The sequence below is a fragment of the Marmota flaviventris genome, chromosome 9 (genome assembly GCF_047511675.1).
Source record: "Marmota flaviventris isolate mMarFla1 chromosome 9, mMarFla1.hap1, whole genome shotgun sequence".
NCBI classification, from domain to species: domain Eukaryota; kingdom Metazoa; phylum Chordata; class Mammalia; order Rodentia; family Sciuridae; genus Marmota; species Marmota flaviventris.
In genome coordinates, this window is record NC_092506.1 from 3,877,414 (window position 1) to 4,016,354 (window position 138,941).

At 62.3% G+C, this 138,941-nt stretch overlaps 2 protein-coding genes across 3 annotated transcripts; both read right to left on the reverse strand.

Annotated features, from left to right (window-relative positions):
• Window positions 1-2,260: 2,260 nt before the first annotated feature.
• Window positions 2,261-7,057, reverse strand: Fadd (Fas associated via death domain). The gene is made up of 2 exons (XM_027944488.2): window positions 6,703-7,057; window positions 2,261-4,314 (listed from the first exon to the last, which is right to left on the reverse strand). The coding sequence occupies exons 1-2, from the start codon at window positions 6,986-6,988 to the stop codon at window positions 3,974-3,976; spliced, it is 627 nt and encodes a 208-aa protein (XP_027800289.2). The 5' UTR covers window positions 6,989-7,057; the 3' UTR covers window positions 2,261-3,973.
• Window positions 7,058-13,744: 6,687 nt separating this feature from the next.
• On the reverse strand, window positions 13,745-91,681 carry Ano1 (anoctamin 1). Of its 2 annotated transcripts, XM_071615972.1 has the most exons (26): window positions 91,499-91,681; window positions 83,780-84,109; window positions 74,061-74,159; window positions 73,177-73,328; window positions 71,884-71,938; window positions 69,137-69,188; window positions 66,465-66,520; window positions 63,124-63,165; window positions 56,654-56,718; window positions 55,790-55,924; window positions 51,921-52,081; window positions 42,142-42,224; window positions 40,458-40,469; window positions 39,863-39,934; window positions 36,141-36,218; window positions 35,330-35,404; window positions 32,598-32,799; window positions 32,330-32,441; window positions 31,527-31,584; window positions 29,924-30,024; window positions 29,273-29,418; window positions 26,805-26,957; window positions 22,350-22,402; window positions 20,446-20,630; window positions 16,968-17,073; window positions 13,745-15,432 (listed from the first exon to the last, which is right to left on the reverse strand). In XM_071615972.1, exons 1-26 carry the CDS (start codon window positions 91,604-91,606, stop codon window positions 15,175-15,177), a joined length of 2,949 nt encoding a protein of 982 aa, XP_071472073.1. In that variant the 5' UTR covers window positions 91,607-91,681; the 3' UTR covers window positions 13,745-15,174. The 2 variants fall into 2 exon arrangements, with proteins under 2 accessions (XP_071472073.1, XP_071472074.1); XM_071615973.1 differs by lacking the exon at window positions 36,141-36,218 and having other exon boundaries at window positions 91,499-91,659.
• Window positions 91,682-138,941: the final 47,260 nt, after the last annotated feature.

The window sequence follows — 138,941 nt, forward strand, 5'->3', positions numbered from 1 at the left end:
CGGGAACACCATGGCGGGAGGGCACAGTGGGGGACAGCTGCTCAGCTCTGGGCAGCTGGGAGGAGAGGAAGGGAGGGAGGCGGGAGGGAGGCGGGAGGGAGCAAGGGGCCAGGGACGGACACCGTCTCCGAGGCCAGGCACAGGGCGCATGCCCGTCGTACTGGTGACTTGGGAGCTGAGGCAGGAGGATTCCAAGTTTGAGGTCAGCCTTAGCAACCTAGTGAGGCCCTAAGCAACTTAGTGAGACCCTGTCTCAAAAAATAAAAAGGTCTGGGATGTAGCTCAGTGGTAGAGTGCCCCCGGTCCAATTCCTAGTGCAATAAAGAAATAAAAGAAAATACCAAAAAACTCAGTCCTCAGTACACCCTCCAGGGACCTACTTCTTCCACCCACCTACAGTTTCCATTCCTCCCCGTAATCTATCACACAGAGTATTCCACCCATGGGGTCAGAGCCTGCGGATCCCGTCACTTCCCAAGAGCCTACCTCTGAACACTGCTGCCCCGGGACCAAGCTCTCAACACCTAAGCATCTGGGAACAGCCCAGGTTCAGACTGTAACACTCTCCCTGCCCTGAAAAAACAGGGCATGCTCACCTCACAATGCAATATCAGTCTACTCCCATGAATCCTAGGTCTTTTTGCTTTATTTTTCCTTTTTAGGACCAGGGATTAATCCAGGGCACTTCAGCACTAGGCCACATCCCCAGCCCTTTTTGATTTTTTTTTTTTTTGTAAGACAGGGTCTCATTAAACTGCTTAAGGCCTCCCTAAATTGCTGAGGTTGGCCTCGAACTTGTGCTCCTCCTGCCTCAGCCTCTCAAGCTGCTGGGATGGTAGGTGTGCACCCCGACACCTGGCGAATCCCCACTCCTAATAGTTTCAGCATTGCTGAAGAGTCCAGGTCATCTCTGAGATTCAAGGCAGACTTTTGGCTGTGAGCCTGTAAAAAAAATCAAAGAGCGTGAAATGCTCCCAATACACAACGGCACAGAGCCGACAGGCCAGTCTAAAGAAAAGAGAGGATGCAGAGAGATCGGGACCAAGCGAGCCTGAAGCCCAGCTGTGCCAAGACGGAACCCTGCAGTCCACGCCTGGCACCCAGGCATGTGGCGGCAGGATGTGGGCTCCACAGGGCTGGTGCGGCACTGCTCCTGGCCTTATCAGGCACAGCCTGTGGGGACTCTGCTGGGCTGCCTCTACCCACTGCCTGCGGCTTTTCTCAGCAGACAGTCCCCACTCCTGGCCTACCTTGGGGTCCTCACTGCAGCACTGGCTTCACTTCCACAGCCTCCCTCTTGTCCTCTGCGCAGTGACAGGGCTCTGACCTGCAGCACCTTGCCTGGCCTCCCACGTGCAAGCTCAGCAGGAGCCTGCGGGACCCCCAACGCCAGCATCCTGCACTCCTGCAGAACCAGCACCACGTGCTGACACCAGGGTCTGCCACCACCTCGAGCAGCAGCCGAGCCTCCAGGGATCCTGGCTGCAGCAGCCTGAGTGCTGGGTGGCTGAGCATGCTGAAAAACTTCCCAGGGCCCCTGTACAAGCAGGGTGTCCCATCGGTCTCAAAACAAAGGAATTTTTATTTTTACACCCTTGAGCCTCAGATGGGTGATATCTTGCCAGTTCCTAAGATACCCTCGAACCATCTTTCCTAGTATTTCTAGGTAAAATATTTAGTGTTTAGCGGCTGTATTGTGTTCAACAACCACACCTTCCTTGACCTCGGTTTTACTCAGTTTTCTGGCCAAACTGCAAGTTTTTTAAATCTTTTTGCTTTCGGTTCCCGATTCTCACAATAAACTTGGCTAGAAGCTGCCAGCAATACCCACGCCTCTACACGAAAGCTATGCTGCCTAGAGATTCCTTCTGCCAGATTGAATTCAACCTCACCAAGTCTCAGGACATGGAACACATGCTGATGTTTTCTTAGCCAGGGCGTCCTATGAACGGTCTCTAGACCCATTTCCCAGAGTCCTCCTCCTGCTCTGAGGCCTCCTGAGCAGGCTCACTGTCTGCAGCCTCTTGGCATCTGGTTTGCTGAGCTCCCACCAGAATCACATATTGAGCCTGGCTTACAACAATCTAAAACTTTTCTAGCTTGCATCTCTAAACTTTTCAAATTGCTCCCACAAATTCCAAAAAGCTCCAAAGCTTCTGAACCACATGGTCAATTAATCACAGCAACAACCCATTTCTTGGTACCAACGTGTTTCAGTCAAGCTTTTTTGCCCTGCGACCAAAAGACCTGACGAGAACGATTTTAGAGGAAGAAAAGTTTATTTGGCACTCACGGTTAGGAGGTCTCAGTCCATAGACAGCGGACTCCACTGCTTTGGGCGAAGGTGAGGCAGGACATCATGGTGGAAGGGTGTGGTGGAGGAAGGCAGCCCAGGAGAGGACAGTCAGGAAGCAGAGACAAACTTCTCTCACCAAGGACCAAACAGAAGCCCACCTTGAGGGACCCACCTGTCCTGTCACACCCGACCTGCTCACAGTCACCACTCAGTCAACCCCTATCGGGGGATCAACACACTGATTAGGTTAAAACTCACGTAACCCAGCTATCTCACCTCTGAACTTCCTTGCATTGTCTCACGCAGGAGCTTGGGGGGCACACTTCACACCTAAACCATTAGACACGCTAAACGGATGAATCCACTGATGAGGTTAAAGCCACATGATCCATACCATTTTTCTTTTTTGGTACTGGGTCTCAAACTCGGGGTTCTTAACCACCAAGCGGCATCCCTACCCTTTTAGTTCAGGACAGGGTCTTCCTAGGTTGCTTCGAGCCTTGCTCAGTTGCTGAGGCTGGTCTCAAGCTTCCAACCCTGCCTCCGCCGCCCAAGTCCCTGGGATGACAGGCCTGCGCCACACGCCTGGCCGACCCATTCCTGGTAAAAGCACCACTCCTGGACACCGCTCAGTCTTCAACGCGTGAGCTCCTGGGGAACGTTCCAGAACCATAACAGTGCCTGGCAGGCGCAGGCAGGTCCCACAGGTGGCAGACCTGCCTTCTGCAGATCACCCTTTGCTTAGATCAATACTCCGGCTAGTGGTGAGCCAGCTATTAGATAACCCTGCCGCCATTTCCACAGGGAGAGCCCAGGACGAGCTGCTGACACCCGCTGGACCGAACCCCTCAGAATACGTGACGTGAGAAAGTCATCGGCAGGAGTGGGGATGCTCTGTGACGTGACCTCTTCAGGAAAAAGGCTCTGGACCCATCTGGTTTCCAGAGGCGCCTGGAGGGCTCCAGGTAAAGGCACTGGCTTCAGTGGAGGGCTTTGGAAGTCCAGGGTCCTGCCCCTTGCTAGGCCAATGACCGCCTGGATGGTAATTCTGACACAGAACAGCCACCTGCGACCCGGGAACCGGCTCCTCACGAGAACTGATTGCGGAGCTCGGCTGTGCACCAGTTCCTGGGAGCACTCCACAGGCGTCACTGCGGTCACCCTCACAGCCCTGCTGTCGCCTGCCGCTCTGTGAGTCAGCCAGGTGTCCTGACTCCTGGACCAGGACAGCACCTCGTGCTGGTGTCCAGGTCTACCCTGTCGCCTCAAAGAATGGGACAAAATGTGCCTTTGTCCACGGTGGAGTCACAGTGGGACACGCTGGTTAGAAGGCCGTTCTGCAGAACCGGATGCGCTGTCCCGCTTCTGACCTCCCTCCAGCCCCTTTCCTCACCTGAAGAATAACAGGTAGGACTGCAATCTGAACGAGTGCCTTGGTGCCCAAAGCTGCGAGTCTCTGGTTGGCATTCACTGAGTGAAGATGACAGAAGCCCCCTCCCTCACCCGCATTCCAGGCCCCGCCTGGCAGAGGAAGGGCTCGGAAACGCAGCTTTAACTGTGAAGCTGGAGCATGGCTCTGAGGGGGGGCCCTCTGCCTGGCTCCTGACGGGACTGCCCAATGCTGGGCACAGTACAGAGAATCAAGTCCCATGGTCCCCAAGGAGAACGGCAGCCCCATCAAGGAGCTTCTGAGGTGTGTGTGTCTGAGTCCCACTGCATTGGGGACACAGCGTCACTCCCGTTTTGGAGCCGCCGGGCCAGCTGCTCCTCCTCCACGAGGTCGGCCACCAGGTTCATCCGACAGGCCCTGAGCGCCTCGACCAAGCCGGCCACTGTGGCCTTCTCCCGCTCGCTGCTCTTCCACACTCTCAGCGACTCCCGCACCCGCTCTGCCAGGTTGCGGGGGTATCGCTCCTCAATTCCATCGATCTTGGCGTCAGAAACTCCAAGGTGACGAGCCAGTCTCCTCCAGTCTTTCCCCACATTATCACATATGATGCTGAAGGCTGCGTGCAGATCTGGGAGGAAAGAACAAGACTTACTGGAGGTTTGGGGAGCACCCCTGACCCCCACAGGATTCTCCGGGCTGACCCGAGTGCTGACCATGCAGATCACCTACACATAAGACCTGCACGGAGTTGTGAAAGCCACCGAGAAGCTCAGGGACTGTCACAGAGAGCCTGAGATTAACCTCAATTCCCCAGGTAGCCCCCGTGGGACTCCGTGAGATGCTGCTCAGGACAGGGGAACTGAGAGGCGTGGGGAACTGAGAAGAGAGTGGGGCTGTTCCCAGTCCTGATCTGCAGCGAGTCGAAGGGCAATCTCCTGAAGCTATGTCTACTCAAGTCCCCGGAACTGAAACTGTTATTTGGAAAAAAGATCCTTGCAGATGTAGGGGAACATCTTGAGAGGAGTTCACCTGGATTATCTGGGTGGGCCCTACATCCAGTGACCATGCAGGCAGAGCTGGAGGGACCCAGCCACAGATCAAAGATGCTGGGAGTCACCCAAAGCTGGAAGAGGCAAGGAGGGACTGGTCCGTAGAGCCACAGAGGGACGTGACCCCTGCCGACACCTGACCTTTGCAGATTTCTGGCCTCCAGATTAAATGATAATAGATTCCTACGGTTTAACCCTCCAAGTTTGTGAAATTTGTCATGGCAGTCCCGGGACAACAGTGCACACCCTAGTTCTTATTTTGGAAGCTGCACCAACTGACCACTAGACTTTGGTCCCTGGCTACTCCACTCCCTGCTGCAAAGCCACTACTGAGATCAGGAAGCAGAGTGCTATAAGCCCAATAAGCAGCTTCAGGAGTGTGTGGGTAGGGGAGCAGGCAGGACAAGGCAGTGCGGGAGGGTACCAGACAGCTGCTCTCGCTGTCAGCAGGTGAGCCCACTCCTCCAGCCCCCTGAAAGCACTTGTTGCTGTGATCATTTGAAAAGACGAGGAACTAAGGCACAGGGACGTTAAGTGAATATCTTGATGTCACACAGCTAGAAACTGACTGAGCTGCGGTTCAAAACCCTGTCACCCTGCGCCAGAGACCATGATGTTAAACTGCCTTTTGTAGGAAAAAGTGGCACCACACACAGCATCAACCCACCCTGAACTGCTGTCAACCTGGTAGGTTTCCTCCAACACAGTATTTACAAGACTACAGTTAATATCAAACACAGACATACACGTGTCATCTAAAAAGGTACTGAGTCTATTTTTGAGGCTGTCCTTTATCAACATTTTCCTCATTGATTGCTAAATATCCTTGAAAACATCATCTTTCTGATCATTTCTGTTTGTCCAACACTGTGTGTGTATGAAATTCTAACCGACAGCCCTCGACAGCGCAGCGCATCCACCGTGTCACCTGTTTACGCACTGTCCGGCAGAGTGACTGATCCGTTGATTCCAGGCCACAGCCTGTAGTCTGCAGGGTGTCCCTGAAGCACTAAACTCCCAGGCCCAGGGGCTGAGGGACCCTAGGTATACACTGGTCTCTTACTCCTGGCACCCCAGCAAGCCAAAGGGGAGAATGGAGAGGGGCTGCTCAGAGTGGACTCCTTCGAAAAGGCAGTGAAGGGCAAAAACCTTATCTGATTTCTGAGTACCTGCATAAGTGTCATGAGGTATCTTGGGGAAGACCCAAGTACACACATGAAATTCTTATTTTCATATCTATGCTTCGTATGTAAACCTGAAGGTAACTCTATACAACATTGTAAATAATTTTGTGCATGAAAATTTCCATTTGTGGCTTCTCAAAACATTTTGGATCTCACAGCACTTCCAGTTTCAGACTTCCGATGAGGGGGCTCAGCCTGCACCTCCCACCCCAGGCCAGATGGCCTTAGGTGGATCCCAGGTCTGCTGTTAGCTGTGCATTTGGGCAAGAACTTACACTTGTGAGCCACTGTCCTCTCCTCTGAAAGACGGCAAGAAAGATAGGAAATAAGAGTATCTAACTCACAAACGAACAAGTCAAGTGTGCCGTCGGTGGCACGTGGGAACACTGGGTCAGAGCTACCAAGGGGTGGTGTTGGTCTCTGACGGCCAGGAAGGGGGTCAGTAGGGCACGGTCCCGGAGGCGGACGACCGGATGCAGCAGGCTATCTGACCTCTGCCCTTTTCTCCACTCTACCCCACCCGGTCACTCACGGTCCTTTTTCTTCAGTGAGTTTTCTAATTCACCTGGAAAAAGTGGGGTGGGGAAAACACTGCAGGCCGAGGTGGGCATCTAGGCCCTGCAACCTCGGGTGGGCTGACTTCTCTGGGTTTGGGTTTGCCCATCTGCCACCCGTGCCCCAGAGTGGTTCCCAGAACACCCGGCAAAGAGCAGGAGCCAAGAGACTTGGAGTCCTCTCAGGGGCGAACCGGCCCTGCGCCCGCGGCGGGACCCCCGCACTCACCTGCCTCCTCCTGCGCGGCCCCCGCCGCCGCCCCCGCCTCGAAGTGGTCCAGGCGCTGCAGCAGGTCGTGGCGCCGCAGCGAGGCCAGCAGGTCGCGCAGCAGCCCGGTGTGCTCGGCCTCCAGGTCCTTCTGCTCCAGCAGCACCTCGAAGAGCTCGTGGCCGCGCTGCACGCGCTCCAGCTTCCTCTTGCCCACTAGCCCCTGGCACAGGAACTTGAGCTCGGTCAGCTCGCCGCTGGACAGGTCGGCCGACACCGAGTGCAGCAGCACCCGGAAGGGGTCCATGGCGGCGCCGGCGAGCAGCCTGCACTCCCCGCGCCCACCAAGCCGCCGGCACTCTGGTTTCCGATCCGAACCCGGAAGTCACCGTAGTCTTCCGGCTCAACTTCTCGCGAGAGCTCTAGGCTTTGCGCATGCGTGTGGCGCGCGCCGAAGCCGTTTCCACCGGGGCTGGCGGCGGCCTCTGCGCCTGCGCCTTGCGGGTCGCTGTGGGTCCCTGAGAGCCTGCGCGGGCAGGTCTGGGAGTTGGTGGATTTGCAAAGCGCGGCGCAGCCCTGCCGTGTGCTGGGACGGCAACCGCGAGCCCGCGGGTGTACGGTTGCTAGGCCACGTCACGTCAGTCACGTTACCATTCTACACCAACATTCACCAAGCATTGAAGTGCGTTCTGTAGGGATCCGGGGGACATCTTCTGTGTGGGGGAGGAAAAAACCCAAAGAACACGACGAGAGGTTTCTTTGGTTTGAAGGTGTGAATATCTGATTTTTAAAGTTAGGGCTACTCACGAGATCATCCCTTGAGGCCTTCTGTCGGGTTGGGGAAAGGTTTGTCCTATCACCAGGTCAGCTGAGGACCAGGGAGGCCATCGGGCGGTGTTTGCACATGGGGTGGCTGTGGTTAGAAATGACAAGAGAGGAGGTACAGTGTCCTCATCCCAGCGACAAGCCAACCACAGGTGTCGTCGGTGGTGGGGACACTCCTCGCCCTGCTCTGAGCACCCATTCCAGGTGCCAGCGTGCGCAGCAGACCCCGGAAACATGCCCATACTAGGTGTCCATTCCCAATATAACAGGAGAGAACGGCTGAGGCCACCGGGGCCGGTGGCCAGCGGGCAGAGGGGGTCTCCCTGTGGCACGCGGGCCAAGGGGGACAGGGCTGAGGTCCCAGGAGCAGCAAAAGGCAGGCCTTGTGGGGAGGGGTGGTGCGCGCCAGGAGGGTGCCAGTGAGGAGGGGCCTTGGCCCAGGACTCAGTTTCCCTGCAGAGTGTGGACAGAGGGGTGAGGCCAACTGAGTTACCCTGACGTTTTTTTAGTGGGGTTAAAATCCAGGTCATTGAGTTCACCCCTTGGGAGGGTCCGGCTCAAGGTGTTCCTTGTGGTCTAATCCTGGAGCATTTCCATCAGCAGCAGGAACCCCTCTGGCACTTTCTGTCAGGGGCCCTCCCCCCTCCAGCCCAGCACCGCTGACCTTTCTGTCTGTGGATTTGCCTGCTGGTGGCAGAGGACGGGCTGTTTCCGGGTTCACCTTGGAACCTCCTTCTACAGGCTGAACTCATGCTCAGTCACAATTTCTCTCAGGGGAAGATTTAATTTGTTTCTACTTTTTGGCTTTTTTTTTTTTTTTTTTTTTTGAAGGGGGTACTGGGGATTGAACTCAGGGGCCCTGACCACTGAGCCACACCCCCAGCCCTATTTTGTATTTTATTTAGAGACAGGGTCTCACTGAGTTGCTTAGCACCTCACTTTTGCTGAGGCTGACTTTGAACTCACCATCCTCCTGCCTCAGCCTCCTGAGCCGCAGGTGTGTGCCATGGTGCCTGGCCACTTTTTGGATTTTGAAGACTGAATTACATCTTTACAGAGTCCCTCTGATCAGCCAGTAGAAGTCAAGACCTCTAAAATCACCCCCACCAAAGATGGGGGTGCCTGGACCAGGGGGTGCAGGCACAGCAGGAGCTTGAGAATGCAGCAGCCAGTCTTCTGACTTGGGGCAGGGGTGTAACCAAGAGGAAGTAGGAGGCTTTGCTGGGTTTGAAGGCTGGTGCCTTCCTGGACTGAAGCAGGGAAGGGGTGGGGTGGGGCAGGCTTGGGAGGAAGAGCCAGGGCTGGTTTGGGGCACAAGGTGCCTATTAGACCTTTCGGTAGAGATGTTGGGCAGGGGCTGCCCAGGACAAGGGTGAGGATGGAGATCTGGGCCAGAGATTTAATTCTGGGAGTCCTCTGCAGATAAATGGTATTTTAAGCACCTACAGAATCAGGTCATCCATGAGAGAGGCAGAGAAACTGGCCTGTGGCTCAGTCCAGGGTGTCCACCATTAAGGGGCAGTGAGACGTGGAAGAGTGGGGGAAGGAGGCTGAGAGCGAGCCTCGGGAGGCAGCAGGTGAACAAGGAGCCTCTTGTGAGGGGAGAGGCTCCAAGAACCCAGCTGCCCTTTAAGCAGCGCTCAAAGACATTTTCAAACAAACTGCAGGCCGGGGTTGTGACGGGCCTCTGTTGGCACAGTCCTTCCTCGGTGGGGCCCACGGCCTCCGTCTCTGTGGCTCGGCTTTGTCTTCCCTGTGGCTTTCCACAGTGCAAGTTCCCTATTTTGATAAGGTCTGACTGATTGTTTTTTCCCATTATGGATTGTGGTAGCAAGTTTCGGATCTCTTTGTCTAACCTTAGACCCCCACATTTTTTTCTATTTTCTTCTGTAATTGCATAAATCCATGACCCCCTTTACGTTGATCTTTAAGGTAAGGTGCAGGTTGAGGTGAGGTTCTTTCTAGCCTGGGGGGACTGGTGGTTCCAGTGTGTTGACCCCCTGCAGGGGAGACTTTTATAAGGCTCAGGGCTCGTGAGTCACTGAAGGCCACTGACAATCTGCCCCACAGAGGTCTCCGCCGCGGCCTGCACATCACGATTTTGACGGGTTGTGTTTGTGTATTTTTCTCTCACTGGTGCCTTTCCAAGAAAGGCAGACAGGAGAGCGAGCACCTTGTGGGCGTCTCCCTTTCCGGGTTCCCCCGTCCCGCCTCAGCCCCTCCCAGGGTGACTTTCCCCCCTCTTTCTCTGTTTGCTTTGGTCTCTCTGCTTCCTGCAGAGGGACTGCCTCCAGAATCTGCGGATCCTCAATCCTCGGCTTCCTTCAAAAGTATTCCGGTTTTTGTTTTTTTAAAGGAGCGTCCCCCTGGAGGGGCAGGGGTGTGTGTGGACAGAAGAGCCCCAGCCTCATCCTCACCTAAGACCTGCGGGGACGCTAGTTTGACCACATAAGGGACTTGGGGACTTGAGGGCTTTGGGACAGGAGTTGTCTTGTCCTTTTGCAGTGGGTCTCATGGATCCCAAGTCTTCATAAGTAGAGAGACAGGGAGATGGCATCTGGAGAAGGGCTCACCTGTCACTGCCGACTGGAGGGGCCTCCCCGCAGCTGGGCAAGGTTAGGCACAGGCTGCACCCTGGACCTCCAGCCCTGCAGACATCTTGACTTTAGCCCAGCGAGGCCCACGCGGGACATCCCACCCACGGAACCGCAGGGTAATGCTTTTGGGTTGTCTTAAGCTGTGGGGTTTGTGGTCCTTTGCTGACTCCTTGTCCCTCCCCAAGAGCAGCTCCCGAGGTTGCCAGCAGAGGGCAGCAGCCACCAGCAGGAAGAAGCAGGCAAGGTCATTTCTTCCCTGGACATCAGCATGGGGGTGACTGGGAGGGATAGGGAGGGCAGACACCTCTGGAGCCCCGGCGGTCTGCTTCAGTCCCGGCTACAGACGCTGCGTTGTAGGGAAGTTAACTGCCACACTCTGATGACTGCTGTACTCACCGATAAAGTGTGAGGGGGAGATAGAGGGGAGGGGGGGAGGGGAGGGGGAGGAAAGCAGGGAACAAACAACAGAGAGTCAGTTCCTTGGTGGGACCGAGGGGGTCAGACCTGAGCACCTGCTGGACACAGCCTTTCCCTGTGGCCGCCTTCCCGGCAGGCTCCTGGCAGGGGCAGCACCTGGGGAGAACCCGAAGGAGCCTGCGCTGGCCCAGGCAGGGCTTCCAGGGCTGCCAGACACCCCCTTCTCCACAGGCTGTGACGAGCAGGGCTGTGTGAGCATGGAGCTAGCCCTCCACGTGCCCCCGTGCTCCTTCCATTGGCTCATGGGCTAGCTTGAGCCTGAGGTCCACTCAGCTGAAGGGTGGAAGGCCAAGTTGCCAGTCTGTCTGCCTTCCACCCATCCATCCACTCATCCACCCGTCCACCCATCCTCCAGCTCCCCACCCATTTACCCACCCATCCACCCATCCACCCAACTATCCATCTATCCATCCATCCATCCATCCATCCACCCACCCACCCATCCATCCACCTGTCCGTCCACCTACCCATCTATCCATCTACTCATCCATCTAGCAATCCACCCATCTACCCATCCACCCATCCACCCATCCATCCATCCACCCGTCCATCCACCCATCCATCCACCCATCCATCTATGCATCCCCATCCACCCATCCATCCATCCACCTGTCCATCCACCCATCTATCCATCCACCTGTCCATCCATCCATCCATCTACCCATCCATCCATCCACCTGTCCATCCACCCATCCATCCATCCACCTGTCCATCCATCCATCCATCTACCCATCCATCCACCCACCCACCCATCCATCCATCCATCCACCCATCCACCCACCCATCCTTCCATCCATCCACCCATCCGTCCATCCATCTGTAACCCATCCATCCACCAATCTGTCCACCCACCCACCCACCCTCCAGCTATCCCCCATCCATCTGTCATCCCTCCACCCCCACCCACTGCTGGTCTGCCCATCCACCCGCCCACCCACCCATCACCTGCTCCCTCCCTATTCACCCAGCACTTCCTGGCCCTGCCTGTGCCTGGTGCTGTACCAGGTGCCCCTTCCTGGCCTGTCAAGTGTTCACTCTCCTTTTTTCCTGTGGTGTCCACACAACATGGACAAGTACACGAGTACTGTCTGATGCATGGTGACCGACCCCCTGTGGTGGGGTAATTTTAGGGACTCATGAGTGGTTCCTGGAGACCTGTGGTTGAGTGTATGTGGGAGTTGGGGTGCGTGGGGCAGGCTCTGATCTCAGTCTTAGGTGGGGACTGCCCTGTCCCAGGCACAGACCTTGGCTAAGGTGTTCCAGGGATTCCCACAGCTGGTCCTGAACCAAGGACAGGGACCTTGGCCCAAGGCTTATGTAGCAAGGCCAGTGACTCCAGGAGGCCCAGCCCCAGCTGTCCCCCAGCCTGTGGACAGGCATGCCTGGCGGGGGGTGGTGGGGCAGCTGGAGGACAGTTGTCAGATACCAGAGTGACACCATGGCAGGGGGGCAGAATCAGGTGAGTGGCTTTTCAGTAGAACATGCGAATCTGGATTTTGGATGTATATTTCCCTGGATTTTAAAAAACACGTGGGAAATCAACTAAAAAAACTAACAAGTGCTGAGCCCACCATGGGAGGTGGCCTCCCACAGCAGCCTCCACCCTTGGGGCTCAATCCCTCTTCCAGGGCTGTGTGCAGCTGGGCCAGTCCAGGCCTTGGGACCTGCCTCCCACCCTCGAGGCCCCAGGACCCCCGTAGAGACTCCAGTGGTCCTTGGTGCCCGGGTCTGGACCCAAGGAAGGTCATGTAGCCATGTGGGCAGCAGAGCCCCGGCCATCTCTGTTCCCATCTAAAATGATGGCACTGGCTGGCCGAGGCTTTTTCATGGCCAGGTCCCAGGTCCACAGGTCTCTCTGCACTGGCCTTCCCGCAATCTCCAGCACCGAGTGCCTGTATTTCTCTGCCTCTTTCTCCTGTCGCCTCCCGCTGAAGGGCCACCTTACAGCTGCCAAGGCAGCCAACGCTCGGCCAGGCCCACGGTTCCTATTCCACCCGCTGCCATGCAGATCAGCACGCCCTGTCCTTCCCGAGTTGGCTCTGGCCACCGCCACCCGCACCCCCCACTCCTGAAACCTACTCTCTGCCTCGGGACCTCTGCACGACAGTTCCTCTGCCTGACCCGGATCTTTGGGGGAACCGAGAAGGTCAGACCTGAGGGCTTTGTTTCTGGTTCCTCTTTGCTCACGTCGCGAGGGCTTCGCTGACCAACTAGGCCACTCTCTTGACACTCAGAGCCCTTGCCACTTGTCCTGAGCATCCCTTCCTGGCTCTCCAATCTTCCGGTTCCAGGGTTAGTTTTCTGGTCCAGCACCCGACTCCCTCTGCAGGGTCATCCCAGAGGGAAGGGGCGCGCCTGCTGGCAGCTCCCCTCCCCGCGCTCTGCCGTGCCCCCGAGCGCTGCGTCCCGGCCTCACCTGGCAAGTGCCAACCCGGCGCGTCCTCCCCCGCGGCGCACTGGACGTGAGCTCCGCGCCGGCACTAGGGGGCGCACGAGGCCACGGCGGGGCCGGGGCTCCCGGGTCCTGGGGGTGAACGTCGCCAGGCTTCACTGGCATGATGGTGACCACGGGTGGCGCTTAAAGTGTCCTCGCTTGCCCACGTGAGTACCCTGGCAATCCAAGGGGGCTCCCCAAAAGGTTTGGGAAATTTAACTGAGTTAAGTACCAACGTGTTGGGTTGTGGATTCAGGAGCCCGCAAGAGCCTGGTGAGCTGGCGGGACACCTCCCGCGAGCGGACACCAGGACGCGCGTGCGCACTCAGCGCTGGCAGGTGCGTGGGTTCCACGATGCGAAGCCCGAGACCACGAAAGCAAACGCGCGCCGCTGCACGCAGGCCCAGAGTGCGGGCGAGCACGCGTGCGCACGCCCGGGACAAGCAGAGGCAAAGCGCACAAACACGCCAGCGGGTGCGCACTCGCACACATGTGCACAGACAGGCCTGGGCGCGCACATGAGCCCGTGCAGCCCCACACTCGCACACTGACACATACGCAGGAGCTGAAGTCCCAGGAACACCTAGGACAACTTGCACAGGAAACACACCTTCCTGGTCAGTCACACCCAAAAGTGCAGCCTCAAGCGAGGACATGTGGCGGACTCTGGGGAGCCTCTGGAGTGTGCTAGGGCACAGGTCATGAAGGCAGCACTCAAGTAAGGAGAGCATTGTGTTTTCAAATTTATTTAAATGAATATTCAGCCACAGTCCTCTGTGGATTTGTGTACATTCAGTTTTTTAAAAAATGGATTCCATAAAAGGAATTTTGGTAGTCACCTAATTCTTAACACAATATTTATATACAAAAACTCCATTTGAAACTCCTACTGTACAAGAGAAAATAGAAGCATCAGTTTGATTTTAGCAAATAAGGAAGACCTGCCCCCTCGAGGGGCTCCGACCACCGCCAGTCAACTGCAGGAATGTCAATTTCACCACCAGGAAACGCTCAAACACACCATGGAGATTTTCTCCTTGGCCTTGATGAAACATTTTGTTTCCTTGGTGCTTGAGAAATTTCAGATAATTGGTTAGTATAACCAGTGCAAATTTAGATCACTCATATCATTTATGAGAACTTTTTTTTTTTTTTATCTACAAGCTTTTAAAATGATAATTGTCCAAGAGACATTCCTGTGAGTAAATATAGAGAAGTGTTACCAAAATAGAAGCCTTTATTAATAAAAATCTTTGGTAGTAACAGTATTTGAAATTCCTCTCAATGATACTTGGTTAACTAATAAACTTCCACCTTGAGCTACAGAAAAAAAAAAATCCTCTACATCCCGCAGTTTAGTTTTAAACAACTAAACAAAACCAAGAAGTATTCTAAAGCTTTGAATGACTCTCAGAAGCCTTAGGACTTGGTGATGCCCTTGAACCTCCTTCAGGTCACCTTGGAGGTGATCTCCCCTGCCCACCTCCCTGTCACCCTGGTCTCATCTCACAAAAGGGCATCGACTGATGTCAGCCCAGCACCCCAGGGTGTGAGGCTGGCGCAGGGGTGCTGGTCAGCTATGGCTTAGTCAGGACACCTGGACCCCTGGGCTCCAAGGATGGACGGGAGCCCCCGTGCCCCTGTGTGGCCAGGGCCAGGCACCTCTCTGAGCAGAGTGCCTCAGCTTCCGAGTTCACCGAAGGAGTCAGGATCAGTCCTGGGCTTCTCTGACCTGCGGCCGGCCAGGTGACACGTTTGGGAGCTGCGTCCCCACAGTCCCTCTCAGCCTCTCCGTTCTTCCCCAAACCTGGCTCCAGCTCTGGCCGGAGGCAGTGGAGACCATCTTTCATCTGTCTTAAGGCATCTGTCAGAGGAACAGATGATTTCTAGGGCCTCTGCTCTCTCCCCACTGCGAAGCGCCCGCCCTGGCCCGCTGTTGCCCACCACCAGCCATCACGTTGGTTCACCTTGAATACGAACGATAAAAAAATCCCTGCATAATGGCTTTGTGCAAAAACAGGAGAAAAACAGAAAGAAGAGAGAAAAATGTCCCATCGGAAAGTGGCCCTCCACGTTTCCGGGGCCACAGGACCCTGGAGGGGCAAAGTGCGCCCACCCCAGGGCGCCCCCGTCGGGAAGCCGCCGCCCGCAGTGCCGTGGCTACAGCATGCCCCCGCGGTACGCGACGGCCGAGCCCGCGCCGGCGTCGGGGCGGGGCGTGGCACTGTGGTGGTTGCAGGGCTCCTCGCTGTCGCGGTCCTTCTCCATCCACGTATCCAGAAGCTGCTGCTTGCCCTGCTCCTCCCTCATGAACAGCTCCACCATGAGCACCTTCTCCTTGTGGATCTGCTGGCTGATGTCCTTGGGGATGTCCGGGATCACCCAGTCCACAAAGTCACTCATGAACATGACCAGGTTCTGCAAGGGGGACCGTCACCCACAGGGCGGGAAGGATGCCACTGGGAAGGGCGCCCTACCTGCCCCACCTGCCCGTGTGCCTGACCGCTCTCTGCTCTTCCTGTGCACCTGCCCCACCTCTCTACCTGCTCCTACCTGTCACTTGCCCCACCCCTCTCCCTGCTCCCACCTGTCACCTGCCCCACCCCTCTCCCTGCTCCCACCTGGCAGAGCCTCACCCTGTTGCTCCTGGCCTGGGCACAGCCCCCTTGGTTGCTCTGGGTGTCAGTTTCCCAGAAGGTCTAAGTGAGGTAATAATTACCAGCAGGCCCTCCAGGAATTCCTGTGGAACTTTTTTTCTTGGGGGGCAGTGTTACTGGGAATTGGATCCAGGGGTGCTCGACCACTGAGCCACATCCCCATCTATTCTTTTTGAGACAGGGCCTCACTAAATTGCTGAGGCTAGCCTCCAACCTGTGATCCTCCTGCCTCGGCCTCCTGAGTTGCTGGGATTGCAGGTGTGCGCCTCTGCGCTCCACTGTGCCCCGCTTGGGTGGCCTTTCTTGAGTGAATATGGATTGAAAACTTCCCTGAATAACTCTGGTGCCTCGGCTGGAAGGCTTCCCAAGTGAAGCAATGGCTCACGTGCCACCAAATGTAACCGTGAGTGTTGGGGCCTTAGGGAAGGGGCTCCGGAGCACCAGCCGGTCCGCTGCACCCCGGCCCTGCACTATCACCATGGCTGACATTGGCTGCCTCAGATGGGACGTTTTGGAGGCTAGGATGCGGGTTAAGTTGCTTTTTGCGAAAAACCAGAAACCCTGTTGTTGGTTGAATGTCCCTCTAGCTGAGGAAGTGGCCCCTGTTGGGACAAGGCCGGTGGCCCCCAGCTGCCCCTCTTCTAGCTGCTGCAGCCCCCACTGTGGCCAGAATGCCTCCTGCTCAGCCCCTTCCCTGAGGGGCCTCCCACAGGCAGGAACCCTGGCCCCGGGCTCTGGCGGGACGGGCTCTGAGCTCGGAGTGCAGGGACTGCCCACCCCTGGGGCGTGTGGAGGGCAGAGCTGGCAGAACCCAGGTCTGGAGCTTCCTGATTCTGGGCTCTGGGCCACCACCTTCCTGGCCAGGACGCAGGTGGCTAGAGTCTCGGCGGTGCCCACGTGTCCCAGGGCACACGTGCTGTCCCCCTCCCCAGAGACGGGCTGGAAGGGCCAGGTCCCTTTACTGCTGGCTGGGGGTAGGGTCATGAGAGCCCTTGGTCTCCTGGCCACTAGGCTGAAATGTGAAGACCAAGGCGGGACGGGGTGCGGCCTCCCCTTCCTGCAGGGTCTCAGGACCACCCACCCTCCCAGATGGGCCCAGAGCCCTGCAGGCGTACGTCCCTCCTGGTCCCCTCAGGGGGGCTGCGAGTGCCCAGGTTGGCCGGGCGCCCCTCTCGGGCGTCCCAGAGCAGCATCTCCGCGTGCCTGGAGGGGTCTCCAGAGCCCGGCACTGACCGTGGGCACCGGGCACTCTCCAAGTGCCTCCTCCTCAAACCTCCAGGGGACAGGGCCACACACCTGGAAGACGATGACGAAGGCCAGCCTGGCCGCCAGGACGGCCCAGAAGTCCTTGGAAACGTCGTACTTGTGTTCCGACCAGGGGGGCTCTCGGTAGTCCTTGTACCTGTCGGGGGAGGCAGGCCTTAGGCGCGGCGCGGGCTCTGGTGGCGCTGGGCAGCTCGGGAGGGAAGGTGGGGGGCCTTGCCCACGGCCTGGGCCGTCTGTGCCTGCTGGAGGATGTGGCCCTGAGGGCCCAGCTGTGGCCTCCAGAGACGAGCTCTGTGTCCCTCTGGTTCAGAAGTTTCCAGACTTGGGAACAGTAGACCCTTTTTAAAAAAAGTGATCTCTCCTGAAACCTCAGGGCCCCACGCGGGAATGGGGTGGCCTTCCCTCAAGTCCACCCTTGGCCTCCACCAAACTCCAGGAGGTGTCCACGGAACACGGTTTGGAAACCACTTCTCCTCTGAGGCCAAGGGAGTGAGGGTTCGTCCCAGCACCCCAACAGGGGACACAACCCTCTGCTGCCCCAGGTCATTCCTCTGCAGCTCTGAGTCACAGGTGTCCCCCTCCACTGGTCGGGTTTAGACAGTGCCCCTGGGTGTCCCACAGGGAGAGCAGGCCCCCGCACAGGTCCCCCGAGGCCTTACCATTGTCCCAACTCTTCTACAGAGACCGGGAGATGCCCCGAGCCTGTGGGGACCTGTGTCTGTAGGGCCCCCCAAAAAACACCTTAGCTAAGCTTCTGCAGAAATCCTCACCACGGCCGATTTTAGGACTGTCAGCAAAAGAGTCCACGTAGATAAACTCCCTATTTTCATGTTGCCCTATCTTATGTGGCCACTGGCCGGGAAGAAATCGGCTCTCCAGGTGCTGGACACCCCCTTACTAGTTTCTCACAAACATTTATCCATGTAGCAGTTTGTAGAAGTTGTCAGGTGGGTGGCGGTGACTTAGAACAAAGCAGCCCGCGAGGGAAAGAAACATCAGTCAGGAGCCCACAGAAATGCCTGTCAATCAGCGAGATCTCCTGACTAGCGCCTGTCAATCAGCAGGACCCCCGGCCAATCCTGGAGTTCAGCCAGCTCCCTGACCAACTCCAGCCGGACAAGGGACCCTAAAAATCCTCTTTCCTGTCCCAAGCCCCCCCCTTCCGGCCGTGAGCCCCATAAAATCCCTTTCCAGTCGAGCTCCCGCGCAGTTTCTCAGACCCTCTCCTGTCCACTCTGTGGTCTGATCGAGTGAGTCTAAAAAAGCCTCGCTCAGTGGCCTTTTAAATCGGCCTCCTTTGCTCGCTGCCGGCCTCGCCTGATCTTATGGAAATGGGTGAACCAGGCCTCTGGCCTTGAGCTGGGCTTCACGGACATGTCTGCATTTCCAAGAGAAGTTACCCACTGGGCTCCATGGAACCGCTGGCACGGGGAGGAAGAAAGGGGAGAAGAAGCTCTCCCCTTCTCAGCCGCTCCCCTCAAAACCTACCTGCAGCTGTGTCTGGACACCTCCTGCCCCTGTGCTGACCTCTGTCGACAGGATGCCCCCGCCAGCTCACAACCACCTGGGCCCCCCCAGGGAGACGGGCCATCCTCTCTGGGGCACAAGGCTCTCCACGCCACCACGTCACCTCTGCCACTCCCTGACCAGACTCTGCTGTCCCTCTGGCCAGTGGCTCCCTCAGGGAGGAGCTGGACGTGGCTGTGATGGTGGGGAGCCCTCAGTACCACGGCACAAGACTGCGCCGGGCAGAGGCAGAGGGGCAGCCACGCCCACGGTCTGTTTCAGTGGGTCCTAACAGCCAGGCCCTAGCCTGCTCCCCGCGTGGCTGGGCACCCTCATGTGAGGGCACAGGGAGCGGCTCCCCTGTCCAGGGCCTGGGACCCGGCCACCCAGGCCTTTCCAGCGCACTGAGTTTCTCCTCTCGCCCAACAATGTCCACATAAGTCCTCAGCGATGACAAAGAGACCGTGTCTCTGAGCATCTTGCTTCTTCGCCGTTATCCTCCATTCTACTTGAGTTGAGCGTCGGCTTGCACGGGATCTCAACGGGGACACAAGAGTTGCTGTGCCGTGTGACAGGGTGGCCCTGGCAGTCTCCAGGAGGCCAGCCTTTGCAGTCAGCTCCTGCACACAGGTGCCAGGGTCCCCAGAGCCCTCCTTGGCTGCCAGCTCCCCGGTGCAGTTCCGGAGGAGGCCAGCAGGTGGCGAGCTGGCGCCAGTCACCCTGGGACTTTCTTGTGACTAAGGTCCCATGGACGCCTACAGACAGGCCTGCCTAAAGATGGCTCCCCTTGAAATTTCTCAGCTATCTGATGGCGTGACATTTTGTGGAAGCTGAGCCCGGGATCTGATCTTTCCCCTGCCCAGTGGCATGGGCTCTGACCCTCGTGATGCTGGGCACCTGCTCCCAGCCCGCCCAGGATCCTGGGGAAAGGCTGTCCACAGGCACCGCGTGGCTGAAGGGCCGGTGGGGCATTACCCGCCCCTGTGCACCAGAAGCAGCTGCGCGGGCAGGTGTTTGAAACTGGAAATGGTCCCCTGGTTGGCAGACCCGGCTGGCGGGGTCCCGAGTGCGCGGGCCCTGCCTGGACAGGGGCACGTGGGATAAGCATGTCCATTTTACTGCTGATGCGCCAAGCTGCTTCTGTGACTGTCAGCACCACGGGCCCCAGTGGTCCTTCCCAGCCCCTTCCATGTGCTCAACGGCTGGAGGCAGGAGAGCCAGCTCCGGGGCGTGGGGTGGAGGCGGAGGCGGAGGCCCCAGAGGAGGTGCAGGAGAGGGGCCAAGCTACCCCTGGGACCCTCTGTCCCTGCCCCAGGCGGGCCCTCCTCTGCCCGCCCTGCCTCCCCCCTGGGTACTGAGGTCCCCAGCACTGGTGCAGGGCACCCTGGGCTCTGCCTCAGTCATCCCTGAGCCCTGGGAGCCCTGAGCACCTGGAGGCCAAGAGTGGCAACCTGGTGTCCAGACGCCCCTGCTTTGCCCCGCCCCTCCTCAGGGGCCTTGTTCAAGCCACAACGCCCCAAGTTTCCTTAAGATCCCCACTTCCTGACTGCGACCCCTCCCTGGGCCTGGCCAGCAAGAGTCCTGGAGCCCTGGCCGTGGCAAGGATAGGCATGTGGCCCAAGACAGGCTGCAAGACTCACATCAGGGCTTTCGCTATTGGAACAGAGAAGGTCTCCCCGTGGGGACTGCGGGCAGAAGCTGCTGGTGGATGGTGTCTGCCTGCCAGAAACTGATACTGACACAGAGGAAGCAAATTAAGGAGGCTGTGTCAGTGTGGGGCCTAACGACTGGAGCTCCTGGATCCAGCCACACCTGAAGCTATCACGGACCTCTTAATTATAGCTAACTAGTGTATTGCCCCTTTCCAACGTCCCCCCGGTATGTTTTTTTAAACAAGTTTGAGTGGTTCTGTGACTTGCTTCTGATAGAATCCTGGCTCAAACCTGGGTTTCCCAGAAACCCACTGAACTGGCCCTTCAAAGAGAGCCGCTGGGAGTGGTACCTGCATATCTGCACCTCGTAGCCCAGGTCCAGGGGGTCGTTGGGGGCTGTGCCGTTCTGGAAGTCGCTGACGTTGAAGAAGGAGAGCGTGTGGTTGACGAAGCCGTGCATGGTCCCGTTCTGGCTGTACATGTAGAGGTACACCAGGCGCGGGATGAAGTCGGACGTGAAGGAGATCACGAAGGCCTGCCCGGGAACAGCGGGTGAGCATGACCCCAGGAGGGTCGGCGTGCCCTGTCGGCTCCCTGCCAGCCTCCTGGGCGCAGCAGGAGGGCACAGGGAAGGGCGCGCTGCCTGCCTTCCACTGTGTGGCAAACCCCCCAACCTCTCTGTGCCTCTTTTGTGTTCTTATTTAACAGGACACCCCCTGAGCACAGCCCCCCGCCTCCTGGGTGCCACTCTGCCCAGCTCAGTCCATCACGGCCTGCTCTCGTGGTAATCCAAGAGCAGGACCCGAAGCCCAGCAGCCTCTGAAACAGGCTGTGTAGCTCTGGGGAAGTCTCTTGCCCTCTCTGTGCCCTGGCTGTATTTCCTAGAAGACGGGCCCTAACAGTCCCCACCTCCAGGGGCTGTGTGGGCACTGGTGGGTTGGCATGGGAAAGAGAGCAGAGGTCTGGAAAGTTCTAGTAGCCCACTGAGTGGTAAACGCTAACACTTGTCCAGTGTCCTCACCTGCTCACAGCACCGCCTCCAGCACACGGGCTGCACCTCAGGGTCCCAGCCCCATCAAGGTGAGCCCTAAGCTCGGGCCCTGCGCTCACTCACCAAGGTGGGACAGACAGCCACAGGTGTGCCCTGTGCTCACCTCCCCTCAACAAAGGCTTCGAAGCCACCATCTGGGGAGCAGCTGGCTGGCAGGAGGGAGGCCGGGCTCTGAGGCTAGAGCGCCTCCGCCCGGTGGGGATGGAGGCCTAGGCCCCGCTCCTGGAGCCCCCTGCCCCCACAAGGTGTCAGCTGCTGGGCAGACTGGCTGCAGGGTGCAGGACGAGGGCCCTGGGCTCCTCTGCTGTGGACACTCAGTGGCTGCCTGGGTTATGTGCCCGGGATTCAGTCTCGGGTTTTGAGACAGGTGCTGGCCAGCGGGACAGAGCTAGACCTGGGGCAGGGGAATCCGCAGGCAGGGTCCGGCCGACCTCCACAGGAGGCCAAGGGGAGGACTGCGGGGACCCAGGTGGTGCCACTCAGAACCCACAGGCCGGCTCTGCGGGAGAAGCCAGGAGGGCACACTGTGCGCTGGGAAGGGAGCGTCCACCATCGTCCACAGCTGGGGAGGCGCTGAGGGGCTTCTCCCCTCACCAGTCTCAGCCGCCCCAGCCTCTTTAAAGAGCAGGCGTGAGCGTGTGTGTGCGCGTGTCTATGTGATTGCACATGTGTGTGAGTGTGTGTGCATGCATGCATGCGTGTGCGTGCATATGTGTGTGCGTGTGCATGACTGTGCGTGTGCGCATGTGTGCATGTGCATGACTGTGCGTGTGCGCATGTGTGCATGTGTATGACTGTGTGCGTGCGTGCGCGTGTGTATGTGTGAGTGTGTGTGTGTAATTAGCCCCCCAAAGCAGCAGCGAGGTTGCTGGCTCTCCATCCTGGGTCTCTGTCACTGTCCCTCTGTCACTGACCCTCCCTGCTGCCTCTTGTTCCTTTGTTCTCAGGACCCCGGGGGGCGCGTGTGCAGGGCGCAGGGTGGGCGGGGGGCGGGAACCTCCCTGCAAGTCTGCAGTAAAGGCAGGGGATGGCCATTCCTCCCCAGAGTCCCCAGCCCCAGATCAAGGGACATCCCCAGAGAGGCTACCCTGTCCCAGGAGCCGAGGGCTGCAGCCGGAGGTGGGGGCCCAGCTCTGCCTCTGGGGGCACTGCCTGCCGCGGCTGGGCAGGACTTGGGTTTGCAAGGTCCCCAGCGTCACTTACGTTAATGATGACGGCCAGCTTCCCAACGCCTCTGAGGATGTTGTACCAGATGCCTGGGGAAGAGGAACCAGCTCTCAAGACCCCTCCCCGCAGGCAGCGCCCCGGCGGCCCCGCAGGCGCCGGCTCCCCAAGGCACCCAGAGGGACGAGTGTGGCAACGGGCACTGTCAGGGAGGCGGGGAGCCCAGTGAAGTCCTGGCCACGCTGTGCCTGTGCCGTCCACTGTCCCTGAGCAACTGAGGCCTCTGAGAGACGTGCTTGTCACAGGGCCCCTCGGGGCTCCGGCCATACCCAACCCAACAGGGCCGGATCTGTGGCTCGCGGGCAGTGCAGGTGTCAGGGACAGGCCAGAGGTGGCTTTGGTGTGAGGATCATAGCCAATGACCCTGCAGCATTGCAGCATGAGCTGTCCCCGTCTGGACACCATCTTGCTTCTGTCACCCCAAGTCACAGATGGACAAAAGGACTACAGGACACGGTGGGGGACACCCTGCTCTCTGCCTCCCATGGAGGTGAGGCCAGTGAGCCAGGAAGGGCCCCTGCTCAGGGCCCGGCGCTGGGCCTCTGCCCAGGGTGCCCTGCCGACTCTACCCCAGCAGTCCAGATCCGCGTCCCGGGCCAGCGCTGGACACCCCTGAGCAGCCCTTCTCAGACAGGCTGGGTGGGCCATGCTGGCTGTTACTGTCCAGTGACAAGAACGTGGCAGGCGGCTTTGACAGGCGTAGGCTGCAGGGGGCCGCGTGCAGCCGGCAGCCCCAGCTCCTGTTTTTGGGGTGCACACTGGCGGTCTGCAGAGACAGCTCAGTGCCACGGTTCTCAGTGTCCCACGGGCTCAGGTCACTGTGTGAGGGGCCGAGATGGCTCCCTCCCAGCCTGGCCAGTGGCTGGGCAATCCCGGTCCTCTCTGTGATGGGCAGGGGCGCTCCAGGCCCACATGTGGCCAGCAATCTGGGCAGAGTGTCCCACTCCCTGCCACCACCTCCAGTCCTCAGGCCGGGCCACAGCCCACTGGAGACGCGACGCCTGCCAAGGCTACGTCTGCTTCCCACGGCGGGCGGCCCTCGGTTTAGCTTCCTGATGGCACAGGTGGGGCAGCCATGGGCCCTGTGGGGTGGCACTAGGCTACCCACCCTGCAGGAGGCCACGGGGGAGTGAGCCGGACGGCACGGGGGGCTGGGCCCTCCTCGTGATGTTGCCACGCTTGGTCACGGGCGGGAACACAGCAGCACCCGCCCGCTAAGGGGCCCAGGTAGGCTGTGGACAGTGCCTCCTGTGTCTCCTGGACTTCAACCCGCGTCCAGTCCACAGGTCGGCGCCATCAGGTCGGCGTTTGCTGAATGGCCTGAGCGTACAGAGCCCTTTCCAACAAGAGAGCGCAGAGCAGGCCACCAAGCAGGGGCTGGTGGGACCGTCCAGCTGCATGCCCACTCCGTTAGCCTCGCCCATGACTTAAAGATGCAGACTTGCTGCTTCTGAAAGATCCTCAGCCCTGGTCCAGGTGGCGGGCACCACTGTCTCCATGACCACAGGTCTCCATGACAGCTGTCTCCGTGACAACAGCGCGTGGCCCAGGGTGGCGCCCCCTGCAGGCCAGGATGTTCTCTGCACCTGGGGAACCCCCCTGCATCCCTTCAGCCCTTTAAGAGCAGAGCATTCACTCCAAACCAGATCCCCTCAGGCTGGGGACAAAACACTCAGGGCTCCCAAGTTTCAAGAGACTCATAAATGGGCCTGTAGCTCTGGGTCCAGGAAGAACACGGGCCTCTGGGATCTGAGTCGGGGGCCATGTTGAGACCTCAGGTGGGTGCTGGGGTGATACCCCTGGGCTTGGCTCCCCGGGAGGTGGCACCTGAGCTCAGGGTGTCCTTGGGCAAGTGAGGGTCATCCCAGGTGATCACCCAACAGGCCCAGATAGATGACAACAGGAAACAGTGGGCAGGAGGGCCGGGGTGGGACGGGCAGGCCCTGCAGGTCCGCAGCCCTGGCCAGGGGTTGCCCTGTGTGGACCCCACACCGTGGGCTGCGGAGCCCTGGGAGAAAGAAAAGCAGGACCCCGCCCCAGCCTCTCCTGGGGGAGGAGCTGCACTTTGACCCCCTGTTATTCTGACACTGGCTGCAGGTGACTCCTGACTCGGAGGTCCCCGTGAAGGGGGCCTTCTTTTGGAGACCTCTCGGGCTCCTTTCATGGAGACCCTCGAGGGGAACTGCCTCGTGTTTACCCCTGTTTCAAGGACTTTTTTTTAACTATCCCAGGGGACTCTAGGCCCCACTTCCAAGAACCTGACACGGAAGTGCCTGGGAACCGCACCTGCCCTGTCCCCGTGCCAGGCGCTGAAGGCCAGCGGGTTCTCACCAGCGGCCCTGAGGACGTGGGGAGCCAGAGCTCAGCGCCGAGCTGCGGCCAGTTCCCACGCAGGTGGGCTTCCTGCAGGACCCACTGCGCCCTCGCCACGGCAGAGGCCAGTGACGAAGCCACTCTGGGACACAGCATCCCCCAGGCAGCCAGGGCGCATGGGGGACAGGTCACAGGGGCCACTGGGCCCTCTGTCCCCAGGGATGCTGGCCCTGCACGGATCACAGGAGGAAAACAAAAGCCTGTTGAGCAGCAGGTGGCAGCGACGGAGCCCAGCGGAGCCATGAAGGGCCAGAGCACACCTCTGAGCCCCGGGACCGTGAGAGCTGGGGGACCAGGAGCCGACTGCCCTGGGGCGCCAACGTCCCCACCCCGGGGGCTGCAGGCAGCCCGCGTCTCCATGTGCTCTTTCACCCTTCTGGGTTTCCACGTGTTCAAGTGCCACCGTCTGGGGACAGCCTGAGCCTCTGGAAGCCAGGGATGCCAAAGCAAATACGCCCACGGAGGGTCAGCCAGGGCCCCGGGCAGCGGGAGGGGGCCACTGGGAGGAGTGTGGCCGAGAAGGGCGTTCCTCCCTGGGGACAGAGCTGCAGAGTCCCCGGGATGGTCAGGGTGCACCCACTGCTCCTCTCTGGGCCTCTGGTGTGACGGTCGGTCACAAGGCCGGCTGTGGCTCCAGTTCTCTGGTGAAGCTCTGACATCCCATGGGTCTCGTGTCCCCAGGTGGGGACAGGCAGGATTTGCTCAGGCTTCCTCCCGAGGTTCCCGGGAGGACCCCACGGTTCACCTTGGTCACAGTGCTCTTGGTCTTCAGGGTGGGGTGCTGAGGAGCCCCGGGGACAAGCCTACCGCGCTCCTGATGGACGCCACCTGTGGCCAAGTCCAGCCTCTTTCCCATGGGCCCCGGGAAGGGACGTCGTGAAGAACAGTTGCTCCAAGACTTGAGGCGTCCATCGCCTTTTTGGACCAAAGTTTAGGACGTTCGCTTTCTGGCCTTTGACGGGGAACAGAATCAGGGGCGCTGGGGCTGGAGGTAGACACAGTCTCGGGCGGTCAGCAGGAGGGGCTGTCTGCCGAGTCCCCGCCGTCCGGACGAGGTGGCACGAGGAAGCCGCAGTGTCCGGGCTCCGTGGGGCGCCCCTGGCTGATCTCCCGCCCCACACGGGCCCAAGTCTCAGCACAGACCCCACAGCACTAACGGGGGCTGCAGGTGACCCGGGAGCAATGGCCGAGCTGATGGTGTTGGAACTGAACATGTTGCCGGTTCCTTCTGAGATGCAGTGACCACATCATCCTGGAGTTGGGAGGCGGGGGACCCACAGATGAGGTCACCACTGGTGGGGGTTGGCCACACCAGGGGGTGGCCACGTCACCAGAGGCCAAAGTGTGGACCAAGGGGCTGTCCACCCACTGCAGGACAGAACCCTGAGCAGAGCGCGACCTGAGGGTCCTCCACGGAGAACAAGCCTGACGTCCAGGGCTGGAGGGGCCCCTCTGCGGTTCTGCAAGGGCGTGTTGGGCGACAAGCGCCCACCCACAGGCTGTCACCGCTGTGCGACTTTATTTTAGCAACATTAGAAATAACATCCCCCGAGGAACTCAATCCTGCTTGTCTCAAGACTTAGCGACGCTCTTCTCCGTGAGTTTGTCAAAGGTGAGACGATTTGGGCACCTGTGTGCTCAGGGGAGGATCCGTCTCACTGTAGGGTCAGGTGCTGGTGAGTGGCGGTGTGGCTGGGGCCCGAGGTCTGCAGCCCGCGGACTGGCTCCCCTGGCCCGTCCCTGCCTCCTCTGACATCCCGTTTCTCCTCAAGTGCTCTGGGGACAGGCCCTCACCACCCCGGACCTGGCCCCCACGGCCATTCTTTGTGGGGACCTTACACGTGCCTCCCCAGCCTCGACCTTGACCTTGACCTGCGTGGAGGGTCACGCAGGGACAGCATGGCTCCTGGGTGGGTGACAGTAGGTTGGACACGCCCACGCTTCCCCAGTGCCCCGGAGGCCAAGCATCTTAGGTGAGGGTGGAGGATGGAGCCGTGAGGAGCCTCCAGCTCCCGGGCCACCGCCCTCCCCAGGACCCCCACCTGTCCCGCAGCCGCTCACCTATGTCCTTGGCTCTGACGGCCACTGGTCTCCGGAGCTCGGTGACGAACTTCTTGGCGTCCAGCCGGATCTCAATGATGTTGTTCAGCAGGGCAAACAGCGGGGCCAGCGGGAAGGATGCCACAAACAGGGTGACAAAGCCGAACTGGATGACTGGGAGAGGGCCAGGGCCATCAGCTCGTGGAGTGGGGGTGGCCGGACCCACTGTGCCAGTCCATTACTCCCAGGAACCTCCTGCCCCGGCCACTGCAGCTGCCTGGACGGGGTCTTGTGACAGAACCACATGACCCCAGGGACCTCCAGACCAGAGGGGACTGAGGTCCACGTGCTGCTCTGACCTCCATGCTGGACACTGGATGATGGCAGTGCGGCCCAGGGCTAGCTCAGGAGGTGGGCACTGGTCACTCACGGGACAAAGCCCCGCAGGTCCAGCCTGCACTCGCTGTGCCCGAGCTGGGGAGGACGCCAGCAGAGGCTCCCTGCGTCGGGAGGCTGCCCCCACTGCTGTCCTCAGAGCCCAAGTGACCCCTCCCCGGGCCTCAGGCGCAGGGCGGCCCCCTTCTCCCTGCCAGCCTCCGCCTCCGCCTCCGCCTCCGCCTCCCGGCCTCGGTGCTGGTCTCCCCGGTTGGGCGCTGGCTCTGGGGCTCCGGAGCCGACGGGGCTGAGCTCCCAGGGAAGGCCGGGGAGGGCTGCTGCAGGGGACCCAGTAGGGAGAGGCTCAGGCACTGCCCGGCAGGACCTGGCCTAAGGCTCTCTGTGCCAGGCGGTAAACAAGGAAGCGCGCAGGTGTCACCGTGTGCCCGGCCAGCCGAGTGCGGGCACTGTTAGCACTGGGTGGGCCGGGCAGGGGATACCTGGGAGCCCCGGTGCCTGGGCAGTCCTGGTGACCTCAGCTCACACTGAGGGGTGGGCTGTGTGGGACGCCCTGCCCAGGAGGTGATGGGCACCAGATAAGCTGCGAAACCTGGGCCTTGCACGTGGGCCGGGGGCTGTGGTCACTCCTGACAACACGGCCTCCTCGGCGTTAAAGGGAAGAGGAAGGGTGAAGGGGCGGTGAGGCCCGGGGCCCAGCCTAGTCTCCCCTCGAGGACCGGTGGTGGATGATGGGATGCGGAGAAGGAAGGGGCACAGCAGTGGCCTGAGGTGGTCTGGTTGGGTGTGGACGGCCACCCTGGTGCCCAGGCCCCCAGCTGCCAGGGAAAGGCAACCCGGGCAACGGGCCCCCGGATCTCGGCCTGTCCCAGGCTGCGCGTCTCGTCCTCTGGTGTGACCCTGCAGGCAGGGTGGCCTTGCACCCAGACCTGCTGGCCAAGGCCCACAGAGGCCCACGCGGGCCCAGCCGCTGGGGAAGGAGCAGCCCGGCGGCTTATCTCCCTCCAGCAGAAGGGAGAGGGCCTCGCAGCAGCCCCCAGACCCACCTCCGGAGTCGGGGCAAGGCGCCTTCTGTGCGGCCGCGGGGCAGCTGGCGGCCTCGGGGGCCTCGTGGCCAGCAAGAGGAGCACAGAGGAAGCACTTGGGTGGAGGAACAGCCCAGGTTCCCTGCAGCCTCCCAGCTGAGGCCGTGGGACAGTCCCCGTGCACCCGGGGCTCGCCCCCACCCTGCCATGCTCCCTGGGCACCGTGCACATGGCGGGGTCCCGGGCAGCCCCACGGCCTGCACCCACAGCCTGGGAACCGGCCACCTACGGCCTCAGACACTGCCCTCCGGGACTCCCTATGTGAGTCTTCCTGACTGCCTGTACTCATCGGTTCATTCAGAAACCATACATTGAGCCCCTGCTGTATACTGGAGCCTGTTCCAGGGCCGGGCTAGGAGTGATGAGCAGTAAAGAGAAGGTCCTGCCCTCAGGGGGCTTTCGTCCCACGGGAGGCAGACAGAGCAGGAGGGAGGAGGGATTCAGTCATCTGCTGGGGATCTGCAACAGCGGGGGGGAGGGCCTGCCTGTGCTGGTGGGTGGGTGCTGCCCCCTTTAACCATGGTCAGGGAAGATCCCTTTGGGGGACATTCTGGGCACAGTCCCCGAGGAAGGGCCAGGACATCAGGCTGAGGTACTCCAGCCAGAGTACAGCTGGTGCAAAGGCCCGGTGGCAGGCTTGGGCTAGGTGTTTGGGGAACAAGGAGGCCAGTGTGGCCAGAGTGAAGGGAGGCAGAGGGAGAGGGAGGAAGTGGGACCAGGAGGCTCCAGGGGCCACGCAGGCCACATCTGGCCTCTTCCCATCTCTCCTTTGAGCCCTCAGAGAGTGAATTGCCACCTCTCTCATTCTGCCAGGGACATGACTGGGGCTGACTGGGTGTCTGCATGGCGGGGAGAAGGAAGAGCCGCCCGGCCTCTGCGTGAGGCTGTGCCCACGGGACCTCGCCTGGGCACTGCAGCCGCCTGGCCCGGGCCTTCAGAAGGCGGGGCCCCTTCCAGAGGACTAGGTGCAGGGGAGGGGACAGCGGGGCCACACCCCCAGCCCCCACTCACTCATCTCCATGTACTCGGGGGTGAGGCCTGCGAAGGGCTCCAGGTTGTAGTCCACCTCGTAGCGCTGCCGCCTCTTCACGAGTTCCTCAGGGGCTGCCGTGCTCTGCCGCCTCAGCTTCAGGTAGCGGATGAACTTCTTCATCTTCCTGGGGAGACGGGGCCGGTGGGCGGCGGGTGGCGGCGGCGGGCTCTGGCCCCCGGGCTCTGGCTAGCTCTCTGCTCTAAGCCTGGACCTCACTTATGGGAGATGGTGGTGGTGGCACTGCCGGCCGCTGCTCTGCACCCACCCCTGGGGCACATGGCTTGGTGGCCTCATGAGGAGCTGAGGGGCAGGAGAGCCAAGGGCCACCGAAGGCCAGGGGAGGGCCCAGCAGGTGGCAGGGACATGAGCATGGCAGAGTTTGGCGGTGCCCATGTGGACACTGGCGGGGGAGAGAAGCCCAAGGTCCCCACTCCAGAGATCTGGCTGCCTCCGGGGACACTCTGCAGGGTCACCTGTCCTCCCCCCTCTCCTTGGCCACTAGGGAGTGACTTGTGCCCCATCTTCTGCCTGCCCTGGCCACCTCCCTGCTCTGGTGCCCCCATCCCGGCCCCAGTGCTGTCATCTAGGCACCACGAGAGCCCGCGGCCGCCCTGCCCCCGGGGACTCACGGGATGCCGATCTCGAAGAGGTTGTTCTGGATGAGCTGCTTCCCCAGCATGATGATGCTGAGCTGGATACACAGCTCCATGAGGCAGCCTCCGGGGGCACACTGCAGGACAGGCCAGGTCAGCCCTGACGCAGCAGGCCGCCCCGCGGGGAGGGAGGCGCTCCGCGCCATGGTGGACCCAAGCCCTCCACAGGGGCACGTGCGCCTGCCGGTGCCGCGAGACTGAGCAGGTCCCCCAGTGGAAAAGGGTCAGAGGAAGACAAGGCTGTCCTGGAGCAGGCTGGGCCCGATCCCGCGATCGGTGTCCCCAGGAGAACCAGGGGAGGGAGGTGCACCCTGGGGCCGTGCGTAGAGACCACCCAGGCTTCCTGCAGCCCAGACGCTGGAGGGAGCCCGGCAGGTCCTCCCCGCGCTTCAGAGGGAGCGCGGCCTGCCCACGCCTTGCTCGGGGACTTCAGCCTCCAGAACAGCGGGCAGCACAGTTCCGTGTCTCAGGCCGCCCCGTCTGGGGCACTCTGCTGGGCCTGCCCTCTAGGCAGGCTGTGGGGCCGAGAGAAGGCTGGGACTGGGGCTCACGTTGCCAAGGCCTGGGGGGCTGGGACCCAGGGTCCTCCGTCTCCCAGGGCCCGTGCCCAGTCCCCAACACCAGCTCTCCACCCACAGGCCATGCAGCAGTACAGGCTGGGCCCGTGTGGCTGGAAAGCCACCCGGTAAGGCGGCCAGTCACCTGCTGAGGCCCAGTGCCACTCCCCTCAGTGGCCAGGCCTCTGCAGGCTCCAGGGGTAAAACTTTTTATCTGATTAGCAAAAAACGTGTCCTGGATGACCATGAGTTCTGTGAAGCACATCCTGTACTTGATTCTCCTGTAGGAACACGTCTCCCCACTTCTCTCACGTGGCCGTTGATAAAGTACCACGGACACAGAGAAAATGCCTTGCCCAAGGTGCACGGCTCGTACAGACTGTTTACAAATCCCCATGACTGCTAGGCTGCCCCCGGGTGCCCAGGCCTGCACCTGGGCCGCAGGACCTCCAGGCTGCACCCAGCCAGATCAGCCTGCGCCTGATGTCCACCCACTCACACCCTGCTTCCCAGCGTCTCTATCGGGAAGCCCCGCTCCCTTGTTTTCTCGCCGAGCTGCCCTCTTCTGTAGCTGGGAACGTGGGCCAGTTCCCCGAGACCTGACCCCTGACAGCCCGGCTTGGCCCGACAGAGCCGCTGGCTGGGGACACAGTGGAGCAGGTCCATAGGCCATGACTCAGCGGTGGCTGGCGCCAGAGCCGGTGGCCGGCATCGCGTCTGGGGTAGAGAGGTGGGAACACGGGCCAAGGCCTGTTTCTCCTCATTTTAGCCGGAGACAGAAATGTCCAGAGTTTCACCAAAGAGCCAAAGAGCAGACGGCCAACGGGCACCCCGACGGGGTTCGCGCTCTCTAGCGCTGAGTTTCTCCTTTTAGGGTCACTCGGTGCCGACACGCTACCCAAGATCAAAGCCACCAGCCAGGTAGAAAGGGACTGTCCCCACCGCTGGACAGACCCGTGTCACCTGGTCCCCCAGCCCACACAGAGGTGGCATCACGAGGGCGCTGGAATAGTCCCACTCACCTCTTCCATTCGGAAGGAGCGGAAGATGTACACGTAGTCGCCCGGGCGTCCCACGAACCTGGGACATCAGGGAGCTCTCAGAGGGCGGGGCCTCCTGCTGGGGAGGGCCCCAGGGGTGACCGTGCTGCGCTGCGCTCCCAGCCAGGCCAGAGCCTGCTCCTGGGTCCCCGCTGCCTGGGTCCCCGCTGCTGGAGGACCTCACTGCCTGGGTCCCCGCTGCCTGGGTCCCTGCTGCTGGAGGACCTCACTGCCTGGGTCCCCGCTGCCTGGGTCCCTGCTGCTGGAGGACCTCACTGCCTGGGTCCCCGCTGCCTGGGTCCCCTCTGCCTGGGTCCCTGCTGCTGGAGGACCTCACTGCCTGGGTCCCCTCTGCCTGGGTCCCTGCTGCTGGAGGACCTCACTGCCTGGGTCCCCGCTGCCTGGGTCCCCTCTGCCTGGGGTCCTCACTGCCTGGGTCCCCGCTGCCTGGGTCCCCTCTGCCTGGGTCCCCACTGCTGGAGGACCTCACTGCCTGGGTCCCCGCTGCTTGGGACCCCGCTGCCTGGGGTCCCTGCTGCCTGGGTCCCCTCTGCCTGGGTCCCCACTGCTGGATGACCTCACTGCCTGGGTCCCCGCTGCCTGGGGTCCTCACTGCCTGGGTCCCCTCTGCCTGGGTCCCCACTGCTGGAGGACCTCACTGCCTGGGTCCCCGCTGCTCTGCTGCCCAGCTAGAGGTGGCCCTTTCCTAAATGTGTGGCCATGGGGGCCACACTGCCCGCTGTGCTGGCCCCAGTGGCCTCCCACCCGCAGGCGGAAGTCCCTACCGGCCCTTGAAGAAGGCCACGTAGAAGATGGGCGTGTAGGAGTTGACGAACTTGAGCAGGAAAGCCTTGAAGGTCAGCCTCTCCTCGAAGCTCTTCTCCGTCTTGGGGACCTCTGGGAGAGACGGACAGTGCCGCGCTGACCTGGCCGCAGGCACCACCGGGCCAGCGCTCAGCCCTGCTCCAGACAGGTGGCCGGGCACGGGCCTGAGGAGGGGCCCAGGGGTTAGCCCCGGCCACGCTGCAGGCACAACCCGGGTGTGGGCCTCACCGATGGTGGTCAGCCACCTGGCTATGCAGCCATAGACCTCGTCCAGCAGGATGATGACCACCAGGTTGATGATGACCGCAGTGGCCGTGACGGTGACCCGGATGTTGGAGCGCACGGAGGGGGAGGAGTTCATGGCCAGGGCCGCGGCTGTGGAGATTCTGTAGATGATGACGCCCAGGACGATGGCGAACGTCACCGCGACCTGCAGAGGGGACGGGGACGCACTGGGCTGGGGCCATGGGGGCTCCCGTGGCCCTGACCACCGGCTACTCTGCCACAACCCGAGAGTCCAGCACGATGCCTTCGTCTCCCCACTGTCCCCAGTGCAGCCCAGTGCTGGGTGGCCACAGCCCAGTGGCTATCTGGTGGGCTCCCTGCTCGGGGCTTCTCCCTGGGACCCGGCCACTGACGGTCCTGACGTGCGGGGCCAGGGTGCCACCACGGGGCCACTGCACCCAGGAGGCGGTGGTGGGCATGGCTGGACCCCCAACCTTCCCAGCAGCCATGACCACCTCTGGGTCCTCCGTGGGAGTGAGCCGACTGTGGCCAGAACATTCCAGAAGATGCAGGCTGCAGGCTGCTGGGAGACGGGCGGAGCGGCTGCCCTGGCCGTCTGTCCCACCCACCACCGGCTGTCTGGGTTCCTTTTCTTCAGGCCCCACTCCCCTGGGGCCCACACTGGCCCCGCCCCGCGTGGCGCTGTGGATGCCCCACACCGAGAGCCCCAGGACTGCACCGCAGGGCCAGGCCTGCTGGCCACGTGTGGTCCAGCTGCCGGATGAGGCCCCTGCACCACGTCCCGGATGCGGAAGACCCTGTGCCAGTGTGGTCACGCGTGGCTCCCAGGATGCGCTGGGGAGGCCCGACTGGCCAGTCTCCCAGGGACGCTCAGGGTCGGGGACACCTGCTCGTGGGGGAGGCTGTGGCTTCCGGAAGTTTCTAGGGAAGCTCTCATTTTAAACTTTGGCCTTCACTTGCTTCTGCAGACGTCTGCTGGTGACTAAATGGTGGCCACACCCGCCCCGCAGCCTGTGCCGACAGGGGACAGCCCTGCCGGGAGCCTGGGTTCCGATCCCGGGCATCAGGAACCAGTCTCCCCTGGTAAACCCCTCGGGGGGCCCTCCCTGGCCTGGCCGACAGCCTGGTGCCTGTGGGCCTGCACGACTCAGCAGGGAGCCCCAGGATGGCCACGCCTCTAGGATTCAGGGTCCTCGCCACCATCTTCAGGACCCACATTGGTCCCCAAATGGACAGAGCCAGGGACAAAGCTGTGTCCTCCAAGACGCCGGAGGGTGACTCACTCGTGGCAGGGCTAGCCAGGACGCTGGGGGCCGGGCGGGGGAGCTGGCTAGTTCCCTGCCCCACATTCCTCGGCCCTGGCTCTGGCTTCCTGCCCTTCCTGAGACCGCCATGTGCTCCTTGCTCAGCCTCTCTGCGGACTGGCCACAAGAAAGGGCTCTGACTGAGAGGACAGGCAGAGACCACGGCGGGCCCTCTGGGGAAGCCCTTTAAAGAGGGACAGTCTCTGCTGCCACCTTCTGTCCTGCCCCCAGCCCTCCCCTTGCTTCCTGCCAGGAGAGTGGTGGTGATGCTGGAGGAGCAGCAGCCATGTTGTTAGCAAAAGGGAACAGGTGCAGGACAGGTGAGCAGTCGGAGACGTCAGCACCCTGCTGGCCCCGAGGAACAATGGCAAAGCCCAGGGTCTCCTTTGGCCCTCTGCTAACCATGCTCCTCCTCCACCAGGAGCAGCTGAGCCTCCTCTTTCCAGAGCCCTGGCCCCCCTGGGGTGACGGCTGGCCAGGCTCCAAGTCAGGGGCCACGTCATTCTCTGCTGACCCCAGTTCCAGCAGTCACCCTCGAGGCCAGGCTGAGCCCCTCCACCCGAACCTCCTGGGACACCACAGCCGTCCTGCTGAGTGGCTCCCTCCTCCAGGACAGAGTGGGTGGCCCATGCTGGGGCCGGGGTCTGGATCTCTCCAGGGTCAGCCTCGAGTGGGAGCCTCAGGGGAAACCGAGGCCCGGATGCCTTCCGTTGCTTGGCGGGCGGCTCCTCCCTCAGTCTAGGAGCCCCCTGCCTGTCTTTTCTACTCTGAACCTCACAGGGCCCCAGGCAGGCTGCCCACTGGCTCCCAGTGCTGGCCGTCCTCAGGGCAGAGGCCCCACCTCTGGCCTCCACGTCCTCAGCAGAAGGGTCGTGTGGGCTGGGGATGAGCCGGGGGACGAGCCGGGAGACACTCCCCGGAGGCCCTGGCGTGGAGGCCAGGGGTCCTGGTCCAGGCCTCGGGGCAGGCGGCTGTACCAGGCTCTGGCTGGAGCTCCCAGGCTGGACAGGCCAGAGCCACAGGGGACATCCACCACAGGCCACGTGCAGCCAGGCACCAACTCGGACTGGGCTCCCCGAGGCCGGCTGGAGGCCCCTGAGCAGTGTCCTGCGGCTTTGTCTAGCGGCTTCTTTGGTGGTTTTCCGGAAGACCCCTCGTTCTGTCCCGCAGGACAGCTGTGAAGGCCAGGTCTGCGCAGTGGGCCTTGAACAAGGGGCACCCTCACGTGAGAGCTGAGCATCACCACCTGAGATGGCTCACGCACCTCCCGCCATGGGAGCCCCTGGCCTCTGTGGCGCCCTGGCGCCTTTCCGTCTTGGTGAGGGTGGGCTCCCCACTCGCCTGCTGCCCCCACGGACGGGCCACTTTGTCCTAGATGACGCTCACCCACCCTGGCCTTGCGGAACTTACCATGAAGACGATGGAGACCAGGTTGGTGAAGTAGGCCGGGAACCGGTCTCTCCAGGTGAGCTTCACCTTGTCTGTCTGCAACAGGAAATGACCTGGTCATCCGCCGGGGGCCACCGAGCTGGACAGACATGTGCACGTGGACGACTGGATGACAGGGACACTCAGCAGAATGTCAGTAGAGGTGGCCGGCGAGTGCCGGTCCAGGGTGCCGGGACGCCGTGGGGCCTGTGCCCACGAAGCGGTGCACGTCCACCCTCGGCTTCCAAACGCTCCCAAAAGACCCTGGGGACAGCCGCACTTGGGGACCCTCCTTCCCAGCGAGGCTCCCCTCAAGGGCTACAGGATCTGAGGAGCTCTGGGTCACAATGGTCAACTGTCCCCTGGGCAGCTAGTCAAGGCAGGCTGCTGGCAGCCCTGGTGGCAATGCCCGCAGCACAGCCCGAGAGGCCACAGGGCCAGGTCAGCATGGGCTGGACGGACCCCAGGGAGGAGCCGGTCACTGGCACAGGCTGTGTCAGAGGGGGGTTTTGAACAGGAAGACACACAGGCCACTGGACACTGGCATAGACACAGCGGCAGGGCCACTCCTTTCAGGAGCGGCCACATGCGAGTGAGGGAGAGGATCCGGGGCACTCGGCAGCCCTGGCCAGTGCACACCCGAGTGACCGCACACGGAGACCCCCACAGCCATGCAGTGACGCAGTGGGGAGAGGGGGAGGCAGCAGACGTGGACACAGCCGTGGCAGGGGACAGAGACACGGAGGGTTGCCCGGCAGACGTCAAGACTCGGGTGGCCCCAACAGGAAGGTACCAGTTTCACCCCGGCCAGGGCCGTCCTGACCCTCCGCTTCCATTTGTTTGTGGATTCCTCCGGAACATGCCGGCGCTTCTGAGGGTGGGTGGGGAAAAGAGAGGCTGTGCCACAGGGCAGGACGCGGGGCCCCGGCCGGGCGGGGACCCAGGGCCCCGGGCAGCAGCTGGCCCTCTGAGAGGCCGTTGGGCTCTGGGAGTTTCAAGCAAGGACAGACGGCACAGGCCGCTCGAGGGCAAGGCCGCCAGGAGGCCAGGGCGGAGCCAAGGCCTCACGGGGACCCGGCAGTCCTCAGGGCCCGGGCGCTGCCATCCCCCGGACCCCAGTGTGCGGCCGGGTGGTGCCCAGCGATCCTGTGGGGCCGTGAAGGAGGCCACGCCCGGAAGCCCAGGGCGATGTGCCAATGACGTGGGCGAGCGATGTTCCCCAATCAGATCATTTAGTGCCACTCGGCGGGGAGCCAGCACCACAGGGCGGCGTGGGGAGCCACGGAGCAGAGGGAGTGAGGGGACTCCGTGGACAGGTCTGGGGGCCTCAGAGCCTGGAGGGTGAGCCCTCACCTCTGTGGCGCCCCAAGATCTAGAGCCTGGGCCAGAACCTTGCCCTGGGCCACGAGGTGCCTTCCGCACGGGCTGCCGGACCCATGGCTGAGGCTGGCTGGAGCCCTGGACCCCAGCGGGCAGGGCCACTGCCTCTTCGCTTAGGAGGGAACCAAGTACCCATCTGCGCTCCCTCTACAGGGCGCCACCAGACAGCCGCGGGCGGTGCCCAGGCTCTGTGCCGACTCCCTGACCAGGCTTGCGGCCAGGGTCCCCCTGAAGGCCCCACGGAGGCTTGCGGGGCCTGAGACCCCGGCGCCCGGGCTGCGCACACAGGAACACGCAGCCCGACTGGCCCACCTGGGGACGGACCCTCACTTCAGGGGACGCTCTTGCCGTGTGCTCATCTGTGCCCTCGAGCCCTGCCCAGGCCCCAGGGCTGCTCGGGGCCTGGCTCCTTCCTGTCTGCACCCCCGTGCGCTGCACTGAGTGGCCCCTGGAGTACCCACCTCGGTGCCCAGGGGTGCCGGCGACAGTGAGCCCAGCCACTCTGTGCCAGCAAATTCTGTGCCCATGAAGTGACAAGAACAGGGAAACGCAGCTATTTGTCCCGAGGGGACCCAGAGGCAGAAAACGCCGTGTGACAGGAATCTCAGGAGCTAGATCACCGCCTGCCTCTGGCCCTTCACAGCCGACGTGGACCTCTCCACCCGCGACAGGCAGGCGGGCGAGGAGGGGCTCCTGGTGCCCTGGCCCTGGGCAAACCCGTCATCGACTCAGCTGAGCCGCTGGACGCTGGTGGGCCCTGGGCTGCCCCTCGGGGTGGCCGATGAGACGAGGTGCAGGGACCAAGAAAGGCACTTAAAAAGACAGTGGCCTCAGCACACGCAGACCCACGCGTGCCCACGGCCTGTGGGAACGGAGACCGCCACGTGCGTGGAGCCCGGGCTGAAGTGCTGCCTCCTCCCTGGCCACACGGCACGGGGCGGCAGGTTGGCGGCGCTGACTCAGGGTGGTAGCCTCACAGCCACCTGCACCTCCTCCGGAGCTTCTGCTGACGTCGAGGTGACCCTCAGGACACATCAGGAGGTCAGGCCCACAGCAGGGTAGGACAGACTCCAGCCCGCGCCACGCCTGGCCCCGACTGTTCTGAGTAACGTTTTACTGGAGCACGGCCAGCCTGGGTGTCACCTCATCAGTGGCTGCTGCCACCCGGGTGCACACAACTCAGGAGCACCCCACAGGCTCAGAGCCTGAAACGTTCACCCCCTGGGCCGACCCTGGTCTACTGCTGATGTCACTGGGCACCTGCTGACCCAGGTCTATACTAGATGGACACATGGCATTTGCTGACCCCAGGTCTCCACTAGGTGACGCGCAGCGTCTGCGACCCAGGTCTACATTAGGTGGCGCGCGGTGTCTGCTGGCCCAGGTCTCCACTAGGTGATGCGCAGCGTCTGCTGACCCAGGTCTACACTAGGTGGGCATGCGGTGTCTGCTGGCCCAGGTCTACACTAGGTGACGTGTGGCGTCTGCTGACCCAGGTCTACACTAGGTGACACGCAGTGTCTGCTGACCCAGGTCTACACTAGGTGACGCGCAGCGTCTGCTGACCCAGGTCTACACTAGGTGACGTGTGGCGTCTGCTGACCCAGGTCTGCACTAGGTGACATGTGACGTCTGCTGACCCAGGTCTACACTAGGTGGCGCGCGGTGTCTGCTGGCCCAGGTCTACACTAGGTGGGCATGCGGTGTCTGCTGACCCAGGTCTACACTAGGTGGGCATGCGGTGTCTGCTGACCCAGGTCTACACTAGGTGGGCATGCGGTGTCTGCTGGCCCAGGTCTACACTAGGTGACGTGTGGCGTCTGCTGACCCAGGTCTACACTAGGTGACACGCAGTGTCTGCTGACCCAGGTCTACACTAGGTGACGCGCAGCGTCTGCTGACCCAGGTCTACACTAGGTGACGTGTGGCGTCTGCTGACCCAGGTCTGCACTAGGTGACATGTGACGTCTGCTGGCCCAGGTCTACACTAGGTGGGCATGCGGTGTCTGCTGACCCAGGTCTACACTAGGTGGGCATGCGGTGTCTGCTGGCCCAGGTCTACACTAGGTGACGTGTGGCGTCTGCTGGCCCAGGTCTACATTAGGTGACGTGTGGCGTCTGCTGGCCCAGGTCTCCACTAGGTGACGCGCAGCGTCTGCTGACCCAGGTCTACACTAGGTGACGTGTGGCGTCTGCTGAAACAGGTCTACACTAGGTGGGCATGAGGTGTCTGCTGGCCCAGGTCTACACTAGGTGGGCATGCGGTGTCGCGTCTGCTGACCCAGGTCTACACTAGGTGACGTGTGGCGTCTGCTGACCCAGGTCTGCACTAGGTGGGCATGCGGTGTCTGCTGGCCCAGGTCTACACTAGGTGGGCATGCGGTGTCTGCTGGCCTAGGTCTACACTAGGTGACGTGTGGCGTCTGCTGAAACAGGTCTACACTAGGTGGGCATGAGGTGTCTGCTGGCCCAGGTCTACACTAGGTGGGCATGTGGTGTCTGCAGACCCAGGTCTACACTAGGTGGGCATGCGGTGTCTGCTGGCCCAGGTCTACACTAGGTGGGCATGCGGTGTCTGCTGGCCTAGGTCTACACTAGGTGATGTGTGGCGTCTGCTGAAACAGGTCTACACTAGGTGGGCATGCGGTGTCTGCTGGCCCAGGTCTACACTAGGTGGGCATGTGGTGTCTGCTGGCCCAGGTCTACACTAGGTGGCGCGTGGTGTCTGCTGGCCCAGGTCTACACTAGGTGGGCATGTGGTGTCTGCTATCCCAGGTCTACACTAGGTGGGCGCGTGGTGTCTGCTGGCCCAGGTCTACACTAGGTGGCGTGCGGTGTCTGCTATCCCAGGTCTACACTAGGTGGGCGCGCGGTGTCTGCTGACCCAGGTCTACACTAGGTGGCGCGCTGTGTCTGCTGGCCCAGGTCTACACTAGGTGGCTCGCGGTGTCTGCTGTCCCAGGTCTACACTAGGTGGCTCGCGGTGTCTGCTGTCCCAGGTCTACACTAGGTGGCGCGCGGTGTCTGCTGGCCCAGGTCTACACTAGGTGGCGCGCGGTGTCTGCTGGCCCAGGTCTACACTAGGTGGTGCGCGGTGTCTGCTGGCCCCGGTCTCCTAGGTGGCGCGTGACGTACCTCCTTGTTCTTGGACTCTTTCCTCAGCGACTTCTGCAGGACCCTGGCCTCATACTCGGCTCTGGGATGGTCCTGTGGAGGGAACGGCTGGAGCTGCAGTCCGCGCAGGCCCAATGCGGTGACCGGGGCGGCTGTGGGCAGTGCGCTCTGGCGCCCTGGGGCCAGTTCACGGTGGGCTGCTGGCAACATGTCCGATTTAGAAGCCCCCGTGTCTGGGCCTGGGTGCAGGCCCAGGCGGCTCCCCGGTGGGGACCCCGTCCTGCGGGGAGGCCACTGGACCTGGAGGGTGGTGGGCTGTGGGCAGGCTGCAGTGAGCACCCAGCCACGAACTGGCCCCAGGACACTGTGCGGAGCAGCTGCGGGGCCAGAAGAGACCAGTAAGTACCAGCAAGCGCGGGCAGCAGGCGGGCCCGGGGGCCCAGGCAGGTCAGCGAGGCACTGGAATGGAGAACAGGTGAGGCGAGGGGGAAGCAGAGAGCCCGGCCCAGGTGCAAGAGTGAGAGCCGCACGGCAGACAGGCGGGCAGGCGTGCCGGAAGGTCCCTCTCCCGGGAGACAGGCTAGAGGGGGACAGAGGATGACAAGAAATTCCAAACCTTGACGGCCTCCTTCAGGGAACCAGAAAGTGGAGACAAAAGAAGAAAGATTCATTACTCGGCTGTTTCCAGAACGGGACGCGTCCTCTAGAGACAATGCTATATACACACAGGGGCGCCAGGGATCGAACCGTGGACACTTGACCACCGAGCCACACCCCAGCCCTTTTTTACATTTTATTTGGAGACAGGGTCTCACTGAGTTGCTCAGGACCTCACTGAGTTGCTGAGGCTGGCCTTGAACTCACGATCCTCCTGCCCCAGCCTCCCGAGCACTGGGGTCACAGGTGTGCGCCACCTTGCCCAGCTGGAGACAATTCTCTGAAGAATCACCGTGAAGGTGAACGGACACACTGGACACAGAGTGTTGGGGACAGGGGTTGACAGGGACCTGGGATCTGTTAAAGTCCTTGTGACTTGAGGATGACCGTGTGTGCTGTTCACTTCGTAGCTCTAAGTTTTTGCAGATTCCCAAGTTAGTGCCAGACTCAGTCCTTCGGCACAGCTGGGAGGCACAGAGGCCGTTCGCTGGACACAGCCTGCTGCTTGGTGTGCCGACACTGGGCTTTGGACTTCGGGAGGCCCTCCACCTGAGGCTGCTGCCTCCCCCGAGGCCCAGGGCAGCTGTGACACGGGGTCGCTCACTTCAGGGAGCCCTTTAGGTGCCCCTAGGTGGGCACGCCGTGTCTGCTGACCCAGGTCTACACTAGGTAGACCTCAAGGACTGCCCCGAGGACAGGCTCAGGTTCTGACCTGGCTCGGCCTGGACAGCCACTTGCTGCCGGCCAGGCAGCTGGGTGAGCACTTATGAGGCTCCTGCTGTGTGCTGGGCCCGCTCTGAGCAGGCCGGTCTATGGACCCTCTGAGCCCTCCCACGCCCTATCAGGCGAGGGCCACTCCTCATGCCTCTTAGGCAAGGACACTGGGGCACAGAGATATAAAGCAATGTCCCCAGGCCACACAGCGGGGTGTGCGTCAAATCGGGATGGAAGTCGAGCAGCCCAGACCCAGGGTCCATCTGTGGCCAGCCCACACACCTGGTCTGATACCAACGGCCAGTGGAGCCCGCTGCTGGCTTCCCTAACCAAGGTCAGCCTATGAGGGACGGCCATGTGAGGAGAGGCCAGCTGGTGTGCAGAGGCCGGGGGAGCACTGGGCAGGCTCTATAAGACAGCCCCACCCTCCACCTGCAGGGGTCGCCTGCTCTGTGCCAGCTGCAGGAATGCCCCTGGCAGGGCACTCGGGCATCCTGGTTGGGGCTTGCTGGGCACGCCATGGCCGCTTGCCGCTGGCCCCTGTACGTCCGCCCTTCAGAGCAGGACGAAGCTCGGCCCTGCCTCCCCTCTGCGGTCTCAGGACGGGACCCGTTGCTCAGCTGCGCCTGGCTGTGGGCAGGGAGCTGGCTCCGAGGGCCTAGGGGCCTCTGGGGACCACGGGCGAGGTGTGCCCTCCCCACACCCTGCAGCCCCCAGATGGGAAGAGGTCAGCGGGGCGAGCCTGGGTGTGCGCCCTAGACCGCTGGTGGGTGGTGCGTCCACGTGGTCAGACACCTTGGCACACGCAAAACGGTTACCCGGGCACTGAGGGTGTCTGGAGCCCCGTAGGGGGGGCAGGGATCGGGGAGTTGGCCTTGCCGTGGCCGGGGCACCTGGGGGCAGGGGCTGCACAGCGCCCAGCCACTGACCTCCTCCTCCTCGAAGCCCGTGAGGTCCCAGCGGTAATTGAGCCGCATCTGCTTCCGCTTCCAGTGCTCCATGAAGGTGGCGGCTGCGGAGGGAGGGAAGTGGAGTCAGGGCCACTCGTCCCCGTGACGGGCAGCGTCCTAGTCTTCAGCAGCCCTGGGAGTGTCAGGCCAACGTCACGCACATCAGCCTGCTCCGACCCTGTGCATCAAGCCACCGGTCACCCCCACAGACGAGGACACCGCGGCGCAGTCAAGCCCCGCCACCCGGTCAAGGCTGCGGCTGGCCCCAGAGCCCTGCCCTCACCTCCTGCTCCCCTGCTCCCCAGGACCCCGCTCACAGTGGGGCCCCCAGCTGGGGGTCGGGCCAGGGCAGGGAGTCCGTGGTCACCACGCCCTGCTGCGCACTCCTAATAGGCCACACAGTTCCAATGCCACCACCTCCAGGGAGTCACCAAAAACCCGCCTTGGGGTCAACCGCTCCTCCCAAGACCTGCTAGGTTGGGACATGGCTGCGTGTCCCTGGGCTTCACTGGTTGAACTCCATCCCCACCGTGAAGTATCAAGAGGGCAGGAGCTTAATCCACAGGCGTCTGGAGGTGAGGCCTCTGGGAGGTGGTCAGGGTCAGACAGGTCATCTTGGAGCCCCGTGAGAGCTCTCTGAGAGGGAGGGGCCAGACAGACGCAGCGTGCCCCCTGCCTCTCACAGGAGGCCGAGCATCACCTTGGGGCTGCCAGCAACAGGACATTACCAGGCACAGCCCTTGACCTCGGGCCTCCAGAATCTCAGCCAGAACAAACCTCTTTGCTTTCTAAAGTCACCAGCCTCAAGCATTTCACTGTAGTATGGAAAACAGACAGATATGGAGCCCTCCCCACACTGCACCTGTCCTGCTCCTGTGTTGCCACCTTCTGTTCCAATCCCTGTCTCATGCCGGAAGCTCCCTGTGGAGCTTCCGGCATGTGTGTCCTGAGCACCTATCCAGGCCTGGCACACACGGACGGTCAGCAGAGCTCACTGATGAATGGGTGACTTTCAAGAGCACACAGCTTGCAAATGGAGACACAAGAGCCTGAATCATTTGGCAGGAGTACTCCCCACAAAGGAAGTGCTCCCCACAAGGAAGACCAGCAGAGGCCCAGGGACAAGCGAGCACAGGGCTGGACACAGAGTAGTGCTCAGGATCCTCCCGCCGCTGCGAGCCAGGCACGGCTTCCCCCCAGTGCCTCGCCATCACAGCTAGTGGGCGCTACTTCCCCATTTGAAGGAGGCTCAGAGGGGTCGGACGGCTCATCTTGAGAAGTGGCGGGACCAGGACAGAGCTAACATGACACGTGGGACCCTGAGTCTCCAGTGCGAATTCACAGGCTCCCAGCAGGAGGCCACGTGCTCTGGAGATGGCGTGGGGTGGAGAGGTCAGTCTGCAGGGAGCCGTCCCTCTTCCAGGGACAAGAACGCATCCTGGGGTTTAAACGTGTTCGTCCCCAAGGGTCAGTGGCTCCTCAGCCAGGCCCAGCCAGCAGCCAGGGAACTTTCCAGGCCTTGCAAATGGGCAGGACTTCATCCCGCGAGCTGGACACAGGGATGAGAAGCCAAGCTGGATATGGCGAGGCCACGGGGGGTGCCAGCATAGGGGTGCCAGCTTGCGGTGCCAACCAACAGCGTTGTTGGAGCCAGAAACAGGCTGCCCACAAGAACCTAGGATGATGGCGGGCGGGTTCCCGGGGGGTTTGGAGCCAGGAGGACACGGCCACCCCAGGATGCCCCAGGAAGCAGAGCGGAGGGAGGGGCACCTGGCCCGCCTGCTCTGGTCCCCAGCGGGGGTCCCCGGGGCAAAGCCTCCAGGAAGTGGAGGTCAGGGAGCGCGGGGAATGCGCAGGTGCAGAGCAGGGCAGGGGGGGACGGCCGGTGTGGGGAGGGGCTTTGGACAAGAACGTAAAGGCACAGGTGACAAGAGAAACGGACAAGTGGGACCTCATCCAAGTACAAGCTTCTGCACAGCGCAGGGGGGAGCCAAGCCAGGGGAGGGACAAGCGGCAGGGGACCAGCGCCTGCCTGAGCAGTACTGTCCAGGGCGGCAAGTGACGCACCGAGGCGAGGTGGAGCACGAGCAAGTGACCCGAGGCCGTTTCCAGGGACGTGAGCGGGTCAAGAGGAGGATGAAGAAAACACTCGGCGCCACTAACACGGGAAATGGGACCACACCACGGGGACACACCACCGGCCCCAAAAGGGACGATGCCCCAAAGGGAGAATGTGGGGAACAGGTGGGAACCTGAGTGGGACGGCCCCCACGCAGGACGGCACCGAGGTCCCCAGGCCAAAGCTGGCCGACCTGGTGCTGCAGCCGCCCCCGCCCCCGCACACAGCGAGGGAACGGAAGCCGGGGACGGCGGCTCCTGCTGGCCCTGCAGCCGAGCACCGTCCACGCAGCACGGGGTCCGCGGACCTTCAGTGGGTGATGGCGACGTGGCGCACACACATTCTTCAGCCGCGGGGGAATCGATCCTGTGGTCTCCAGCAACAGGGTCGGGCTGGAGAGGGACGTAGGGGGCGCGGCCGGGCACCGAAGCGCCAGGTCTCTCACGGTCCCTCCGCGGGAGCTAGAGGGGCGGAGCTCGGGGGAGGCAGCCGGCCACGGGGCAGAGGGCCCGGGAGGAGCGAGCTCTGGGTCCCGTGCCAGCTGGTGACGGCAGTGGCACCCTGGGTGTCAGTCCAAGAGCTGGAGAGGGGCTCTCGGTTCTCCCCGCGGGAGGTGATCCCGCTGGGTGACAGCCACCTCCATGCCCGGGACGAGGACGGCAGAGCGCCCAGAGCACCCAGAGCCCTGTGCTGGGAAGACGCAGGGCAAGACCTGCCAGCCCCAGGGCCACGCGTGCCCAGGAAGGAGACCCAGCTGTGTCTGTCACCACGCCCTCTGGCGTGGGGACACCCAGAGGCCCTGCTCCTATGCCCCCCTCTGGCCACGTGCCCGGCCAGGCCTCGGCCGTCTCAGGACAGAGACGACTGTTGGACTGAGCTGGCCCAGGAGGGCTGATGCGGGGAGCTGGCTGTCCCCGTCTCCTGGGTGCAGCCTCCGCGTTTCCGTGCCCGCCTGTGGCCTCAGCACTGGTGTCTGATGTGGCCTGGTCACGTGTCAGGCTTCAGGCCAGCACGTGGAGGACACTGGCTACCCTCACGCCCAGGCTCTGGGTGCAGGCCCCACTCCCGGGCAAATCAGCGCTGAGTGCAGAGGGCACACGCTACGCCCAAGGCCAGGCAGAGTGGGATCTGAACCTCATTCTGTGACACTCCAGGGTCAGCCCGTGAGCACCGTGCTGGATGGGCAGGGAGTAGTGACCACAAGCCCAACTGTAAGTCCAATTATTATGGGTATGCCTGACAGGGACACTCCTGCCACCGGCCCTCCTGGCACCAAGCGTGGGCAGCAGTGGGTCGGTGGGTCCTGGTCCTGGGGGTGCCAGTTACACCACGTGGGACACAGCACCCGCCTGGCAGCAGCACTGGGTGTGGTGCCCTCCCACCCGGTCCCCCACTGCGGCCCCTCAAGCCCGGATAACGTGCTCCGTTTCAGAGACCCACACACTGAGGTCCCGCCCGGGTCCCCCCGACTTTGAATGTCAAGACCAGCCTGGGCCACGCTGCAAGGTGACCAGAGACCAGGCTCCCCCTGAGACCCGGGCCCGGAGGCCAGCACAGCGTGGAACAGGTGGCCAGAGGGAATCCAGGCCAGGGCAGGAGCCGCTGGGCAGGGGCCACGTCCCTCTTTCCTTCAACGTTTGTCTGAACGACACGACGCCAGCAGCACTCAGGGGCCGCGGGCAGCGGGTGGGCTGGCCCTGGGTCGGCACTGGACCCGAGCGGGACGTGGGGGCAGGACTTGACTGCTGCCTTGTCTCTGCAGGAGCGTCCCTGAGCTGGTCCCAGCAGTCCCTAGGGTGGGCCTCCGAGTCACCCCGACGGCTCTCACGACCCGGCCCCCTGGCAGGGACCCCACTGTGTCCGCCAGGAGGCTGCTCGGGAGCAAGGCTGCGGTGTCCGCATGGTTACGTGAGGCTCCACGGCGGTCCTCAAGGCAGGGTGGGGGCTGGACAAGAAGAGACACCGGGGAGCGGGCGCTGTCTCTGTCCAGCCACCCCGTGAGGGCCCCGAGGGCGGGCGGCAGTTGGAAAGCCAGGACATGACCACAGCCAGACCCCCGCACCTCGCTCCTGCGTCCTCACCCCCAGGCCCGTGAGCCACCAACGTCTGCCGTGGAAGCCGCCAGGTCTGTTTTAAAGCAGCAGCTGAGCTGGCCGCCCGGACGCTGGGCACTGCACCCACTCTCCCCACACTGTGTCCCCTGAGTCCCCACCTCGAGGTCCTCGGCCTCCTGTGGTGCTGCCGGGAGGCAGGGCTCTGGGAGGATGAGGTCCCGAGGGTGGCCCTCATGCTCTGGTGAGCACCCTGACAGAGAGCCGCCTGTCCCCTCGCCCCGTGAGGACATCTCTGCACCAGGAGACGGGCCTCACCGGCACTGCTGGGCCCTGCGTGATCTCGGACTTCCGGGCTCAGACTGCAGGGCCGAGGTGGCGCCTGTGCATCTGTGTCCCAGCCAGGGACCTGTGCTCAGCGCAGACTCCGCCTTCAGGAGCCGGAGGGCAGAGCCCTCGTCCGGCACCAGCAGTGGACGCGGGTGCGGCCTCTGGCCTTGGCTTTGCACGGGGTCCCTGCACCCACCTCTTCATCCCCAGAGCCCCATCTGCTGGCCTTTTAATCCCAGCAGATGACCCCCCCCCCAGCTCCAGGGAACAGCCCCCTCCCCCAACTGTCAAAGCCACCAGGACCTCAGGCGCACCCGGAGGCTCCGGCCCCTCTGTCACCTCGCTCACACTGTCACACTGAGCATCGAGCTCGGTCCCAGCAGCTGGGCTGGGAGCAAATCACCCCCTTTGTTCTGCACGAAGTGGACACGCGGCTGAAACCCACCATTACGCTATAATTTCAGAAAATTGATCCCAGCAGAGAGCTAATTGGGGCTCGGAGCTGCTTAACGTGACTATCCATCTGAGGCTCTGAAATGTCACCCGCACCAGCAGGAGCCACCACGGAGCCTCCAGGACCAGCGGGCGGCTGGCAAAGCCCAGCTCCCCAGGAGCACAGGGCTGTTCTGGGGGGGCTGCTGCACAGGGAGCCCACTCCCCATGGCGGCCACGGCCAGGGCCCCTGCGTCCAGGCGGGACAGGTCTGGGGCTCTCCCCGTCTGGGCGGGCAGTCATGAGGCCAGCCGGAGGGCACGAGGAGGGCACCGAGCCAGGAGAGGAAAACCGATCCGCCGAGGCCAGGAGTGGGTGGTTGAATGAGGATCAACGCCCCCGCGCCCTGCTAATCGCACTTGGCAGCCGGGCAGCGGGCCAGGGCCAGCTTTGTCTTCTCACCTGCGGGCGGGTGAGTGGGCAGGGCGCAGCTCCCCGTCTCCCGGGCTCACCAAGCTCTGCTCTGCCCTGCGGCTTGCGTCCGGAAGGAGTGAGCTCCCCACCCCAGAGCGCTGGTGGCCTGAACTCGCACTGGATCCCCCACTCCAGACGGGCTCACCTGGTCTCCCTGCCGTGGGGGTGCAGCTGGGGAGGCCAGGGTCGGCCAGGCTCCGGAGGACAGGCCCCCTGACCACGTTCCTCCCTGGAGCAGGGATGGCCATTGTCTTTGAGGGAGAAAAGTAGTAGGTCCCCAGCGCAGAGCAGCTGGGTGGACAGGGCAGCCCTGTCCATGGCGCTGCGGGTTTAATGAACGCCATCTCATCCCTGTGGGTCCCGGCTGACCAGGCAGCCTTACTGCCTGGACCACCCAGGCCAAGATCCGACATCTGCTCCCCCAAGAGGACACCTAATGGGGGCTTGGAGAACATCTGGATGGAGAGGTGTGACCAGGGCACTCACTTGGACCTTGGATATTAATGGGCCAAGCTGTGGATCTGTGATTAATCGGTTAGCTGTGTGACCTTGGGCAAGTCACTTGACCTTTCTGCGCCTCAGCATCCTCATCAGAGATAACAGACCTCCCTACGGCTGCTGCGGGGTCCCCGAGACAGCCCGTGCAGAGAGCACAGACAGGACCTGGTGTGGCCGGTCCCCACCGCAGGCTCCATCGGGAAGAAGCGGCAGTTTGGGGAGATGGACGAGAAGCTATTTCAGACAAAACTCTGAGGTCGGTCAGGAGAAAGGGAGAGTCGTGTGACACACCCTGTTGGCCAAGTTGGCTGGTGACGTGGGAGGGGCAAGGGCTAGCGGTCAGGCCCCGGGGCTCAGGAGCCGGGAGGCTGGGGTTCGGGTCTTCCTCTGCTGCTCGGGCTGGTGCAGGCTCCGAAGGCTCATGGGCTAAGAGGGGCCACGGAGGCACCTGCCTTGCCGGTCACCGGGGAGGGGTCTCCGCACACCACAGGCTCGGTGGGCACCTGCCACTGGGAGGGCTCGCCCCCCCCCCCCCCCCAGAGCCCTTCTCTGAGGAGATGAAGACAAGGGAGAGGGGAGAGCGGAGCGTAGTCTCGGGGGACAGGGCAATGGCCAGGTTCTCAAAGCCCGATCTTCTCGGTAACAGCGGGCACCCTACGGGGCTGCTCAGCAGGCAGGTCCCGGGGCCCCCCGGTGCAGACTGGGCAGAGCAGGACGGTGGCTGGGATCTGCATCCTGTTGTCGGGTTGAACTCGGGGCCTCAGGAAGGCTCTGCCTGAGCCCCACCCCAGCCCCTGCTGGCCGGCTTCTCTGGGGCCTCCAAGATGCAGCAGGCGGACACAGCACATCGGGGAGTCTGTTCCCACTGACACAAGGCTGGCAGGGGACAGAGCCAGTCTCGGGCCCCCTGCCTGCCTGACCCTACCAGCCACGCTCCAGTCACGCGGGTGAGTCAGAGCTCGAGGCTGCCCAAAGCACTGGGCGGTGGCCACACGGGCCGGGCCCACCGTGGCCCACTTCCAGCTTGGGCAGGGGAATCGGGAGGCTGGTGTCCAGCCAGGAGGTGTCCTGGCCTGGGTGGGGCCTGGAGGAGGGAGGAAAGGCAGGGCTGACCACCGCTGAGGTCCCCAGGAGGGGCAGGGGTCTGCGGTGAGGGGCTGCGGGTGAGGGGACGTCAGAGATGATTCCCCAGGGCCCAGGAGGCAGGAAGGGGGGCAGGGGTGGGCTCCTGTCCCTGCCTGCAGCCTCACTGTCCTCATTTGTGAGAAGAGGTGAGGTGTCACCTGGGGGATGCGGAGGATGGGGTGCCGAGGGCCACCCGAGATGCCCACCTTGGCTGGAACGCTTCCCAGCACGGGCAGCTCAGCACCCGGGCCAGCCCGCCGGGTCCCCCGCACAAGGCCCGTGAGGTGGCCTCTCAGGCTGAGCTTACTCCGAATCCTTTTTTGCCCACTGAGGGGGATGACAGCTGACCCCAAGGCTGGGCTCACCTCTGCCCCCGTCTGTCTCCTGCTTGTAACCCGGGACCCCGTGTGGCGGGCCACAGCCCAGGGCTGACGTCGCCTGGTCTGAAGGCCACAGGACCCGTGAGGCCCACTGGAACCTCCTCTCGTCCCCGGGGGGCCTTGCCCACCAAGAGGGCTGCCAGCTGCAGCTGAAGTTTCAAACTCAGAGGAGGGTCCCCATCGTCCCCAAACAGAAAGTCAAGGGGATCAAGGGACTGGTGTCAGTCTAGGTCAGGGCTGGACAGGGGAGTCGAGGGCCCACACTTGGAGAGTCATGGCCCTGGTCCCCAGGGTCGGCAGGTGGGAGAAGACCCCTGCAGGTGGCCCTGATTCAGGGCTGTGCCCGGGCCCTTGCCCCTGACCTCTTCTGGCCTGAGGCTCTTGTCTAGTTGGGGACCCAGCAGAGGCCTGTAGGACCCAGTTTGAGAACCAAGGGGTGACGACTGGTTTTTAGACATTTAGGCCAGACTCTCTGATCCTGGTCCTCTGTCACCCGGGGACACCCAGGCCGGGGGCTCAGAGTGCTGCTGAGCCCGGCATAGGGGGACCTCACTCTCCCAGGTCCCTCTCCAAACACAGCTTAACCCATCTGCCCTCTTCAGGGGCAGGCGCTGCCTGCGTCCACTCGGGGGCTGACCAGGCAGGAAGGGACCCTGAGGAGAAGGCCGTGGTCAGCGCACACACAGAGGTGTGGCAGCCCCCGTGCGGCCTGCAGTTCTTCCTGCGGGTGGCGGGGAAGGTACAGGGGTGACATGCTAGGACTTAAAAGAGGTGACCTCTCAGTGACCAGGAAGCACCAGTGCTCTGGGACCCTGGAGCCCACCCCGCCCCCAGGCGGTCACAGTCCCTCTTCAGGCACAAGGAGCTGGGAACACAGTCAGAGCCCAAGGTTCCTCCTTCACCCTCGCTCCCTTCTCCCCTGGCCACCAGGGTGGCCAGCGCTGGCCAGGAGAAGGAGAGGAACACCCGGGCACCTGGGGCTCTCTGCAGGCACGGGAGGCCCAGACCCACATGCCTGGCAGCCACCTGACAGTGACCGTAGAGTCCGTGAAAGTGGACGAGTCTGCAGGCTCACTGGGACAGGGCCGTCACCAGGGGCCACCGACAGCCACTTCTTCCCCAGTCCCAGGGCAGGGTCAGGGAGGGCACAGAGTCTGGCTTCTCCAGGGCCCTAGTGGGGCACAGTCGGGGCCTCTGGGGCCAGGGAGAGAGGGTGGACTGAGGGGGGCACCTGGCCACCTGGCTGGCCAGGAAAGGAGGCCCTGAGTGACCTAGCGGCCTGGGTAGCCATCACCAGGAGGGTCACCCTGTGTGCCACTAGAGGGTGCTAGCCCAGCAGCCACACAGCCTCAGGAGCCCCAAGAGACAGCAGAGCTGGCTGGTGACCCAGCTGGAGGGGGCACTGATGGCACTGGGGCCATCACAGCTGAGCCGCTGACACCGTAGCCCAGCTGGAGGGGGCACTGATGGCACTGGGGCCATCACACCTGAGCCGCTGACACCGTAGCCCAATGATGGCTCATTGGTCTTTTGGTCACTGGCGAACACACCTCTGTCCTCCATGTGGCCCCTCTGCCACAAACACTGCCTGGCCACATCCTCGGAACTCAGGTCCGTGGCCTCCAGCTCTCCTGGGACGTTCTCCTGAGTCCCCCTCCCTGGGGGGGACTGCCCTCTTCTCTGTGCCCGGCCCCAGCTCCTACAGACGTGAGCCCCTGGAGATGACGGGCCCTGGTGTCCAGTGTGGGGGTCACAGCCTGCCACTGCACACATCCCAGATACCCAGCTGGCAAGGCTGCGGTCAGCCCAGTTTGCAGAGAAGGGAACGGACGGCACCCCTGCTGACCAAGGACACGGGCAGGGCCAACCCCCTGTGCCCAGGAAGCAGCTGGGCGGGGATCGGGACTCCTGGAGGAGGAACCCGCCTGGCTCTGGTGGCAGTGCAGGCCAGTGGGCAGGGCGCAGGTGCAGGACGGCCGCTCGGGAGCGGGGACCCCGGGCCCCTCCCACTGTCTCTCGGGGCCTCAGCTTCCCTTCCTTAAAATGGGCACGGGACACCTGCAGGGAGGCCACGAGGCTCCAATGGGAGCCAACGCCCCGGCTGGCCCAGGTCCGCCTCCCCCACGAGGGGCAGCTGTGGTCCTCAGCAGGGCCACTGCCAGCCTGGCCAGCCTGGTGCCCTCCTGGGCCTGCCAGGGCCCCAACGGGTCAGAACCGCCCCTCTGCACCCCGGCAGCGCCGACCTGGTGCCCTCCTGGCAAACCCCGCCTGCCGAGGCTCCGAGACGGAGAACCCAGGAGGCCCGGAACCCCGGGTGGCGTGGGTGGCCGCCCTGCAGGCTCCACTTACCCCAGAGGGCCATGAAGACGGAGAAGAAGACGGTGGCCGGGTTGTCAAAGAGGTGGCTGGCGCGGGCCGTGGCGCAGGCCGAGCTCATCTTCCAGTAGCTGCAGGTCTTGTCACAGAGGGGGCACATGGTGATGTTGTGTCTCTGGTCACACATCTCCATGCTGCAAGAGAGGGGCCGCTTTCAAGTCCCCCGGCCACTTGGACGAGACACCTCCTGGGGGCCAGGCGGAGTAGCAAAGCCCCTGCTCCTGCACCACAGGGGACACTGTGAGGAGCATCAGCTGGTGACAGCCGTGCCCCTGTCCCTCCCTGCCACCCAGGGCCAGCTTCACAGGTGTGGGACCCACGCCGCCAGCCCAACCCGAGTCAGCAGGGCCCCTGCCATTCCCGTCTTAGAATCCCTAGGAATTCTGAACAAGGGTGTCACATTTCCTTTTGCAGGGGGTTCTGCCACTCCAGCTGGCCCTGGTGAGGCCCCACTCAGAGTGGCTTGGGGCAGGATGGTCCCCTCTGGTGACCCTCAGGCAGCACCCTGCACGCCAGCCACCCAGAAGTCTGGAGTCTTGGCGAGCCTCTCCCCTGTGGCCGGGCAGTGCCAGGGCAAGTCTGTTGGGAACGGAGCCCAGGCTAGGCCCCAGAACTGAAAGGACAAGGGTAGCTGGGCACAGTGGCCACCCCTGGAATTCCAGCCACTCGGGAGGCTGAGGCTGGAGGATCCCACGTTCGAGGCCAGCCTGGGCAATTTAGCGAGACCCTGTCTCAAAAGCAAAAAGGGCTGGGGAGTAGCTAGGGGAGCACCCCACTCAGTTCCTGGGAAGCAGGCCGCCAAGTGCTTGTGGGGCCCTCTCCCCGACACCAAGGAGGGCGGAGGAGGCACCCCGGAATGTTCTCCAGGAGGCTGGGTCACAGGAACACGTCCCCAAGCTACCTGGTACCAAGGGGGCCCACCTGGGATGGTGGCCCTGGTTGGTGAGGCCTCTGATCTGCTGTGCAGACAGGCTTGAGGGGCAGCGCCCGCAGCTACATGCAGAGGAGGAGGCCAGCAGCCAGGCTCTCCCCTCCACTGACTCGAGAGGCCACCAGCTGGTAGCAAGAGCCTCAGCACCGGCCTGCGTGGAGTGTCCACCTGGCTGGGATCAGCACTGGGGATTACAGAATCAATCCCACCTTCACAGATGGGAAAGGAGCCCAGAGAGGGGAATAAGTTCCTCAGAGCCACACAGCCCAGTGGACTTGGACCTTGGTCTTTGAGTCTTCAAAGTCTTCTCGGGGCCATGGGGGTGGGGCTCCCTGCCGAGGTGGGGCGCCTAGGCTGGGTCCTTGTTCTCCCGTCCTGCATTCTGGGACCCTGGCCAAGCCCTCTAGCTTCAGATCTGGTTCTCTTTCTGAACACCAGGAGGGGGCAGAATAAGGCCCTTCCGGCTGTGGCCTCCCCGTGAACCTGGCCCAGACCCTCATCTACGAACAGACGCCCGGCTGGAGCCCCCGTCCCCAGAGGTCGGACGGAACCTGGGGCGGAGCTGAGGTCTTTGCTTGTTCCCTTTTGGCTAGGTTCCTGGAGACAGTGAACCTGGGCACAGACGCACACCTGGCCCACCGCAGCCACCAGCTCCAGGGACCTTCCCGTGCCAGTCAGGGGACATCGGGCAGGAGGTGGGAGGGGCGGGAGAGGCGCATGGCAGCTGCCCGGGGATCTGGGGAAGAGTGGGTGCCCGTGGGGCCGTGGGGTCTGGGCGCGGGGCCGACTCGCAGGCAGGGGGACGAACTGTGCTCCGGAGCCGGCCACTCTGGGATGGATCTCTGCGACCCGCCTGGCCCCGGGCAGGTCACTCTACCTCCTGTGTCCCAGGGTCACCCGTATGTGACGTGGGTGCTGATAATGTGTCACTGGGTTGTCGGGGGGACAAGACAACCGAGGTGCACGGACCTCTGCATCGGGGCTGGCGTGTGACCGCTGTAGTCACCGCTATCATCCGAGAGTGGCCACCCCTGGGAGCTGGGGAGATCTCGACAGAAGCCCAGGGACGGCCTCGTGGGGGCACCTCTAGCCCTTACTAAGCTTCCCCTCTTCTGGGGCCTCTCCAGGGAGGCAGCGGGGACGCAGGGGGCAGCACATGCCCAGCTGTGCCTGACCTGAGCCCCTCCGGCAGGGAGATGGGTGGAAGGCCACCCCACCGGCTTCCCTGACCCAGGGCCATAGTGGCCGCCAGGCTGGAGGGCCTGGAGGCCTGCGGTGGGCTCGGGTCAGGGAGGGCTGACTCTGCCTAGGCTGGTCTCCTCCCTGCCAGCCTCAGCTCCTGGCAAATGCCACCAGCCATTCACAGAGCCTGCTCCTGCTGCTTCTGAACCCAGCCAAGATAAGGACAAGGAGCTCAGAGATCAGAGGTGGAGGTGGAGGTTGGAGGTTGGAGGTGGAGGTCGGAGGTCGGAGGTGGAGGTGGAGGTTGGAGGTTGGAGGTTGGAGGTGGAGGTTGGAGGTTGGAGGTGGAGGTGGAGGTGGAGGTCGGAGGTGGAGGTGTTCCCAGGGAGGCCGGAAGCTGGGCTTCCCTGCAGGCAGCCTGGGGAGCCTGCAGGGCCCACGCGCCTCCCCTTCCAGGCACAGCACCAGGTGAGGCTGGGTGGGGACGCCTGGCCCTGCCTGCCAACCCCCCTGAGTCACTGCGTTTCTGACCACGTGATGGCGGCCGAGCTGGCACAGTCGAGGGGATCTTGGACCCTTTCCTGGGCAGTCCACGCCCGAGCTGGCAGTCTCCACCCGAGGAAGGAAGGAGACTCACCTGGCCTGCTCCAGGGCGTCCGGGGACACTCCCTCCCTGCCCTGCCCTTGCCGCCCGAGGCCAGCCTCAGCATCCCCCGCGGCTGGGCTTCAGAGATGGTCACCATGGCCAAACGGGTGCAGGGGTCTCACACCATCCTCAAAAAGAAAGGACAAGCGCCCCCTGCCCAGGGTCAGGACAGCACTGAGGGGCCCAAGTCCCCGCGAGCTCTGCTGGGGCGGGTGGGATACTTCAGGTGTCGTTCGTGGATCCAAACCTCCTTAAACACAACCGGCCGGCTGTGGCCTCTCTGGGCTTCTGAGAGCCAGCCTGTTCATGGGCTGGACGGCTCGGTGGCTCTTCACTGACCGGAACTACGGGTGGCTCTCCAGCCCACGGCTGTGTCCGAGGAACTGGCAGAGTCACCAGGAAGCCACCAGCTGGCATCAGGACTTGCTGAGACACAGGGTCCTGCGAGGCCAGGGCAGTCAGGCCCCGTGAGGGCCTCGGTCCCTGCAGAGGGCTGCACCCGGAGGGCCTGAGAACAGAGGGCCGAGGTCCTGGCGCCCTGACAGCTGGGGCCTGGGCGCACCGCTGCCGTGCGCAGGGGTGGCTGTAGCTAGTCCAGTGACGCAGAGGAGGCGGAGGTGCCGGGGAGAAGGGCCCCCCGAGCCAGGCTGGTGTCTCTGGGGGCCTGGCACAGTGCTCGGAGACCAGGGAGGCCCAGGGGATCTACACACAGAGACCTGCGTGGGCTGAACTCGGCTGTGGCTGGGCCCTGGGGGTGACAGCGCAGGCGCCACTCAGAGGCGGCCGTGGGGTCAAGGTGCTCCCCGGGCGGCACCCAGGCCGGAATCCCTTCCCGACCCTACAAGGTAGGGGATTTTCTTGCTGTTCGATGACCCCAGATGACATAACAAGTCCTTCAAAACATGAGAACGGGCCTGGCGTTGACCTCGCGCCCCGAGTCAGTGAGGGCGCCCAGGAAGGTGCCCACACGTGGACGCAGCTCTGAGCTTGTAGACGGCGGCCGCCCAGGTGCCCTTGAGGTCCCCGGGGGCTGAGCTGGACTCTGCTCCTGGGCGGGGGCGTGACCCTGGGGGCTGTGCCTACCTGGGGATGTTCTCGTCCACGGTGGCGCAGCCGTAGAGGAACACGATGACACCGACGACCGAGGCTGGGATGAGCATCTGGGTGTAGGCGCCCAGCCAGGCGAAGTACAGGCCGATCTTCTCCCCGAAGTACTTCCTGCCCCAGAGCAGACAGAGGCTCCTTCTCAGCCCACCGCCCGGAAAGAATGTGCGTCCCTCCCCAGAGGGGAAGCTCTATGCAGGGCACTTCTGGTCCCAGAGGCAGCACGGGGCTCGGAAAACCTCCCCGGGTGGGGGCGGGGGCCCTGCTCTCGGTGGGTGTCACCCGCCTCTCTTTTGGGCCCTGGGAAGGGGCATTTGTGCTTGTGCAGGCCACACTGGTGGGCACACTGTGCTCCCCGAGCCTTGAGCACTGGAGTGGCCGTGGGCCTGGAGGGGAGAAGACCTGCCACACCCGTCGCCCGTGGGCTCCTGGTGGCTAAGTCGGTTTCCACAGGCCACACTCTGTCAAGTCCCAACAGGACACGCTGCCTGAGCTGATCGGTCCCTTCCTGCCTTGCAGGGACCAAGGTCCTTGGGCCTCTCACAGATTCTGACAGATGTTGAGGAAGGCAGGGAGCCCCAGCCGTGGACAGGGCCAGGCGCGGCCATGGGGGCAGCAGAGACTGGACGTGACATAGGACGTCCATCCTCCAGTGAGTAAAGAAGCTGCTGCCCCCAGCGCTGGCTGGGTCACACGCAGAGCCTCCCACGCAGCTTCGAGTTCCAACAGGTTCCCAGGTGACTGAATATTCAGAGCGGCTGAGGCCACAGGGACGTCCCCCCACTGACATCCAGCCAGCCACCGCTTCCCCCAGCCAGGGCCAGGCCCGCGGAGCCCGCTTACCTGACCAGGTCGATGGGCTGGTACTTGTAGAAGACCCCATAGCTCGCCCACTCCTCGTACAGGAGCTGCAGGAAGAAGGGGGGGCAGGTGAAGCTGGCACCCCAAGGCTGCCTCCCACCGAGTGCTCGGAGCTGCTGGCCTCGGCCCCCGTCACATCACCTCGCCATCAGCACTCACTGAGCACTGGCTGAGCCCGGGTGACGGCGGCGGGGAAGGCGCTCCTGGCAGGCTTTGGCATCCCCCACCTTGCCACCTGACGTGGAGCTGACCCACAGTGCCGGCACCGCGCGCGCGGCCTCTCCGCGTGGGCTCACCCGTCACGCACCAGAGCTTCTCTATAGAAGTCACAAACCCGCCAGGGTTTCGAGCAGAGAAATATCAATGGCAAATTGAAAAGAACCCAAAAAAACCTCACGGGTGTAAAAATAGCTCGAGGTCTGTCTCCGGAGATGGGCCCTCGATTAACCGAGCGAAGCGCAATAAATGAGATGGGCACGCCCTGCCTCCCCCAGGCTCAGGCAGGGGCGGTAATGAGCCTGGTGGATTGGAAGCCTCCCGGGCCCAGGGAGGAGGCCCCGAGGAGCGCTGGGAAGGCTGGCCAAGGCCGACTCCCACGGTGTGGGCAGCCCGCGGCCCACCTTCACCCCCGCCCGCGCCAGGCCGCACCCTCCAGCTGCAGGGAGCAGAGCGGCTGCCTCTCCCCTGGCTCAGGCCTGTTCCCTAGGCCAAGCCACCTCCCAAACAGAGAGTCCCAGGTCCTGGTGCTGGCCAAGGGACCCTCTGGGCCTTGGTGACTTCTCACAGTCCCCGGAGGGCAGGGACGGGGGCGTGAGGTGTGTCCGTAACTGGTGTGTCGAGCTCCTTGTTGGGCTGATGTCCTACTGAGAGCCCACCTGACAATCGGGGAGGAGGAGACCTCGGTGCCCTGCACCCATCAGCCCCTGCCCAACCGGCCCAGGAAGGCCAGGTTCTGTAACCCACAAAGGGCCCACCGGCCGCCACAGTGCTCAGAGCCGCGGGCCTCACCCGTGGCCCCGAGGCCAGAGGCCTGGCACTGTGCCCAGTGTCACCCAGCTGGCAGGAGGGGGTCAGGTGGCTGTGAGGCCCCTGTACCCCACAGCCGTCTTGAGCAGGGCCACGGGGGTAGGTGAGGGCTGGATTCACCATCAGAAATGAACAATCGGACCCACCGGAAGGGAAGGAGGTCCAGGTGTCTCAGGGGCCACCACGGGCAGCAAGAGGCATCCAGGTCTGTGAAAGGTGTGTGGGGACTGTCCCAGGAACCCTCAGAGTCCTCCCACCGTGGGCTGGGACCACCTCGGCCTGAGCGGGGAGGAGGGCAGGGCTGGGGGCTCTGTGCCGCTCCTACTCTCACCCTCTTCCTGACATTTAATTAGAAGCTGGAGTGGAGGGGGCTGTCCTACCCGATTCTGCCCTGGAGACGAGAGACCACCGTCCCTCTGCTCGGGACCGAATGTGTGCCTCGAATTCACACGTGGGAGCGGAACCTCTGGAGACTGTCCTTGAGGCTGAGGCTCCCGAGGCCATCAGGGTTAAGTGAGGTCATGAGGAGGCAGCCCTGGTGCTGGGACCAGTGCCCTTACCACAGGAGGGACCGACACCAGAGGTCTTTGTGCTACCAGGAGGAGGTGCCACCAGAGGGGCTGGCTGGCTGCAAGCCAGGAAGAGAGAGTCCCACAGGGAGCCAGCCGAGGGGCAGCACCCTGGCCTTAGACCTCTGGCCTCCAGAGCTGAGGCAGTAAGTGTTGGTCAGCTGCCCAGTTGGTGGCTGTGGCTGTGGCATCTCAAGCTGAGAAGTCCTGCCCACTGACCCAGAGGCCCAGAGCTGATGGCCAAGATTCCTCCAAGCAAGTCTTGGAGAATGAAATGTGGCCCTCGGGTCAGGGGTCCGGCCTGGGGAGCTCCCCTCTGGGGCTCTGCAGCGCTGAGAAGCACCCAGGAGAACACGGCGCTGGCTCCAGCCAGTCAGTGCGCAGGCTCTGAGAGGCAGGGACGGGAGCCCTGGGCAGAGCCAGCGTGGTCTTCGGTTCCACAGAGCCCTGCCATGCACCCCCTGGGCTCTCTAGATGTCACGTCCTGTCAGGGGCATGAACAGGACACTTCCTCAGGTTCCACATCCCAGAGATCACCAGTGAGGCTGGCCGCTGGCTGGGGGTGAACCCTGTGGCTATCGGGAAGAATCGGGACACGCAGGCGTCCCTACCCTGCCCAGCGGTCTGCGGGGAGTCGGAGCCTGCTCTGATGTGGGGTGTCAGCTCCACTAGGCCTGGGCAGCGGGAGGGCCCCTGTATTGTACAGAGGATGAGGGTGCTGTCCCCGGTCCCAGGTCACTGCAGGAACCGAGGGACTCAGCACAGAGGCCTGAGGTGCACAAGTGGCCCCCTGTGAGGCACCCTGAATCAGGCTGTGCAGATGACAAGGGGCGTCCCTGTGCAAGCTGGGACGTAAGCAGGCCGCACTGGAGCCAGGCTGGGCCTCTGGGGAGGGAGAGTGGCCCTGCTTTACAGCACCGTCCCCTGCAGCCAGGTCACCAGAGGGGGGAAGGAGAGAGAGGGAGCCAGAGAGATGGACCGACAGAGATGGGGGTGTGGGAAGGAAAAGGGAGGGAGAAGGAGAGACACAGCGTCGGGCAGAGCCACAGGGCACAGAGACCCGGGGCAGGCACAAGCTCTAGGAAGAGAAGCACCTGAGACAGGTGGGGAGGGCGGGCCATGGGGCCCGCACGGCGCACAGCAGCTCACTGCCGCGCTCAGATGGCAGACGGAGCCCCCACCAGCTTCCCACGAGGCCACTAGCCTCCGTGGCCTCTCTTCCTGCCAAGAAGAGAAGTCCTGCTCATCTCCCTGGACTGTCACGGCAAAGGAACCACACGGGATCTCCCTGTCACCACTGGAAAAAGGGCAAGGAGCCTCCGCCGTCATCACCAACAGCACGGGGAGAAGCTGGCCACGCAGGCTGAGGACTCTCCATGCAGTGACCAGGACCTTCTAGCTGTGGGCCTGAAGGGGTCCTGGCTCTACCCATGGGCATCTCTCTGGCCAGGGCCTCCCTCCTGCGTCCAGAGATGGCCCCTGCACAGCACTGACACAGGCCTGAATTGCTGTGTCTCAATGCCCCTTGCTCATCCCCTCGAAGGGGGACCAGGTTTAAGTGATCCTCCTCATCCTCAGTGGAACAGGGCCGGGGCCACTGGCAGGTTCCCAGAGAGTAGCTGATGATGGGCGGGACGACAGGCCGAGCCGCCAGCCCGGCCCGGGGTGGAGCGGACCTCGTCCATGGGCCCAGTAGGCCTTCCTAGAGGTGTCAGCCGTCCTCTGCTCCATGGGGCTCCCGCTGGCCTGGCCTTCCGAGTGCTGGCCAGAGGACACCCTTCTGCACATACACACAGCCCTGGGTGTTCCCTGTGCATCCAGGTTAGTCACACAACAGGAACTTGCGGGAGGCCTGCAGGAAGGTGCCCGGCCTGTGGGCCCCACTGTCCACGGCCAGGACCAGGCCCAAGGCTCTGACCACCTCGGTGGGGACTTTGCTTAAACATGGCTGCCCCACCCCAGCTTTCCTTTTGTCGTGCAAGATACCTGGGCCCGGGGCTTCTGCAACTCACAGGGCAGTGTGAGTGGACAAGCTCCAGAGTCTTCAGAGAAAAGGCAGAAGACTCAGAACCAAGCCACTTAAAACGGAACCACAGAGCGTGAGAAGTTCTCCAGGACTCTGAGCTAGGACTCATATGTGCCCCCCTCCTTCCCTCCCTCTCACCACCACTACCTGTCTATCACTCACCCACCCATCTCTCCTCCCCCTCCTACCCATCCATCCATGTACCCATCATCTACCCTCCATCTACTTATCCATCCACCCTCCCTCCCTCCATCCATCCACCCATCCATCCATCCACAGTCCATCCACCCTCTATCCATCCATCCACCCACCCATCAGCCCATCCATCCACCCTCTATCCATCCATCCACCCATCCATCCACCCTCTATCCACCCATCCATCCATCCACAGTCCATTCACCCATCCATCCATCCACCCATCCATCCATCCACCCATCCATCCACCCACAGTCCATCCACCCTCTATCCATCCATCCACCCACCCATCAGCCCATCCATCCACCCTCTATCCATCCATCCACCCATCCATCCACCCTCTATCCACCCATCCATCCATCCACAGTCCATTCACCCATCCATCCATCCACCCATCCATCCATCCACCCTCTATCCATCCATCCACCCATCCATCCATCCACAGTCCATCCACCCTCTATCCATCCATCCACCCACCCATCAGCCCATCCATCCACCTTCTATCCATCCATCCACCCATCCATCCACCCTCTATCCACCCATCCATCCATCCACAGTCCATCCACCCTCTATCCATCCATCCACCCATCCATCCACCCATCCATCCATCCATCCACAGTCCATCCACCCTCTATCCATCCATCCACCCATCCATCCATCCACAGTCCATCCACCCAGCCATCCATCCATCCTCCCTCTATCCATCCATCCATCCATCCATCCATCCATCCACCTATTTATGCACCCATTCATCCATCCATCAACCATCCATCCATCCATCCATCCACCCATCCATCCACCCTCTATTCATCTGCCATCTATCCATCCACCCATCCATCCATCATCCACCCACCCATCCATCCATCCACCCTCTATCCATCCACCCTCTATCCATCCATCCATCACCCACCCTCCATCCATCCACCCATTCACACTCTGATAACCCCATGGGCCAGGCCTTGCACTCTTTGCTGGGACCCAACATTATTGGGGTGAGAGGACACTCCAGGCAGAGGAAATGTATGTGGGGGCAACCTGAGCATTTCAGCTGGGCCTGTGCGTGATGGAGCCCAGAAGCGTTTGTGGAGTAGCGCCCTCACGAGCTGGTCCTGGCACTGATGTGACATCGGCCATGCCATCTTGAGATGAGAAAGTGGTGGGGCTTGGGGGGTTGGGGTGCAGGAACCTGTGGCCCCAAGGACTGCATTTGGCCAGAAGAGGGTGGCAGGTGTCCACAGAGGAAGCATTTTTGGATGGAGGAAGGGCTCAGCCATGTGGCAGGGGTGCGAGGGAACAGAGGGGGCTGGACTCAGGCCAGTGGGTCAGGGCAGGCCGGTAGAGGGGATGGCGCTCTCCAACGGGATTGGACAGGGGAGTTCTACAAGCCACAGGGTCCCAGACAAATGCCAGATGTTACACTAAAAATAACCAAATATGTCATTTTTGTGCTAGATCAGATAGCATCTTCAGCTGGAGCCACTGGCAGGCAAGTTGCCTCAAGTCCCCAAGCCTTAAAACACACACGGGGCTGGGGGAGCTGAGAGGAGGCACATTCCGTCCACAGAGGTTCCCGGGCCCTGGGGTTTGGGACAACGCCACCATTGTGAGGTTCTCCAGGAAGCCTCTCCGCCCACCACCTGCAGAAGGATCAGCAATGGGGTGGGGGCCAGCAGGGTTGTTTGGGGGATGGAGAGAGGCTGAGCTGGGTGCCAGGGTGAGAGGCTGTGCCAGCCGAGCGTGGACAGGGGCAGGGGGCAAGGCTTCCTGGGGAGCCCGGGGCAAGGAGCAGAGATCCCCTGCACAGAGAGGGCCTGGAGAGTGGACGGAGGCCCTGGACAGCCACCACAGAACAGAGGGTCACTCAGTGGCCCCAGAGTGCTCCATGGACCACCGGCTCAGCACCGTCTCCACTCAGAAGGGCTCCAGGGCGGTCAGCCTGACACACAGGGCTGCCCGGTGGCTCTCGGTATGCTGCGGGGCCTGGCTCTGTGCAGCTGGCCACTCCGCTGCCCACTTATTGGCCCAGGAGAGGCTGGAAGGAGGCCAAATGCCCCCACAGCCCGCCCAGGCCATGGCATCCCTCAGTGGGCAATTCCCCAAGGCTGAGCCTTAACCCCGGCCAGGTGTGGTGACTGGCAGCAGGGGCAGGCTCGGAGGACATCCTTCCTCCCCCACGCTCTCAGCCACCTGCCACGGATGGAGGTTAAGACTTCTCCAGAAAGTGGGAGGGGAGGAGGGGAGGAGGGGAGGAGGGGAGGAGGGGAGGAGGGGAGGGAGGGGAGGAGGGGAGGAGGGGAGGGAGGGGAGGGAGGGGAGGAGGGGAGGAGGGGAGGGAGGGGAGGAGGGGAGGGAGGGGAGGGAGGGGAGGAGGGGAGGAGGGGAGGAGGGGAGGAGGGGACGGAGGGGAGGAGGGGAGGGAGGGGAGGGAGGGGAGGAGGGGAGGAGGGGAGGGAGGGGAGGAGGGGAGGCGCAGCTTCCATTGCGGCCAGGCTGGCCGGCTCACCAGGCACACTCGAGGGGCCCCTGAGGCCCTGCGCGTCACGTGGTCCCCGACCTCCCTGGTCCCACACAGCCCGCCCAATGCCAGAGCCCGCGGCCCCGACAGCCGCTGTCCGCCACGCTCCGCCTCAACTCACTTTTCGGTCATTCAGCTGGACATTGTCCCCTTCATAGTCCCCCTGTAAGAGAGAGGAGGGAGTCTCACCACGCAGCACAGGCTGAGGTCACACTTGCCAAATTTCAAAACAGAAACTCCTGCGACCCTCGCTGACACCCATCGAGGGCGTCCTGGGCGGTGTCCCTCTGCGGGAAGGAGTGCAGCCGGCCAGCCTCCACCACCGGGACCCCGCGAGCCTCCCCGAGGGCAGCACTAGACCCATGTCCCTGCCTTGGACCTGGCAGCACAAGAGAACAGGGGCTCTGGGGACAGAGAATGGCATCAACAGGTGAATGTGTCCTGCCTGCTGGAAGACCCCCCTTCCTCTCCCGCAACCCCAGGGGGACAAGTGACATGTGCCCCGTCACTTAGACCAGGGAGCCCAGCACACCCATTTCACAGAGGGAAACACGGAGGCTCCCAGAGGTAACCCGCCGTCCCTGAGAGCCATCAGGGGTCACCTGGGACTCACATCCAGGCCTCCAATTCCGAGGAAGAGAAGGTCTAGAAGTCGAGAGTGAGCCCCAAGGTCAACGGCTGAGCCCCAAGGTCAGTGGCTGATACAGTAGCTAAGGGGAGCAAGAGGGAGGCCCTGGGCGGCCGGGGGTGCGGCCAGCCTCCTGTCCCTCCCTTACCAGCCACTGTCGCGACCTCTGCCACCCCTGGCCAGGTGGGAAGACGAGGTCATGTGCCCAGGCAAGCAGCCCAGCTCGGGGGTCCTTAAGTGAAACAGAGAGGGTGCACCAGGCCCCCTGGCCCCGCACTCCGCCCCTCCTGGCCACTCCTCCCTGGGCGTTTCCCGGCCTCCTCTCCATGAATGAGCCGGCCACGGGGTTCCAGGAGAGCCTCGTGTTCACCAGGGGCCCGGGCTGTGACCTCCAGGCAGGCAGCTGCCAACCAGGAAGGAAGCCAAAGCCACCAAGCAGCCAACGTAAATGTCAGCGTCCCTGGGTCCAGTGACACACTCGGTTGCAGGAGACTTCCCCAGGGTCTCTGGACCCCGTGACTGTCACTCAACGCCAGCCCTGCACCTGGCTGAACTGCCTGGGAACAGCCCAGCCCCTGCGGGAGAGTCCACGGAGCGGGTGGATGAATGGGCCCACACAGGGAGCCCGGCAGAGCGGGTGAGGACACTGTGGGCAGGCCCAGGGGCAGCGAGCCAGCCCCCATGTGGGACAACTTCCTGGGGAGGCAGAAGGATCTAGAAACCACAAGCCAGGCCCGAGCCTGCTTCCCTTCCTGACGCCAGTCTGAGCACCCCGTCCATGCTCTGCCTAAGGGCGGGGGTCTACGTGGCTCAGGGCAGGACGAGTGGCCTCCCTAGAGGAGGCCAGCACTGGAGCTGACGGGTGGGTGCCTCCAGTCGTAGGGAACGTTCCTTATTCCCTAAGGACACTGGGAGCTTCCTGGCTGTGGGCCCCTGGCAGGTTCCGGGGTGTGGCAAGCCTCAGTTTCCCTGTCTGCAGAGTGGGGTCAGACCCCACCAATGGTGCCCTATGTCTGGGTGTGATGTGACAGTGACTGCAAGCAGGGGCTCTTTGTCCCCGTGTGGGCTTGGAGGTGCTGAGGGCTGGCATCTGTCAATAGGCCTGGTGGCCTAAGCCTTGTGCAGTTCTTGAAGACTGCAGGTGGGATCCGTCCCCAGGGCAAACGCAGGACTGAAGACCAGAGAGATGGGCCACTTAGGCTCCAGCAAAGGAAGAGGGCATGGTACTTCCATGGGACACAGTAGCAAAGGCTTATGTCCCCATGTCACCCAGAGCAGCTGTGTGGCCTCGAGCAAATTGCTAGACCTCACTGAGTCTGTCCGCAACAGATTAAAGGAGATAAAGTCCCTACTACCCACAGTAGTTCTCAGAAATGTCGATCTCTCCCCTTTCCTTCTTAAAGACTTGGGGTTTATGCAAAGCAGGCAGGAGGCCTGGGCATTCGGCTCCCGTGTCCCGGCTTCTGGCCAGGGCTGACCAGCTGAAGGGCCGAGGGGCTGGCCTGGCAGGGCTGCATCCCATGGGCCAGCTGGACCCTGCAGAATGGGGCTGACCAGTTGAACAGGACCTCACCCGGGTCCGTGAGGTCTGAGCCCTGCCCTCAGAACCTCTGGAGAGCACCGGGCCTTCACCAAGGCAGCCCGACTCAGCCAATCCAAAGCCACACCACGTTTACTGAGCACTTACTAAGTGCTGTGTGCTGAGGCTTCCTGAGTCAGGAACACAACAAAGTGGCCAGGCCATGGTGTCTTTGTGGGACAAGGGGCATCAGAAGTCCAGGGGGAGGAAGAAATCAGCCGTGCCAGGAAAAAAGAAAGGGGAGGCTTGGTGTGGACCCTCTGTCTGCCGTGGAGGGGAGCAGGCAAAGGCGTGGCGTGTAGGCAGAACAGCATGTGCAAAGGCATAAGGTGGGGAGCTGGGTCAGGGGCCCCACGTCCTGGCCTGCAGTGCAGAGCAGGGCCTGGGGGCAGGGGGGCATGGGCAGCAGGTCAGCCAAGTGTCTCTCCTGCCCTGACCCACCCGCTGGGCATGCTGTCCTGCACTATTCTGGCACCTGTGGGGGTCCCAGCCGGTGTCTCATCCTCAAAGCCCTCTTGTACCTGTCTCTGTTCTGATGCCCACTGTGCCCTGGCCACCAGACCTCAAGGCTCCTGGACACCTCGGGGCTGACCTCACTCAAGGCCAGTGAGAGTGAGTGGCCAGGACGGGGATCCGGCCTCCTGACTCCCAGGCCCATCCTCCTTCCTCCTGCTTCTGGGCTCTGGGCCTCACCCTGGGAACGTTCAGAGATCCTCTGCCTGGGGTTCCCACACTGCTCAGGCCTCGCGGCCTGATCCCAGCGCCCTGTTGAACTCCAGTCCCCGTTTCCATAGAGACAACAAGACGACGACCATCTCTCTCCACCCCAAGCCACGGTCACGGGCTATATTTATCGGGGGATACCAGTGGGATTTGGAGATTCGGCCCAGGAAGCCGGCCACCTCCTCTGCAGAAATAGATACAGAGCTCTGGTCACCGCGGGAGCCCTGGCAGGGGCGGGTGGGGGCCGGAGCCAGGGAAGACGTTCTGCGGGCCGACTGGCTGCAAGGAGCAGGTACAGCCCGCACAGCCTGGGCCACGATGCCCTCCGGGGGGACTGTTCTGCCAGAGGAGATGCCCAGTGTGTGACTGCTGGCCCCAAGGGGAACAGGGCAGGCCTGTGTGCAGCTGACATTTATGGAGGGAGCCAAGCAGGAAGCCGTGACCACAGGATAATTGGCGCTCCCTGGGGCGCGGCCCTCTGGGACTGGGGAGCGAATGACGCAGGGACCGACCGCGTGTCAAGGCTACTCACGTCGTGCAGCGGGTACGCGGCCGAGTACACGCCGTTGGCCAGCAGGCTGGTGATGCCTTAAAAACAGAGCAGAGCGAGGTCACGGGTCAGGCAGGTCCCCTCCCACGTCTGCGCAGCCAGAGCGGTCCCAGGGCCCACTCGGCCATGCGGAGCTTTCTCGAAGCCAAATGCACCCGGCTGCGCAGCCCGGCCGCGTCCTGGGCTCTTCCCCAGGTGGCCGCGGTGGCCGGCTGCCTGTCCACGCGGCCGTGGCCACGACATGCTCGATTGGCAGGACCAGGGAGGCAGAGGAAGCTCGTCTCAGAGGAGGAGGCGCCAGCAGCCCCCCACTCGGCTCAGGCACCCCCAGACCTGCCGCTCACCGTGCCCCCGGTGGATGGAGGGCAAGCCCGCAGACCGGAAAGGTGGCTGGACGGCTAGAGAAGCTGAATCACGGGCCACGGTGGAGCAATTGATGGTGTTGGAAACACACATACAATTTGGAGTCGGGCGGAGGCTGATTGGAAGGCGGAGGGCTCCCCACTTACCGTACTCCCCACACTTCCGCCTTTTACTTAGAAGGGCAGAGTCCTTCCTTCTTCCCTCTCCTTGCCCTGTTTGTACATCGGCTATTAGTGACACGGAAGGGCCTGGAGGAGCACAGCTGCACGGGGGAGGTGCTGGGGGAGGGGTCTGCGGGGGTCCCGTGCTGGGGGCCGGGGAGGGACAGTGCTCGGGCCATGCCAGGCGCAAGGCAAACACACCACACCTGCGTGGGAAGAGGGGACTGCAGGGGGCCGCGGTGGGGAGGCTCCTGGGGACCTGATCTCACTCCGACACCAAGGACTGGCACTGCTGAGGAGCGTCCATGAAACCCTTGGCTGTCCCCGAGACCCCTGGCTGGCAGAGAGGCTCTCGAGGTGTATGTGTGTCCGAGTTTTCACGGTGGCCTGGGCGGCCACCCTCTGTGACTCCATGACACACTGGTGGGAAAGTCACTTCCTGAAATCCCCTTAGAGATGGACTGTCCCCTTGGATCCATGATCCAGAGTGGCTAATGGGCCTGAGGGACACTTAGGGACCAAACCAGAGGACAGGGAGCACATGGCTGGAGCCACAAATGTGAGTGAAAAGGTCACCGGCCACTAAAAGCCCGGCCCGGGCGCTCCTCTCCCAAGTCCTTGCTCAGATGTCCTGTCGTTGGGAAGCCCCCTGACCCCGCTGCTGCGTCTCCCCGCCCGCAGCACTACGCTCTGCTCACCTGCTTCCCTTGGGATAGAAACTGCCAGGTGGACAGCGCAGCCCCGGGGACAGAGCCCGGCAGGGACAGGGGTCCACTGCTACTCTTGAAAGCTGAGTGGACGAGTTTGGAGGTGGGCAGAGCTCAACGTGATGAGGGATCGTGGAGAAGGCACCGGACCTGTCTGCCCCTCCCAGGGGCAGGGGACCAGCCCCCCAGGAGACTGGCGGGAATCACAGACCCTCCACCCCAGGCAACCCGAGCCGGACACCAGCTCTGCCCAGTGGCTCTGACCCAGGCTCTTTACAGACCTTCAAGCAGCCACATATGTTTCTGTGGGACACCATGGGGACAAGGTCCCAGACCCAGCCGGGACTGGAGCCATGCGTCCCTCTGCCTCTGGTGCTGTGCTCAGCTTCGCTCTGGCAGCCCTGAGCTCCCAAGGTGCCCGCTTCCCACCTGCCCAGCAGGACCTGCCCCTCTGGAGACCCTGGCCACAGCAGTGGGGACAGTTTTCCGGGCTCCTCCTGACTGTGCAGGGGCTCACTGAGAGGACACGGCTTTGAGATTTTAGGCCTAGAAGCTTGTCTTTGTGAGTGACCTTGGCCATGATGGCCAGGACACAGCGGCCAGCCTGAGCCCCGAGGGGTGTCTCCCTGCTGTCCCCAGGAGCCCCCTGCTGAGCCATGCCCCCCTTTCTGGCCCTGTTACTTCCTGTGGCACCCCTCCCTTCTTGGGATGCCTTGGTGACACTCTGCTCTTCCCAGACTGCTCTGTCCCCCGTGACCCGTGCCTGGCCCCTGCGGAGGTCTTGTGTGCTGGTGAGGTTCGGGCTACGCGGGGCTGCAGGGAGGCTGGAGGGGCACCGGGGGCCCAGGGGGTGCTGGAATTAGCGACGGAGCCCGCAGGGGGCCAGGGACACGGTCGGCTTCTCAGCTGGACTTTTTGGGGTTCTGTGAACAGGTCCTTGAGGAGCCCAGTGGACTCGGGGCATCTGCACATGTGGCCTCTGGCCAGGGCAGTGCTTCGCGTGCCTGGGGTGGGCTGCATCAGAGCCCCTGGGGCTGGAGGCCAGGGCCTTGGCCAGCTACACCCAGCCGGGCTGCAGCTTCCAAGAGCCCTGAAGAGCTGCTTGGGCCGTGGCCCCCCGTGGGCTCCCTGGCAGCTTCCTGCTGGACCGCGAGGGTCAGGGAGGCCTCGGAACCTGGTCTGCTCCACCGGCTCCCCGCCCGCCCGCCCGGCGGGTCTCAACCACAGGCTCACGAGCACAGGTGGACTGGAGGGCCTCATTGTTTAAAAGTGCCGGCTGTAAATCTGCCCCCCAAGCTGCCCGGCCCTCCTGCCCAGCCCTCCTGCCCGTCTACCAGTCACAGAGGCGTAAATCAAAACCCTGTGTGACTGGGGGTGACTGGCCCCTCGGAGGCCGCCCTCCCGAGTCCCAGCGAGCGCCTACCCATGCTGTACTTGGCCTTGGTACACGTTGTCCTCTTCAGAATTTCATAGACCTGTGGCGGGGACAAGGAGGGAGGGGCAGTTACCGTAGGCTCCTTGGCCGGCAGCACCAGCTTCGCTGGAAGGAACCAGTCAGATGTCACAAGGGACAGAGCATGTCCCAGGGAAGGCGGTGGCCCTTGCTAAGGGACGTCCACCGAGCTCAGGATGCCGCAGGGTCAAAGGTCTGAGGCTCCTGGGGACCAGTGAGTGACCCTGGAGGACTCCCATCCATGGCGTCCCTTGGCCAGCCACAGCACAGCACTGACCACGCCCAGCAGGACCCCTCCTGGTACCATAGCTGCCCCAGAGCCCTGTGTGGCAGGGTCACCATCCCTTTTGGCTGAGAGGTGAACTGGAGCAGGTCCCTCCTGGACACAGCCCCAGGTGTCCCTGAAGTCTGGGGAGGGGCCAAGGGTGGCAGGTAGGTTCTGGGATCCCAAGTCACACTGACGGGCACCAAGGCACCCAGCAGAGCCCTCTATGCCCAGACAATGCAACTGACCAGTGGCCTCAAGAGCCCGGCTGGGAGTCCGCCTGCCGGATCTGAGTGCCCGCTGCCACTCGGAGCTGTGGGACATCAGGCAGCTGGCTCCCACCTGCCTGGGTCCCATGTGCAAAGTGGGGAAGGACGCAGCCGGACCCGCGGGGCACACCTGGAGCGTACTGAGGTTCCGCACCCGCCCCTCTGCTCCCCTCCCTCAGGCAAGCCAGAGCCCCTCCAGCGGCCACCAGCCTGCACCCCCTGGCCCGGCCGCCACCTGCTCCTGTCTCCTGTCTCTGTCACCCGCTGTGCAGCGGCTCGGCCTTCCACCCTCTCTACTGCCCCTCCAGGGTCTTCACCTGTCCCACACAGGCCCACGGAGCAGCTCCCTCCCCCACTGTCCCCTCCCCCTGGACCTCCCCTTCTGCCCCGTGCTCATGTGCTCAACACCCAGCTGCAGGCACACAGCAGGTGCTCAATAAATACCTGCCAAATGAAGCAACCACTTTGCTTGGATGCTCCTAACATCCCTGTCGACAGCAGATTGACCCCATTCTCTTGTGACCACCTCCTCCCTTCTACACAGTCACGGTCCCCATTCACAGCTGTCACCATGACCCCATGTCAGCCTTTCATCTGCTCTCCCACAGTCAGCCCCTGGAAGCTCTAAACAGTTCTGACCACACCCAAAACCCTGCTCTGCAACTCTCTTTGGCTCCCCAGTGCCTTCCAACTGACTTTGTAAGACCCAGGATCGGCACATTGGGCCCCTCCCCATTGGGTGCTGCTCTCTGACTTCTACCTACAGGCTCGGAATGGCTGCAGGGCGGGGCCGTGAACCTCCACACCATGGCGGTCAGGGGTGCCCTGGAGCACACTGGGGTCTGTAGGGAGCAGACAGTGGCCTCCGCCCACCCAGAAGTGGATGCAGCCAGGGCCAACGTGGTGCTCACGGTAGCCATCACCCAGGGACCACAGCCTGAACTGGATCCAGCAGGTGCCAGGGAGCTGGCTTGGGGCTGTGATCTTCGCCCCTCCCTGTCAGCAAGGCCGGATCCACACATGTGCACCTGCCCTGAGCTCCCGGGAGCGCTAGGCGCCTAGAGATGGCAGAGGTCAGGGTGCAGAGACGTGCTGAAACGTGACCTGGGACTCCGCTCACCCAGGTGGCTGTTCCAATTTCCCTGTCACCGTGATGGAGAAGCGACGCTATTAGGGTTGGCAGCGTGGTGGCTCTCCCAAGCGGCTGACATCTGAGGGACGTGCTAGCCCCGAGCCCGTGGGGGCGATGCCCTCGCCTCAGCCCCTTGCTGCTTATTATCACGAGATGTAATTGCAAAAATCCATCAGCAGCTCCATTAGTAATACCAACCACGGAGGTGCCTTAGTTCCCAGCGCAGTGCCCACGTGACTGTCCTGCCGGCCGCACCAGGGAGCAGGCAGAGAGCCTCACCTGGACTGACGTAGGCTCCAGGACCCGCCCGAGGGCACAGGGCTGGGGACGGGAAGAGGGTGGACAGGACCCGGGCCGCCCCAACGTGACCTGTGCCACGGTCCCGCAGTTGGCCGCCTGCCAGTCTGGGGATGACAGTGGTTATCTGCCCCAGGTCAACCAGGCAGTGTCCTCTCGGCCCTTGGCCTCTGCCTGGCCAGCAGGCTGGGCGTCTGGGCAGGGAGGAGAGAGCGGCCGTGATTTGGCTGCGAGGCTAACTTCTTGTTTAGATAGAAATTGGGGCCTGAGCCACGCACAGCCCAGCTTGGCGGGGGCACAGTTGGCGGCCGATGGATAAACAGCAGGCTGTACCTTGAGCAGAGCAGGGTGGCCTGCTCGGATTTCAAACTGGGTTTGCTTTTCTGGCAAAGGCCTGGAAATATATCCAAACGCATGAACTTGGCTCCCACTGCCCATTCCTCCTGCTCAGACAGCCGCGCCAGGGACCCACAGCTAGGCCTGGGGAACTCGGGAGTCGCCGAGAGGCCCCCCAGGTGTGGGACTGCACAGGTCCCCCTCCCTGCCCTCCTGTTGCTCTGTCCTGTCTCAGGCTCCTCCTCCTGCTGGCCATCCCCTGGGTCACTTGCTGCCCTCCCAGTTCATTATCCTAATTATTTCTGTCACAGACAATTAGAGGCGGCTCCCACCCAGAGGAGTTTCACTGAAATGAAATTATCTCTGCCGTCCCCAGGGCCACCCTGCTGGTGAGGCCATTCCACGGCGTGCTACTTACTATGGAGCTCCGGGTTTTGCTGTCGAAAAAGGAATCCTTATCAGAGAGGTCGAATCTGTTGAAAGGCAGGGAAGGAGACGGGCCGCTTGTTAGATGTGAGACTGTCACATGCCAGGCACGGTCTGTCCACCTGGGGCACCAGGGGCAGGCTCTGCCCTGGACAGGGCTCTGAGACCCATGCTAATGGGAAGTGGGCCCAGGGGCAGGAGTGGCCTGAGGCCTCCCTGAAGATGCTGCTCGCCCAAGGTGACATCCTGAGTTGGTAGCACTTAAAGTCTCTGCTTCAGCACTGGGGGACAGGGACAGTATCATCCTACTGTGAGACAGGTCCGGTTTCGAAAACAAGCAGTTGGGGTCTCAATGTCATGGATAGCACGGAGACTGTCTGAGGCTTCCCGAGAGCAGAGGGGACCTGGGAGGGACAGGGCCTCCCTCTCCATGGACTCTGAGGAGAGCTCAGCCCTGGCCAGGCAGGGAGAGGGCACCACCTCTGGTGCCCTGCTCTGGGCTGGTGGGGGAAGCGGGGCTGGGGTGGCTTCCTTCTCTCTGGGCAGCCTCCACTGGGCAGGGTGGCCCAGCGACGTACGTGTCCCAGGGCAGCAAGCCCAGTCCTGGGCGAGGCTCATGCATGCCCTGCCCCTTTGTCCACCCATGAGGCCTGAGGTGGCCTCTGCCCTGGGACGCACCTTACAAATGCCCCTGGGTCCCCAGGCCCGGGGGTTGCGCTCCTCCTCTGCCCCGGCTCCTGTGCCACCCAGCAGGCCGGGCAGAGGCCGTGCAGCCACTGCCGACCCAGGTGGCCACGCCCACTGCCCTGGGGAGCAGAGGAGGCAGGAGGTTCCAGCAGGGGCATGGCACTGCCAGGCAACACCGCGTGGCTATGGGTCCCCAGGGCCGTGGGACGACACTGGGGACGCCTTCCGATCCCTTCCTCCCTGAGCTGCTTGGCTTATGGCTGCCCAGGCCACAGCAGGGGTGGTCACTGACCTGCCCCCCAAGGGCCCGAGCCGGGCAGGAGGAGGACGCCGGGGTCTCTGCTCTGGGGCCCAGGCGAGGGCCCAGGCGATTTTCCTAGTGCCACACCCCAGTGAGCCCCTCCCTCAGCTTCTCAGTGAGCTCAGAACCCACGGCCATGGCCACTTCTGGGCTCAACAACTCCAAGCCCCCTCAGGACGCGAGCCCTCCGAGGCCCAAGGCCCCCTTTCCTTGGGAGAGGAGCATCAGCGTCACCTGCAGGAGTCACGCTGGAGGCTGGGGTCAAAGAGCGGGTCCTGCGGGGAGGGGCCCACTTACAGGTGCTGCTTCTCCCGGGAGAAGGGGTAGGAGAGTCTCTTCATGGTCTGGGGCCTGTGCTCGGCCACCCTGGGCTGGATGGGGTCTGTGATCTTCTGCAGGACGGAGTTGATGGTCTTCAGGAGGCCGCGCGTCTCGCTCATGTGGTACATCTGCAGAGGGGGGACAGGCGTCACGCTGCGGAGCCCTGACCCGGGGCCTATCCTGGACGCCCCCAAGCTGGGGCGGTGCCTCCTGGGGACAGTACAGGGCTGGGCTCCCTTTCTGAACCAACCCTCCACGTTTCAGGAGCATCGGGCCAGGGGCTCAGTGGGGCCACACTCCAGAAAACCTCTCAAACTTGTTTTTTGGTTTCCAAGGAGGGGATCCGAGGGTCTCAGTGGAGAGAAGCCGGGCCGACTCGCCACTGACCCCACTTCAGCCCCCGGCCAGTGACGCCAGGCTCAGCCTCACTGTCCAGCTGCCCTCCAGCCACCAAGTATTCAGAGACCAAGAGGACCGGTCAGGGCAGGACATGTAATCACACTGGATTTGATAAACAGCCGAGACCCCCAGGCATTAAAGACCCCGCTCAGTCTGCTGTGTCTGAGCTTGTGACCCATCCCCACGGCGGGAGGCAGGCTTCTGTGCGCCGACCTTCAGGTGGGATGTGGTCTGGGGTCTCTGAACACCACCCAGCGCTGGGTCACGTTCTTCTCCACGATCAGGACGTGGACACCCAGGAGGCTCCGTCACCCCTGAGCCTCACTGCCCTTCCGGGGGTGGCAATTGAGACCCTGGCTTTTCTGAACAACTCAGAGCCTCGTGGTGAAACACCCTGTGGCCAGGCATCTGGGTGACACTCAACCCGCGGTGTATTTTGGAGGAGAAGCGTCACCACCAACCTTCTTTGTTGGCATCTTCAATTTCAGAAACTCAGCCTCTCTGCAGAGCACACTCCAGGGGGCGTGGATTTTGACGAAGCCAACCCCGTGGATTTTAGTCTAGAAAGAGAAGAAGGATCTCGGTCAGGGTGGGCCGCGCCTGCTGAGAGCCCCGTGTTCTTCTGGGGTCCTGGGACTACGGGGCAGCTCCTGCGCGGGCTGTCGGTGCCCATCACCCACTTCACCCGGACACAGCTCGAGGGCTCCCTGCAGATGGTGGCAGCACAGGGGCTAAAGGGACTCCCCCAGGTCACTGCAGAATGTTTAAGAGTCAGGAGGGCCTAGTGGGGAGCACTGGGGTCAGAGGCTCCAACCCAAAGGGAGTTTTCAGGGAAACTGAGTCGAGGGCTCCCAAAGCAGCCCAGGCCACGGACCAGGGCACTCAGGGCCCCCTAGGTCTCTGCCCATCCTCTGGGCATCTTCCCTCCACAGCTGGGGCCACCTCCGCCTGCTCACAGCCACCTCCTGGGGTCCTTGTCTGCTCAGGCCTCTTTCTCCCGCGAGCCACCGGGTGCAGGCCCAGGTTCACGTCCGGGCCCCCACTGAAGCTCGGACAAGTCTCTTCTCCCTGGTCCTGAATAACGGTGATGAACAGGCCACAGGTGCACTGCAGCCAGGGTACACAGCGGCGGAGCCAAAGCCCGGGTGGGGGACATCCAAGAGCATGGAATCTGCAGCTGCAGAGTTAACGCCCCCAGCGAGAGCAGAGCCTGAGGGGTGCGTTCCCAGGGCCCTCACAGCTTCTGGCCTGGTGCAGAGGTCCTGAGGAGCCATGCTGCCCTGGCGACCCTGCACCAGCTTGGGGAAGGGGACCCCTCCCTGACACCAGGTCCTTCCTTTGCTTCTCTCGTCCTTCTTCTGCTGACCGCCCACCAGCAGGCATTAGTGTTGGTGATGAGACTCACTGTCACACCCCGTGGTCTCCCACACCCGCCCCAGCACAGGCCTTGGTGCACCTGGACGTGGCCTGCTCTGCCCATAGGAGCTGGCCACCCACAGTAGGTACCCCACCCATGTATGGGGTGCATGAAAGAGAAGAAGGACGGGCAGTAAGCGGCCATGGATGTCCACCAGGTGCCTGCGGCCAGCCCCGCCTTGTATGCGTCATGGCGGGTGAGGTAGGCCTGTGGCTGTGCTCAAGGTGCAGAAGGGAAACTGAGGCACAGAGGTACCGAGCAGGCCAGCATGTTGCATTAGTGTCCTGGGACTGCTGTGACCGAGCCAAGGGGCTCCGAGCAACAGAGACACAACTCCAGTCCGGAGGCCACAATCCAAACTTAAGGTGTGTGCAGAGCTAAGCCCTGTCCAAGGCTCCGGGGCACGTGCTTCCTGCCTCCCCAGCTTTGGGGCCTCCAGATGTTCCCTGGCTAGTGACCATGCCACTCCAACCCTGGCCTCTGCCAACTCCTGGCCGTCTGCCCTCTGTGACTCTGTGCCCCCTGTGTTCCTCCCTCCACTGGGTTTAGGGTCTCTCTCCTACTGGGCTTGGGGTGGGCCTAAGGCTTCCAGAAACGCCTCTCTACTTCCCTCTGCAAGACCTTTCTTCCAAACGAGGGCACATCTGCGTGCGCCCCGAGGACGTGCGAGCCCCTCCGCCCACCCCCAGGGGCCTGGCAGCTCCAGGCCTTGTGGAGACTTGTGCAGGAGCCTGCCTGAATGGTCAGGGCCAGTGTGCAGAAGCACAGGCCTGGGCGGGGCCTGAGCTGCTTCAAGGGCACGGAAGGACCAGGGCACTCCAGGTGCAGGGCGGATGGCCTGGCTCAGAGGTGGGCAGGGTGGGGCACTCCTGGGGAGCCCGGAGCCCAGGGCTAGAAGGTAGCAGGCACGGGCCTGGACGCCCTCTGGGAACCATGCGTGGTTCTTGGCATGGGCTGGGAGGAGGCCTCCCAGGGCCCTCAGGGGTAGAGTCCTCAGTCCTCCAGCTGCCCTGGTTCGATTCCTGCTCTGCCCCTGTGTGGTCTCTGGCAAGTGACTTAACCTCTCTGTGCCCATTTCCTCATCTGTAAACGGAGCAATAAAAAACCCAACTGACAGAGCAAGGGGCCTCTGGTGCCCATAGCAGTCCCAACGCAGTGGCCTGACTGGCGGGAGCAGGCTGAGCTCAGGACAGCCTCTCCCTGACCACAAGGCAGCTGAGACCACGCCTGCCCTGCTGAGAAGTTCAAAGCATTTCCCCAGCCCAGCCACAAAGGGTCTCCCGGTACTGGTGACTCACAGGCTGACATCATGGGACACCCCTGAGTCAGGGGAGAGGGCCGTCCCCAGCCACATGTGGTAGAGTCTGTCTTCTGTTACAAACCCAGATGGATTTCTGTGCACTGCTCACTGCAGGCGGAGACCCAAACTCTGCCCTCAGAGTCCACCGAGGTGTCTGTGGAGGTGACCAGGCCAGCGTCTGCTGCCACCCCTCCCCCCAGGAGAGCGTGCTCCCTGCCTGTTGAGGGGGGTCCCTCCAGGGAAACATCTGGTGAGATTTGGGAGAGGGGTCCTGGGACCGAGTCAGGAAAAAACACGTTTTGAAGCGCGTACCCAGCACGGCACAGCCCCCCACGGCAGGAAGACCCAGGGACAGCCGGGCCCCTCCATCCCCAGCCCAAGACCCCAGGGGGGCAGCTTCTGTCTGGCTTGGCCCTGGCGTGGGAGTGTTTGAGGCCACAGATCCACCAGTGCGGAGAGTCAGGCCTGGGGTCGGGGGAGAGGCTCTGTGCGGGACAGCACCAGGACCCCGAGTCCCCAGCCACAGGAGGTGGGAGGCGTGGGCAGGCTGAGCAGAGCAGAGTGGACACTTCCATCCCGAGCCCAACGCACACGAGCTCTGAGCTCCCCAGAGTCGTTTGGGTCCCAGTGCCCTCCCTCAGAAGATCACAAACAAAAACGCAGAGATCCCTGTGGGAGACTTGTGGTGGCCAGGGACGCCAAGGTGCCCCTCCCCCAGCCCTCCTGCCGCCTGTGGGCCTGCACGTCCATCAGGGGGCCAGTGGAGGGCTCCCACGGCTGGCTGGCCTGGCATCTGCCTGCCCTTCTGCGGGCACCGGCCTCGGGTGAGATGTGACCGGGGCAGGCTGTGCCCTGGGCTGGAGGGCGGTGTCTGGTGTTTGCTGAGCAAGGGGAGAGGGCAGGGGGCCACCTTTACAGAGCGCCCTCTGGGCCCCAGCTGGCCGCCCCGGCTCTCAGCCCTCCCCCTCCCCCAGCCCCCGCTGGTACCGAGGTCCAGGGGCTGGGAGGGCCTGCAGGGGGTGTCACACAGGAGCTCCAGTTGGGCTCCTCCTGCCCTCCACTCACGGTCCCCGAGGGCACGGCACGGCCTACAGGCCAGGGATGCCCTCAACACGGGGCTCGGGCCTACATGAGGCAGAGCCCCCGCTAACTGGACATTCCCCGTCTCAGTCATGACTGGCCATGTCCACGCTGCACAGGGAGACCTGGCAAGGCTTGGGACAGAGCCACCAGGTCCTGTGTCACTTCCCTCAGGGAGAAGGACTCCTTCTAACCCCTTTTGACCCTGTGTCCAGTCTCAGGTCTCAGGGCTGCGGAGAGCAGTGGACGTGGTCTCAGGGGTGGACCAGGTGCGTTGCTGGTCTCCACGCAGGGACAGGCTGTGACACCTTCATCCTCAGCCCTCGACCTGGCTCTGGCCCAGGCCCGCCAGACCACAGCTGGTGCTGCAAGACAGACCTGTCAATCAAAGGCCTTCGCTGTGGACGGGGAGGCCGGGTCAGCCCCCGGGGGAACAGGACAAGGTGCAGATGAGAAGAGCAACCAGGTACCATGGCCTCCAAGGTACCCAAGAACCAGGAGAATGGCAGGGCTCACAGGTGACAATGTGAAGGAGCACCCAGCACCGAGTCCTCCTGGGGCAGCTACTGACGTGGTCACCTGGGCAGAGCCCAACCATGGGGGCGGGGGTCAGGAGACCTCCCCACAGGTGGGCCCTGGAGGTCACTGTCAGGTGCCCCACAAAGGAACAGCGTCCTCCCGCAACCCCAGGGGCTGAGCAGGAGGCAGGCCTGGTGTGGCTCTTGAGCTAGACAGTGGCGGTCTGTCCACCCTGAGGAACCGGCAAGGCTACCATCCGCCTGACCCTCCCAAACTCAGGCCCCTCACTCTCGTTTGTCCTGAACAGAGAGAGAAGACGGGGGCAGAAGGGGAGGGGGAGAGCCACCGAGAGGGCACGAGCCTTCAGCCACAGCCCCGGGGCCACCCTCTGGACAGGGCACCTTCATCCCGGGCCTGGGAGCCCTGCAGGGTTCCAGAGGTGGGTGACCAGCAGAGGAGCATGGGACCCAGCCTGGGGCGGGGCCGGGAGCCCCACCCATACTGCACCTGGGCCTGGGGAGTCAGGCCCCAGGTCAGCTCCCCCGACCTCGAGGAGAAGAGACGCTAAAGGACGGGAAGTGACAGACGACAGCGCGGCTTGGAGAGGAACCAAGCTGAACTCCCAGGCATAAATGGGGAGCCTGCAGGCGCCCCCGTCCCTGGTGCAGGCGCTCCCGGCCAGCTCGCCTCCCGCACAGCGGCCACGGAATTCCTGACCTAAGGGCTGCCGCCTCCCGCGGGGCATGGACACCACGGGCTCTCAGGGCTGCGGCCAGATGGCAAAGGTCCCCCAACACCACTGCGGCCCCCCGGACACCATCCACCGGGGACTTTGAAGATACAGCTGAAAAAGAAAAGTCCAGAATCCGCTGCCACAGAAACGTTTCCACGGCACCAAGTCACCAAAGGAGCCACCAGGGGCGTCACGCACAGCTCTGGCCCTAGCAGAAGACTCGGGAGACAAAGCCCGCGGTGACGGGGGTGGGAGAGGCACCACCGGGACCAGGAGAGGCCCTGAGATGCCTGCTCTTCCCACAGGGGGCTGCGCAGGGCGGCTGGGCAGGGCCGTGGAGGAGCCGGGGCCAGGGGTCAGGAGCCAGCCTTCTGGGCCAGCCCTGGACCAGGAGCTCTGTCCCCCGCACCCCAGTCCAGGTGGCATCCTGGCCTGGCCCCTTGCTCCAGGCTGGGCAGCCATGGGCCTGAGCAGCTAGCTTCCAGACCCCCAAGCCCTTTTCTCTGTCCTCAGAAGCCAGAGAGACCTGCCACTGGCCGTCAAGGACCCCAGCCCCGCCTCCTCCGTGTCCAGGGCTGTGAGGAGCGACCCGGCCCCAGGGCCAGCCCACCGAGCCCAGACCTGCCTCTAAACCTGCTGTAAGCAGCAAGGGCCCCTCCCTTTCCCGTGACCAGGGCATCCTGCCTCTGTCCTCCCCGGTCCCCTGGAGGAGGTTGGGTGGGAGCCCCTGAGCAGGGGGACCCCCTCAGGCTTGAGTCTGACCCATCTGGCAGGAAGCGGGGCCCGGCTGCTGCTCTTGCCTGTGCCCTGGGAGTGGAGGAGAGAGGCCCTTGGCCTCGCGGGAGGCAGGCAGGTAGCTACGGCCCTGCGGCCAGCCCCAGGCCCACACCAGCCCCTTACCCTGGCCTCCAGTCCAGGGGACTTGCCGCTCGGCTCCTCGTTAAAAATGGGGATTCTGAGGCCCAGAGAGGGTGCCTCTTAACTCGGGGAGCAGCTGCCTTGGACCTGAACCCGCCTCCCCAGCCCGGGGCTGTGATCTCCTGCAGCTTGGGGTGATGTCCCACAGCTTGGGGTGACAGCCGCCCCCTTCCTCCCACAGAGCCACAGCCACTAGCTTTTCAGGGGCAGCATCTCAAAGATGGGGAGCAGATGCCCCCAGTGACCGACAGCCGGCTAGCCCACCAGCCCCAGGGAAGCCCGCCCAGAGACGGCAGCAGGCCAGCGGGCACAGGGGCCCGACAGCCCCCAGAGCAAAAGACTCGGAGGGTCCATGTCCTCAACAGAATCCACCAAAGCCAGGTCAAGTCCAGCGTCAGGGCAGTTGGGCCCCGGCCACCCGCCACACTGCTGGGATTTCAGCCAGTGGCCTGCTCTGCAATGACCCTGGACATTCTTCATGTCCAAGGCTTTGAGGCTGGACTTCACAAGTGTAATGGATTTTCACTGCAAGGAAACATGTTGGCCACCAACTCCTGCTGTCCTCTAATGGGAACCCCGTTAGCTGACCCCTCAGGGAGGTGGGGGAGGGAGAGTCGGGGGGGGAGGGGAGGGGGAGGAAAGGGGATTGGGGGAGGGGGAGGGGAGGCAGAGTCGGGGAGAGGCAGAGAACGAGGGGAGTGGGGGGATGACGAGAGAACGAGAAAGGGAGGGCAGGGGAGGGGGCGGGAGGCCCCCTCAGTCGGGCCTCCTGGCCCCCTGCCATTTCCTCCGCTGTCCCAGAGGTCCCCCACCTCTCCTTTAAGAGCCACCCTGCAGGTACGAGTGGCCAGCCCTTTCCTGCCCACCCAAGGCCCCTCCCTCTTCAAGGCATCTGGGACTTCTGTCTGGGACTTGCCACCAGCCCTCAGCGGGCTCTTGGCTCACAGGAGCAGCGGGGTCTCCGTGGAGAACTGAACAGCGCGGGGGCCTTGGAGGACGTGGGGGCCTGGTCAGAGCCGGCACTGGGACAGGCCCCAGGGCCTCTGGTGCATGCTCTGGCCCTGCAGGGAAGCCACCTGCTGCCCCAGGCCACCCGTCTCCCCTGCCCTGCTGGGGCCACGCCTCCCCCAGGCTGGCTGCCACCTCTGTGCCTGGGCCACCCCAGCCACGCCCCCCAGGGCCACTCCAGCGCGGTGCTCAGCTGGTGGGGGGTTGCACGGTATCCCCCCATAGATACCCTGACCCTGGCACCTGTGACCGTGCCCTTAATTGGAACCAGGGTCTTTGCGGATGTGGCCAAGGTCAGATAAAGTCACACTGGACTAGTGTGGCCCTGAAGAGAATGAGGAGAGCCAGCCGAGGGAGGCCCTGTGAAGACCAGGCAGGGACAGGAGAGATGGGCCACCAGCCGAGGACTGCGAGGCCACCAGCCGAAGACTGCGAGGCCACCAGGAGCTGGCACGGTGGGAAGGGCTCCCTGCAGCCGGGGGCCCCCGACGCCTGGACTTTAGACAACAGAACCCCAGAGCTGGGGGGGAGGCCTGCGCTGTTCTGTCGCCGCAAGAGACGACTCAGCTGTTATGTGGTCCCTGAGAGCCACCCCCACTGTCCCCTCAGCCAGATCACCTTCTGGAAGAATCACATGCTGAGTCGTGGGGGCCCCCAAGACACCCCTGCCTCAGGCCAGCCTCAGCGAGAAGGCGAGCCCTGTCCCTGTGACCTCTCAGCCCGCTGCATCCAGGGCCACACCTGGTCACACACAGGCACCCCACAGAGAGCCAGGCCAGGCTGCTCCTGCACCTGGAGACACCCCCTCCCCCAGGCCACTGAGCCAGGCCACCCATCTGGCCCCTCTGGGTCTTCTTTCTCCTTGCCTGAAGGTCCAGCCTTCGAAGCCAGGTTCCTTCCACTGGTGGGGGAGGAATTCTGGCCCCCAGGGACACTTGGCAACGTCTGGGGACGCTTTTGGCTCTCCCAGCCTGGGAGTGTCAGCTGGCCAGGCAGAGCCCAGGGGTGCTGCCAAATGCTGAATGCCAGCAGCCAGGGTCGAGGACTCCAGCCTGGGGTCTGAGCCTGGGGTCGTCGGGGGTTGGGAACCTGGCCCACCCTGTGGGTTTCTCTACGGAAGTGCACAGAGGCCCCAGGTCCTGATGGGGAGACCGGGCTCTCCTGGAGCCACTCTCAGTTCCAAGCCCTGGCTCCTGTCCTCTGAGCACAGCCGGGGGTGGTTCATCAGAGGTGGACACTCTACCCGGAAGCGGACCCCCTTAGTCCTCTCTGCTGACGCCGCAGGCCGCGGGCAGGGCCCATGTCCACCCGGCCTTCTCACAGACCAGGTTCTGGGATAGCAGGCTGCGGGCCTCGGGGCCACTCACCTCCCAGGAGGCTCTGGTCCCAGCGGCCCTCGAGGGCACAGGTGACCGCTGGGAGGGGGGACCAACTCCCTTCAGCCGCCTCGAACGCTTGGTCTTGCCCCTGCCCAATCCCAATTCCACTCCTAAGGGGCCGATGGGAAAGCCTTGTCCAGCTCCAGGGCCACAGCTCCCATGAAATTCCAGGGTCATTTACTGCAGGACTAAAGTTTTTGCTGGTGTCAGTGACCAATGTCCTTCTGACTGCTTTTTACTTCACATGCAGAAGAGACAACATAAATACACTAAAAAGTAGACATTTTCACACGGATTTTAGTGGGACATGGAAAGGACCCTGTTTTCAGCCCGGCCAGCACCCCCCACCCCCGGGGCCAACTGTGCACTGAGCACCTTGCAGGGCCACCCATAGCGACCCAGCGCTGTGAAGGCCACTGCCCTTTCCGGTGACAGCGGTGGACACTGAGGCCTTGCAGTTCACCAAGGACAGGCAGAGGTCGGGGCTCTGCCAGGTCGGTGTGCAGTACCAGACCTCAGAGGCCACTGTCAAGCTGGAGAGGCAAAGTTGTCCTCAGGGAAGAATGACAGAGAGAGGAAGGCCCCCGGGAGGACAGTGTGGAGTCGGCTCTCCCCCCTCGGCCCACCTCCAGGGCCCCCTCGCTGCCTGAGAGGGAGCTAATCTGTTCCTGCTATAAAGTGACATGTGAAATAAACGCTGTGTAGTGGCGGCATTGTTCCCAAGGCCGCAGGGCGGCGGGCAGAACAATGAGGAGGGCCAGGGGGAACCCAGGCTCTTCTCCAGGAGAGACCCGAGGACCAGCGCTCACCTGTGCTGGCCACAGTCCTCGGCATCAGGAGGAACTCCCTGAATTTCATTAGCTCCCATCCGGCAGGAGCCAGGCAAACGGCTCAAGGCCCTCACACACCTGGACGCCTCCCGGAGAGGACCCCGCACACACCTGCAGGCAGCCGGGCCCGGGGAGGAGCGGACCCAGCGAGACCCAGTGTCCGGCAGGCTCCCTGGCCTACCACGTGGGTCCCCGGTGGACAGCCCTGGGTGGAAATGCTCTGAAGGTTTTCTGTCACCAAACCAAAAGCACTAGTCACTCGAGGACCCGCAGTTCCTGCTGAGGACACTTAACCCCAAGCCCACCTTGTTTTCAACACCCACGCTGCCTCAGCCGCTGCCCACGTTGGCCTGCGGACTCCTTCGCCCACCCTTAGCCTGGGCTTGAGACTTCTGCTCGTTTCTGATTAATCTGCACGGTGACAGCTCAGCCGGCCAGGGGCTTCCCTTCCCCCGCTCATGTCATCAAGGGCACCCGGACACAGGGAGGCACAGAGAGGTTAAGACATCCGCCGAGGAGCACACAGTGATCACCATGGAAGGCAGCACCTGCCAGGCCACCCTCTGCACGTGGCTGCGTCTGCAGCGGCCACAGCAGCCAGGCCTGGCTGTGCCGGGTGGGGGGTATCCGGGGCACAGTGTTACCCGATCATGGATCTCACAGCAGGGCCCCACACCTGTCTCCTCAGTTGACAACCTCAGAAACCGAGGCCCAGAGAAGGGTCAAGGTCACCCAGGATAACCACGAGGACAGCTTCATCCTCTGTCCCTCTGACTGGACAACCTTCCCTGGGGGGCAGCGACAGACACAGGAAATGTCGGCCCCCGCGGGTCCCGGCTGTGCGGCCAGCGCAGGCGCAGAGCAGAGGCCGGTGGCCCGGGGCTCCCCAGCGCTGACAGACACTCTTCCTTCCCCTCCCGGGGGACGACGGTGGCACTGTCATCTGGCCCTTGCCCAGGGGAGCCCCGCCCGCGCCCCGTCCAGGAGGGTCCTTACGTCCTCGTCGCGCTCCAGCTCCAGGCCGGCCTCCAGCAGGTGGCCCTCGTACTCGTCCCTGCGGAACCGCTTGTCGTCCTCCTGGAAGTCCACGGGGGGCTCGGGCGCCGCGTCCACCGGGGCCCCCTTGCCGGGCAGCGGGTGGTCCTGCTTCCCGCGGCGAGCGCCCAGCGCCGTGTCGCTGGCCGGGGCCCTCCGGGCCAGGCCCCTGGCGCCCGCGGGCCTCTTGTGGTGGTACACCAGGATGTAGTCCACCTTGCGCCGGCCGTCCCGGAAGTACTGCCCGAACCGGCACCCGGCGTCGGGGTCCACGGACAGCGAGTTCAGCAGCTGCGGGGGGAGGAGGCGGCCGTCACCTGGCTGGCGCAGCCGGGCCCTCGGGGGCCACCCGCACACGGCCCCCACCACCCCAGGCGGGAAAGGGTCAGGAAGGGCCAGGGTCTGTCCCCAACCCGGACAGCGTCTCCTCGTCATTTCCAAAATGACAGCGCAGAGCAGCCCCACGGGGCGTTCCGCTGGTGCTGGGTGGTCCGGCCCCTAGGAGGGCCTAAGGGATTCGGGGCCCACCCCCTCGGACACAGAGAAGACCCCTGCTGAGAGCCAGGTTCTGTCCTGGGGCTGCCACACCAGGACAGGGGCGGGGTGACATTCTAGAAGGCCCGTTGGCTGCCAGCCACACCCTGCCCTCTGGTCCCTGGGGACACCACAGCTAGACGGAAAAAGCTGCCGAGGGCCACCTTCTAGGAAGGACCCGGCACAGGCCAGCGAGGTCAGGCAGGGCAGCAGCCCTCAGGTAACTGCAGGCGCCATCTCAGCCTCTGACCCCCGACACCGCGCCGTCACGTCAAGGGGAGGTGCTGGCCGGCTCCGCGGAGGCTTCCCCCAGACAGACGGCAGAGCAGGCGGCAGGAGGGGCCGAGAGGACAGGCCTGCGGCGGGCAGCGGCTCGTCTGGGGCACCGCAGGGGACCCCGAGGAGCACACTCAGCGCTGCACCCAGAGGGAGAGGAAGACGCTGGGTCTCTGCTGCTCCTGGGGCGTCAAGTCCCCCACCCATGCCCAGCCCAGAGGCTGCCCTCCCGGGAGAAGCAAGGGGCATCAGGGCTGCAGAGCCCGGTCTGAAGGCCTGAGGGCGTCGGGCAGAGCGAGGAGGAAGCGCCAGGCGGGTTGAGAGCCAGCGGTCTCAGGACTGTGACGCCCGGGGCCCCTCGGGGTCTGCTGGCTGTCACAGCACAGGCCAGCTGCGCGCCGTCTGGGCTGTCAGGACCACGGGGTGAGGGCACGCAGGGCTGCAGGCAGGCCTCCCAGCACAGTGGCCAGCAGGGGGTGCTGCCCGTGCCCCCACTCAGCTGGACTCCTCCTCAGGAAGCCTGCCCTGACCCAGAGCCCTGGAGTGCCCCTAAGCCTGTATGGGACTCGGCCGTCCCTTCCCCAGGGCACAGAGCAGCTGGAGAAGCGAGCAGACCCTCGTCCACGGTGAGCCTGCAGGCTCTGCTCCCCCCTCTGGGACCCACTGTACCCCATCCCTCCAGGCTGCCATGCTCCCCACCACAGCCCCCAGCCACCTCTGCCCCCCGTCCCACCCTGAGGTGTCCCCCGTCCCATCCCAGGTCCCCGCCGCTCCAGGCAGGAGGCTGGGAAGGCCCCCCGCTGCCTCCTCCCAGAGCTCAGCCTCTGCCACGGCCTAGCAGGCGGCCCTGGCCCTGGCCCTGACTGGCCACACAGCACCTAGGAAACCTCCCTGGGAATAAGGGGAGTCCTCAGGTACAGGCCCCTGGACCCCGGAGTGGCTCCCAGCCGTGCACGACGCTGAACAGCTCTTGGCCGGGTGAAGGGCTGGGGGACCTGGCTGCAGCCGGAGGGCGGCAGGCCCAGGGCACAGGGTCCGCGCAGTCTCCAGAACCCGGCACACTGGCACGGGTCGGGCAACAGGGAGAGGGAGGACAGACTGGGCCCGAGGACCTTGTCTGCTGGGCTGCAGGGCGCGGAGAAGGGGTCTTGGGCAGGCAGAGGCCCGGTCTGCCCAGCCTTCGGTAGGGTTGATGGCAGCTCTCGTGCCTCCTGCCTCCTTGGGGCAGGTGGCCCCAGGCCCCCAGCATCTCAGTTTCCCTGGTCCAGGTGCTGCCTCCAGGGGAGGCCGGGCCTCACCAGCAACTGAAGCCAGCAGGAGGCTGGAACTGTCCGTCACGTCTGCTACGTAACTGAGTCCAGCCCGCCCCGGTCACCTTCAGAGGACCCAGCAACAGCATGGGACCCCTCCAGGCTGCCCCCAGTGGGTCTCCACTCTGCTCCTGTGGGGGACCCTCCCAGGTGCTCATGGCCAGGACCACACCTGTGTGGGCAGGTGGCTTTGGGGGGGGTGAAGACAGGAGATGCAGCCCCAGCCCAGGGACGGACTGTGCACCTGGGAGACCACAGTGCCTCACACCTGCCACCAGCAAGGGGCACTGGAGTTCATGCTGGGGACCGAGGCCCGGGCCAGCAGGCGAAGAGGCCCCAAGGGGAGGAGCAGGGGAGGACTGAGGTCAGCCTCAAAACCGTCCCCACCGGGCATTCCAGCCCTTGATGGAGCAGGTTTCGGGGGCACCTCCCAGCATGGGCCTGCCATCCCACCCAGTCCCCTCAAGCCACCCGGAGGGCACCATGATCAGGTCCTGCTGACCGGCAGGGAACTGAGGCTCACGCAGGAAATGCAGTCAGCCCGGCTGCCCTCCTAGTGGCCCCAGGTGCTGAAGCCCCACTGGCCAGCCAGTGCCCAGCTCTGCTGGTAAGAGAGGGGTCACCTCTGGCCCCTGCTGCTCTGGGGCCAGAAGGCCAGTGGCTAAGCGGGGGCAGGACCCACAGCAGGCAGGTGCAGGCCAGGGAGGCTGAGGCAACCCTGGGCTGCGGGTCCCTCTGGGCAGGCCCAGGCCCAGCCCAAGTCCAAGGCTGGACTTGGTTCCTCTCCAGCTCCGAGGCCTGGGTGAGGCGCCAGGTCCCTCTGAGCCCCAGGTCTGGCTCTGCAGGACGGGGAGGGTAGCCCAAGCTGCCTCCCTGGCCAGGAGGGACAGCTGAGCTGATGACCGCCTGGCCACCCTGCCGAGCTCAGCAGGAGCAGGTCCAAAACGTGCCGGGACAGTGCCTGGGGGCCATCCCTGTCACCTGTTCCATCCAAGGCCGAGGGCAGAGGCGCCTTCTCAACATGTCATGAAGGTCGGGGCACAGTCACCGAGCCGGCCGGGGAGGCGCTGTCCCCTCCTCCCTGTGCAGTGGGCACCAGGCCACCCCGATACCAGGCCCTGCAAGATGTGGTCACGGTGCATGGGAAGGGGTGCACCCAGCGGGGCAAGAGGGCAGTGTGGACGCTGAGGGCACCCGCTGCGGCCCCCCCGGGGCTCGGCTGGGGTCTGGCCTGCGCTTCCTGTCCCCCCGCCCACCTCTCCTTCTTCCCACCCTTCCCAGGCCCTGTGCTGGCCCCACGTGTACCCGCCTCGTGCCCCCTCCCTCTCAGCCCTGAGCTAGGGCCCCTGTGGGGCCTCCTGTGTCCGGGACCCAGGGAGGACCAATGCAGGCCTTCTGTGCCGGGGCCACCTCGGAACCACCAGCTGCACGTTCTCGACCCACAGAGGCCCCTGAGCCCTGCCCTGACACACCTGCACCCAGAACCCAGCTACCAATCAGCTCAGTGCCTACGGGGCCCAGGGGACGCTCCTGGTCAGCAGAGGTGGTGGCGGACACTGAACTAGTCAGCAAGCAGCCCTCAGGGAAAGGGGGAAGAGCAGACAGCCACCGAAGCAGAGCAGGGACAGTCCCAGGAGCCGCCAGGACCCCTGGCTCAGTATAGACAGCACCACCTGTCCACGGGGGCCTCAGGGAGGAGCACGCTGCCCACCGCAGGGGCCTGACCGTCTCAGGGAACTTCCCAGCCTGGGGAGGGAGAGGGAGCCAGAGGCCTGACCAAGGATGACATCACCCTGCCTGTGCTCAAAGACCAGCTTTGTCACGAGCTGTGCTGCCCCAGACACGGGGCTCAACCTCTTTGTGCTTCCACATTCCTAAGACCTCCCACATTTGATAGGACCCCCCCCCCAAGGGGTGTTGGGAGGATTCCATGTCTTACTTTTCATTTTAGAATTTACAATAGGCCCTGCAGCGAGTGAACCCTCAACGGAAGTTTGGTCTCACTGGGAACTGAGTCACATGCCCAAATAACGAACCAGGGGGGGACAGGTGAAAATAATCTCATGGTCAGAGTGGACCACAGGTGAAAGGTGGAGCAGTGAGTAAGCCCTGTTGGGGAACCCCGGGGCTGGACCTCGTCCTTGATTTGCTATGTGGTCCTGGTTAGGTTGCTTTGTCTGTTTAGGTCTTTAGTTTTATAAAACAGGAAAAAGCCTACTTCAGTGAGGGTTAGTGGACGGCCCCTGGGGCAACTCTAGGCTGGCTCGGGGCGCCGGGGAGCCAGGCACAGGCAGGTCCAGGGAAGCTGCCCAGCGCCGTGTGGAGACCAGGACAAGGAGGCAGAGATAGACTGCAGTGAGAGGAACAGGGGTCTAAGCTTGGGAGAGGCTCCGAACCTCTGGTCCCTGCCCCTAGGAACAGGCAGGTGCCCTTGGGACACCTCTTGGGGACTTCCTCACGGTTGGGACTGAAGACGAGGTTGTGGAATGCAGGATGCAGGGAGCCTGACCAACTGCAGGCGCTGGGTCTGGGACCCGTTTACTGGCTGTGGCCAGCAGACGCCAGGCTGCGGCGCTGACACCCGGCCGGCCGGGCCTAAACAGGACGCCCCCCACCAGAAGCCTCAGTTCTGATCTGTGGGATGGGCTAAAAACGTCTCCTGACCAGGTCCCAGGATGCTTGTGGAGCCTGAGGACATCCCAAGGTCAGTGCTGGGTACTTGGGGGCGGGCAGTGCTCCTGAGAGCAGAGCTCCCCAGAAAAGACAGGAAAACAGCGGAGGAGGAGAAGAGCTCCACCAGGTCCCAGGGGAGAACGTCAGAGGACAAAGGTCCCCTCACAGCAGGCACATCCTGACAGCCCTGTCCCAGGCAGCACCAACAGGCAGAAAGGGTGGCCCGAGGCTGGCCCACCTAGCCCACCCCGGCCACTCCCAGACAGCCCAGACGGTGGTGAAAGGGCAGACCAGGGAGCCCTGTCTGCAGCTCGACCCCCGCAGAGTCCTCACGTTCAACTCTCCCTGCCGCTGGGCCCCGGAGCTGAGCTCACGCAGCTGGGAAAGGACGGCCATTCTGAGGGAGTCCACTGTGTTCTCCGTCTTGGAAAACGAGAGACCCGCAGTCGGCTTTTGGTTTTGAGGGTCTTGGAATTTCAGCCTGGAGTGAAACATGGATTTCAACTCCACTTTGATTTCAAGGAAGCTGTTTAGATGAGGTCATCAGCACTGCGTATGGACTTACTCCTCTGGGCACACTTGGTGGCAGAGAAGCAGTAAGTGCTCTCATCTCAGCAGGTGGGCAGATACCTGGGAGGCAGGTGTCTCCGGGTGTCTGGCTCACTGGAGCACAGATCTCAGGCTGCTGGTGGCCATCAGTTGGAAGGTGAAGACATTCAAGGATTAATGTAAAGCACACTTAATGACATCGCTGCTTCCACCTGCCTCGGGCTTAGGGCTATTCCTTCTTACTCCTGCCTCTGTGCAGACACGCGGGCTTTCCACCCTTGAACTTGGGGAGGAAGGCAGACACACAGTGTCTGGGAAACCTCAGCCTGGAGGGGAGGGACTTATTCTGTGGCCTACGTGGGCACATTTGGGATGCACATGGGGGACAGGACAGGAACCGTGGGAATGCAGCCCACGCCCACTGATGGGTGCATGTACAGAGCCCCCTTTGCTGAGCAGCTCTGGGTAGCGACTGAGCGGCACTGGCTAGACGGAGCTGTGCTGGGCACCCCGGAGGCTTTTCCTATCATCAGCCTGCCCTGCACCAACAACTCCCTGGCCCCAGAGCTGCTGCCCGTCCACAGTCCTCCAAGCCCAGTGAAGACAATAAGTGCAAGAAAGGCTCGCTGGCCTGGCCCGAGCCCACCCTTGTGTTTCTGGACTGTGAATCCTGAGCACAGGGCTGAGCGGCCCCTCCGTGGACGTGGGGAACCTCACCTGGTCCAGGCGACAGATGTTGGCTGGGTGTGGATAAGCAACAGGTCCCTGAGCTGAACCGCCAGCGCCAGGGGCCACTCCCCCAGGCTCCACTTCTCAGCCACACCAAGTCCCCGTCAAGCCGTGTGGGTCCACACTCCCAACACCTTGGTCTGTTCATCATCCTGCGCGGGCTGCCTGGAGTCCCCACTGGGATGTCCGCGACCTGCCAGCCCTCCTGTGCCACCTGCCTGTCTCTGAGGCCCTCCCTAGCTGCCTGCCCACCTGGTGAGTGAGTAGGTCATCGGCCCCTCTGGGCCTCAGTGTCCTGGTATGGTAACAGCACCTACCCCACACATTTGTTGTGAGTTAAACAAGCCAAGACACAGCGCTGGCCCAGCACTACAGAATTGTCCTTTGTCACCGTCCTGGGAAATGGGTAACATTCCATCTGTACTCCTCAGGCTCCGGAAGGGCTGAACCCCCCCCATCTCACTCTCTGTGGTGCCCAGGGGCCTGTGCAGCCCGCACAGCTCTGTTCAAAGGCTGACCCCAGCTTCTAAGGCGAGCCTGGTCTCCACCAGCACTCCTGGGCTGGGCGCTCCCTGCTGCTGTCTGCAAGCCCAGGTCAGGAGGAGCCCCCATTCCTCCCTCACCTGGTGCCCAGGGTTGGGTCTCGCACAGTGCCAGGTCTGACCAAAGCCCAGGTCTGGCCTTCCCGGGAAGACTGCGACTCCTGGCATTGCGCATGCCCCGCCCTGCACCTCGCACAGGGCCCTCCCCAAGCTCTCCAGCCCCCGGGCTAGAGGGACAGGCCAGGACAACCCCCATCTCCGGCAGCGGCTAGGTCCTGGGCAAAGTCTGGGAGGAGCCTTGAAGGGGGCTGCAGAGGGCGGGAGGGGAGGGGGATTCTGCTCTTAAGTCCCAGCGAGCTGCCGCGAGCGCCCCCGCCCCCACCCCGGCGGTCACAGCCCTCTCCTGGCAAACTTTGTCCTTTAAGTCAAACTCCTTTTGGGCGAATTCTGCCCCCAGGGGATCCCTGTGAACTGCTGGGTCCAACCCTGGGGAGTGTAATGGGGCTAGAGAGGAGCTCGGCAAAGGGGTCCCCAAACACGTGACCTGCTTCTCGCCAGCGCCCGGCCTCTTCCCTCCGCCGGGACGGCTCACAGAAAACAATTTCGTGCCCGCCGGCTGCCGTGGGCATTGAGAGTTCCCGTGCGGGGCTCAGCGCCCTGGGCAGGACGCGTCCTGGCAGGTGGGGCCGCCGGTGGGGCCTGGCGGCTGCCAACCCGACCTCCGCCCTTGTCCCCTAACGCCACCCCCGCTGCCCCCAACGGCACCCTGGCCCAGGCCTGGAGGGGAGGGTCCCAGCACCTGCCCGGGGCCATGCGCTCCGGGCTGCGAGCGGGGACGCGGCCCCCGGGCGCTGGGTTTCGGGGGTGGGCGCCGCGCCCCTCACGGGCGCACGGGGCCGGGCCGCGGCGCTTTCCGGCCGGCGCACGTGCGCAGGTGGGCGCCCCCCGCGCGGCACCGAGAGGGCGCCCGGGAGCCACGCAAGGCCCCGCCGCCGCCCGACCGCCGCCCTGGGCGCGCGGCGCAGGTGCGCGGCCCGCCCCGCCCGGTCGCGGCCGCCCGCACTCACCGTGCCCTCGGACGGCAGGTAGCCGATGTCTTCGATGGCGCAGATGTTGATGATGTGGACGCTGCGGTCCTCGGCCGGGAGCGTCGAGTACTTCTCGTTGACCCTCATCGTGGCCGCCTGTTCGCTGGGACCGCCGGGCGGCGCGCCCTCCCCATCCACGGCCCCGGCGGCCTCTGCAAGCGGAGACGGCAGCGTTCGCGGCGCTCGCAGGGGGCCGGCCTTCCCGCGCTCCGGCCGCAGGGGACGTGGCCGCCTCCCGCTCCGCCCGCCGCCCTCGCCCGCCCGCCCGGGCCGCGCACCGTGCGGGGCGCGCCCGACCGTCCCCCGGGCCGACCGCGCCGCCACCTGGCTGCTGGTGCCGAGGCCGCCCGCGCCTGGTCGGGAACTTGGACGCCCGCCTGACTCCTTTCCTTAAAGATATAAGCGCACTCCGCCCGCTCAGGGCAGGGGCGGCGGCCACGCGGGTCAGATTTTCCGTAGAAATTTAAACACAGGAAGAAGGTATTCCATTCCTGCGGGCCCCTCCAAGTTTTATTTTTATCCGGGGTAAGTGCCCCTTTGGATTTTCTTTTCTTTTTTCTTTTTTTGAGGGTGGAAAGGGTTTTCAGACCAGCGGGAAACTTCTGTAGCCCTACCTTAAATGCAAGTCCCTGCGCGGGCCAGCTGCAAACGCTGGGCCGGGGGACAGTTCTGACACTGAAGCCAGGAACACCTCCTGCCCCTTGCTCTCCACCCCTGGCAAAGGCCTGCCTGCCGGCTGTGGCTTTCACCTCCCCACACACCATCCTCTCTGCCCCAGTGGTACCTGGGACCCCTGTCCCCTGTCCCCTGCAGAACCCCTGCCCCCTGTCCCCTGTAGTACCTGGGACCCTTGCCCCCTGTCCCCAGCAGTACCTGGGACCCCTGCCCCCTGTCCCCTGCAGTACCTGGGACCCCTGTCCCCTGCAGTACCTGGGACCCCTGCCCCCTGTCCCCTGCAGTACCCCTGCCCCCTGTCCCCAGCAGTACCTGGGACCCCTGTCCCCTGCCCCCGGCAGTACCTGTGACCCCTGTCCCCTGCAGTACCTGGGACCCCTGTCCCCTGCAGTACCCCTGCCCCCTGTCCCCGGCAGTACCTGGGACCCCTGCCCCCTGTCCCCTGTCTCCTGCAGTACCTGGGACCCCTGCCCCCTGTCCCCGGCAGTACCTGGGACCCCTGATAGAGCTCTTAGTATTCTGAGACCAGGCTCATGCAGTCCCTTCCACAGCTTGAAAGTGTCACCTTCTCATCAAACCCAGTCTGCTAAGGCAGAGTGCCGCCCCCATGGCAGAGGGGGACTTGGACAGCGCAGGCCAGGGAGGGGACCCTGACCCTCTGGGGCTGCCAGGGCTGCTGCAGGCTGCTTCTTGCTTGCGTGGGGTTCTACTGCCTCCCTGAGGAAGAGACCGTGGCTTGGGCCTCTCTCACCCGGGACCCAGCAGGCCCTGCAGGTGTCCCAGCCTCCCTCCCTGCACAGGGAGGAGCAGACCCACCCACAGTAGCCAGGCTCCGGCCGAGCCCAGGACCCACACTGGCTTGGTGTGCTCAGATATCGCCTCCCATGGGCTGTCGTCCCCCCCCACAGCGGTCAGGCTCACTACCCAGAGAAGCCACCTGCCCGGGGCCTGCAGTACTTCCTGACTCCATCTTGCCCTGCATGGGGACTCCCCAGGCTCCTACAGCTCACGGTCAACAAGTGCTTGTCGAGTGGCCACAAAGGAATGTGTGTGGCCCACAGAAGTGATTGTAAAGTTGCCTTCCAAGGCCTTGAGTGCTTGGGCCAAGGTTCCCAGGGTAGAATCTAGGTGGATGGGGTGGGGGTGGGCGATGGGTGGGGTCTGGCTCCCGTTCTGGCACTTTCCAGCCCCGTGGCCTTGCAGGAGCTTCCTTCCCCCGACATGAGCACCAGCTGCAGAACTGCAGCCCCGCAGCCTGCTTTCCGTGGCGGGTGCTGCTACAGCTGTCACCACGTCACCAACTGCCTGCTCCTGTCTCTGAGACTCTGGTTCAGACCCAGTTTGTGAATTCCTTGCCCTTGGATAGGTGCAAGAAGGCCTCTTGGTCCTCAGGCTGGCCAGGCCAAGGTGCCGCATGGCCCTGAAGGGCCCTTTGTCTGCATCTTGGACAGCAGGACAACAGGTTTGGAGAGTGCCCCGAGCTGGCCAGATCCTATGGGAAGCAGTCCTCTGTGGCCCTGGCCACGCCAGGGAGACTGGCCTGTGCAGTTCGAGTTTTCAGGGCAAGGGAGAATCTCTCTCTCTCTCTCTCTCTCTCTCTCTCTCTCACACACACACACACACACACACAGAGGATTATGTAACTGCGTCCTCCTCCCCTGGTTGGGGAACAACCAATATCGTATAACTCTACTGTACTGTTGTTCTCTTATGTTCAGGTGAAAAAAACTCAGAAATCTATGAGGAGTCATTTTTGAAAAAAGAATAAAAATACAATTGGTCAGAGCTGGGGGTGACACGCAGTGGTCATTGTTTGTCTAGCATCTGTGAGGCCTGGGTTCTGTCCCCACACTGCAAACCCAAACGAGTGTGTGTGTGTGAGTGTGCAATATCTATTTCGTATATGTGTGCAACTGGCCAACCCTGGCTGCATTCGTTGCCCCAGTGTTTTGAAAGTGACCCTGGACTGCTGGCCCTGGGAGGCCTCTGGGGCCGGAGTGGCCCTCATGGGGGCTGCCAGCTGGGAGCCAGTCCCCTGGGCACGGCTGCCCCTCCCCAGCCTGTGCCCCCGGGCTTGGCCAGGAAGCCGTGGCCTCTCGTTGCCACAGTCCACCCAGCAGCCAGTCCCACATCTGCTCGCTGGACCACACCTGTCCGCCTCCACCCTGACCTTCCCCACTCCTCCCTGCCCTCACTTCCTCGCCCCCAGGTGGGCAGGGTGGTGATCTTCAGCAAATGCAGAGGAAATGCGGTGGCCTCTGCCTGGCAAGGCCAGAAAGAACCAGTTCTGACCCCAGGCCACCTGTGACCCTGGCCTGGATTCTTGGGGACCAATAAAAAGTCAAAGAATACCTCCCAAATCAGGAGGGGAGAGGAGAATCCCTCCATGTCTGGCGCCTCTGCTTGTGTGGTTTCTGGGGCCCCTTCTGTTCGGAGCTGGGTCTCGGGAGGGGCTGCCTGCAGCTTGCTGGGTTTCTCCCTCCTCTGGCCACTAGCTGCCTGCGGTGGGCCTTGCTGCCTTCTCTGCTTCCAGACCCAGGTATTCCACCACCCAAGTCCAAAGGGACGGATTTTGTCCAAGGATTCATTGGTCACTCACCAACTAGTTAAAAAAAACAACAGTCTGATTTGTCACATCGGCGCGTTTACCTAAGGGACGCTCTGGCTCTCGCACTCCACCGTTTCGCCATGTTGTCTTTTGGTGGCATTTGGTTCCGTGCACCAAATGACACCTGTCTTTGATGGCATTTTAATAGCCCTTGTGGGGCAGGCGGGAAGTGACACGGAATGCAGGAGCCGCCCCAGAGAGCCCTTGTTGGTCGGGACCTGGAGGAAGGAGCGCCCTCCTGTGCCCTGCCGAGGCACACAGCTGAGCACTCCCCGGCCTCAGTGACTCGGGGAGGTTGGAGAAATCGAGCTGGAAGGAGCCTGTGTCTACGGGGTGCAGGGCTGTGGGGAAGGCCACGGACCTCAGCAAGAACAGCTCCCGGGGCCCCATCACGAGGCCGCGGCTGGCTGCCGTGTCTTCTTGGGTACAGTGGCATGTGAAGTCTGGGTGCCTGTCAGGCCCCTGGCCATGGCGAGTCCCAGATCAGGGAAGTGCCAGTGGCGATCTCTTCTACTGTGGTGCTATTGCGTCGGCAGCTCTGACCCTGGGGGTGGGCAGTGTAGGGCATCCAGTGCCACCGTCCCCACACTAGATGCCAGTAGGACCTTCCCCCAGCCCCAGGGCAAGGATGTTGACCCCATCAACACCCAGACATTGTCGAATGTTCCCGGGCGGCATCGCCCCAGCTGGGGCATGCTGCTCCAACAGATCTCCTGTCTGTGGGCTCTCGCAAGACCTTAGGCCGACCCTGTCCCGGCTGCCCCGGGCGGTGGAGGCCAGGGGCAGACGTGGGGAGCCTGGCTGCCGCCTCTGCAGGGGGCAGCTCCTGCACAGACCTGTCCCCAGAGGGGCTTAAGTGCTGCCGACTCACAGCAGCTGGAGGGCTGGGACCGCAGCTCGGGAGAAGGGAGCTGCCCATGACTCAGGGCGAGGGAGCCCGGCGGCCTTCCGCTCCGCTCCCACACCCTCCTGCTGGTGGCGTCCCATGCAGGAGGGAGCCGTGCCAAGCAGGTGGATGACATAAGGTGCTGAACGCGACCTAGGTGGAGAGGGTCCCTGGGGAGCCTGGAGTCGGCACTGAGACATCGCGGCCGGACGCTGGGCCACTCTCCTTTCCTTCCCCGTGTGAGTCAGAGCAGAGCTGCACAACTGCAGCTGGACGGGTGGCTCCGTGGGCCCGGACGCCCCAGCCCAGCTCTGGAACACAGCCAAAGCCGCCAGTCCCGCCTGCCTGGGAGGGGGCTGCTTCCTCCGCAGACTCCATGGGGCTCCTGTAAGCCAAGGCCGCTCCCTGAGGTTCCTAGAGCTTTAGGGACACGCGCAGGGCAGGTGAGAGTCCAGCAGGGCCCCTCCTCCTCAGGGAGCCTCGGTGGGACTCAGGCCCACTGCCCCCCCAGCTCTGCCAGCCCCAGTCCTGGCTCCAGTGGGCGCCTGGGTGCCATCTGCCCGGGGCCATCTTTCTGCTTCATTTCTGCACTCAGCCCCCTTCCCAGCCTGGGCCCCGGGTACGTTTGCTGTTTGTTTATTTATTTCACAAGCAGCTGAACAGAGAGGATCGTAAGCCAGCGCTGTGCTAAGCTCTTTGCAAATATTAACTAACAGTCGTGAGGCAGTGAGCACGGCCTGGGGGGCAGGGGCCCACACGTGTGGCCCTCTGGGGCCTTTCTGTGGAGGAGCGAGGAGAGGTTCAGAGCGCGTCCTCAGTGTCACCTCCTCCTGCCTGCAGCAGGGGAAACCACCCGCCCTTCTCACGCCAAAAGCCTTGCTACGGCCCCCGGGGAACTGTCCCCCAGGACTTGGGAGAATAGAATGCTGCTCGCCTGCCATTCGCCTGCTATCCCCTCCACCACTCCCTCCAGGAGGGCCAGGGTCTCCCGCCACACACGCGGGCCCCTTCATCTGGGTTGACACCTCCCTGGGGAGGCCGTGCCTACCTGCTGCTGAGCCTGCCCGCCCTGGCTGAGTACCGCTCGCTGCAAGGGCATGGCCCTGGCCCTCCAGGGGCCGAGGGTGCCCCGGGCTCAAGGCCGTGAGCTGGGACAGGGCTCAGGACTCAGCACGGTTGAGAGCATGTGAACTCGTGAGAGCCGCTGTCACCCATGCCACCTCCCTGCTCTCTCCAGGGGCTGAGTGCCCCTGCCCTGCTCTGCCTCTTGGGCAGGTGGCCAGGAAGCCCACAGCTTCCCTAAAGACCATCTCCACGGTCAACACTACAGGTGCCACCATGCCAGTCTCTCTCCAGAGCGAAATCTCCCAGACACGTGACCTCGTCAGCCTCCCCTGCAAAGGTCAAGTGAAGCACAGCTCCCTGGTGGGACTGGCAGGCTTGTACCCCAGGGGCATCCTGGAACTCTCTGGGGAGCGAGACTAGACCCCCAGGTGCCCGCGGGGCCACGCAGGGTCTTTCCATCACACGCACATTCACGTCCCTGTTGCTTGGCCATGAGCCTCTATGGTCTCGGGGGCCCTGCCAGATCTGGGGGTCTCTGCCCTGCAGCCAGACTGCTCTCAGGGGGCACTGTGTTGGTGGGCCCCCTGGGTGTGCAGGAAGCGAACAGAACAATGAGCCCCGAGCTGCCCCACCATGTCCAGGACCCAAGACGGGGTCAGAACCAGAGCCCCCAGGTTCACCCTCCTGCTGGCACACGCCTGCGCTCTAAGGAGCAAGTTGTGGGCCCCGCGGAGCAGCTGGGCCAACAGCAAGGCCAGCCCCGGCAGCTTCCAGAGTCCACGGCCACGTCGTTCTGCGTAGAACCACAGGTCAAGCTGATGGTGCCCTTACACAACCTGTTACGGGAAAGGAGCGTTTGCCGGGACTCCACGCTGTCTGCGCAACGGCCGGGGACAGGCTGCTCCGCTCCTTGTCTCCCAGGCTCTGAATCCTGCATTGACTCTCACCTTGCAGGTCACGGCTCAGGCCACCAGGGCTCAGAGCCACATGTGGTCAGAGGCCACCATTCTCTGGGGACTACTATTTGAGAAAAATGATTTTGAATGGCTCCTCTTTCTGTTTTATAGTTTTCTAAGGTTTCTGCAATGTCTAGGGCTTAGGTTGGTCACCAGGGGAAGGGTGACAAGGAGCTGAACACTGACGGACTGTGTCACTTGTGGGCTTGCAGCCAACACGGGGGAAAGGTGGCCACTTTAGCAGATCTTACTTGTGCTGCACAAATTTAGAGAAAACCTCCTGACTTAAAGGCCAACTGGAGCCATGTTCCTAAAATATCTTGACAGATTCGTCATTAATTATAAAACATGCCCGATGACACAGCTGGTGGCCCAGATGGCGAAAGGAGAGAACCTGGGGAGGCACACCTGGGTGCCAGAGAGCATCCTCCAGGCCCAGCGTGGGACACTGACCTTCTCCACGCCGAAAAGACACCAAGACCAGAGTCAAGTGCCATCGGTGTGGAGGTGCCACCGAGGACACAGAGGGAAAGACAGACAGCCAGGAAGCCAGGAAAACGCCAGCAGCCGAAGAAATGTGCAGGGAAGGAGGCAAGGCCCGTGCAGGGGGCACCTCCACGCCTGGCCCCCTGGCAGCCCGCATCCCTGGACAGGCGAGAGGTCCTGGGCACTAGTCGGGACCAGGTGGGGCCAGGAGAAGGGGGGTCTCAGGCTTATCCCCCGGGCGATCCAGTAGCGGGGGCTACTCCATCAACACCTGCCATTCACAAAAGAGTCCACCTGTTCATCCACTGACCGCCCACCCACCCACTCACTCACTCCTTGCTCACCCTCTCAGCCCTCCCTGGCCTTCCCCTTCCCGACACTGGTTTTCTCCATGGACGCTGTCCTCCTCTGCCCTGCGCCACTCACTCCGTTGCTGGGGCTTCTGTCCACCCGCCTCACCCTCCCAGGCTGGTGCCTTGGCTGCTTCACCACGATTTTATGGCTCTAGATTTTCATGCCCTAAAAGATGGCAGAAGTGAGCCTCAGAGTCTGTGCTCTGAGCGGAGCCAGGTGTTCGGAACCTGGGACTCCGTACAAAGGGCTCTTCAGGAGGGCAGTGTTGGAGGAGGGGGGCCGTGGAGGACTGCGTCTGGGCCAGGGTGGCTGCCAGCGTGGGCAGACGCACTGGTGATGGGCAGCTGACACTGCCTTCACGTGCCTTTGCTCACCCAGTCCCCCAGAGTTCCCGAGAAGGCGCGCGCGGCCTGCATGCACCCAGCTCATCCCCAAACCGCTGAGGATGGACCAAAGCCTGTGCCCTCCCTGCTCACGGTGGTTCCCAAATCCGCCCCGAGGCTCCTGCCTGCCGGGGTTGGAGTGTCCTGGTCACTGCCTGGACCTCTGAGACTCCTAGTCACGTGGAACTGAGGGCCACAGGCTGTGGCTCTGCCCCCCGCCCCGTGGCTTCCGAGGGCTCTGTGGGGACTCGGCCTCCCTGTTCTTGAACATGAGCCATGACGTCTGGAGCCAGACTTTCTGGAAAGCCCACGTCCCCTGCTCCCCAGCCCCTCGGGGAGCTGGCTTGTTTCATCCCAGGGGGACCCTGGGCCAGAGCATCCAGAGGTTCACTTACGCTGGCGCCTCCTTCCCTGGGACCCAGCGGCTTCCCAACCTCCCCTGACCCTCACAAGCCACAGTGTCCTCCTCTGTCCCTCTGCGGACACACGCAGGCTCTCCCAGGCACATTCAGAAGAGGAAGCCACCGCCTTGGTCAGGGACGACCTGGCCCCCTTCTTCCCCAAGAGGAAGCGAGGGGAAGAGGGACCCGAGAGCCCAGGGTGCCCAGGCCCCATGTGCCACTCGGCAAAGGGCTTCCTGCCACCAAGGGGTCCCAGGCCAGAAGCCAAAGCCCAGACGGTCTTTCTGAGAGGCGCTGAGCCCCACCTGGCGCTGGGCAGGGCCCGCTGAGCACGGGCTGAAGGCAGCGCCCCCGCCACCAGCCCCTCCTGGGATGGGGACCCTGATTCCCTTACATCACCCCTGGGACACCTGCCACTCAGGCTGCGGGAGCAGTGCCCTGGGGCAGACAAGGCAGGTGCCGCCGCCTCCTACCGTGCCCTCTCCCTCTGGTCCATAAAACCCCGGGAGCTGGCAATGCCACCCGGGGGCTCTGGCCACTCCAGCCCTCCTCTGTTACCTGAGGCTCCTCTTCTCTCCCTGGGAAGCGGGCGCCTTGTCCTTTCCTGCCGCGCTCTCAGGACCCAGTGGGGCTGGGCCGCAGCAGGTGGTTGGAAGGGCAGACGGAGCTGGTGTTGGTCCGAGCCCCGAGCTGCGGCCTGGGAGCGCGTCCCCCACAGGTCAGTTCCTACCTCCCCAGCGGGCTCCCCAGGGGCAGGACCGGGTTGTTGTCTTAACATTTTCAGCTGGTGGTGCTGCCCGGAAAGCCGTGCAGGCCGCTGGTGGCAGCCACCACAAAAGTCCCATTCACAGCAGGCGGACGGGGCCTTCCCGGCCTGGTGGCTTCTGCCAGGCGGAGCTGCCGGGCTTCCTGGTAGGACTGTCCACTCTCAGGGCCACCAGCATGTTTACTAAGGTCCTACTGTGTGCCACCACTGAGCAGTGAGCCACCATGGACACAGGGGAAGACAGACCGCCAGGAAGCCGGAGACCGGCCAGCAGGCCTCAGAAGTGGGCAGGTTCAGAGGCAAGGCCCACGCAGGGGGTGGCCCCTCGGCCGAGCCCTGCAGGCCCCTGGGAAGCGGGCTGCGGGGTGAGGGCGTTGATGGCTGCAGCAGGGAGGGACCGAGCAGGCAAGTGGGGCAGGTGGCCGGCGCCAGACGGGCAGGCCAGGCCTGACCTGCATCCCTGGGTGGCCAGGGGGTGTCTTCTACCCGGGGCCCGTGGCAAATCTCACACTAAGAGCTGACACCCGGCGCTGGGCACACGGACGTCCACAGGCAGTGGCGGGCCTCACCACCGTGGGCATCGAACCAGGTGACCCCAGCAGGGCAGTGGGGTCAGAAGTGCCCAGAATGTGGGCCCAGCCAGGGCAGGCTCTCTGCAAGGGGACATGCACAGCCTCTCATCAGGACTCTGTTTTTATGTGACTGAGGATCACTAAGATGGGAGGTGGCACCGTCTGTCGTGTGAGCGCTGGGCCTAGACCCGACCCACTCGTGCCAGGCAAGCACTCCACCCCCTGCTCAACGGCTGGGCACCTCTGGGAGGCGATGGCATCCGTGCAGGCAGGGGACGGGCTGGGAGGGCGGCTCCCGTCGTCACCCCTGAAGTCAGGTGCTGTCTGCTGTGTCCTCCTTGGTGGGGGCCTCACACTGCGTCCTTGGCTGCTCTGACCACTCCTGTGGCCTGGCCTGGACAGAATCTCCCAGGGCTGGCTCGTCTCTGACACTTGGTCCCTCCTGTCCACAGGGGGCTCTGCTGGTGGCCTCTGGGGTCTTTTGATTCTCTGTGGAGTGGCATGTCCCAGTGGCAGGGCCTGGCCAGACCTCTGACCTGATGTGTGTGCACCCCACTGCAGGAGAGGTCCTCGCTGTGCCGTGACAGGGGAGTCACAGTCAAAGCCAAGGCTGCCGCCTCCCTCCCCGTGGGTCACCAAATGCAAGAGGACCTGTGCACTCGGCCCTGAGCACAGCAGTTGCTCAGCAATGTGGAGAACGGGGTCGGCCCCGAGGCCTGGTCGGCAGCGTTGCCCTCTGTGGGCCTGGAACTTTCCAAAGACACCATGTCTGGTCCCGGGCACGGGCCTCCTCCCTGAGCCCCACATGCCCCAGGCCACTGTGGCTGAGATGTGGAGGCTCTGGGACCCCTGATTCCAGCTCAGCCCTGCAGGGGACGGCTGCAGGGTGTTGGTGAGGGCCACGAGGGTGAGCTCGGCAGCAGGCTCAGGTGAGCGCAGCGCTGGGCGGGGGGGAGGCGCTGCTTGTTGTAGCAGCCGATTATCAGAGACTTGGCTGTCGGGCCAGGGACCCCAGAGCTGGCCCCAGGCTCTCATTCATTCATACCATGGACGGCCATTTGTCCACCTAATACTTGCACACGCCGGGCCCAGAACAGGGGCCAGGCCCCCACAGTGGACCACAGAGAAGTCAGGCCCACATTCCAGAGGAGACTCAGCCAAAAAGAACCCGAAGGTAAACAGGCCCATAATAAGGATCATCGCTGGAGAGGACCAGGGCGCAGGGGAGTCCAGGACGCAGGCCGACAGGGGAGGGCAAGAGGGGGACCCGAGGCTGATGAAGGAGGCGGCCCTGGGACGGCCCCAGGAGGAACACCTTCAGTGGAGGCTGTGGCCGGGGAGGCCTGAGCCGTGTGCAATGGTGGCTGGCGAGGCTGGAGCCAGTGGCCGGGGTGGTGGCCGTGGGGGATGGGGCCCTAGGGAAGGGGGACCAGGCCTGCAGGGTCTCGAGGGCAGGCAGGGCACAGCCTCCTGCGGTGGGAGGAGGCCTCCGAGGCGTCCCCTTGGCCTGACAGGACCAGCTGGTGGCAGCTGGCCTGCAGGGGGCCAGGGCAGGGCCCAGGGTCTGCATGCAGCCGAGGACCTGAGTGAGCGTCTGGTCGGCCACAGTCCGGCTAGGCACAGGGCTGCCCTGCCGATGGCTGAGCCCAGGGGACCCCGTGGCCTCAATGGAGACCTCCCCGGAGCCACTTAGTCCTGGCGCAGCTCTGCCTGTTTCAAGGGAGACCAGCCCTGAAGCCACACAGAATCATCCTTCACGATAAAATAAATAAAATAAGATGATAAATCAACGGTTTAGTCCAACTGTCTCATAAAACTCCCTGTACCTTCTCCTTGTCCAGCCAGGCAGGCCCAGTTCCTGCCGCCCCTGCCCTTGGCCAAGCCCCAAGCCGCTCTCAGCCATGTGTTCTCAGAATTCCTTGTGCTGGAGGATCTCAGCAGGCAGGGCAAGAGGCACTTGGCGTTAGCAGGTTGCACTGGCCAGAGCCGGCCAGGGCTTTGGAGACCCCCTCCCGGGAACTGCTTCCCCATCATCCTGTCGTTTCTTCAAGAGCCAACGAGAGTCAACAGCTCTAAGACGTTCACCCCCACTGAGAAAAGCAAGCGATTGGTCTTCTTCACACTACAGTGTGAGTGACTTCCTGCTCCCACCCACGTACACAGCATCGGGCCCATGCACCTCTGGGGAAGTGGAGGCAGGGAGAACTTCCCACAGCAGAGGGAAGAGGTTTAGAGGAAGAGGAATGAAGAACCTTCATTTCCTGCTGCTCTGTCCTGGCCTGCCCTGCCCTTCTGACCACTGCCCCAACCACAGAGGCGAGCACAACCGCGTGGGGGCCGGTGCCCGTCAGACCAGGGGAGCAGTTTTCAAGTTCACCTCGGTCCAGGACAGCCCTCCAAAGTCTCTCCAGAGCACAACCAGGACAGAGAACAAAGGGGGGTAGGGCGAGGGCCACGGGGCCACCCAGGGACTGGGAACCTGCTCCTAAGATAAGCATCTGGCCTCTGGAGCCGTCACCTTCTCATCTGTGCTGGGGCCAGAGAACCGGCCCTGGGGGACAGGGACGGGGGCAGGGGAGGACGGGGCTGAGCTGGAGGGAGCTGTGTGGGGCGGGGGGGGGGGGGCTCGCTGCTCTCCTGCTCCAGGGACGGGCTGCAGGACCCCAGCACCAGACACGTCTTCCCCAGGGCGGGGGGCTCCCGCCCCACAGGACGCGGGGAGCCTGGCCGGTGGAAGAACTCGGGCTCTTCCTCAGCTCCTCCCTCCTGGAGCCATAAATCCTCCCTGGGCAGGAGAGCCCTCTGGCTGTGCTGGGAACAACCTCGGGTGTGGGGAGGCAAGAGGGGCGGGGGCAGCCCTCCCCGCAGCTGCTCCCACAGCGTGAGGATCCTTCCTCCAGACAAAGAAGAAGGAGGGACCAAAGAGAAGGAGCGAGGGAGGAAAGGGGGAAGAGAAAGAAAAAAGGAGAAACTGAGAGAAACAGGAGAGGGAGGTTCAGACAGGGAGGCCCAGCTCGGGGGACAGAGGGCTGGACACGCCCGCGGCCGGCAGGGCTCTCCCGTGTCAGAGCTTGGTGCAGGCTGTGACCTGGTCCTGACTCATCAAAAGTAACCATCAGGGAAAGAAAGGCTGGGTCTGCGCCGCCAGCTTGGATTTCTCCAGGACGACGGGTTCCGGAGGAGGAGGAGGGGGGCACTCAGAGCCCATTCTTCAGAGACTCACAAGGGGCTCTCAGGAGACGGGTGTTTTCCTTATCACGAGTAACGCGACACCTGGGCCCGGCTCCACTTCCCGCCAAGGGCACAACCGCCGTGGGAAGACCTGCATTAGCACAAACTCAGCTTATCTTGCAGAGAGGTGGCACCTTTCTGCTGGAATGTGCTCTTGCTGCAAGGCCACTGTCACTGGGCGGCAGGGCCTGGGATTGCTGGGACAGGATCGTGTCTGTGGGGCTGGGAACCAGGCGTCCCGGGGCACTCTCCCTGCCCCTCCCTGCCCCTCTGCCCACCAGATCCCCCACCTCCAAAGCCCTGCAGGAAGGAGCAGACACCATTCACAGCCTCCCTGTGTTTCACGCACCAATTAAAAGTCACCTCGCAGGACAGGAAGCAAAGTCAGATGATTGAGAATCAAGAAAAAACAAACAGAAGGACAGCAGAGGCCAAGGGCAGATCCAGTTCTGTCAGGGTCCTCGCACACCCAGTCACCCACTGGGGGGGTTTCACCAGAGAACTGGCACCACACAGAACCCAACGGGGATTCCACGGCCAGAAACGAACATTCAGAAGATAGGCACAGCCGCAGGCTAGACAGAGTGGACAGGCCAGCAGAAAATACAAAGATGGAAGCCCAGAGGGAAGGAGAGGTGAGACAGAACAGACCGGAGGCACCAGGCTTGGGAAAGTTGTAGCTCTGGAAACAGAGGAGGCCATGTGGTGGATGTGAGCCCACATAGGGCTGTGATTACAATAAATATAAATGGGCTAAATATGCTGATTAAAGGACAGTGACCACACCAGGTTTGTAAAAACTCAACCATACACTATTTACACTCATCGATAAAGATGCAGAAGGAAGCCAGGCACAGTGGTGCACGTCTATAATCCCAGGCTGAGGCAGGAGGTTCAAAGCCAGCCTCAGCAACTTAGAGAGGTCCTAACCAATTTAGTGAGACCCTGCCTCAAAATAAGAAAATTACAAAAGGGCTGGGGATGTGGCTCAGTGGTTCAATCCCCAGTACCAAAAAAAAAAAAAAAGACTCAGAATGATTAAAAGTCAAAGGAGGAAAAAGATGTTTAACATGCAAATAAATATGATCCAGAGAAAGCTGGTTCAGGTACACTCAGAGCGAGTAAATTAGACTTCAGAATATGAAGTTTTACTAAAGGTCAAAAGGGACTTTTATAATTGCACAGCATTCAACAGAAAGATGCAACAACTCTAAATCATAGACACACGTTCCCCAGTATGATGGGTCACATGGTAGAATGGCAAAAAAAAAAAAAAAATAGATGAAAACAACCTAATATGCACTCTTTTCAAATCCTAGGCCTTTTGTTGTGTCAGCTCACAGCAGGCCGGCAGGTCAGCAGGCTGGCACAACACATTGCCATGGTCTGAAATCATGTCCTCTGATGAGGTGGAAACATAGAACCAGTAACAAAAAGCCAACTATAAAGAACCCTCAACTGTTTGGAGACCAAGTGATACTATTCTAAATCATCCCAGCAATATTTTGGACTGGACATGATGGAAACATGATGCCCCGTCAGATGGTCGGATCCCCATATGCACCTAGGTCTGCTAGGATGTAGCTGGACTAGATGGACCCGGATCCCCGAGGGGATTTCTAAACATCCCAGGAAGAAAGAACAATGACCTGCCAGACTTTTCCAGGAACAAGGACAGAGCAGGTCCCCATCACCGTAACCCAAGCAGGACATCAAGGAGAGACTCAGCCCTCACCAGCCCACGTCACCAGCCCACATCACCAGCCCACATCACACCCTCGCACACACCTCAGCCAGCCAACCCCAGCAATGGGCAGCGACCTCCCCACATGGGCTGACCTCAGGAATGCAGGGTTGGCCTGACATTTCAATACAGCCCAGGACGGAACCAGCCACCCCCTGGACAGGTGTCACAAAGTATTTGGTAAAACTTTACGCCTGTTTATGATGCAATCTCGGCGAGCTCATGAGAAACCCTCCCGGGACACTGCACTGGGGCCCTGCGCAATAAAGCAAGAAAAATGAGTGAAGACCCCTGGATTGGGAGGGAGGCACAAACCACCCAGAGAAACAACCCGGGCCTCCACTTCTGATGACCAACCAGAGTCCACCAACAGCTGGGCAGGGTCACTGAAGGTGAGATGAATACTCGAAACACCACTGTCCTATAGACCAGGAACAAACGGAACCCTAAACACTTAGGGAAGGAACCCAGGGCCCTCGTGCTCAGCACATGCTCCGCACACGCTCCGCCATGCTAAATATCTAAGGACGAACAAGGCAGACAGGACCTCAACAAAGAGAGCCACCTCACAGACGTCTCACAGACGGAGCCGGGATGACGTTCCCCATGTGACCTGGTGGTCACTGTCAGAGGCACTTGCTTTGTTAAAAATGCATCCCTCTGTGGGAACTGCCATCTGGCACTTTAATGAATGTCTGCCCGACCCCAGTAAAGACGGACTGCAGCCGTGAGGCAGCAGGAAGTGGCCTTTCACATGGTGCCTCTCGGGTGGCTCCCGGTGCGGCTCCGGCCATGAGCGCCCGACGCGCCCTCCGTCAGACTCCCCAGAGCCCTGCTGACCTCTCCATTTTACGGATGAGGAATCAAAGTCAGAGACGTGAGTGCACTTGCCCTGGCCACACAGCTGCTAAACAGAGGCAAGATTCAGACTGGGTCTCCCACCTGAGAGGACCATCCGACTTCAGGGTCCACCCTGCCCCCCCACCCCCTCAGGGGAGATGGATGGTGACCTTCAAGTACAGATTAAAGTGCTCAACGCTTGTGAACTGCCTACAGGGGGCACTACTGTGTGTCCCAGAAGACGGAGGAGGAGCCTTGAGGCGGCTGGGGGGAGGGTCCAGGCCCAAGGCAGGGCGTAGGGGACCCTTGCACAGGTGGGTGTGGGGTGGAGGCCATCAGAGACAGAGGCTGGGCCTGGGGTGGCTGGGCGCAGCGAGAGGGCTCCATGAGCAACGGCACTTGGTGCTGAGGCGGCGTGGTCCACGGTGCTTCCCGTCGAGGGAGGAGGACGCTGGAGCAACCCTGCAGCTGGCCAGACCGCGCACCACGGGGATGGAGTCCGCTCACTGGGTACTGGGCGGGTCTCGGGGGTCTGCAGGCTAAGGGGTGCTCTGGAGAAGTCACCACCAGCCACATGTACGTGCTTTTTGCAGATGAGGTCAGGGATGGCGACGTCTTTCCTAAACGCCCGGTGCCAGATCCGCAGGAAGATTCAGTGCAGCCGAGGCGGACACGCGGCCAGCGCATGGCTCGTTCCTCCTTCCCTGGCACAGCCCCACCATCCCTTCTTAGCGTGCATCTGGGGAGGCAACTCCAAGGCCGATATTTTAAGATCCATCCCTAGCACCGCGGCAGCTCCTGGAGCACAGTTCACATCACCAACCAAGCCTCTGCCACGTGCCCTAGGTGACAGGCCCTGCCCGCCACGCTGGGTCTCTTGGCCCACCTGGAGACCCTCTGAGGCTGGGATCCTCATGTCCCTTTTGACGGATGGAGAAACCGAGGACAGAGAGGTGAACCACTTTTCCGAGCCAGAATTTGAACTCTGCCTGTCAGGGGCAAAGCCGAGCACTTGGCCTTGAGCCCAGGACTCCTGCTGCTTCCGCTGGGTGACGGGAAGCAGTGACAAGGAGCTGGCAGCAGGGCTGAGTCCGTCCCGGCCGTGCCTGGCCGTGGCCTGCCTGCCGCGCTGGCCTCTGGCACTCTGTGAACCCCAGCTTCTCGCCTCCCAGGCATCACTGCCAGCTCCCCACACAGGCCACCAGAAGTCAACCAGAGGCCGCCATGGGTGGCCGTGGCTGCAGGAACCGCTGTGGTTCAGGGAGAAAACATGGGCTGGCCTGTCCAGGAAGCAGGTTCCCAGAGGCCACAGGGCACACAGCCCAGAGGAACCCGGCGGAGCCCGGGGAGGCAGAATAACCTGTTTCTGCTGGCGAACACGGCGCCAGGATCCTGTCTGTCCACTTTCTGTGTGTCTGCGAGGCCCCCAGGTACAGTTTCCTCATGAGCAGAGACCAGCTGCCAAGCTGGCGAGGTCCCCGGCAGGCAAACGGCACCCAGTGGTGGGAGAGGGAACCGCTCCCCAGGACCCTCGGAAGAGGAGGGTCCTCTCTTCCAGAGGCAGGGACAGACGCAGGGACAGATACAGGGACAGACGCAGGGACCTCGGCAAAGTTTACTTCAGGCCTGGGCTTCCTCACCTTCAATCCAACGCCTAATCAATAACCCACGCCCCCCTCCCCATTGCCTAACTACCAGCTCGACTCGGCGCAGCGCAGGGACGGGTCATGTCTCCATCACAATCTTTGAAGCAAAATCGGGCAGAAAAAGATGCAACTGATTTTAAGAAAATTCTGCGTGACCCTTAAACTTTATTCAACCTCAAAAGAAGCTAAAACATCTAATAAATTGATACAGTTTATAGAAACTGGATAGATTATTAAATAGGAGAATGTTTACTATGTTTCAAAACTTCAAATCCACCCGGTCATCCATTGGGTAAGTGTTTATGTGAAAGTTCAGGGTAAAGTTAAACAGTTGAAATAAAATGGAATTAAGCCTTAACATTTTGTTTTACTCCGAGCACAGAAGGAAGACAAAAATAATATCTCATAAAACGGAAAGTTTCTATTTTCACCAAAATATTTGGAAAGTTATTTTATTTTTAATTTGGACACCTAGACTCAATGTAACTTCTGCAAGGGAGGTTCCAGAGCTCGGGGCTGGTGGCATCTGGAAACAGCTTTGGTTATTATTTAAAACATTTGTTGCACAAAGACACAGTTTTGTTACAAAAACGTGCTTCCAGCCAGGAGCTGCCTGGGAGCGCTGCTGATGGCATCGGCGGGCGGAGCAGGCGGGTCTCCCTTGGGCCTCCAGGGGAAAGGCCGGCCTGGCCTCCTGAGGGCTGCAGGGCTGTCTCTCCTGTGCAGTCCTTGATGATTATGATTATGATGATGATGATGATTATTTTGTTCATGCTCATCAGAATTATTTCAAAGAATGTCATGGAACGGCAAGTGACAAACAGAAGTCACCATGATCCAAACAACTGTACAGAAAGTCCATGCCCTTTGTCTCCAGTGAGAGCCAAAATGCACGGACTTGCCTTGTGGGGAAGCCGGGTCTTCCTCACCCCGACGGCCGGGGAGCCCTGGCCTGGTCCCTGCCCACCCTCCGGCCCCTGCCTGTCCTCACCTTTCAGAGACTCACATCCTCAGCGAATTTCAACCTGTTGCAAACGCTCTTCTTATTTCTGCATATAATAAAAGCCTTTTTGTTTGTTTGTTTGTTTTTAGATCAGCTTCAGATACACAGAAAAGGGGGGCCTGTTTCTCTCACCCGGCCCCTGCCCCCATCACTAGGGTCTTGGGTTGCTGTGATGTCCCTGTCCCCATGCCTGAGCCTCCTTCCTGAGCTGTGCCCCTCACTCAGACTGTCTTGGTTTTGACCTCATGGCCTCCCTTTGCCCCAGGACCCCACCCGGATCCCACACGGCATCGCTATCTTTTGTCGCTCGGGCGGCATCTCGTCCTGAGCTGACCCCTAAGCCTTGAGGGACCTGGTGCAGCAAGAAACCCAGGCTCCTTTGGGTTTCGCCTGGGACCTGGCACCAGCCATTTCTTGAAGTGTCCTGTATGGTCTCATCCACCTTAAAGGGCCACCATCCAGGAGAAGCTCGGAACAACAACGGGGTGTGTTGTATCTCCTGATTCTGAGCTCTTGTCCTGCCCTTCGACATTCTTGTGTCTTCTCCGTGTTCTTTTGCCCAAGTAAGTTCTGCGGAGCTCTCGCCTGAGCCCACTACACAAGTCCAGAGGTCCCGGAGCTGCGGTGGCTGTTCAATACCGCCCTCCATTCCACACGGAGCCTTGGGCCCGTAGAGGACCGGCAGCGGTGGTCTGTCCATCCTTGTCCTGGATGCTGATCCGGGAGCCCAGCAGACAAATAAGAGCTCCACGCGGCTCCACAGCGAGCCCCGCACTCACCGAGGAGCAGGGTGGGCAGCCCCGAGAGCCCGGCGGCTCCGCACAGGGGCTTGCACACGCTTCTCAGGCGCCTGGTCTTTCCCCTCATCCGTGTTTCTTGCTGGCGTCCCACTGATCCAGGGACAGAGCACCCCTCCCTGTCCCTCTCCCTGGCCTGGTCTCTAGACACAGTCCTCCAAGTCAGCCTGACGCAGGGATCCAAGCCAGCGGACACTGGGCAGAAGTGCACTCCCTGCTCTCCAAAGGCCAGACCCCAAGTGAACAGAGGTCTCAGCTTCCCACAGCCGCGCTGTCCTGCTTGTGCGTCCTGAGGGCCTTCTGTATCCCAGGACGCAGGTCTGTTCTGGCTCTGCAGGGGTCCATCTCAGGATGCCTGTGACCCCGGTGTGGGGGCGAGACCCTGGGGAGCAAAGGCCTTCCCTTGGAACCCTTCCCTCGTGCTGTGGAAGGTGGTGTCAGGGTCTGGGTCACGCCCAGCCTCACGCCCAGCCCAGCCAGAAGCTCCACTGATGGGCGGGGTGTTTGTCCTGGTGGCCTGGAAGGCGCCCTCACTCTTTGGTGGGTGCTCCTCAGGGCCACCAACAGTGGGATCCTGAGGCCGAGATCTGGGTGCTCGCCTCATAAGGTGCAGGGGCTTCCTACCGGAGCTCTTTCTTCATAAGCAGCTTTCTAACATCCAGAAAGTTCCAGAATGTAGCTTCTTTGAGTTGCACTTCCACCAAAGAGAAAGGAAGGGCAGCTTCTCGAGGACGGGGCTTCCCAATGCACCTGTCTTGTCTGGGGTTGTTTTTGTCGGGCTGTGAGTTCAAGGGTACGGGAAGGGTTCCTGCAGGGCTCGGAAAGCCTGGGCTCTGGCCGGCAGGTGTCCTGCTGGTGACGCCCCTCCCTCTGGCTCCCCCCTCCCAACCTTCCTCTTGCCTTCTTTCTAGCTCGTTTTTAAAGTCCATCTTCTCTCTCTTCACACACCTCTCTAGCTGTGAGCATCTCCATGTTCTTTTCTCCTGAACCAGGAGTAGAATTTGGAGATGATTTTCTTAGCTAGTCACAGGAAAATCATCAAAATCAGGAGATTTATATTAATATAGTAAGGGGCTGGGGATATGGCTCAGTTGGTAGAGGGCTCACCTTGCACGCACAGGCCCTGAGTTCGATCCCCAGCACCACACACACACACACACACACACACACACACACACACACTAACGTAGTATCATGGTCTATACGAAGGCTATATTTAAATCCCATGAATGGTTCAATAGTGTCCTCGGCAGCAGGACTTTCCGGGTCCGGGATTCCATCTAGGGCTGAGCGTTACATCACACTGGAGTGAACGTCTTCTTACTTTCAGCCTTTCTTCCTCATTTGTGACCTAACAGGTTTTAAGCCACTGTTTGTGAACTCTGTAGTTACCAAGAAGTTTATGGGAGGAACTTTACGACCTGGTAGGCATTCTGTTCCTCCCAGAGCGTTCCCTCTCAAGACTAGCTGTAGGCTCCACGGAGGATTTCCCTGTTGAAGAACGTTATGACCTCACATGCTGCTTCCACTCCTGTTGATTTATTTCCATGTAGGTTCATGGGTTACTGCTTTTACCCAACAGGTTGCAATCTGTTACTGCCATGATTTATTTTGGTGCTCGAGGTATTCTAGACTTGGCTCCTGGTAGCCAGACAACACAACTTTTTCTGTCCCTTTTGTAGGTAGCATACAACTATTGGGTCTTGCCATTTGACTTAAACGGATAGTCTCTGCCTTTTAGTTGGAGTATGCAGATTATTTACATTTAGTGTAATTGTTAATAAAGCTGAGTATAAATCTAACATATATCAATTTTTTGATACTGGGGATTGAATTCGGGGACACTCAGCCACGGAGCCACATCCCCAGCCCTACTTTATATTTTATTTAGAGACAGGGTCTCCCTGAGTTGCTTAGTGCCTCACTTTTACTGAGGCTGGCTTTGAACACACGATCCTCATGTCTCAGCCTCCTGAGCCGCCCCAGCAAAATACTCTTTGTATCAAATGCATATTTTTGATTATTTCATTTTATCTTCACTGCTGGGTTGTTATCTCTACCTTTTTGTTTTACTTTTATTTGTAGCTGCTCCTGTGTTGGCACCACGCACTTTGATTCCTCCAGGCTGCCTTCAGTATCCTGCCACTTCACATGCAGTCTGAGAATCTTTCAGCAACGTGCTCCCATTTCTCCCGCATCCTGGGTTGCCGTGCATTTTATTTCAATGTGTGTTTTAAGCCCTGTGATATATGACTACTATTTGGCTTGAGTTGTTTTTCACGGAGATGGGACACGCGAGGACGTCTGTGTGTGATCTTGTGCTAACTGGCATCCCTTAACCCTGCTGCTTTTCTCCTCCTCCTGCGTCTCGTGCTTTCCATCCTTTGGTGTGGATCCGAATCTCTCTGCTGCCATGTCCCTCTGTCCTGAAGAACTCCCTTTATCGCTCCTGACTCGGTGCCTCTTTACCTAAACATCCTTCTGCACCACTTGACGTTGTTCCACAGCTCACTGCCCTTCTGTGTATTTTTCCCAGTGTCCTTTCTCTGCTTTTCCTTCTGCAGAGCTTCTGTGGCTGAGTCTTCAGCTTCACGGACCTTTCATTTGGCAGCATCTTAGCTACCCCTGATCCCATTCTGTGCATCTGTCCACCCTGGGAGCTCCATTTGGATATCTTCTTAAACATCTCTCATTCTTTTTCTTATCTGTTCACAGTTCCTCTACTTATTTTTTTTTTCAGTTGTAGGACACAGTACCTTTATTTTACTTCTTTTTGTGGTGCTGGGGATCGAACCCGGTGCCCCAGGCAGGCGAGGTGAGCGCTCTGCCCCGAGCCCCAGCCCTCCTCTACTTCCTGAGGGTAGGGAGCATGCTTTTAGTAATTGCAAACTTCTCTCTTCTGGACCATCATCTGACTTATTTCTGGGCCTGTTCTTATTGGTTGGCTTTGCTCCCCCTACGGGCTGTGGTTTTCCGGGTTCCCTACTTGCCCAGCAGTTTCGGGTTGGATGCTGGTGTTTGGGGGTAGTTGGGTGCTGGTAGTTGGTGCTGCTGCTCTTAGTTGGTGTCAGCCTCCGTGCTGGAGTTCGGCTGAGCTGCTTGGACTCGGCCGGATCCTCCCAAGGTTTGCACAGGTCTAGAGGAGCCTTGCTTGTTTTGGAGGCGCTGGGGATGGGATCCAGGGCCTCACACACCCTAGGCAAGGGCTGGACCACGGAGTCACACCCCAGCTCCAAGGAGCCTTGGTTCCACGCGGCGGACTCCTGGGACCCCGCGGGTTATGGGGCTTCTCAGCCCAGCTGCTCCCAGGCTGTGCTTCCTGAGGCCATGTGGGACAGGAGCAGCTGCCCGTTTGGAGGACAGGCCCTCAGGTGACCACCTGTCCGCCTTTCCAAGCAGCTCTAGCCTCTTCTACTGACCGGGCTTCCTGGAACAGGCCCGTCAATGTCCTGTGACCCAACCCCAAACCCAGCCCCCAGAGGCAGGCCTCACTCCCCGCCTTGCCTGGCGCCCTCTTGAACAGAGGAGGGACAGTTCCCGCTCTCTCCACGGACATGGAAGGAACAAGTGACCGTTTCCTGAACTGCCTCGTCCCCCACCTGCAAGTGGGAGCAACCACACTCACCAGGATGACCGGTGCAGGTGCCCGTGAGGACAGTCCACATGGAGCCAGCGTCTCCTGGACACTTGGCAAGTGCCCGTGGGCTCCATGCTTGCTGACAGCCGTCCTGAGAGGTGCGGGGAGTGGACACAACTGTCCTATGCTACACGTGAACACATGGCCGGTGCAAGTGCACCTCGTGTTCACCACAGAATGGGATCAAATCGTAATGGGTCGACCCCGTGTGTCCTGTCAGAGTACAGCCTGTGGCCACGTCTGTCTAACAACAACAAACAAAAATCATAAATAAAGCCGGACCATTGTTTGAGACGAGCTCAAATTTCAGGTTTTCCATGAAACTTCCCCTTGACCGCACCTTATTCCTCTGACCCCCTTCAAGTTTTGTGATCATGCTACGCGGCTCTCCCCCCAGTGATCTCCCGCCCTGCCTTAGTATTCAAAATGTCTCTTCCCGTTACACTTTAGCTCCTTAAAAAAATTAAACAACAAGATGGCCTACTTCATGTTCCCTCTTGTGGAAGAGTACTGCACATTTCAGAAAGAGCACAGCGTCTAGGTTTTACTTGTTAATAACAAGAACATTAAGTTGACCAAATTAAAAATATTCCTGATTTATCATAATCCTCTTAAACGTCAAATGGTAGAGTTCACTCTATAAGACAATTTAAGGAAAAAAGTCACATCTTGCCCTTTCTCTCCCCATCTCTCTCTCTGCGACTTTGAGTGGTTGGAGGATCTGTGTCTGCAAAGGTTGTCGCCTGTTTAAAAAGAAGCCCACACTCTTTTTAGATCATTTATGTGATTGGAATTCATTCTACCTGCCTTCTTTACAGATTAAAGTTCGATACATTAGTACATAAGTCAATATCTTTACAGAATGGTAGTGAAATCAGGATACTACTGTTCAGTGGGAAAAGGACAAAATGATGTCTCTTCTAAAACCCCCCCCACAGCCGGCGGCAGCTTTTCCAGAAGCCAGACCTGGGAGCCCCTCTGCACCTGCCCCTCTGCCGCCCCCTCTCCCTCCTGGCCTCCTGCTGAGTGTGGGGGTCCCGGTCGGTCGTGAGCTCTGTCCCTTGGTCCCCGGGTCTTCCCCCCGGAGCACAGGCCTCAGTCATCCCAAACGCAAACTCTCCTCTCCCCGAGCTCCCAGCTCTGTCCCCGCAGGCTCCCTCCCTGGGGCGGCCCCTGAGCCTCCGCGGGCTCCTCTCAGGCTGCCCCCTGTGCCGTGGGCAGGAGCCACCCCGGTGCCTGAGCTGGAACTCTGCGGGTGACTTCTGAGCGCCGTCTCCATCTCAGTAACCCGGGGGCCTCCTTGGGAAGGCGCCTGGGACTGAGGGGCCATGGGCAGGGGTAGGAGGTCCCACAAGTCATCGATATTCGTTTGTTCACTGAATACAAGCCTCGCGCGGGGGACTGTCGGAGCCAGTGCAGCAGAAGGAGGGTCCCCAGCCTTTGTGTCTTCATGACCCTGAGGGCAAGCGTCACTGACCAGCTTTGTTTACCACAGGGCTGAGTGGTGGCCCTGGCCACCTGGACCCCTGACTGGGAGCTCATTTGGAATCAGGGCACGGAGACTGTAATTCAGGATTCTGACATGAGACCAGCCCGGGTTACCCAAGGGGGCCCTCGATCAAATGGCGGATGTCCTCGCGAGACGCACAGAGGAGACACCGAGGAGAGGAAAAGGCCGAGGGAGACGGAATCGGAGGCTGCAGAGCTGGGCCTCAAGCCGCGGACTTCTGAGCCCCAGAAGCTGGAGGAGCTTCTGATGCAGTGTGGCCCTGCACCGGCCTGCTCCTCCACCTCGAGGGGACACACCTCCGCCCCCTGAAGCCACCCAGTCTGTGGCCACTTGTTACCTGAGCCCCGGGAAACTCGCGCAGGGCTGGGTGAGGACCAGCCGGGCAGTGCAGCTCCCTGCCTCTCCTCCTCACTGGCTGTGGGTGGTCCCAGCTCGGGGCTGGCCATGAGCTGCTGGTGTCTTCATGGGTGACACGAGCAGCTCGCAGACCTGAACCCAAGACGATGTCCATCCAGTTGCCAGGCAGCTGGGCAGGGTCCAGCCCCGCGGCTGGAAGGCAGCCCCTTCTTCCTTCCCGTCTCTGCCACCCCGCGCTCCGCGCGCCCAGCCTGCTCGGGGCCCCCCACGGCACAGCTCAGCCAGCGAGGGCCCAGCAGGGCAGCGTGTGGCAGCCCCGAGGCCCCCGGTCCCTGGCACCAGGCCACTGGTCACAGAGGAAGGTGTGGCCGCCAGATCCTGCTGTCCTGCCCCTCCGGGTCTAGGTTGCGGCAAGAACAAGGTGTTTGTCAATTCAGCAAATATTTACTGAGCAGACAGAGTCCCTGCGGGCCACAGCCGAGCCCAGCGCGCGGGCTCCCCTGCCCCGGCTGAACCCGGGTCTGCGGCTGACCCCGCATTCGGGATGAGCCCCGCTATCTCCCACGTCACCAGTGGGCAACTAGAGCTTTCTGTCGGGTTTGGGAGGAATGTTTTATCCACCTGCTGAAGAGGAGCGTTTTCTCTTCCCATGTGGGTCCTTTGTCCACATCCGTCCGAAGACGCAGCCCCTGAAGCCAGCTGGACCCTGCGGTCACCAGCCCAGCTGCAGCCTCAACGGCAAATGAACGCCGGGTGGACAGAAGTCAATGCTCCATCGCTCCCTTCTCTTCCCAGATGAATAATTTATGGTGGTTTGGACACTCTGCATTGATCAGGGCCGAAGAGAAGTTGGCCCTCCTGCTGGCCTGGTGGTGTCCTAGCTGACCTCGGGGTCTGTGCTCTTGGCCTCCCCGCCCACGTCTGGAGGCTCCTGGTGCTGAGGCTGCCGCTGGCCCCTTATTTCTGAAGAATCCTGGGTCCCCAGCTATGGGGGACTTGTCTGCTCCTTCTGAAGGCGTTGGCAGGAGGTTCAAGGGGGGAGCAGGTGGTCACCACAGTGATGCGGGGATGTCAGTGTGGGACCTGTGCGACTGTACAAGGCACGTGCCCCAGAGGCAAGCCCAGGTAGTGTCTCGAAAACAAGGACCCAGGTCTACAGCACGGGCAGCCAGGCCCATGCACACGAGGGCGTGTGGCTGCCCCGCAGTGACACTTCATTTATCAGACAGTGAGCTGGAGCTGCCCGCCCATGCCACTCATCCCAGCACTGCTGCCCACCGACTGTGTGCTGGGCCCTGGGCTGACCCTGAGGCTGCAGAGAGAAGGCCGGCGCTCTCTGCCTGCGGGGAGGTCTCAGAGACCGTAAGCACCTGCTGTGCACCGTGTCGGACACCCCGCAGGAGTCCCGAGGGGCCCGGGGAGGCCCATGTCCACACCCCCCGGCCCTCACGGGCAGGAGTGAGGACCGAAGGCGGGCGTGTTTCACTGATGCCGACTCCTGCTCTGGGAGGACCAGGCACCTCCGCGGCTCTGGGCCCTGAGTCGGTCCCGAGGCTCCTTCTCAGGAGAGATCTGAGGCGGCCCCTGGCAAGGACGGCGGGAAGAGGAGCCGACGGCCCACGTGAAGGGCCCAGAGAAGCACAGGGCCTGGCAGCTGGACAGGGGTCACCTGAGTCCCCTGCCCAGCACTCAGCAGGGCCTGAGGACGCCACTGGGCCCGAGGTTGGAGCTACAAGGGGAAGCCACGGAAGGAACCGGCTTCTATCCACACAGGGGCAGGGAGCTCTGGAAGGGTCCTCTGTAGCAGGCATCGGAGCGGCTTTTCCTGCCCCTCCTCTGCCCCCGCCTCTCCCCCCCCGTCCCCCCTCCCCCCCTCCCCCCCTCTCCCCCCCCATCCCCCCTCCCCCCCTCCCCGCCTGCTTCACCTGCCCACCCCGAGGACCAGGAGGCACCCCCTCCACACGCCCAGCCTGCGGATCCGGCTGCTCCTACCCCCCACTGGGTGGGCGCTGTGGGGCGGGCACCTCTGTAAAGGGCCCCACCGAGGAGACCCAGCGCCTCCTGAGGACAGAAGCCTTCGGCTGTGCGGACTGCCCACCGCAGGAGCCCCCACCCCACCGGCGCTCCCCACCCCCGCCTCCCGGCCCTACCTCCCGCTTGTTCCTCTGTCCTCTTGCCCCCCAACCTGGTCCCCTCTGGCCGCCCCCAGGACTTTCCAACGCAGACTCAGACCACACCCTTGGGCTGCTCTGAGGCCTGCTCTCGGCCTCCTGGAGGCAGCCCCGGCCTCTGCAGGAGGCCCACGCCCACCCCTCCCTGCGGCCCCCCCCCCCATGCTGCTCTCCCCACACAGGGCCTCCTGGCTGGTCCCCAGACTTGTCCAGCCCTGGAACTGCGCCTGCTGCCCTGGCAAGTCCCCTCCCCCAGCTCTGCCCAGGCTGGCCCCTGTCCCCACACCAAGGTCCATTCTGGGGCAGTCCCTCTCGGGCTGGCCCTGCCCCTCCGTCTCTGCCACGTTTATGTCCTTCACAGACAGGTCAGAAGGTGCTCCGGCTGCGGGCTCCTTCCCGTCACCTCCCGGCTGGGCACCTCTGTCCTCGGAGCAGCTGCAGCCTGGCAGAGCCCCGTCAGGCTCAGTGGTCAGTGCCGGGAATGAATGAAGACGGACGGCAGGGGTGAGGGCGCCCGGGGCAGCCGGGGCCTGGAGGCCTCGTGCTCTACAGAAGCGGCATCTCCAGAGCAAAGTGTCCCGGGGCGGTGCCAGGGAACAGGTGGCCAGGCCATGGCTTGGGTGCTCTGCAGTGACCATGGCAGTGATGGCCATGGTGGTCAGGCACTGATGGGCCCTCTTCCCCCTCGGGCTCTCTTCAGACTGCCTCCATCCACCACCCCCAATGTCCCCATCTGGCTCTCAATGGTCACCTCCAAAGGGGCCTTTCTCCCCGGGCCTCCTTCCTCCGAGTCCTTCTAGTTGGGGTGTGGCTGCAAGTGACTGGATTATGTTCCCTCAGGACGTCCACACCCGAATCTCAGTCCCTGGGAGCCACAGCCAGGGGACACTGGGTGGACAAGGGCATTGCAGACACAGTGAAGTTCAGGATCTCTCGTTGGGGACCCTGGGCCCCGGCTGGCCGTGAGACCACAGGACTCCTCGCCAGGTGGAGGCCGGGGGACCTGACTGCAGAGGAGATGGAGCCCAGCCAGGGGCCACAGGCCAGGGCCACCCGCAGGCCAGAGGCTGGAGAGGCCACGAGTCTGCGGTCAAAAGTCACCAGTGTGTGGACACGTGTTCCGGAGGTGCACAAAGCCACACCCGGTCCCAGCAGGAGCACTCGGGCCCCCGCAGAGGTCTGGGCCACAGTCTGTGACCTCAGGCTTTGGCTCTGTTGGGCAGGGCCACCGGAGGCTACTGGGGTCAGGAGGTTCGCTGGGAGCGAGGCCGAGGCCGCTGGGGAACGTCTCCTGGGGCAGCTCTGTCTGCCCCACCAGGAGCGCCGGCCCCGGGGCACCCAGGGGACTGATGAGGGCTGAGTGGCCGGCCTCCCCGACGGGGCCCCTGGGGTCCGAGCACAGGCAGCTGCAGGGGCTCAGCCATGCCAGAGCCTGGCCCCCGTCCTCATGGGTGGGATGACCCTCCAGGTCAGAAGGAGGGGACGTGTGCCTGGGCCTGCCTGGGCCTGTGCACGGTCCTGGGGCTCCACGTGCCCACCACCCCCGGGACCAGGCACCATTCCTAGCCAGGTGCCGAGGACGAGGTGCAGCTCCCGGGGGGGGGGCAGGGATGCCCGCGTGGCCCTGCCTTTGGGTAACACAGCGCCCGGCTAGACCCGACCATGAAGGCAGCCCTGCCGGGACTGGCCAGCGCCGGAGCTGAGCACCGGCGTCTGCTGGACATGGAGCACCCCCGGCCGGTGAGCGGAGTCTACTGTGGGCACCATGGGGCCTGGGGCGGGCTCTGGGGCTGCGGTCAGGGACGTCTTCGCAGTACAATCCATCAGTGAGGCATTTCAGTTCCCGCGCAGCCTGCCAGGACTTGGGCACTGGGGCGGGGACGCAGTCCGCGGTCCCTGGGCAGACAGAGTGCGGACTTGGGGGCTGGAGACCGGGGCTTGGGACTTGGACCCACTTCCTGGGAGCTGTGTGACCTTGGACAAATCCCTCAGCATCTCTGGGCTCCAGCTTCCTCGTCTCTAGGTGGAGGTGACAGTCTAAAGGTGAGAGGACCAAGGAGGACTTTTGCTATTGCCGTCCGCAGTCCCCCTGGGGCTTCCTGCACACCCCCACCCAGGTTTCCTGCTTCCTCAGGGGCTCTGTCCCCAACCCCACCTGCCTGGAGGGGACCAGTGTCATGAGCCCCCCGCAGGGACACAGAATGGAGCTCCCACAGCCAGCATCATCGCGGTTGTCACCGTGCACAGTGAGGACACGCAAGGTGACTAAGTCCGGGTCCCACTGCAGACTCACGGCCACCTACGTAAGGCAAAGACGGGAAGGGCCCTGGGCCATCGGGGACCCGGAGCCTGGGTGCAAGTGTGTCGCACGCACACGCCCCTGCCCCAGACTGGGCCTCACACCTGGGAAATGAGAGGAGAGAAAGGTGGCAGGTGGTGTGGGGACACGGACCCACGGCCACCCAGGAAGCAGGCCCGGCCCTGCCCACCCGGGAGGCGCCCCGGTCCCAGCGCCCGCCTGTCCTCAAGCTGCCTGTGTCACGCCCTCCTGTGCCCGGGCACCGCCCAAGGGTTTCTCCTGAGGGAAACGGAGGCACCTTAAGCTGCCGTGAAGCCACCTCTCCCTTAACAAGAGCGTCACAGGACCCCGCAGGGACACGGGTCAACCATTGTAAATGCAAATGAAAAACGCAGAGGTTCAAGGTCCAGAGGACCCAAAGTAACAGCTGCCCACTGACGTCACACGGACGGCTGCTCCTCACGGGCTCAGAGGCGGGAGCCAGCCCTTTCTACCCGGGGACCCGCTTCCGTCTCCCACGAGAGCCCTGTCTGCACCTCCTGCTCAGGCCTGCCCCACCATCTTTTCGGGGTTCAGAAATGGAATGCTGTCAATTCTGCCCCAGACTGGGGGCCTCTGTGTGCCGGGAAAAACAGAGTCCCCACCCAGTTAATAGGGAGATGGGTGACAAAGCACTTGTCCAGGTGACAAGTTCCACGGAGAAAAACCAAGCAGAAGTACACCATTTCGGACGGGGTGTGACTTGGGGGCCACTATCCCCCTCATAGAATCAGGGGACACCTTGACAAGGTGATATCTGAGCAGTGACCTGTAGGGGACTGAGCCACTAGGCTACGTGGGGAAGAGTGCTCCAGGCAGAGGGAATGGCAAGTGCAAAGGCCCTGAGGCAGAGCAGGCCGAGTGCCTGAGGACCAGTGAGCTGGCCAGTGCAGCTGGGTGGGGTGTGCGAGGGAAGGACCCTGGGGCACAAGCCATCTCTGTGGGCGAGGGCTGAGAGCTGGGGAGGAGGAGGGTCTGCGGCTCAGAAAACCAGCGACTTGATGAACCAGGAGCAGAACTCTGACCCATGTCTGCCCCTAAGCTCAATCTTCTGACCACAACATGCTTCGCTATCTGAGAAGGTGACCAGGCAGCAGCAGGAGTGATTGTCACCACCACTGCCACACCATCATGGTTGCTATCACTGTCCTCAGGTCCTTATCATCACTGCTATCACTTTAGTCCCTATCGTCACCACCATCTCCACCATCTCCTCCATCACCCCATCCCCACCATCTCCTCCATCCCCACCACCATCATCATGGCCACCCCCACGCTCACCCCCACAGTCACCTGACCCTAGCAGCAGACCCCGCCAGCCCAGGTCCCAGGAACAGCTCTGGGGTTTGTGTGCGGCTGTTCATTCCTCAGCCACCTCAGGGGCTGACTCTCTGTCACCTGCCTTGTGTGGAGGAGAGGACGGAGGCTCAGGGAGGGGAAGGGACTTGCTCAAGAGCCTGCATGGAGCTGAGCCGGGCCCAGTGGGGCTGTGATGCCCTCTGGCCTGACCGTCCCCCTGGCCTGACCGTCTCCTGGCCTGACTGTCCCCCTGGCCTGACTGTCCCCCTGGCCTGACTGTCTCCTGGCCTGACTGTCCCCCTGGCCTGATCGTCCCCTGGCCTGATCGTCCCCTGGCCGGCCATGCACAGTGTCCCCTCTTTACTTGTCCACCTTGCTCCCTCCAACTCAGATGCTCAGGGGTCCTTGGTGCCCGGGGTTTCACACCAAGTCCTTGCCGCCATCTGTCTCCCCCCATCCCCCCTGAGCAAGCCCTGTGGGTCCTCACTCACCAGCCCATGGTCAGCAGGAGGAGCTGACCAGTCTAATCGTGTGTGAATCGAGGTGCCCATCGAGAGCCAGGTTCCCCTCTCGAGGGAGGCTCAGGCGAGGTGCCCCCCGCCCCCGTCCTGGTAGCCAGCTGAGCCGGGCTTTCTCTGCGGAGTGACCGCTGTGGCAGACACAGCCCAGACGGGACACTGGAACAATGGTGGCTTAGAACTTGGGGTCCCCAGTAAGGAATGGAGGCTCTGAGCCTCAGTCTCCTCATCTGTAAACTGGGAAGGGGCCCCGAGCCCTGGCCTGCGGGTGGTGGCAGGGTGAGGGCAGATGCCCGGGGTTCCGCCAGGCCCTCATCAGGACGAGACTCCCCGGGTTCTCTAGGTCGCTGTCTGAGATGCCCCTTGAGGAGGCCCAGTCCTGGGGGTGGGGCCGGTTCAGTGGGCCTCTGCCCAGAAGCTGCCCGACGGCCACTGTGGGTGTCTGGTGTTCCTGGAGGGATCCCTGCTGCCCCTGGCCGCCCTGTGGTCTAGGAGTGGCCCGTCATAGCTGACCGTGGTGACTCCCGTAGGGATGGCTGTAGGATGAGTAAGATAATCAGAGTCGACCCTGGACTTGTCTGCTGGAGGCCCAGGGCCTCTCTGTCCACCGGGAGTGCACGCAGCAGAGGCCGGGGACTGTGCCTTTCGTCTGCATCCCTGAGAACTTCTATTCCCTGCAGCGAGGCCCACAACAGCACCTCCCACCCAGGCCTGCCTCTGCCATCAATATAAGGGTTCAGAAATGGCAACCACTGCCCATTCTTAAGAGTAGACCCAATTCAAAGAACAGCCTAGAGAAGAAATGGAGAAAGGAGTGTTACAGACATTGAGCTCCTGGATCTAGCTGTACCTGAAGCTGGTATGGCGCTTTCTATCCCGCATGACCCCAGAATTCCTAAACACACAGGGGAGCTGCACTGAACCACCCACATTCTCTTGGGGAGTCTCTGTCTGGTGAGCCCCTCCCCCCACTTATAAAACGCAGATCTCGACTACAGGTCAGATCGAGGGATCTGACGATCAGGGGTCTCCCACCATCATCCACTCTGCAGCCTTAGCTTTTTCTCTGCCTTAGGTCTTTCCCTGCGTCTCAGTCCACTGATGGCACAGGACAGAGACACGCTCCTAGCAGATTCTGGGAAGAAAAGTTCTCCGTGAATTCATTATCAGAGCCGAAATTATTTTAAGCCATCCAGTGACGGTTTAAATATTTGACATTTCTTAAAATAAACGGAGATCTTCCCAGATGGGGAGTCCCGTGGTCTGAGAAGAGGCTCTGGCCCCCCCACCAGAACAAAAGCCAACCTCCCCGGCCCCCCCGCCAGCGGCTCCTGGGCCAGCTCAGGACTGGGTCCACCCCACCCGGGAGGTGCCTGCTGGGGAGGCTGCCCTCCGCACCGCCCTGTCCACTTGGCACATCCACGGCACCCGAGGACTCTGGTGGGACACTCTGTGGACAGCTCTGCTGGACGCGGCTCAGCTGGGCTCCCCGGCAGGTGGGCTCGGCAGGCAGGGGCTGCTCCGGGGAGTGGAGTCCCGCTGAAGAGTGGCCCCCGCGCGCTCACCATAGAGGGACCTGCCCCCGCCCCCTTCCTGCACCCGACAGGGACCAGGTGCCAGAGGCTGCGGCTGCGCAGGGTCCCTGAGTCTGACGTCCCGGGTCTGAGACCCCCTGGCTGACGTCCAGGGGCCGCGGGGCCGGCTGCTTCCCGGGGCTGCACGGAGCACCGGCCTCCCTGCCTTCTCGGCTTCTGATGGTGCCCGTGTCACCGGCCCGGGGCCTCAAAGCCCAGCGCACCCTCCACCTCCGCTTCGCCCGCGGCTCTGACTCTGCCCCCCTCCTCCGCCAGGACCCTGGTGACCCTGGGCCCCACAGCACAGATCACCTCCCAACACGGCCAGCGGCTGGCCCTAAGGCCACGTGTGACTCCCATCCCCAGGGGTGACTGCGTTCCTTGTGCTCGGGAACAGGCGGAGCTCTGCCGGCCACACCTGGAGAGCGCGAGCGCGGCGGGACTCAGGGAGCAGCCAAGCCGAGGGTCGCAGGGCCCTGCGTCCAGGCCTCCGCGGGCACACCCCTCATCCAGGTGTCCGGAGCCTCGTGTGCTGGGCCTGGGACGGGCCCAGGGGAGACGGCAGCAGGGCAGCCAGACCAGTCCCTGCCCCTGGACGACAGAGGCTGAGGGGCAGAGGAGCTGGAGGCCACCCTGCAGGGCCCCCAGCTCCGTGGTCCTGTCCTCTGGGCAGAGGGCGGGCGGGAGGGGCTGGCTTCCCCTGTTCCCAGCTTGGGCTTGACCAGGACAAACAGCGGGAGCTGAGCGTGGCTTGTCACCTCTCTTTTGTGCCATTCAGTTCTCCTGTGACCGCAGCTCGGCTTGAATCCTCCGAGCGGGCTTCTGGGTTCTGGTCACACACTCTGGACCGTCAGTGTCGATAGCGGTGGGCACCCCAGGGGCTCCTGCAGGGCCCAGGACACAGCGGGGAGCGCGAGGCTGGGCCAGGACTCGGGGGCTCCCTCTGCATTTCTGGAGTCCCCTGGGCCTCCCAGCCCAGGCCGCAGCCTGACACGTCTCACTGCGGGGACTTCTTTCCTTTTCTGTTTTCAAAGAGTTTTCACGATTCCTTTGGTCTATTTATTTACTTGTATGTGGAGGGTCGAACCCAGGGCCTCACGTGTGCCAGGCGAGCGCTCTGCAGACGGCTGAGCCCCAGCCCCAGCCCCAGCCCATGTCTGCTGGATCTCCCAGACAATCAACACGGGAAGACCCGAGGGAGAGGAGGCCGAGGGAGCGGAGGCCAAGGGAGCGGAGGCCGAGGAATCGGGGGTCAACGACAATGAGGCTGCTTCAGAGGGACCCGGTTGTGGGGAGGGCACAGAGCAAGTCCCTGATTTAATTAAGAATATACTTTATCTCCCGTTCTGTCTCTGTTGACTCTTCTGATAGAGCTAAAAATAACCCTCCTCGTTCTAAAAACTGAATTTTATATATAGCTTACGGAGGAGGGAGGGGCTCAGATATAGGTCAAGATGGCCCCGGGACCGTGCTGTTCCGGGGCACCACGGGTCTAACAAGTGCGCATCGGGTCGGGGGTCCTGATGACAAAGTCACAATGCAGTGAGGACCCCCCCCCCCGGGGAGGACGGCGCGGTCACGTTGGAGGTCCCTTTACTCCTGATCGTGCTGCAGGTCAGCATTTTGTCCCTGGACAGTGAGCCTCGGGGGCACAGTGGGAAGCCGTCTTTCTTCTCTGGAGAATGACCCCCAGTGCCCCCGTGGTGCCCTGCGGGTGAAGGGGTGCCCGGCCCTCTGCCCGCCGCGCACACCCTGGCGCCTGGTGAGGCTGCGCTGGTGCCCAGGGGCCTGTTCTGCTAGAAGCCGGTGCCCGGCCCCTCGTGTGTCCCATTCTGTGGACGGGGACCCAGCTCTGCGACTGTGTGGGTTTATGGACTGGTCTCTGCCCAGAGGTGGCTCTGTCCAAGGCACTTGCCCTGACCCTTCCCAAGAGTGAATGGGGACGCCCAGCAAGGTGGCCCAGGGGTCTGTGATAACCCTGTCAAGGTGGCCTCTGAGGTGGCCTCTGAGGTCTCCCCAGGCTGCAGCAAAGGACTCACCAGGGACGGGGGCCACACGTCTGGGCCCTGCGAGCGAGAAGGAGAGGGCACCTCCCAGAGGGGGGTCCAGAGAGGGCGCCTGCCTCCCCCCACTCCTCTTCCTCACCCAAGGCTGGGGGAGGCTCCAGGGTCCCTGGAGGGTGACTTGGCTCGGGGACCAGAGTTGGGGGTCAGTCTGTGCTGGCCGGAGCGTCCTGGGCACAGAGGGGCGTGGAACCCCTCCCCCCACAGCAAGGGCAGCAGGGCGGGGAGGGGCCCAGAGGGCTTCCTGCTGACCAGGCGGCCCCTTGAGGAGCTGGCCGGCAGGGACGGCCCCGGAGTCGCACTACCAGCTGGTTCTCGGGGTCCAGGGTGCAGGTCCCCTGGGCCTGACCACCCCACAAACACCTCGGAGGCTGTTCCGTCCTCCCGCCCCACTGGCCTGGAGGGGCCAGCTCTGGAGGGCTCGGGGACGCCTGGGGAGGGGCAGGGCTCTGCCTGCAGCTGGGGCCGCTGGGGGGCGGCTGGCAGCAGAGCGCTCTCCCGGGGACCCTGCGGTTTGACCGTCCACAGGAGACCATGTTTTTGCGATTAACAGTGGCTGGGAAAACTTCTGTTATGAGATGACCAGAAAGTCCCGGGGCCTGCCCTGGAGTCACCCCGGCTGGGAACAGCCTGGCCGGCGGGGACGAGGGAGGACGGCGGCTCTCAGAGACACAGAGCAGCCGGAAGCACGCTGCTAGCCACTGGCCGCTGGGACTTCTCCCAGGGGGCCCACTTCAGGCTGGCACTGTGGTGTCACCGCAGGAGAGTCAGGGAGCAGGCACGCGGGGCTCAGGGAGCCGGTGGGAGCCAGTGTGAACCCGCCCCTGCACACCCAGAGGGAGGTGTGCACGGGGCAGTGGGTTGGCCCCTGCTGCTTCCTCAGGGTGGCAGCTGCCTGCTTTGGTCTCCTTCAGGACGCGGTCCCCAGTTCACACCGCGTGATGGAGTGCGTGAGTGTGGTCTGTCTGTCTGTCTGTGTAGGGGCTGTGAATGAGTGTGGGTCTCCTGTCCTCTGCACCCCGAGGTGTCTGACCACAGGCACCCCGCCTAGACCGCTGCTACTCTCCCGCAGAGCCCTGCCCAGCCCTCAGTGTGTGTGGATGGATGGATGGATGGACGGGCCACCTCCTCCAGGAAGCCTTCCCAGAGCCCAGGCGAGGACAGGTCCCTGGCGGGCCTGCCTGGCACCTGCCTTCCCGGCGCCAGCTGCGGCAGCGCTGTCACTCGCCCTCTGCGTGCCCTGGATCGAGGCACGCCTTGGCCGTGTGGAGCTCACCCGCTCATCACATAAGGACCCGTCGAGCCCCCCACGTGCAGGAACGTGGGAGGGCGCAGGGAGACCACCGCGAGCCCCGCCCGCGCCTGGCCCTCCAGAGAAGGGTCTCCTGCAGGAAAGGCAGTGGTGCCCACCAGGCAGGGAGGCAAGGCAGTGCCCAGCGCCCTTCGCCTTCGTCCTCAATGTACAGCGAGGCCAGGGGGAGGGTGGCCTCGCCTGCCGGGGTCCCCTCCTGGGCCTGGATGCCCTCAACCCTCCCACAGGCCTGACATCCTGGGCGGAAAATCCTGCAGCCAGACAGACGGGGCTGCCGGGGTCAGGCCAGGGGCCCCTGCTCCCGGGAGACTGCGGGACAGCAGCCACCTGGGCCCACCTCATCCAACTCTGCGTCGTCCACGGGCACTTCTGTCCCCGCACCCCCACCTGGAACCTGTGGCCGGGACCAAGTGAGGGCAGCTGGGCTGTGGGATGGGGCACGCCATTACAATCTCGGGTCTGCAGAGAGGACGGCTCAGGGGACAGTTCACACCCCACCTGCCACCCCCTGAAAAAGGAAGGGGTAGGGGGGCTGGGAGGGGGCCCCCAACCTCTCTGCAGGGCCATGTGAACCCTGGATGGATGGATGGATGGGTGGATGGATGGATGGATGGATGGATGAGTGGATGGATGGGTGGATGGATGGGTGGATGGATGGATGGATGAGTGGATGGATGGATGGATGGATGGATGAGTGGATGGATGGGTGGATGGATGGATGAATGGATGGATGGATGAGTGGATGGATGGGTGGATGGATGGGTGGGTGGGTGGATGGGTGGATGGATGGATGGATGGGTGGATGGATGGATGGATGGGTGGGTGGATGGCTGGATGGATGGGTGGATGGATGGGTGGATGGATGGATGTTTGGGTGGGTGGATGGATGGATGGATGAGTGGGTGGATGGGTGGGTGGATGGATGGGTGGATGGGTGGGTGGATGGATGGGTGGATGGATGGGTGGATGGATGGGTGGATGGATGGATGGATGGGTGGATGGATGGATGGGAGGGTGGATGGATGGGTGGGTGGATGGATGGGTGGATGGATGGATGGGAGGGTGGATGGATGGGTGGGTGGATGGATGGGTGGATGGATGGGTGGATGGATGGGTGGAGGGATGGATGGGTGGATGGGTGGGTGGATGGATGGGTGGATGGGTGGGTGGATGGATGGGTGGATGGAGGAATGGATAGAAAAATAAGTATAGAAAGAGAGATGGATGAACTGAGTGAGCGTATCTTCAACAAGTAGCAATTCTACCAGCACCGTGTTGTCACAGCGGTCTTGGGCTTTTAGAGTGCATAGTCGCTGCAAGAGTGAGTCAGCACCAGGCTCTCTGCTGAACTTTAGGAAACGATCTAAGAATACCCTTTTGAGGCTTCATCGATGAGGCAAATGGTGGACTTCTTTAAATATTTATGTCTTTAAAGTGCTAAAGTTTGGAAACACCTAGAAACTTTGCCTAAGGGCAAGGCGCAGCCGGGACGGCCCTCCCAAGCCTGGGCTACCTGAGAGGGAGACAGTTTGTTGGCAGTGGATGAAGGATCCTTCGGCAGCCCAGGAGTGGGGTGTGGGAAGACTCTGGTTCTTGTCCCCTGGTGTGTGGCAGTCAGCACAAGCCAGGGAGGTGGCCGCAGTGGGCACCAGAAGCCCAAGGGCAGCACCTCTGTAAACCTCAAGGTCACGCAGGAGGTGGGTGGGAGGTGGGTAGGAGGAGTGGGCAGGCGGGAAGAGGTCACAGGGTACAGGTGGTGGTGGGAGGGAGGACACAGGTGGCCACAGAGTGGGTCCCATGCTGACCCCCTGGTTCTGCACCAGACCCGTGGTGCACTGTCTGCTCCTGGGCACAGGTGGGGCATCTGCCTCCCCAATGGCCCAGGGGACAGTCGAGATGTGAGCAGGGGCCCGGTGTCTCCAGGTAGGAGGCAGCTGCAGTGTCCGGTGCAGGTGGTGCCAACTGGGCTCTCTGCCCGCAGATGAGGGCGATTGGTGCCCCACACGTCGCGCCACCAGCCGAGAGCTGGCAGGTCTCTGGGTTGCCGGGGCTTCGTGCCCACCACAGAGCCAGCGGTCCTGGGACTGTCCCTGGAGATGGGCGTATCACCGGCCGAGGTCCAAAGCGTTGCTTTCAGTTAAAGGGGACAGTCCTTTGTGGGTGGCCCCTGCCCAGGGTCACCACCCAAAAGGTCAAAGTCCGCCTCAGAACAGGATGGACACTTGCTGCTGACAGAGCGTCTAAAGCCACTGCTTCGTGGCCACCGCAGAGAAGCACGGTGCCCTGGACGGTCCCCGCTGGGCCACTCACGGGAACTTTCCATTTGAGTCCTCCGGGGCTGGCAAACCCTCCGATTGGCTGGCTCTCTTGTGAATCGCGCACAGGAAGTGAAACGAGAGGGCAGAGGCCTGGTCTATTTATAGAAACCTCATTTTGCTGTTCATCAGAAAATAAACACGACCCACCTCACACTGAAAATATGCATCTGAGGATCAACAATGAGGCCATGTTTGGCCGGCTCCACAGAGATGTCAAGGCGTAGGAATTTCTCACAGAGGTGCCCTGGGATAATTCAGGACAGGGTGCCAGTGGGCACTTTTTTCACTGACATTTTAAGAAACATGTCACCTCTTCGCTGATTATGAAGCTGGCAAGGAAGAGCCCAGGGTTCTCATATGTTAGTACAAGCTGTGTGACCTCTGCCAAGCTACTCAACCTCTCTGAACCACAGTTTCTTTCCCCTGTGGAATGTGGGAAGTGATATCTACCTTTCAGGGATGCTGTGAGGAGGGGATGGAATAGTAAACCCTATTAGAGCTCTAAACACTGGAGAGATGTCCAATAAGCAGCAGCGACAACCATGAAGTCCCCATCACGAGGATTCTCGAGTCATCGACTCCGGTTCTGCAAGTCAGGGCTGCTCACAGCCTCGTGGGCGGCACGTCAGGCCTCTCTGTGGCGTGAAGGACCGTCTGCTGGTCTGGAGGACCCTGGGCAGTCACGGAAAGGACATTTCTATTGCTCTGTGATCTTTTCTCAGGGCAGAGCATGGGAAGCCGATGGCCACAGGCCCGGGAGACGCGTCCTGTAGGCTCTGGGGTGCCGGGCCCCAGAGCCTGCACATGAATCCGGCCACCTCCTCCCAGCCACGCGACCTTGGAGGCTCCCTCATCTGTACTACGGGGAGCAGCGGCCGCTCCCTTGCGGTTTGGTGACAAACAGCCAGAGGATCCCTGGAAAGCATGAAAATCAGCCCTGGCAGAGCCACGGCCATGCAGCGCGGTCGCTGTGAGCAGAACAGCAGGCGGCCGTGCCTCCCTGAGTGACCGCCTCATGTTCTGAACCCCGTCTGCTACTCACCACCACGAACTCCGCGTCCACCAAGCCAGGTGCTCCTAGACGCCTGGCCAACCCAGGTGGGACCCCTGCACAGTGAGCACCCACGGGGACCTGGGCCCACGGGGACTGAGGAGGGGAAGGTGTGACGAGGGGGGAGGGGGAGGGGCAGGGCTCAGCACAGGGCAGGAGTCCCTCGGCAGAGCGGCCGCTGGGGCTGTCTCCACGGCTGGCTTCTTCCAGGAACGCAGCGCGGGGACTGGGAGGCCGGGCAGAGCCCAGGGCAGGGACACAACAGCCTCGCCTTCAGGTGTCCACAGCATCCCGCAGCCCCCACCCATGAGCATCTGGGCGGTCCCCGCTTCCCACTGTTGTATGTAGAACAGGCTTTGCCCACCTGCCCCTCAACTTCTTAAGACGCGGAAGCAACTGCAGCCAGCGCTGAACATCTGTTGGTTCACTCCACCCCCATCCACCTGCCCACCCGCCATCTACCACCGAACCGCCATCCACCCACCCGCCATCCATCATCCATCCAGCATCCACCGCCATCCACCATTCACCATCCATCCACCATCCATCCACCATCCACCATCCATCCATCATCTATCCACCATCCATCCACCATCCATCCACCATCCATCCATCATCTATCCACCATCCATCCACCATCCATCCATCATATATCCACCATCCATCCACCATCCATCCACCATCCATCCATCATCTATCCACCATCCATCCATCATCCATCCATCATCCACCATCCATCCATCATCTATCCACCATCCATCATCTATCCACCATCCATCCATCATCCATCCATCATCCACCATCCATCCACCATCCACCATCCATCCATCATCCATCCACCATCCATCCACCATCCATCCATCATCCATCCATCATCCACCATCCACCATCCATCCACCATCTATCCACCATCCATCCACCATCCATCCATCATCTATCCATCATCCACCATCCATCCATCATCCACCATCCATCCACCATCCACCATTCATCCAACAACCATCCATCATCCACCTGCCATCCATCCATCATCCATCCACCATCCATCCATCATCCACCTGCCATCCAACATCCATCCATCATTCACCATCCATCCACCATCCACCATCCATCCATCATCTATCCACCATCCATCCACCATCCATCCACCATCCATCCATCATCCACCATCCATCCAACATCCATCCATCATCCATCCATCATCCACCATCCATCCACCATCCACCATTCATCCAACATCAATCCATCATCCACCTGCCATCCATCCATCATCCATCCACCATCCATCCATCATCCACCTGCCATCCAACATCCATCCATCATTCAACATCCATCCACCACCGACCTGCCATCCACCATCAATCCAACATCCACCCGCCATTCACCATTCACCATCCATCCACCATCCACCATCCACCCGCCATCCACCCACTACCCACCATCCATCCATCCATCCACCATCCATCCATGATCTATCCACCATTCATCCATCATCCATCCATCATCCACCTGCCATCCACCATCCATCCATCATCCTCCTGCCATCCATCCATCATCCATCCAACATCCATCATCCATCCACCTGCCATCCACCCACCCATCCACCATCCACCCATCCACCCATCATCTGTACCATCCATTCCTCCATCCCTCCATCCATCAACCACCCACCCATCCGTCATCCATTCTTCCCTCCACCCACCAACAATTTATTTAGCCCCAGTCCCACGTAAGCCCTGGAGACAGGGTGAGAAGGTCCACTGTGCTGGCCCCCTGCACAGAGGACATTCCCTGCAGGGAGGACTTGGGAGGTAGGATACATTAGGAGTTGCTGCTTGGGTGGATTCGCACAGACCTGTGGGACCTGAGGGCCACGCACTGCCAGGCTGTCCTGAGGCGGGTGGGGTGCCAGCCAAGCGTGGTGGCGAGGAGCTTGCTTCCACAGCCCAGGCGCCAGACTTTGTCAATCGCAGGCAAAAGAAGGGAAAAGCCGCCCAGGTGTCTCTCCGACTGCTGGTCGAGCTGTCTCTCCCACACCTTGGCCCTTCGCGGCTGCTTTAATCGATCTGTGACATGTCCATTTTAGAGCGACAGAAATAAACGCCTTCTGGATACTCAGCAAATGATCGCCCTCAGCTTGTTATTCTGTCTTGACGTCCGGCTCTCGGCGTTTTCCTTCTAACCTGCGAACGTCCATTTTCCCTGTAGAGTCTCGGGGTGGGCACCGGGCTCAGGAGACGCGCCTCAGAGGGGCATAAATGCCGTCTCCTCTTCTTCTAGGTGTTCACGGTTTACACTTTCAACTTGAACCTTGGCTTCTTCTGGAGGTCTGTCTGGGGTGGGTGTCAGCGGGGTGGGGGTCCCCTCTGTGCGGCTCACGCGAGGTGTCCTTAACGCTGCTTCCCCACCTGCTCTTCAGTCCAGTGTGAAAAGCCACGTCCTTGTCCCTCGGTGGACCGAGCGCTGGTCCACGCTGCATTCCGGGGTCAGCCCGAGGCTTCCTTCTGCTCCTCCAAGTCGGGTCTCTGGTCGGCTGTGACTTCTGGACACCTTCAGCAGGTGACCGTCTTAGTGACCGTTTTAGTTTTGTCTTTGAGATGGTCATGTTCGTCACAGTCCTTTTTTCTTGCTTAGTAGCACGTTCCGGAACATTCTGCACCTTGAGGAGTACGGGACGGACGATCCCGCGTCCTTGGAGAATCCCTTATTTCATGAGGCCACTTTCAGTGTGTCACCAGCCCCCGTGGGCCATCGGCTCTTGGTCTGAAGTCGGTGTTTTTAATCCTGTTACAAAGATGTCCTTTCTGTTTCCTTAAAGAGCTTTTAGTGACCAAAGGTGCCGAGTTCATCGACGTCTCTTTCAGAATCAAGTCAGGAAGCTCGGGAGTGTGGGGCGGAAGGCCACCCTGCTCCCACCCTGCCGTCCGCACAGTGCGCCGTGTCCTCGGGCGACACGCTGCTGAGTGGTGGCCCTAGTGAGGCTGGCCGGACGCCGTCAGGACTGGCTGCCCGAGAGCCGACCAGGTTTGAAGTTCGCTCATGACTCGCTGCTCCCCCGGCCACCTGTCAGTTTGGGGAGAGGATGGATTTTCTCAGGAGCCTTCAAAGGCCAGAGGAGAGGGACAGGAATGTCCCAGGGAGGACATGGTGGCTGGCACCCAGGAGTCTCAGGGCTCCACAGACACCGGCCACGTTCTGGCTGGGTGGGGTCTGGGGACAGTTGGTTCCACGCAGCAGCTGGTCAAAACTCTAAGCCAATGAAGCGTCACAAGCTGACTGGCCCACGGTGGCCCTGTGGGAAGGCTCCAGAGAGGGGCACGAGGCCCCGCCCGCAGACCGGAGGTGCCACCTCGGAAGTGGACCCTCCTGCTGCAGCCAAGCCCCAAGCGAGCCTGCAGCCCTGGCCGGCACTGCGACCACGCCCCTGGGCCAGGTGCCAGGACCACGCAGCCGCGCCCTACTGCGCGCTGACCCACGGCAAGAAGCCCAACAAGGACCAAGACGTGGTTGTTCTGAACCACCAGGCCCAAGTCATTGTCACCAAGCAGGAGGTAACAAGGGCCCCGGGACGGGCTCTGGATGGCGAGAGTGCCACCTGGTCCTCCTCCAGGACCTGTGCTCCGGCTGCTTCCTCATCCCAAACGCCCCGGGACGGCGGCTCCACCTGGGGCGCGTTGTGGGGCGCGTTCTCCGGAACAATGTGTCCACTCATTGGGCGCAGGGAAGCGGCTCTCGGCCACTCCCTGCACAGGGGCAGGTGGTCTCTGGCCACTGCTCTTCCCCAGGCCCCCCAGAGCAGCCCCCAGGAGCACCCTACATTCGTCCCCAAGGGGCCAGGATGGGCCACAGCCAAGCTACCCAGGGAGCCAGGTGCCGGTACCCACAGCAGCCGCTACCCAAGTCTAGGCGGGAGGAGCCGAGGGACGGGCCTCCCGACAGAGCTGTCTTGGGCACCAGCACTGCCCGTCCTTCCTGTTATCAGCCCCCACCCCCAGAGCCTGGCACACATCTGCCAAAGTGCGCGCACCCACCAGTTCTGCTGTCCACACCGGTGCCCAGCACCCACACTGCAGGCTCTCTCCCCGCGTGGCTCCTGCCCTCGCAGGCCATGCGGGGGCGTCACGCAACCCTCCCTTCTGGGTCCTGCCTCCCCTGTCCACGGGGTCTCTCCATGGAGTGGACTCAGGGCCTCCTGTCCACCTTGCAGCCCCCGGGGACGCTCAGGGCTGTAGCTGGGGGCCCTTGGGCACTTTGGGTGGATGCGTGGCCTGTCTCTGCCTCGACCCCACCCAGGTGGCCCTGCGCGTGCCTGGCAGGCCTGTGCTGGACAGTGAGCAGCCCGGTGGGGGCTCTGCGTGACCCCGCGCTCCACGCTCGGGACCTTCTGGGGTCTGGCCAGGCCGGGGGACTCCCGCTCAGCTCGGAGGGAGCTGCCCGCGCTGCCCAGTGCTCAGGGCCTCCTCACACGCCCTCAGCCTTCCCGAGTCGCTCTTTAACCATCTGACCGCAGCCCCTGTGGCCTGTCCCTGGGGGCAGCGCACCTTCCACACCTTCCTCCATAAACATCCAGCCAGTTGGTGACGGGGAGGGTCGTCTCTTCTTCACCCCCTGCAGCACGTGTCTCGCTTGGTCACAGTCACAAACATTTTCTCATGGAAAGTCCCTCTGGGGGCTCTGGGTGAGTCCCCTCCCGAGACTGTCCTGCCAAAGCCAGCACCTGGCCACACCTGGCTCGGGACCTTGTCAGAATGAAACGGTGCCAGTGGCCTCTGTAGAGGTCACTCTGGGGCCTCCTGAGTGGACGAGGGGTGGCCCCCGCTCCTGCCCTCACCCTCCACAGTCAGAGGTGGCCAGGAACGCCAGCTGCTCGCTCCCCAGCAAGGCACACGGGGTCCCAGGTGACTGGAGCAGAGAAGAAACCGCAGCGCAGACACGGCACTCACTCGGCGAGTGTTTACTGAGCACCTACTGCGTACCTGTCCCTGTGCTGTGTGTCCAAGGTTCAGCAATGATCCAAGAGCCAGGGTCCCTGCCCACCTGGGGTGCAGACTAGCCGGAGAGGAGAGGCGGCATAGATAAGGCCAATAAACTGAGACCAGTTCCATCCTCAGACCCGCTGGTGGGACAGCCAAGCCCTGGGGCGGCGGGCACTTTCTAAACGGTTCCACACGACGTATCCCTGATCCGGTTTCTGACTGCAGGTGTGTGCGAGAGAAATGGGAACAGAACACGCGTCCACAGAAGCTTTCTGTTCCTTGGCTTCATTCATGACGACTCCAAACTGGAAGCAGCCCCGGGGTCTTTCTAGGACAGTGGCTGTCCACACGGGCTGCGTGGTTCTATCAGGAGAGTGCACATGCAGAGGCCCTGGGGTGCGTGGGGAGGGCTGGGGAGCCTGTCTGGAGTCAGGGGTTGGTTTCCACTTCCTGGCCCTGGGCCTGCGGGACCAGCAGTCTGGCTTCTACAGCCCAAGCTGAGCCCTGCCTGCCCCGCCCTGGGGCTGGGTGCACCTTCCACACAGCTGCCCCTCCTGGCTGAGCTTGTCCCCTGGCACCCAGCTACAGGGCTGGTGGGGACACTCCGGTGACGGTCCCATGATACAGGCGTCTCTGGGGCTGCCTTTCTGAGGGGTTTTGAGGATCACCACTCTTGCACTTTAATCTAGTTGGGAGCAGGGGGAGGGAGAGGGAGAGAGAGAGCGCAAGCGCGCACGCCCACGCGCACTCTGGACACTGAGTCAGCATACCTGACCACGAGTGCCACCCATGCCACCAAACTGCTGTGCGATCTTAGGAATTCCACTCAGCCTCTCTGACCCCCAGCTGCCTCCTGCTACTACAATACAGAGGAGGTGGGACCGGGCTGTCCCACTCAGGGGTCTCTGGAGAGGATCCAGGACATCCAATTAATTTCTCTAGGGACAGAAACGTTCCTGTTCCCGTGATTATTATTGAAATCAATGGGACAATTATTTAAATATTTACTGCTTTGAAACGGAAGCCGGGGAGCCCCTGGGCACATGTGATGAGGTGGACATCGAGTTCAGCTTATCTGTCAGCTGGACATTCTGCCCCCGTCCCCTGGCCCTGTGGAGCTGAGCCACGGAGGCTGGAGATGGCGTCCCCTCTTAGTCAGATGCTGTAATCTGTAACCACACGGAGCCGCCCATGGGTGAGGTCTGCGCCTCCCGGGGAGGAGCCAGGTGACAGCGTCAGCTCGAGGTGTCTGCTTGAGTTTCATAAGTTGACGCGGCTGATCTAGAACCTTCCGCGGGTGGGGTTCGGCCGTGGTGGAGGCTTGCCTGGGGGCCCTGAGGCCTGGGTTCCACCCAGCACCACGAGGAACAGGTGAACAATCCGCCACCGGCCCCTGAAAACACCGCGTACAGCGGACACCAGGCTGACCTCGGGCGGAGCCGAGGAGTCCCCAGCCGGCCGCACACGGAGGCCACGCTGATGGCCACGGCGCTCCTCCCCGCCTCCCTCTCCCACTCTCAGGCCACAGCAGCCACACCATGAGAAGAGTCCCGACCGCGGGGCAGTCCACACAGCGTCTGACCTGTGCTCCTGGAAACCGTCCAGGTCAACAGCGGCCAGTGTGGGGCAACCGTCACAGCCAGGGGCCCCCAGGCCGAAGGTCACTGCCCGGCCCACCCTGGCATTCTGGGTGGAACTCTGGGACACAGAGGGATGAGGCGACACCCCAGTGTGTCTCCAGGTGAAAGCAGCGGGGACCAGGGGTGGGCACGTGGGGGCTTCCTGCATCATCTTTGCAAAGATCTTGACACTAAAACTGTGGTGACGGGAAAAGTCTATCCAGACAGAGGCCAGAAACCACGTGGGGGGTTATGATCAACCCAGTGGAGGCCGCGGTGGGGGCGGGGAGGCCGGGCCTCCTCCTCCTGCCTCCGCTCCTGGTGGGAGGGGCCGGGGAAAGCGGGAGGACCCCACCACTCAGGTCAGCACCGGGGAGAGGCCATGGTGGGACACGGAGCAGCGGCTGGTCCTAAAGTGCAGCACACAAGGCCATGGAAGGAGTCGGGGTATTTTTGATGCAACACTATAAACCAGGCTTGGTGAGTTTTCTCGTTGTGTGAACCCATCGCGCTTCTCTCTTCTAAAGGGCTGGTTGATACCAACGAGGAAGGGCCAGACTAAATGGTGAAAAGTCACACCAATGTGTTTAGAGGTTCCACATACTACACAAAATCTCTCTCCACCCACCCACCACCCGTCCATGCACCCATCCATCTAGCCACCTATCTATCCATCCGTCCATCCACCCATCCGTCCACCCATCCATCCATCATCCATCCATCCACCTATCCTTATATCTATTGATAGATGCATGAATTCATCCACCCATCCGTCCATCCACCCATCCGTCCACCCACTCTCCCTGCGTCCACCCTCTCATCCATCCTTCCCAGGGAGAGATGAACACATCCGTGCCCCCCCCCCTTCACTAATGGAACAATACCCAAAATGAAATGTCTTCCCTGTGAATTCGTGTCCTTCTCAGCACAAAAAGGAACCAAACGGCCCGCTCGGTTCTTCTGAGACCCAGAGCCCTAGGCGGGTTCCCTGGACCCAGTGGGGGACGCTGAGGGCCCCTGCACTGCCCAGGCCTGGCTGTGAGGAGTCGAGGACAACTGGGGCTTAGAATCCAGCGGGAAGGCCGAGCGCACTCCTGCCGTGAGGAGTTGTCACGGGCAGAGGAGCAGCCACCAGGGTGCACCAAGACACATGGGGCGGCTGAGTACGTGCCGGGAGGGAGAGGGGGCCAGGACACCAGGTCCCCAGGGAGGGCCCACGCTGGGGACGGGCCACCGAGAGGGCAGAGTCCAGCCAAGGGCCTGTGTGTCCGGGACCTGGGGGCTGGGAAGGGGGGACCAGGGCTGAGCAAGGCCAGTGGGGGGGCAAACAGCCGGCAGGAGTGGGCAGGGGCAGGGAGAGCAGGGACCCCGGGAGGCAGGTGCAGGTCCCCGCCAGCCACAGCCCGGGGCAGAGGAGCCAGGGCCAGGGGCCGAGTCCCCCCCTGTGTTGGCCAGGAGGCCCTCTGCCCACTGGGGGGCGGGGGCAGGGTGAAAGGAGCAGGTGGGCCCTGGGGAGCCGCGGGCAGACCAGACTGCAGGGAGGGGTCACCAGCGTGCTGGGCGCTGAGCTAAGTGTGGGGACGTACACCAGGGGACAAGACCCCGCGTGTGGCTTCCCTGGAGGACGGAGCAGCAGGGATCGGGGGCAGAGGCAAGGTCAGGACAGAAGGACCTCGACAAAGCAGTGGCTGGTCCAGCGCATCCCAGGCCCCGCCGTCCCCCCACGGCCCGGTGCCCCTCCTCCGACCGACGGCGGGAAGCCCACTCTGGTAAATGGTGCCCGTCACACCGGCGGCCCCCCTCGGCAGCTGCCTCCCCACCCAGCGCAGCTCGGGCTCTGCCCAGTGCCGTGTGGGCCTCAGAGGGTCGTGGCGGCCGGGGTGGGCAGGACCTTCCAGGTCAGGCAGGGGGATGGACTCTGGGGCGTCAGGGCAGGGTCTGCCCCCGCAGCCTAAGACGAAGGGACGCTGGACAGGGGCGGCTTCCTGGAGGCCCTGTGGCAGGGTCCCTCGGCGGGCCTGGTGAGGGGTGGGCTGTGGGGTTGGGAACCCAGCCCAGGCGAGTCCCCGTGAACGGCTCGGAGGGGGCAAGTGTCACCGCGGCTGCAGCAGCAAAGGGAGCTGGGATCACCAGGGGACAGCCCCCGCCACGCAGGTCCCCTCCAAGCGCCAAGTACATGAGCCTGGTAATTCGTCCACCTAATGGCCACGAGACCCCCGTCCAGTGGCGCTGCGAGGGCTTTTAGTGCTTCATTACGCAGCACGAG

Coding starts and splice junctions, on each gene's coding strand:
- Fadd (XM_027944488.2), bottom strand. CDS start 6,988: ATGGACCCCTTCCGGGTGCTGCTGCACTCGGTGTCGGCCGACCTGTCC. Junction 4,315..6,702: donor GGCCGCGCAGGAGGAGGCAG/GTGAGTGCGGGG, acceptor CTTTCCTCCCAG/ATCTGCACGCAGCCTTCAGC.
- Ano1 (XM_071615972.1), bottom strand. CDS start 91,606: ATGAGGGTCAACGAGAAGTACTCGACGCTCCCGGCCGAGGACCGCAGC. Junction 35,405..36,140: donor CCCTGGCCGGGGTGAAACTG/GTACCTTCCTGT, acceptor TTCCTGTTGCAG/ACAGACAAGGTGAAGCTCAC. Junction 29,419..29,923: donor CTCTTCGAGATCGGCATCCC/GTGAGTCCCCGG, acceptor CCGTCTCCCCAG/GAAGATGAAGAAGTTCATCC.